We start from the raw sequence: 144,179 nt of genomic DNA, 5'->3' as shown, positions 1-144,179 counted from the left end.
ATTTTCTATTGAGTACTTTGGTTCTTCTTCTTCTACATTAACAATTTAATCTTACTATGTCTGACTCTGAAGACTTTATCCTGGTTTTCACAAATACACATTTGTTATTTCTCCTATGATTCCTATTAATTCAGGGGCACCCATTTCTCTTGGTTTCTCAGGGGAATGATTTGGAACTCTCTTCCAGCCTCTGTGTCAGGGTCCCCAAGATGACTCACAGGCTCCATTATTTGCTATAAGAACACAGAGGACTCAGAAAAGTTATTATCTTCATGGTTATGGTTTATTAGAATAAAATGATATAAAATCAACAAAGGGAGAATGCAATTGGGTAAAGTCTAGGAGAAATTAGATATAAACTTCCAATATTCCTCTCTCAGCGAAGGAGCCTAAGACCCCTTGATTCTCCCCAAAATGTATGAAAAAATGCAAAGTGTTGCTAATCGTGAAAGATCATTAAAGCCATGGTGTCCAGGGTTGTTACTGGGGATCAGTCAGATAGGCATGTAGCTACTCAGATTCCAGCATCACCCACCATGCCCAACCTCACAAAAACTTACGGCCTCGGGCATAAAAACCCCACTGTTTTCAAGCAGAATATTTTAGGGGCTCAGAGGTTATCTCCAGGAGACAGCCAAAGGCCAGTCCTGAAGATATGCCTTCTTTTGGAATGTGCAGGGTTTGAGCAATCCAGGCTCACTCTGTAACCCTTTACAGCTCACCCTCATTTTGAACCAATTAGGTCCAATTAGAGTAAATTTGGCTATGATATATCTCTTAGATCTAGTGTCTCTTCTCTATTTCCCTGGTCCCTGTGTGACTCCCTTACTTTATCTTCAGTTATCTACTACATTCTCACAGCAACTGAAACAGCCCTCCTACCATCCTTTCTCACTCACTCAAATAGATCTTTCACATTCCTGTTAGAGGTATTGCTCTAAAAATCAAATTTGATAACGTCACTGCTCTTCTATAAAAACTATACTGTTGACAATAATCTTAATATTCACTTTTCATAGAGCATTATGTATCTTTTTAAAAAAACTGCACAATTCTCACTAAATTGGAGGGTGTATTCAATATATTTGTAAGTAGAAAAAGCAAGGGATAAAAAAAACATGAATTACATTCTTGTGTGTGTATGTGTGTGTGCATGCATGTGTACACTTATATAGAAAAGTCTGGAGAAGCTGACCCCAAATATAGCCAGTAGTTATCTTTGGGTGGTTTAGAAAACTGGTGATTTGGGTTTTTTAGGTATATCCTATGAATATTAATTTTTAAAGATGAGCATGTGATAACTTAAAACACAATGAGATTATTAAACATATCTGTGGTTCTCCAATAGCTCAATGATTTCTAAGCAGTTTGAACTACATTGTATGAATTAAAAGTCCACCCTTACAAAGAGGCTGCACATGACTTTTACATCATCTTTTCATGAAACTTCAAACCATGAATTCTGCTCGGTAGTCATAATGAACGTAATGCAAATCCCTGGATACTTCTTCAGCTTGGTCAGCCCTGATGCCTTTACATTTTTGCTTTTATGCCAGGAATGTCTGTATCTTCACCTGGAAACTACTTTTCTTTCAAAAGCCAGATTAAATGTTACCTCCGCTGGGAATACTTTCCCAATGTTCCAGGCAGAAGTAAGACTCTTCCTCCTGTTGTTCTCACAGCATTTTGTCAACATGTGTTCATAAATTTAATACATAAAATTTAACAGTTTTTTGTCTATTTTTCTCCACTAGATCTTGAGTTGTTAAAATCAAGAATGCTTCTATATCCATATATTTATTTCAAGCTCTTTCCACAGTGCCTGGTGCAATTGTATTTTCAATACTTTTTTTTTTCCCCTGAAGTGCAATTGAAATACAATATTATTTTGGTTTCATGTGTACAATATAGTGATTCAACATTTATATGCATTATGAAGTGATCACCACAATAAAACTAGCTACTTAAATAAGAAATAATCTCTTTTGATGAAGATAAGGCAGTGAAATAACTTATAGGCATGCAAAAATCAATGATAATATTTTCCACCAACCATTATAGCTCGTGAGTTTTAATTTTTTCTTATGACAAAGAAATATTTTCCTTTCTGTTGTGAAAACAAAATCCGGTAAGCTATGCATACTTGATTTGCACCTTTAGATGGTGCCATTATGTACAATATTTGATCCAATGTTCAATTTCTGTGACTTTAGGTCTAGGTATCCTATATTCAAATGTCTCTTAAAGTCAGATATTGCTCAATACTGCCAGTTTCTGTGCAGTAATTTATGGACAAGTATAAATAAAATTCCAGTAAGAAGCAATTCTACGTTGTGTTTTACCTTGGCTTATGTTGCTGGATAAAATTATCTGGAGTTGTCTATTTTTTCTGTTTTTCACTATTCAAGTTAAACTATTTGTTCTGAATTTGTAGGAAATTCCACCCACATAAATATCCCAATTATTATCTTAATTCTCAAACTAAGTCTTTAGCTATATCAAAAATGTCTGAAGGATAGCATTCATTTCCATGTGAAGAGTCATAGCTAGGACTAAAATTAATTAGAATAGGGGATAATAAATTAGGAGATTTAGGGAAGCATGTTTCAGACTTCAAAGATTCAGCATAAGATGAGAGAAATAGACTGGTACCAAGGGTTTAAGTATAATTGTGAGTTTTTATATCTATTTTTCTACACATAATTTACAAATGTGTGATGGTTTATTTTACGTTTCTTTTTCACTGGGCCAAATATTTAATCAAATGTTAAATATTATTATACTCCTGTGAGGGTGTCTTGGGGTGAGATTAACATTTGGATCTGTAGATTCGAGTAAAGCAGACTGCTCTTCCTAATGTGGATCTTATACAATCATCTTGAGGCCTGAATAGGATAAAAAGGCTAATACTCTCATCCAGATGCCTTTGAACTGGACATTGGCTTTTTTCTGCCTTATTATTCAGATGGAAACATTGGCTATTCCTGGGTCATGAGCATGCTTCTCTTCCTTCATAGTGAAATTACACCATCAGTTCTAGTTCTTAGGTCTTTGGACTTGGACCAGTACCACACATTGGCTCTTCTTAGTCTCTAGCTTGCCAATTCACCCTGCAGATCTTGGGACTTATAAGCCTCCATAATCATATGAATTAATTCCTTGTAATCAATCACTCTCCTTCTCTCTATATATATCTATATATATCTATATATTTCTCTCCAAATATATTTATATCCATCTCTATCTCTATAATTATATGTCCTGTTTCTCTAAGGAATTCAACTAAGACAAAATGAATCAGTAAGTTTTACTTTATGTGGTGGTACTGACAAATGATTCAGACTTACAGGTAAAGCACTAAACAGGACCAATTCACATTTATTATTAAATCATGTTGTTTCAATCAATACGTAATAAATTAGGGCAACATTTAGTTGGGAAAGAAAAAATGTTACTTTAATTTTTTGTATAGCATTATCACTTTTGTAAAAAAATAGTGCTTTTAAATGTAATTTTGTACACTTATTGTTTTATCTTCTTTTAGGATAAAGAAGAAAAAGGGCCCAGAAATATTTTTTTAATAAAAAAACCCTTATTTTTGTCAAGTGCTTGAAAATATACTGCAATATTTCATAATTAGTTCAGGTAAATGAATATTTTTTCAAAAAGAATTAAAGAGGACAAAAGAAAATAGAGCAAAAGACACCAGAACTTCAAAATTAGTATTTGTCAATAGTAATTTTGAATTTTTGATTCCCCCTGGTTAGAACAAACATTGGAACTGAGACTATAGTGCTTCTCTGCCATGATATTTTAGCTCTATTCCTCAACATTCATACTACAGGCAAAGGAAAAAACAGTTTAACACTTGATTGTCCAATTTTTGTATTAGTTATCAATTCCTATAAGATAATCTATCTCAAAGTTTAGCAGCTTATAATCATGCCCATTTTTCATATTTTAGGATTATTTGAATCAGCTGAGTGGCTTTTTGTTTGTTTTTTAATGTCTAGACTGATTTCTTTTCAGCTGTCTCAAGTGTCTGGGGTTAACTGGTATGTTTGTTGATGGTCAAAGGGTCTTAGATGATCTCACTCATGTTTCTGGCAAATAGCATGCAGTTAACTAGAGCACTTTAACTTTGCTCTACATGGCCTCCCACCATTTTGCAGGCTTCCTTAGGCTCAAGTTTCAAAGTGGACAAGCACTTTTCAAATTTCTGTTCATGTCACCTTTTTTATTATTCCATTCTCCAAAGCAAGTCACACAGCCAAGAGGGGCATACCCAAGGGGTAAGTGAGGGGCACACCCAAGGGTAATACAAATAGAGGGGGGGAAGAGTCTGTGACTATTTCTTTTCAACCTACACTAGAGTGACCAGAAAAGGCTTCTTTCAGGTCTGAATTCCTTTATTCTATTTTCAGTCTTTTCTCAGCTTTCTTATAGATTCTGTGAGCTACCAGCTATCTTTCCAATGAGACATTTTTGCTTATATTAGCCAGACTCAATTTCTATAGTTTTCATAAAGAATTCTGACTGGTACTATCTGGAGTGCAAGATCCAGGGACACAATCCTCCACAAGGCTGCCCTCACTTTTGGCATGAACTGAAAATTTAAGTATCTTAAAATGCCTTTGGTTTCAGTAATTCACTATGACTCACGGAACACATCAAAAGCTGTTATACCCATGGTTATGGTTTGTTACAGGGAAGAGGTATATTAAAATCAGCCAAAGGAAGAGAAACATAGGATAGAGTCTGGGAGAGTTCAGACACAAAGCTTTTGTTGTCCTCAGGACACATTAGTCTACCCATTTTAATGTATGACAGCATGCATGGAATACTGCCAACCCAGAAAGTTCACTCGAGCTTTGGAGTCTGGAGCTCATCATGGGACTTCATTAAGTAGGTATGATTGATCAGTTAGTTTTCCCATGTGGTCAGTCCCCACTATCCCATGCCGTGGATGTCCATATGATATCCTGTGATCTGAGAGGACCTCTCTGCATCATCTTGTAGCATAAAGAATCAGATTTTCAAATGTGGTTCCAGGGGCTTATCATGAAAAAGAAAGACCATACTATCACTCTCGAAATTTCAAGTGTCTTAAAGTTAAAGCTAGCAACCAAGGACATCTGGACATCTCTCTATGGACCAGACAAAATTCTTCACTACACAGGCACAAATGTAATGTAATGTAAATGCAATTTAAAAATTAAAGCAAGTATCATATCCTTATTTTAGTTAATTTAACAAGAACTACTCAAAGGAGAAAATTAAAATCATCCTATATTTCAATATCCAGAGACAATTACTAGTTAAACTTTGATATATTTTTTTTCCTCTCTTTTTTACCTCGGATTTTGAAATCAGATGGTGTATGCAGCTTTGTGTTCTGCTTGTGGCGGATGCTTGAATGAACTTGATCAGAATCCATTTCATCCTGTTTCATTGGCAGTGATTGGAAAGCTAAAAACTACTTTGTGAGACTCCTTTACAGGAAACGTTTTGAGTCAAGATATAGTCATGTGAAATTTGGAATTTAGAGATGAGATGGAGGTCCTTTTCTGCAGCTATGTTAGCTGAGAAGCAATTCTGCAAATCACGAATATTTGTAGCACTAGAGTCCATGTACCAGTGTCTGGTACCCAGCTTCACAGATGTGAGGCAGTTGTGATGGCAGCAGTGACAGAGGCAGTAAGGAATGATGACTTTCTAATGTCTACAGCAGATATAGTGTTGTGATGGTAAAACAAACAAACAAAAAAAAATAGGAAGGGCGAGGGGGTTTATAGACATTGAATCGGCCATCATTTTAAAATAATTGTGTAAGCACCTAATTCCTACTACTAAATCCTTTCTGTATTACGTACCTGGAGTGGTTTTTATTTCTAGCTCTGACACTTAAGTGAAAGCATTTGTAAATTTATTTATTTATTTATTTCCATTTGAGTATCCTTGATGACACACAATGTTGCATTACTTCCAGGTGCACTACATAGCAATTCGACAAGTCTATACGTTATGCCATGCTCCCTGCAAGTGTAGCTACCATCTGCCACCATACAACACTGTCACAATACCAATGATTATATTCTCCATGCTGTGCATTTTATTCCTGTGCCTAACTCTTCCCATACCTGGAAGCCTGGACCTCCTGCGCCCCTTCCCCCATTTTGCTCATCTCCTCCTCCTACCCGGCTACAATAATTAGTTCTCTGTCTTTATAGGTATAATTCTGCTTTATGTTTGTTATTCATTTGTTAATTAGATTCCACATATAAGCAAAATCATACGATAAAAATATTATAAATAGAATTATATTTTTATATATTTATTATCTATATAATATCCAATAATCATTAAAATATTCTTGAGAAAAATGTTTTTATATAGCAACTTAAAAGATCCTTCTATGCTGTTCATCTCTCTTCAGGAGCTAACTTTTAGAATCAATTTGGAAAATCTAAAAAATTTCACTCATTTATTTCTTCTAGAATCTGCGTTACCAGGATTGATTTTTAAAAAGAACTGTATATATTCTAACTTTGTACATAATACATGAATACTTAGAATAAGTTTGGATTTTCTGATTTTTCCTACAGGAACTCTGGGATAAATCAAGTAATAGAAACATGCTTATATCTTTCAAATTTTCTACATCAATTATTTATCTTTGAGCAAGCAAAACTTGAGAAACATGTGATGGATATTGACATGAAATTGTGCTCTCATAAACTACTCAATTTCCATAAGTATTATTTTAGATATTTTGATAAGTTAGTGACTATATTAGAGTTTATCATATAGACCAAATCCATAATAGTAATATCTTCTTGGATCTTACTTGTAATAAAATTTGTTTAATTTTCTTTTTTGATTCGCACATACAATATTCTCCTTTATCTCTCTAAAAAAAAGTAAATATATATGCTTAAAAATTTGTTCTGGGGGCACCTGGGGCTCAGTCCACTGAGCATCAGATTCTCGATCTCAGCTCAGGTCTTTATCTCAGGGTTGTGAGTTCAAGCCATACTTTGGGCTTCATACTGGGCATACAGCCTACTTAAAAAACAAACAAACAAACAAAACAAAACAAAAACTTTTTCTGATTACTCCATCAATTTTCTGTTTAGAAATTCTTCATTTATTGAATCTGTTGTCTCCTTTGTGGTGTTGGCATTCTTTTATTTCTAGTAATCCCAATTTATGAATCCGTTGTAGTAGTCACAATTCCCTTTTAGCTTGCTTCCTTAGTTTGTGCTTTTGTTGATTAGTAGGCATTTTGGACAATGTATCCACTCTTATAGTGAGCTGGAGATATGACTGGGATGTGCTCTATTTAGCATATTCAGTCTTTGTGGTTACTATTGATCCAGAATCTCTGTCTCCCAATCTAAGTTCTTATTATACTGCCCTGGAAGCAGTGAATTCTGCTGCTTGTTTCATATGGAAAGGGTGATGCACACAGGTGAATTGTCTGTGATTTCCCTCCTTAGCAGCACAACAATTGCCCTTCTGGTGTACTTTGGCTCCCAGTTTTTACAACAAGCAAACCATCATTGATGGCAAGTGATGTTCTTCTACATTTGGAGACTATAATTATAGGGGTGTAGTATGTACTTAGCCTACCACCTTCAAATCAGATTATTTTTCAAATTATCTATGTACTTTGTATTTTTATAAACCATAATTGTTTTTTTTCTAAGTCATAATATCGGAGGGGGACATTAATGTGTCTCTTGTATAGTCTACAGATATTTGTTTTATGGATATTTTTTCAATGCCACAAAAGAGAAACCTCAATCTCTTTATTTTCTTATTTGGTGATAAAAGTGTTTACAGTTGTCTTTTATTACTCTGTGTTTAACTGCTGTAATGCTATAGTGGTGTTTTAATTTTCAAGACGTTGACATTTCATTATAACTATTTTTATTCTTCTTTGACCAAAAGATTATTTGGAAGAAAGTTTAATTTCTTAGTAGTTAAAGATAACGTTTTGCATTTTTGTCACTAGTACAAAGTTCTATTGTGGTGGGATCTGGGAATGTCATAGTACTTTTCTAACTGTGTAACTTTAAGAAGTTTTTATTTGGGGGGCACCTGGGTGGTTCAGTCAGTTAAATGTCTGCCTTTGACTCAGGTAATGATTCTAAGGTCCTGGGATCCAGCCTTGTGTCAGGCTCCCTGCTCAGTAGGGAGTCTGCTTCTTCTTTTCCCTCTGGCCCTCCCCCAGCTTACGTGCTCTCTTACTCTCCCTCTCAAATAAATGAATAAAATCTTTTTTATAAAGAAATTTTTACGTTTTATTGGCAAGTAAAAGTGTATGCTCATTTATTATATATATATGTATGAATGTGATATATTCATATACTACATATAAATACAAAAATTTTCATAATAAATTTTGTAATTATTATTATTCAGTACTCTACATCTTACCTATTTATGCCTACCAGATCTACAAATATCAAGAAGTTTAGTTTTAAAATCTTGGGATATCTATATGTATCTGTCATTTACTCCTTATATTTCTATATCATAGACAGATAAATATAAAATTTCCATATAAATGAGATGAACTTAAAAATCGATAATTTCTCTTTCTCAAACTTTGCATTTTTATAGAGGATAGAACAAATCCAGTCACATTTATACTAGTATTTCAATTTTTCAATAGCTCCTGTTTTAAAATTTGACCAGAATCCACATAGTTCCATTTCTGTTGTTTCAAGTCTTATAATTTAAAAAAGTATTGAAAAGCTCTAGTTGAGACATGTTGAAAGAAAAATGTGTTGTCAATTCTTCAAATTTTAAATTAACAGTAGATATTTTAATCACAGGTGTCAATAAGAGTATAAATCATCTTTTTCTAAAAAATAATCTGTTAAGAGTGAACTAGAACAAGATATATGGGAAAACAATTAAAAATGTTTTGTTTGCTTTTTAACATAATTTTCAGAACAACAAATTCTATTTTATTATTTAGGTTGTATGACTTATGCCCAATCTGGCCTCAGATTACACAATTAAAATATTTATTTGAGCTAGTCTTCAAATGACCCTTTGCATTTATGTTTTCTTTTTCTTTTTTTTTTAATTTTTATGTTCACTTGTCACACCTTCTTTCTGACTTATGTTCTTTCTTTCTTTCTTTCTTTCTTTCTTTCTTTCTTTCTTCTTTCTTTCTTCTCTCTCTCTTTCTTCTTTCTTTCTTTCTTTCTTTCTTTCTTTCTTTCTTCTTTCTTTCTTTCTTTCTTTCTTTCTTTCTTTCTTTCTTTCTTTCTTCTTTTCTTTTCTTTTTTTTCTTTTCTTTTCTTTTCTTTTTTTTCTTTTCTTTCTTTTTTTTTTTTTTTTTAGAGACAGAGAGAGTACGAGCAGGGAAGGGGCAGAGGGAGAGGGAGAGAGAAAATCTGAAGCAGTCTTCACACCCGTAAAGAGCCAAACACGGGGGACCTCGATCTCATGATCTTGAGATCACGACCTAAGCTGAAATCAGGTCAGTCACTTAACCAACTGAGCAACCCAGCCACCTCATCCTATACTGCATCCCTATCCATTCCAATTCTGTTTCCTACTCAGCCTGTTTTCTCTCTCAACCAATGGTTGTATCCCATCCTCATTTCCCTAAATATTCTTTCCTTCTAACTTTAACATTTCTCCACTTCTCAATGTGCCAGACTTTTTAAGTGTTTTACATACATGAATTCATTTAATCCTCAAAGCAACTCTTTACGTTAGATATTGTTATTCAATTTATTTTATATTTTTACATTTTTTAAAAGATTTTATTTATTTATTCATGAGAGATACAGAGAGAGAAGCAGAGACACAGGCTGAGGGAGAAGCAGGCTCCATGCAGGGAGCCGGATGTGGGACTCGATTCCAGGTCTCCAGGATCATATCCTGGGCTGAGGGCGGCGCTAAACCGCTAAGCCACCTGGGCTGCCCTAAATTTATTTTAAAGATGAGTAAATTTAGGCTCAGATAAGTGAATTTCCAAAGGCCACACAACAGGCAAGTGTCAGAGTCAGGTTTGGAAGTTAGGCTCTCAGATTCAGATTCTGATTCTGCTTCTCATGAGGAGACATCCCTTAAAGCCCTGCCTGGGAGTTAGAGAGCAGAGTGTGTCAGTCTTAGGCTCTGCCTGGTTTCCCATACGCAGGTCATTGCTCTTCACATTCACTCAGTGACATGTAAACCTAACAATGAGTGTGCTGGTTGCTAAATGGCAGGCTTGGGCTGGTGACATATCTCTAGTATCATATGGCCTTCAGATCTGCTGTGGGAATTAGGTACTATTTTCTCATTAACAAATGAGAAAATAGAAGTACATGTAAATTATTAATTTGCCCATTTATAAATATTGGATCTTGGATTCACACATCCATATGGCTGATTCCAAAGTGTCTACATTTAATCTCTACTCTCTAAAGCAAAAACACCTTTTCTTTTGAAACCTGAACCATTCATATTCACTAGCTTCTTCTCCCTTCTCACTAACATTAAAGATAATTCCATCTTCCTGTTTCAAAGTTTTCCTTCCAGACTGATTCATTGCAATGATGTCAACATTTGCCTTTTTTTTTTACTTTTTTCCCTATAAAGCTAATACTTCTATGTTTCCCATCTCCTATGTCCATTTATTAAATATCAAGTATTTGTTAGAGAATGTGAGTCTTCACTGAGCACTAAGAATATAAATGTGACCAAGAGAACTGTAGCTGCTGCTTCATAGGGCTCACAGTGGGCGTATAAACCAATATGTAGACTTTTATCATGCACAAAGATACGTCCAGCACCAAGTAGTTCCTGTAACATTCCCATCATTTTCCCCTTCATTTATTACATCTTCAATGTATATTTTCATTACCTGTGTTTTCTGTAAAGTATTTACAGAATGTTTACAAATATGTCCAGGTCTCCCTATACTAAAAGGAAAGACATACCCAGAATTTATCTTCAACTTTGCTATGGGACTGAGCTCTTTCCCTCTCTCCTTCTCTTTTTCACCAAATATTTTCAAGAATAGACTAATGATTTTAAATTAACTTCCTTTTTCATCCACTCATCCTTGAATCCTCTAAAGATTTGGCTTGTATTACAACTATTTTATTGACATTTCAGAATGATTTTGCATTTTGGTAAGGCTCTTGAAAACAGTTTCCTTTTTATGAATATGTGTATTATGTATGTTTTTCATAGTATAAGACCCGTACCAAAAGCTTATATCTCCCAAGGATCAACTATACTTCCTTCCATCAGGTCACAAGGCGTCCATCATTGCTTGCTTATTTTTTGGCATCTTCTGCCTTGAAAACTTAAGAGTTAAATGCTCTAGCTCATTAAAATAACTCGTGCATCCTTTGAAAACTTGAGTTAAATGCTCTAGCTCATTAAAATAACTCGTGCATCCTTTGCATTCATTACAATTTTCAACTCTCTTTTATGTTATTATTCAATAGTAACTTTTTAGCTTCTAGATTTTCAATTTTGTTTTTGTTTTTGTTTTGTTTTGTTTTTATTTAAATTCAATTTCCCAGCATACAGTATAACACCCAGTGCTCATCCTATCAAGTACCCTTCTTAGTGCCCGTCACCTAGTTACCCCATCGCCCCACCCACCTTCCCTTCTGCAGCCTTTTGTTTGTTTCCTAGAGTTAGGAGTCTCTCATGGTTTGTCTCCCTCTCTAATGTTTCCCACTCAGTTCTCCTCCTTTCCCTTATAATCCCTTTCACTATTTCTAACATTTCATGTATGAGTGAAACCATATTATGATTGTCCTCCTCTATTGACTTATTTTACTCAGCATAATACCCTCCAATTCCATCCACATCATAGCAAACGGTGGGTACTTGTCTTTTCTGATGGCTGAGTAATATTCCATTGTGTATATATGTGTATATATCTATATATCTATATATATATCTATATATACATGCCACATATATATATGTGTGGCATATATGTATATATGCCACATCTTCTTTATCCATTGATCTGTCAAGGACCTAGTGGCTCCTTCCACAGTTTGGCTATTGTGGACATTGCTGCTAGAAACATTGGGGTGCAGGTGTCCTGGAGTTTCACTACATCAGTATCTTTGGGGTAAATACCCAGTAGTGCAATTGCTGGGTCGTAGGGTAGCTCTATTTTTAACTCTTTGAGGAACCTCCACACTATTTTCCAGAGTGGCTGCACCAGCTTGCATTCCCACCAATAGTGCAAGAGGGTTCCCCTTTCTCCACATTCTTGCCAACACCTGTTGTTTTCTGTCTTGTTAATTTTAGCCATTCTCACTGATGTGATGTGGTATCTCATTGTGGTGCTGATTTGTATTTCCCTGATGGCAAGTGATGTGTAGCATTTTTTCCATGTACTTGTTGGCCATGTGTATGTCTTCTTTGGAGAAATTTCTGTTCATATCTTCTGCCCATTTCATGACTGTTTGTTTCTTGGGTCTTGAGTTTGATAAATACTTTAGAATAGAACTTGGATACTAGCCGTTTATCTGGTATGTTATTTGCAAATATCTTCTCCGATTCCATAGGTTGTCTTTCAGTTTTGTTGATTGCTTCTTTTGCTGTGCAGAAGCTTTTTATCTTGATTAAGTCCCAATAGTTCATTTTTGTACTTGTTTCCTTTGCCTTCATAAATGTATCTTGCAAGAAATTGCTGTGGCCACGTTCAAAAAGGTTGTTGCCTGTGTTCTCCTCCATGATTTTGATGGATTCTTGTCTCACATTTAGATCTGTCAACCACTTTGAGTTTATCTTTTTTGTATGGTGTAAGAGAATGGTCCACTTTCATTCTTCTGCATGTGGCTTTCCCCTAAGATCAGGAACACGACAGGGATATCCACTCTCGCCACTGCTATTCAACATAGTCCTAAAAGTCTTGGCCTCAGCAATCAGACAACAAAAAGAAATAAAAGTCATTCAAATTGGCAAAGAAACAAACAAACAAAAAAAAATTGGCAAAGAAGAAGTCAAACTCTTCCCCTTTGCATATGACATGACACTGTATGTAGAAAACCCAAAAGACTCCACCCTAAAATTACTAGAACTCATACAGCAATTCAGCAATGCGGCAGGATACAAAATCAATGCACAGAAATCAGTGGAATTTCTGTACACTAACAATGAGACTGAAGAAAGAGAAATTAGTCAATCCTATTTACAATTGCACCCAAAACCATAAGATACCTAGGAATAAACCTAAACAAAGAGGTAAAAAATCTATACTCTAAAAATTACAGAACACTTATGAAAGAAATTGAGGAAGACTAAAAAGATGGAAAAACATTCCATGCTCATGGATTGGAAGAATAATAATTGTGAAAATGCAATCTACACATTCAATGCAATCCCTATCAAAATACCATGGACTTTCTTCACAGAGTTGGAACAAATAATCTTAAGATTTGTATGGAATCAGAAAAGACCCTGAGTAGCCAGAGGAATATTGAAAAAGAAAATCAGAGCTGCAGGCATCACAATGCCTGATTTCAAGTTGTACTACAAAGCTGTGATCATCAAGACAGGGCGGTACCGACATAAAAACAGACACAGATCAATGGAACAAAATAGAGAACCCAGAAATGGGCCCTCAACTCTATGGTCAACTAACATTCGACAAAGCAGGAAAGAATATCCATGGGAAAAAGGACAGTCTCTTCAATAAATGGTGTTGGGAAAACAGATTTTCAATTTTAATTTAATTTGTAAGAAAGTCTGTCTAGGTGTAGTGTCACTTCTAGTCTCCTCTCCTGTGACAAGAGTCAATCCTCCCTGGTTGATGAAACTCTATAGAGGAGATTTATGACAACTGAGTTCCTTTATGTGAATCTGTCTTTGTGCAGATAAAGGGAGTTCAGAGAAATCCTCTCCCTATACTTGATGTTTCTCAAATGCATAAGCTCAAAATAATAAATTTATTGGTGGCATATTTGGGGGGTGTATATTCTATCACCCTTCATATCAAACACTACTCATTATTCAATTAATAGATCCTGCAGTTTCCTGTTCCCCTGCCTTTTCTAGTTGTATTCTTTTTACTTCCACTCACTCATATGTTTCTTTCAAGGTCAAATTCTCAAATGTCACATTATCCAGGAAAGAGTCTCTGTCTTTCTATCCCTCAGTTTTAGCCAGCTGTAACCACACCCATCAGTTTTGTGCTTTCCTAGTTACTGCTCGCTACTAGCAAAATCATGTGAACCCATTTGTGCTGGTGTTGGTGGATAATTGCTTCATCACTTTGTAGAAGATAACATGTGCAGGAAAATCATGTATTTCACATAATTTTGATGTGAAAATCAAAATTAGAGTCTTAGACACAACTATAAATCTCTGCCTTTTGTATGTTCAGTTATGTTCATGGAGATTTGGGTTTCCTAAATAAAAATTATACAGATTAAAAATAGATTGTTCAAATAAACAAATTCTATGGGAAATGGGATTCAGTTTCCTTCTTTGTGCATCATGCTATATTAGATTGTCTTTATGTATTTTTGATTGAGCAAATTAGCATAAGTAGATATCTTTGCACAAAACTATTTGATACACCTGTAATCATTCAACAGAATTCATTTCAGAAAAATGAAGATGATTTGAAATATACTCTATTATGCTCATAGTTTATGAATACTATTTAAGTGAATACAAGGCAGTCATATAGGCTACAAATAACACCTTCACATTTAGCAACATAAAGAACAATCATATTGTATGCTGAAAATGTCAAGACAATTTAGAAACAGAGTTTATTAACATAATAGATTTTCTTTGTATTAATAGGATTCCTTAGTTTTTGAATGTCTCCGCTTATATCCATTTATACAATAGTCTGGTAAGGTAGGTGACTATAAAAGTAAGAAAATGCAAATCCAAACTTACTACAACTCTCTTAAGTCATCATTAAATGAACACTTAATATTTTTAATGCTTAGTGCCTTTTTTAAACCACTTGGGAGGATCCCTGAGGGCTCAGTAGTTTAGTGCCGCCTTCAGCCCAGGGCCTGATCCTGGAGTCCCAGGATGGAGTCCCATATCGGGTTCCCTGCATGGAGCCTGCTTTTCCCTCTGCCTGTGTCTCTGCCTCTCCCTCTCTCTCTCTTTCTCTCTCTCTCTCTCTGTGTTTCTCATGAATAAATAAATAAAATCTTTAAAAAATTTTAAAAATTAAAAAAATAAATAAACCATTTAGTTACAGTCTCAATTAGTATATTTTTTTCTCATAAATGGTGCTCATAGAGGGGTGTTTTTTATGTCACTGTATTTCCATTCAAATATAAAGAGATAGGATCCCTGGGTGGCGCAGCGGTTTGGCGCCTGCCTTTGGCCCAGGGCGCGATCCTGGAGACCTGGGATCGAATCCCACGTTGGGCTCCCGGTGCATGGAGCCTGCTTCTCCCTTCTCCCTCTGCCTATGTCTCTGCATCTCTCTCTGTGTGACTATCATAAATAAATAAAAATTTAAAAAAATATAAAGAGATATTTATTTCAAAGTTTCAGAGATTTTTAAGACTAAAAAGCTCTTTAAGCTGAAAAGTTAATTTAACAAGCAATACAAATCTCAAGTTTTAATTTAATTCAACTTTCATTTTTTTAAATCAATTTCACATTACCAAATGTCCTCTATATTAAAGGATTTAAAAATATTTTTAAATACTTCAAAGATAAATTTGGCATCTTTTAATAATTTTGTCTTTAAATGGTCTTGAAGCAGATAATTGAACAAAGGGTTAAAAAGAAAAATGAGATTCTCCTTTTGTTGTATTTGAACAGGGAAACTATTATAAAATATCACATAAAGGGGCAGCCTGGGTGGCTCATGGTTTAGCGCCGCCTTCGGCTCGGGGTGTGATCCTGGAGACCCGGGATCCAGTCCCTCCTCCGCTCCCTGCATGGAGCCTGCTTCTCCCTCTGCCTGTGTCTCTGCCTCTCTCTCTCTCTGTGTCTCTCATGAATAAATAAATAAAATCGTTTTTAAAAAAAGAAATATCACATAAATATGTTTTAACAGTGACTGTTTACCACCAAAACATTTCTAGTACCACTGATGTAAAAATTAGAAATCTAGCTTTATTCCAAGTGTCATGTTTTACTTAATTTTTTTAACAAAATGTTGTGTTTCACTTATGACAGTTATATGTGAATTTATATGAGATATAGCAAGAAATGAAATAACAATAGTTTTTCCACAGTCCATTCTGAGATCTTCAAAAAGAAAGTACCTCTGGTATCCTTGAGCCCTCTTTTACTCAATGTTCAACTGATATTGGAGACAGCTTCCTGTCGTCTAAAAAGACAAAGGTTATTATCTCTGGGCTACAAGTGATAATTGGCAAAGAAACAAGACCTTAGAAGTTTCCCTGACCTTAATAGGAGGTTCCTTTAATGGGTGGGTTGGGGTAATGGAACACCAAAGATAGGTTAAGAGCTTGACAACAAAAGGCTTGCACTTTCCTTCCCTGGGAGAACTGACAAGGCAACCAGGCTTATGACAGAGTTACAGTCAATGTGTATTCAAGTGTAGTGTCCAGAGGGGTTCATCAGGTAGGTTCCCTCCCTGGAGTCTCCTCCGATTGCAGAACAGTCACAGGAGTAGCAGCATGCTGCACTAAGTGAAAGTGGAATGATCTGGTCAGAGTCAGGAGGACTTAGAGGCTTTGAGGTAGGGTCTATAAGGCTACATTCACAATCTGTCTCCACCAACCACTAAGATGAGTTTTGAAAGACATCTCAATGGATGAGATATGGAGCATTGACAACCATGTGGAGCATTAACAACCAAAGACCTTTCACATGACACCATGGCATTATGTAAATCTCTTGATTTTTTTTTTTTTAATCTCTCATTCTTTCACCACTAACTTAAATACAATCCTAGGGAAATGACAAGGGAAAAACCATAAAAGCTTACTCTGAATTAATCAAAGCAGAATTGTCTGAGATTTCCTTTCTGTCTTCTGGTAGAATGAGAGCTCAAGGTAGAAAGTAAGTTGGATATCAAAAACACTGATAAAAGCTATCATCATCATCATCTTTTATTATTATTATTATTATTATTATTATTATTATTATTATTATTATCATCGCACCCTGAGCTTATGGTCTGAATATCACTACATTTGCACAATTATATATCTTCCCCATTACATTATCATCTACAATCTCCTCCTAAAAAATCTTGCTCACTGTTTATTCTTCCTGCCTTTCCTTCCCTGGAATCTACTTACTGAATGAATAAGAGGGTGGTGAACAGAGATTAAGAACTGAGAAATTGGCTGGTAAGTAGGTAATACATATTTATGTATGACATCTTCTTTCTGTCATAATATTCTACAAAACTTAGGTTTTGTTTTGTCTTCACATTTTTCAAAATATGCAGTATCAACCTGACCCTCTGTCATGCAATTTTTGCTTAAAATTCTTAATGATAGTAATAATACCACAAGCTGCTCTAATTAAAACAAAATCTTCTCTTAAGAAAATATTTCTAGAGTCAACATTGTTTGATTCCCTTATTCACAATGTGGAAAATATAAAAAAAAAAACAGAAAACTGTATTTTCTGTAATACTTCCTACTGTTTCTATTTAAGTTGGAATCCTGGTACTTTTAAAAAGTTCCTTCTAGCCACAATATGTCAATTATTTGGCCTATTGCAGAAGTAGATTTCTCTTGTGCGTTTTTTGTAAGTAGCAATGGTTCTCCAAATGAGACCAACTTAGATGCTCATTAAATGTAGGGTATGCTGTGTGGGTGTGTGGAGGGAGGAAAGGTGCCCCCATGTACACATAAAAGAAAATATGGGGTGCATGGCAACAGAATCCTTTGAAAATGGGAGAAAAATAAATTACTTTGGAACAATGAGTCATTTCACAAATACAATATAAATTCCCATATATAGCACAGTATACTTGTTGCAATTTTGTTGAATGCACTACTTCCCTCATTCACAATATTTCTCAATTGACAGAAATTTTCATCAGAAATTGGAATGAAAGTAGAAAAAAATTATCACTTTTCCCATGAAATCAAATGTGGGGAAAATTCTTTTGCTCATTGGAAGGAAAATTAGCCATTTCTGATTCATTATAGCTAATAAGTGGGAGTATGGATATCAATTGATTGAAAATTAGTGAAGCAAAATGGTGCATTTAAACCAGTACTACTGAATCAATCAAAGCTAATCACATCTCAACCAGTATCAAAGAATAGTGTCCGAAATGGCCCATTGTAAAGAAGGCCAAATTCAGAATCTTCCTACCTCTAAAACCAAATCACGATGAACAATTTTTTTATTCCTCATAAGGGAATTTTAGGATCTGAATAAAGGATCAAATCATGAAAGGGTTGATGAGGTGGTAAGGTGGACATCTGATGCAGTGAGTACCTCAATTACAAGAGATGATCTCCGGATCATCCATACTATAAGAACTTACTCTTGGAATAATGCAGAGGATCAAATCTGTCATTAAAACAGGGTGCAGCTACACTTGAGGTGAACATAGCATAATAGAGAAGTCGAATCACTATGTTGTATACATGAAACTAATATAACATTGTGTGTCAACTATATTCAGATAAAAATACGTTAAAGAAATGGATATAGCAGAGGATTCCTTAGTAGGGAATTTTTTTTTTCAACTAATGAAAGAGAAGAAAATAACACAAACAATTGGAAATAGATTTTTTTAAGTAGGTATTTAGATTATTTTTTAAAAATTGAATTATGTACACTATCTGCCAATCTAGGCCAACCTACTTTCCAGGTTGAAATGCCTAAATAGTCTGATTGTAGTTCTTTTAAAACACACTTTACCTGATAGATTCATTTTTGGTCCTTTAGACATAGCTAGCCTTTCTATATACTACCTCACCATCAATTTTAACACCTTTTCAGGTATTTGCTGAGGACCCACAGTTAGCTTTTTTCTCATGCTGCTTCCTACTGTTGGCCCTCAGAACATCGCCCCATGCCCTAGATTTCCTGAATTATTGATCTGTTTAGACTCTGTTAGCCTTCTGTATGTTTTATAGACTCCTTTTGATTTGTCATTCAATGAAGTTTTGATAGTCTACTGCTCTCTGGACACTGAGTCAGGTTCCATGTCCCCCGCATATGTGGGTGTATACAGTCCTAGTCTCAAGATCTTTCTAGCCAAGCCAGTATCCAAAGAGCCTTCTATGGTATTCTGCTTCAGATGCTGGTTGTGCCAAGAAGTCTCCTCAAAAAAGAAAGCTTAGTGTTGGAAGATCTCTCTCTCCTGTGACTATCAATTGGTATTATTCTTACAGTATTTATGGTATACGTAGTATATGGTAATTAGAGACACATCTCACCTCCTGTCATAGAAAGTGGCCTATTTGAAAACAAAAATGAACTCTCAATTTCTTTGGTTTGACCATAAAGCTTAGCAGAGTGCATAAACAGGGAACTAGTAAAAGTTTGTTGATGTGACTAGTTAGTCTGTCAACATCATTACAAACTAATTCACTTTCAACTCGCTAAGCATTTACTTGTTTACTCTAATTGCAGCCTCAGGAAAAATGCAGCTGCAAAAGAAATCCAGTCGGAAAAGTGAATTGTGGAACCTGAACTTAGAGAGTGGTGGGATGGTCCTAAATTCATTTGAAAGGTTTAGAGGCTATGTGGTATTTTTTTCAAGATCATTGAAATGCTTGCCAGGGGACCTGGCTTGCAATATTATCTTTGCTGATGATTATCTGCTTAATTATTGACAACCTCCATATCTCTGGCAAATTTTCAATTTACATAACAATCATTTATTTATCATCTTTCATATGCCAGTCACTAAACTCAGTGAATAAGTCAAAAGAAGAGTAAGGCACAATTTCTGAACGAAATGAGCTTAAAGTATAACAAATATATAACCATAAAAATATAAAAATAATTACCATAAAGTCAAAAGCACTGATAAAATTTTGTGAAAAGTACAGTGAGGACAGAAAAAAGTGACGGGTTTGCCTAATGGGAGATGATGGTTTTACAGAGAAGGTATGTGCTAGTTTGGATGCTACAGAGGAAACAGAGAAAAAGGTGTGGTGGTAGTACTTCTATGTAGTGAAAATAGCGTGTATAAATCCAGAATGGCAAGAAACTGGACTGTTTAGCTGCTCCATGCTTTCAGAATTCCTTGGGCCATAAGTATGATGGGAGATAATTGTAAATGAGCTATAGGAGATCAATGAAGGAAACTGTGTCTTGCAAAGAAGTGTGGGCATTTTATTGTAAATTATTTAATTTCAAATGGTCTTGGATTTCTAATACTCTTTGGAGGACACTCAAGGCTGCTGATATTTCAGCAATATGAGGCAGAAGTAGCAGAGACCCAGAAGTTAAACTGGTAGAAATTTGTGTCTTTGTGTCTTTTACTTCATCCACTTTAGCTCTTGGTTTTTTTTTTTTTTTTTTTTTTTTTTTTTTTTTAGACTTATTTTAGAGAGTGAAAAAGAGAGCACAAGCTAGGGGAGAGGCAGAAGGAGAAGCAGACTCCCAGCTGAGCTACAAGCTCAACGCAGGCTCTATCCTGGGACTCTGGGATCATGGACCTGAGCAGAAGGCAGACGCTTAACTGACTGAGCCACCAAGGCACCCCTTAGCTCCTGTTTTATATGTTTTTACTTTGGGGTTCTGTCAAGGTTGATCTTGACAATCAGTCTTGGTTATAAAAATAAAAATGGATAACAAAGCTCTGCCATAAAATATAGAGAGAAATGAATGGCACCTACATTTGGATGAGACTGGATGTGTCCTATAGAGAGAGAACTATGGCAGCTTTCTAGAGCATGAAACTTGAGGCTGCAGAGACTTGGGCCAGGGAACCCAGCTGTCACAGACACCTAGAGGAGAGATGGGAGATCCAGAGATAAAGTAGTGTCAGTGCAGTGGTAGAAAGGGAACAAGGGATTCTACAGAAACTGAAGTGGTAGTAAAATAGAGTTGGGCTGGATAAGTGCTCTCTAACATGGTGATAGGCTGTCCTTAGAGACTCATAGTTGCTTCAGCATTTGTTCTTCCGCTTTTCAGCCATGTTCACATGCCATTAATTTCTCTCTCCTGCTGAGATTGTCCTCTTCTCAGCAGTGTGGCTGTCTAATTGTTACTGCATGGTGCTGGAGTATGGTTTATAAAGAGGTGGGTAATCTGGCTGACTCTTACTAACTCGCCTACAGGAGCTTGTTCACTAAGGGACTTTAGGTCTTACAACATTTATATTTAAAAAGTTGCCAGGTGGCTTCCTTGCAGAGCCTGTATTAATATGGGTTTCTATGAATCTAATGGAATCTCTAGCCTGCAGCACCAAAGCAACCATTTAATTGATCCTACAGAGATTCTTTTGAGCTCTAAAAGTCTCTATGTGGTATTTTTATAGGTCTCAGTCTATGTGAATGGTGTATAATTTTTTTTCTTATATATTTGAATGGTGGAAATTTTGGCAGCACATGTAAAGTAATAAAATTTCACTAAATGAGTCATCAATATTACTAAATAAACATTACTTAGTTATAACAATGTCTTGCTATGACTATGATAGCATCCAAGAGTGACTGGATCTAAATTTAGTCTCTACTATTTACTAGCAAGCACTAAGCCATCTTGATTAAGATCTGTGGCTTTCTAAACTTTCTAAATATTGACTTTTCATATTAAGATGAAGGACATTTCTTTGAAGGTCAAATAAGATAATCTGTACAAAGTATTTTGTACAATGCCCAGCATGCAAAATTTAGCTCTGTTATGATTTTCACCTCATTATTATTTTTATACACTCAAGAATTTGTATTGTATTCCCTTTTGAATATAATGGTTTCCTATCCAGATTTGATTCTTTGAATATTCATGAGGAAAAGTTTTTATGAATTTTTATAACACAGTCTTAATTCATAAGCACTTCTAGCTATCTGGCCTTGCACAATGTTGCAAGACCTACACAGCTAGTGTTCCATCTGAGTATGTTCCATATATATATATATATATATATATATATATATATAGTGTGTGTGTGTGTGTGATAAGACTACGTTTAAGATTTTTTAAAATTTCAGTTATAATTTACAGTTATACTAGTTTCAGGTGTACAATATAGTGAGTCACCAATTCTACGCATGGCTTGGTGCTCAGTATGATGAGTCTACTCTAAATCTCCTTCACCTATTTCACCCATCTCCCCACCTACCTCCCTGCTGGCAACCACTAGTTTGTTCTCAGTATTTAAAAGTCTTTTTTTTTTGTCTCTTTTTTCTTCTTTCCTTCTTTCTCTGTTTTGTTTCTTAAATTTCACATATGAATGAAATCATATGCTATTTGGATAAGACTACCTCTTACTTGTTTGTTAAAATTAGGAGGTTGGGCAGCCTGGGTGGCTCAGGGGTTTAGCGCCGCCTTCAGCCCAGGGCCTGATACTGGAGACCCGGGATCGAGTCCCACATGGGGCTCCCTGCATGGAGCCTGCTTCTCCCTTTGCCTATGTCTCAGCCTCCCTCTCTCAGTCTGTGTCTCTCATGAATAAATAAATAAATCTTTAAAAAAATATATGTATATATATCTAACAACTCTACAAACTTGGCCTGTCATAGGCCTGTCATAGGCCACTGAGAACATGAAAACAGTACATTTGCTACAAGGATGTATCCACAGTGACACATCATTATCACCCAAAACCCATAGTTTAGAATAGAGTTCCCTGTTGGTATTGTACATTTTATGAGTTTTGACAGATGTGTAATGACAGATATAGTGTCATAAAGAATGGTTTCACTGCCCTAAAATCCTCCATGCTCTTCCCATTCATTCTGCCTTCTTCTCCAATCCTGATAACCATTGATCTTCAATTGTGTCTTTTTCAGAATGTCAAGTAATTAGAATGATAGAATATGTAGCCTTTTAAGATTGACTTTTTTCACTTATTAATATGCATTTAAGGTTCATTAATGTCTTTTCATGGCTTGGTAGCTCATTTATTTTTAGTGTTGAACAATATTCTCTTGTCTGGATGTTCCACAGTTTACTTATCAGTTCACTAACTGAAGGACATCTTGATTGTTTTCAAGTTTGGCGATTATAAATAAAGCTGCTATAAATATCCATGTGCAGGTTTTATGTGGACATAAATTTTCAACTCCTGTGGGTAAATAAATATCAAGCAGCACAATTGCTGGATTGTATGGTAAGAATACTTTTAGTTTTGTAAAAACTGCCAAACTGTCTTTCGAAGCCACTGTGTAATTAAATGTTTCTGTCAGCAATAAAGTTCCTATTATCCCACAATCTCAGCAGCATTGGGTGTTGCCAGTGTTCTGCATTTTAGCTTTTCTAATAGGTATATAGTTATATCACATTGGGTAGCTTCCTAATAACGTGTGATGTTGAGCAACTTTTGATATGATTATTTGCACCTGTATTTCTTCTTTGGTGAGATGTCTATCAAGATCTTTTGCCCATTTTTTCAATGAGTTGTTTGTTTTTTGCTATTATTGATTTTTAAGAGTCTTGGTATATTTTGGATAACTGTCATTATCAGATGTGTCTTTTTTGCAACTATTGTCTCCTATTATGTGGCTTTCCTTCATATTCTCTCAAACTTTTGTTAACTTTTAATAGTCCTAAAGGTGTTTATACAGATAAACGCTGATGCTCAGGACCCAGAGGTTTCACTTAGTAGAATGAATCCCAATTTGGAGAAGTTTTCATGAACTCATTCAATATATCAAATTATTTCTTTACGATTTTCCTCTTTCCTTAAAAAAAAAACCTGCTAAAATTCTGATTAAGTTGATAATATGATCAGTTGTATTCTGGTTCACTTAAGTTTATTACAATTACAACATATTTACTGAGATTGTAATGAGAGACTTTCCATCATATTCATTTCGGGTTTAAATCTTAAATACAGCTTGGGGAGGAGCAAGATGGCGGAAGAGTAGGGTCCCCAAATCACCTGTCTCCACCAAACTACCTAGAAAACCTTCAAATTATCCTGAAAATCTATGAATTCGGCCTGAGATTTAAAGAGAGACCAGCTGGAATGCTACAGTGAGAAGAGTTCGCGCTTCTATCAAGGTAGGAAGACGGGGAAAAAGAAATAAAGAAACAAAAGGCCTCCAAGGGGGAGGGGCCCGCGAGGAGCCGGGCTGAGGCCGGGGCGAGTGTCCCCAGGACAGGAGAGCCCCGTCCCGGAGGAGCAGGAGCTGCACCGACCTTCCCGGGGGAAGGGGGCTCGCAGGGAGTTGGAGCAGGACCCAGAGGGGCGGGGATGCCCTCGGGCTCCCGGGGACAGTAACAGCAACTGCGCACCCAGGAGAGTGCGCCGAGCTCCCTAAGGGCTGCAGCGCGCACGCGGGACCCGGAGCAGCTGAAGGGGCTCGGGCGGCGGCTCCGCGGAGGGGGTTGCGCGGCCCGGGAGCGCGAATCCACCAGCGCAGGCTCCGGAGCACAGGGCGCCGGGACACAGCCCAGGATCCCGCCTCCCCCGGGACAGGCAGAGGCCGGGAGGGCCCAGGACACCAAGGACGCTCCTGCCCCAGCTGAGCAGATCAGCGGCCCCGCCCCGGAGCCTCCAGGCCCTGCAGACGGAGTTCCTGCGGGGGCTGAATCCAGGGCTGCAGAGCTGCCCCGCCACTGGGGCTGTTCCTCCTGCGGCCTCACGGGGTAAACAACCCCCACTGAGCCCTGCACCAGGCAGGGGCACAGCAGCTCCCCCAACTGCTAACACCTGAAAATCAGCACAACAGGCCCCTCCCCCAGAAGACCAGCTAGACTGACAACTTCCAGGAGAAGCCAAGGGACTTAAAGTACACAGAATCAGAAGATACTCCCCGGTGGTTCTTTTTTTGTTTGTTTGTTTTTGTTTTTGTTTTTGTTTTTGTTTTGTTTTGCTTTTTGATTTGTTTCCTTCCCCCACCCCCTTTTTTTTCTCCTTTCTTTTTCTTTCTCTTTTTCTTCTTTTTTTTTTTTCTTTTTTCTTTTTCTTCCCTTTTTTTTTCTCTTTCTCTTTTCTTTCCATCTTTCTCTCCTCTCTTTTTCTCTTTTTCCCAATACAACTTGCTTTTGGCCACTCTGCACTGAGCAAAATGACTAGAAGGAAAACCTCACCTCAAAAGAAAGAATCAGAAACAGTCCTCTCTCCCACAGAGTTACAAAATCTGGATTACAATTCAATGTCAGAAAGCCAATTCAGAAGCACTATTATACAGCTACTGGTGGCTCTAGAAAAAAGTATAAAGGACTCAAGAGACTTCATGACTGCAGAATTTAGAGCTAATCAGGCAGAAATTAAAAATCAATTGAATGAGATGCAATCCAAACTAGAAGTCCTAACGACGAGGGTTAACGAGGTGGAAGAACGAGTGAGTGACCTAGAAGACAAGTTGATAGCAAAGAGGGAAACTGAGGAAAAAAGAGACAAACAATTAAAAGACCATGAAGATAGATTAAGGGAAATAAACGACAGCCTGAGGAAGAAAAACCTACGTTTAATTGGGGTTCCCGAGGGCGCCGAAAGGGACAGAGGGCCAGAATATGTATTTGAACAAATTCTAGCTGAAAACTTTCCTAATCTGGGAAGGGAAACAGGCATTCAGATCCAGGAAATAGAGAGATCCCCCCCTAAAATCAATAAAAACCGTTCAACACCTCGACATTTAATTGTGAAGCTTGCAAATTCCAAAGATAAGGAGAAGATCCTTAAAGCAGCAAGAGACAAGAAATCCCTGACTTTTATGGGGAGGAGTATTAGGGTAACAGCAGACCTCTCCACAGAGACCTGGCAGGCCAGAAAGGGCTGGCAGGATATATTCAGGGTCCTAAATGAGAAGAACATGCAACCAAGAATACTTTATCCAGCAAGGCTCTCATTCAAAATGGAAGGAGAGATAAAGAGCTTCCAAGACAGGCAGCAACTAAAAGAATATGTGACCTCCAAACCAGCTCTGCAAGAAATTTTAAGGGGGCCTCTTAAAATTCCCCTTTAAGAAGAAGTTCAGTGGAACAGTCCACAAAAACAAAGACTGAATAGATATCATGATGACACTAAACTCATATCTCTCAATAGTAACTCTGAATGTGAACGGGCTTAATGACCCCATCAAAAGGCGCAGGGTTTCAGACTGGATAAAAAAGCAGGACCCATCTATTTGCTGTCTACAAGAGACTCATTTTAGACAGAAGGACACCTACAGCCTGAAAATAAAAGGTTGGAGAACCATTTACCATTCGAATGGTCCTCAAAAGAAAGCAGGGGTAGCCATCCTTATATCAGATAAACTAAAATTTACCCCAAAGACTGTAGTGAGAGATGAAGAGGGACACTATATCATACTTAAAGGATCTATTCAACAAGAGGACTTAACAATCCTCAATATATATGCTCCGAATGTGGGAGCTGCCAAATATATAAATCAATTATTAATCAAAGTGAAGAAATACTTAGATAATAATACACTTATACTTGGTGACTTCAATCTAGCTCTTTCTATACTCGATAGGTCTTCTAAGCAAAACATCTCCAAAGAAACGAGAGCTTTAAATGATACACTGGACCAGATGGATTTCACAGATATCTACAGAACTTTACATCCAAACTCAACTGAATACACATTCTTCTCAAGCGCACATGGAACTTTCTCCAGAATAGACCACATATTGGGTCACAAATCGGGTCTGAACCGATACCAAAAGATTGGGATTGTCCCCTGCATATTCTCGGACCATAATGCCTTGAAATTAGAACTAAATCACAACAAGAAGTTTGGAAGGACCTCAAACACATGGAGGTTAAGGACCATCCTGCTAAAAGATAAAAGGGTCAACCAGGAAATTAAGGAAGAATTAAAAAGATTCATGGAAACTAATGAGAATGAAGATACAACCGTTCAAAATCTTTGGGATGCAGCAAAAGCAGTCCTAAGGGGGAAATACATCGCAATACAAGCATCCATTCAAAAACTGGAAAGAACTCAAATACAAAAGCTAACCTTACACATAAAGGAGCTAGAGAAAAAACAGCAAATAGATCCTACACCCAAGAGAAGAAGGGAGTTAATAAAGATTCGAGCAGAACTCAACGAAATCGAGACCAGAAGAACTGTGGAACAGATCAACAGAACCAGGAGTTGGTTCTTTGAAAGAATTAATAAGATAGATAAACCATTAGCCAGCCTTATTAAAAAGAAGAGAGAGAAGACTCAAATTAATAAAATCATGAATGAGAAAGGAGAGATCACTACCAACACCAAGGAAATACAAACGATTTTAAAAACATATTATGAACAGCTATACGCCAATAAATTAGGCAATCTAGAAGAAATGGACGCATTCCTGGAAAGCCACAAACTACCAAAACTGGAACAGGAAGAAATAGAAAACCTGAACAGGCCAATAACCAGGGAGGAAATTGAAGCAGTCATCAAAAACCTCCCAAGACACAAGAGTCCAGGGCCAGATGGCTTCCCAGGAGAATTTTATCAAACGTTTAAAGAAGAAATCATACCTATTCTCCTAAAGCTGTTTGGAAAGATAGAAAGAGATGGAGTACTTCCAAATTCGTTCTATGAAGCCAGCATCACCTTAATTCCAAAGCCAGACAAAGACCCCGCCAAAAAGGAGAATTACAGACCAATATCCCTGATGAACATGGATGCAAAAATTCTCAACAAGATACTGGCCAATAGGATCCAACAGTACATTAAGAAAATTATTCACCATGACCAAGTAGGATTTATCCCTGGGACACAAGGCTGGTTCAACACCCGTAAAACAATCAATGTGATTCATCATATCAGCAAGAGAAAAACCAAGAACCATATGATCCTCTCATTGGATGCAGAGAAAGCATTTGACAAAATACAGCATCCATTCCTGATTAAAACTCTTCAGAGTGTAGGGATAGAGGGAACATTCCTCGACATCTTAAAAGCCATCTATGAAAAGCCCACAGCAAATATCATTCTCAATGGGGAAGCACTGGGAGCCTTTCCCCTAAGATCAGGAACAAGACAGGGATGTCCACTCTCACCACTGCTATTCAACATAGTACTGGAAGTCCTAGCCTCAGCAATCAGACAACAAAAAGACATTAAAGGCATTCAAATTGGCAAAGAAGAAGTCAAACTCTCTCTCTTCGCCGATGACATGATACTCTACATAGAAAACCCAAAAGTCTCCACCCCAAGATTGCTAGAACTCATACAGCAATTCGGTAGCGTGGCAGGATACAAAATCAATGCCCAGAAGTCAGTGGCATTTCTATACACTAACAATGAGACTGAAGAAAGAGAAATTAAGGAGTCAATCCCATTTACAATTGCACCCAAAAGCATAAGATACCTAGGAATAAACCTCACCAAAGATGTAAAGGATCTATACCCTCAAAACTATAGAACACTTCTGAAAGAAATTGAGGAAGACACAAAGAGATGGAAAAATATTCCATGCTCATGGATTGGCAGAATTAATATTGTGAAAATGTCAATGTTACCCAGGGCAATATACACGTTTAATGCAATCCCTATCAAAATACCATGGACTTTCTTCAGAGAGTTAGAACAAATTATTTTAAGATTTGTGTGGAATCAGAAAAGACCCCGAATAGCCAGGGGAATTTTAAAAAAGAAAACCATATCTGGGGGCATCGCAATGCCAGATTTCAGGTTGTACTACAAAGCTGTGGTCATCAAGACAGTGTGGTACTGGCACAAAAACAGACACATAGATCAGTGGAACAGAATAGAGAATCCAGAAGTGGACCCTGAACTTTATGGGCAACTAATATTCGATAAAGGAGGAAAGACTATCCATTGGAAGAAAGACAGTCTCTTCAATAAATGGTGCTGGGAAAATTGGACATCCACATGCAGAAGAATGAAACTAGACCACTCTCTTTCACCATACACAAAGATAAACTCAAAATGGATGAAAGATCTAAATGTGAGACAAGATTCCATCAAAATCCTAGAGAAGAACACAGGCAACACCCTTTTTGAACTCGGCCATAGTAACTTCTTGCAAGATACATCCACAAAGGCAAAAGAAACAAAAGCAAAAATGAACTATTGGGACTTCATCAAGATAAGAAGCTTTTGCACAGCAAAGGATACAGTCAACAAAACTCAAAGACAACCTACAGAATGGGAGAAGATATTTGCAAATGACATATCAGATAAAGGGCTAGTTTCCAAGATCTATAAAGAACTTATTAAACTCAACACCAAAGAAACAAACAATCCAATCATGAAATGGGCAAAAGACATGAACAGAAATCTCACAGAGGAAGACATAGACATGGCCAACATGCATATGAGAAAATGCTCTGCATCACTTGCCATCAGGGAAATACAAATCAAAACTACAATGAGATACCACCTCACACCAGTGAGAATGGGGAAAATTAACAAGGCAGGAAACAACAAATGTTGGAGAGGATGCGGAGAAAAGGGAACCCTCCTACACTGTTGGTGGGAATGTGAACTGGTGCAGCCACTCTGGAAAACTGTGTGGAGGTTCCTCAAACAGTTAAAAATAGACCTGCCCTACGACCCAGCAATTGCACTGTTGGGGATTTACCCCAAAGATACAAATGCAATGAAACGCCGGGACACCTGCACCCCGATGTTTCTAGCAGCAATGGCCACTATAGCCAAACTGTGGAAGGAGCCTCGGTGTCCAACAAAAGATGAATGGATAAAGAAGATGTGGTTTATGTATACAATGGAATATTACTCAGCTATTAGAAATGACAAATACCCACCATTTGCTTCAACGTGGATGGAACTGGAGGGTATTATGCTGAGTGAAGTAAGTCAGTCGGAGAAGGACAAACATTATATGTTCTCATTCATTTGGGGAATATAAATAATAGTGAAAGGGAAAATAAGGGAAGGGAGAAGAAATGTGTGGGAAATATCAGAAAGGGAGACAGAACGTAAAGACTGCTAACTCTGGGAAACGAACTAGGGGTGGTAGAAGGGGAGGAGGGCGGGGGGTGGGAGTGAATGGGTGACGGGCACTGGGTGTTATTCTGTATGTTAGTAAATTGAACACCAATAAAAAAAAAAAAAAAAGAAAAAAAAAATAAATCTTAAATACACTCACAAATACAACTTGATTGTATATAGAACTCCTGGATCACAAATGTTCTTCTCTTTAGATTGAGGTACATATTCTTCTTGAGTTTAGCATTGATGAAAAGTGTAAAATCAATTAGATTATGTCTTTTATTTACCTGGATGCAGGATTTTTTTCTTATATGTCTGAAAAAAAAAAAAACAATGAAAGACAGGAAGAAAGGATAGGTCTAGGTATTAGTCTCTTTGATTGATTTTGCTTTGTCCATAGAGAGTTTTGATCTGTGAACCAGCATATTTTGACTTCAGCAGTAGCTTCTGTTTAGCATGCTCTGGCTTTCTCTTTGGACATGTCCATTATCCATACAATGAATGTTTCTTTTTGTCATTGCTCTCATGATTCTCATAGCTTTCTCCTTTATTTCTGGATCATTATAAAGCTTCTAGACACTACTTTATACATCAATGAATTAAATATCTTTTTGTCCATTATTGCCACCACAGAAGATTTTATTTCTTGATATTGCATTTTAACTTGTGTCTTTTCTTTCTCTTTTCTCCTTTCCCGTCTCTGTCTGTGCCACTTTTTCTTATCTCTTATGTTAGTTTGGAGTTCATGCTTACTTTAAATCTTTTCTAAAATTTTCTTTGCTCTTTCATAATATGCATTTTTTTGAAGCAATGTTTTTTCCTTTGCATATTTTAAGCCATGCTCCCCTTTCGGATACTTGCAGTCTATTATTTGTAGACCTATGCAAGATTTTGTCCATTTAAAAATTTTTATTATTTTTTTATTTTGGGTTTTTTTTAAAGATTTTATTTACTTATTTATGAGAGACACAGAGAGAGGCAGAGACATAGGCAGAGGGAGAAAGCAGTCTCCCCATGGGAAGCCCAATGAGGGACTTGATCCCAGGACCTCAGGATCATGACCTGAGCTGAAGGTAGATGCTCAACCACTGAGCCACCCAGGTGCCCCATTTGAAAATTTTTAAAGAGAGATAAAGGCCTATTCTTATCCAGTATTTGGAAATAAGGTGCACAGAGTGCTCAAGACACCACCACTATCCACTTAAATTTAGCAGAATCCACCCCCCCTCCCCACACCTCCTTGTGTCTTTTAAATCTTGTGTCTGTGTAAACACACATTTCTGAGTCAAATCACCAAGGTAGACCAGTCTTCTCTATTGTCAGGATCTAAACCGTACCTGAAAATTAGACAAAGATTGTTTTTCCCTTCTGTGAAAGTGCAATATTGTACAACATTTCAAAGTAAGAAAAAACAATAACAAAGTAAGTGATGAGTATTTTATGGAGGTTATATGTTACTGACTTTTTGTTGTTGGATTAGTTATTTAACTTTTCCAAATCACAATTTTCTTTTCTCTAAAATGGGGATAATAATCCTTATCCTGGAGGCTAGATAAATGAATTAAATGAGTTCATATTTGTAAAGCATTTATCACAGAGTCTGGAACAGAATATGCATTAGATTTTTCATTACACATATTATTTTATAACATTTGGTTATAACTTACTTAGCTCTCAATGTAACTTACTTAGATCTCAACGCAAACTCTCGAATTTTATAAAGAAGACTACATTACATTTAGTTAGATATAGCTATAATGAGCATTCTTGCTGCATCCATTTCACATGAGAAACAACTATTGATGGTAAAAATGGAAAATGTAAATGATTTTTCTGCAATAGACTCAGAGCATAAAAGCAAGTCAAAATACAAAAATTGATTCAGGATAATTTAGTAATATATTTTAATAAATCAGTTCAAGATAATGATTTTCCATATCAACTAAGGACAAAAGAAAGTGTGTCTCTATCCATGTTCACTGAAAAAGTCTACTGCATAGGAGATCAAGTCTGATGTTGTGTATTTCACATTTGGAATGATATATAATAGTATTTTAAAGTCTCATTAGTTGTTAGGTTGTAAGTCATATCTGCATTTACCCTGCAGCGAATGAAATGGGGTTTTAATGGCACATTGAATTGTAAATCTTCCAATGGGATTACAATTAATTCACAATATTGGTTGATTTAACAGTATGATGGAATATGTTTATGTATCACTCCAATCTTATGGTATAAGTCTGCACATAAATTTAAGCTTCAACGACTTTCTTTGAGACTTAATAGGCTGCTTAGCTAGAAAAGACTCTTAATGGAATACACAATGAAAGTTAATGCCCTAGCTTCTAAGGACTATGAAAAGAGTACGCTACTAATCCAGTTTTACTCTGTTCTGTGACAGAGTCATGGGGAAAGCTTATAGTCTATTTTAGCTTTAATTTCACTTGTGATTCCATCTCATCTGATACACATAAACAAAATTTTTAGAATATATTCTCCATTTAAAGAAGTAACATAGTCAAATTCAAATATGTAAAATAAATAAAGGAACTGATTTGATGATCTCTGGGAAGATTATTTCAGAACCTCCTTCTGCTTGCCTCACCTTGAAAATCCTGAGAGAGCTATTCAGAGCAGTTTGAATATGAACTCATGAGTTTCTTCACTGAAAATGGGCTAGAGAAAATTACATACTGTTATTTCCCACCTACAATTCTATTTATCTGGAGTAATTTCAGCTAGCATTTACCAATATCTATTATGGAAAATATAACTTACTCTGTAATAATATACTCATTCATGTTTCCATTTCCTTTTTATTAAAAAAAGTCAGAAAAAGAGTATATGCCACTGTTAGACATGGGGATATATCAGTCTTATTATTAATTTTTAAGCAGTTCCTAAAGTTTTCAAATTTTACTTTTATGAGTCAATTTCCCCTATTAGCAATTTATACTAGTTTAACTTATTTAGAAATTCTTACACTTTTAAAACCCATTAAAATACTGGATGGACATTCACTTTTCACTTTCAAATTTTCTTTTTAGCATTTAAAACTCTAGAGAAAGAGAGAGAGAGAGAGAGATTTTAGTTAAGACCTGATGAATTAATTGCAATTCAGGACTTAAGTGAATGTGTCCAGATTGTAACCTATCAACTGCAAAGGTCACCAATCATGTTGTAAACCATGTACAAACAAAAATAGCAGTTTACCAGTTTCACTTTGTTCTTTTGCTTTAAATAGTAACACTGTCTATCTGGAAGAGAGGGAGTTCTAACATCTGTTTTGATAAAATTTGGAGTTTGTATTCTCTATCTTTTGGTTTGAGAATGTAGTATGCCACTCAAATTTCTTTGGCATAGCTCCAGGACATGTTCTTACTTCTTTCAAAAAAGTAATTAAATTAGAGTCCAACATAGGTAGAATATCTTAATGACAATAATTTCTATGACTGATTGAATAACAATATTAAGGGATAGACTATCCCTTTAGCTACAGGATCAGTATCAGTAAAAGGATGCAAGAGAGACCTTGGCAACAATGGAACAGAGGGCATTGATTCTGAAGTAACCAACAGTGATGATGCTACCACTAATTAAAGAAGAAAAACAACCATAGGTACCAAGAAGAAGCACAATAGAGATACCAGCAAAGGAAAGAATATAAATTTGTGTTCTAAGTAAAAAAAACTAGGTGGCAGCTAAAAGTCAAAAACTGAGATTGTCACTCATGTGCTTTTCATCTTGAAATGAGCAACTTTAAGGAAATAAGACTACACCTATATGAATCTGTGAATCTATCTTTAACACAGATATGATTATGTGTATATGAATGTCATTGTAATTTTTTGTTTCTGAGAAAATATTTTGTACTAGATAGACAATATTTAAAAATTCATGAGTCAACTTCTGCTTCTGACAAGATGGAGTAGACATATTTTTTCTATTCCTTCTACTAATTACAATTGTACCTTGGAAACTATAAACCATATATATATATATATATATATATATATATATATATATATATATTAGTTTCCACTGATGTGTATATAGTAAGTGTATATTGTATATATATGCTAATTATACACATATATCTATATATAGTTTATATTAAGTTTCAGTACACACACGTATGTGTGTGTGCGTGTGTGTGTGTGTGTGTGTGGAGAGAGACTCTGACTCTGAAGAGTATATAAGCTTATATATGACTCTGAAAGCTGCAGAAAAGTAAAGCAGACTGGCTAGGGACTATAAAATCCAAACAAATGATGGGGAGTTTCTTGGATTTTCTTTTAGTCTCCCTAAATTTGGAGGGGCCAACAACCTGGAAAATCCAATGTATGCAGACAAAATATAGCCTTAAAAAAGGTCTACTCATTTAGTAAAAGGACCAGAAGAGAGATAGCCTAGCAAGACAGAAAACTTTTCAATAATAACTGCTCTACTCCAGCCAAATATCACAGAGAAATATATAGCCTCACTTTACCTATAACAGCAAAGACAGAGAATGAAGCCTAGCCCCTCACATTGCTGTATCAAAGAACTCCAAACATCATTCTCTGGTGGTGTAAAGAAAGGGCCAGCAAGTAGGGAGCTATAACTTTTATATCCACTGGTCAATAAGGCTCTTCTCTCCACGGTCAGTGAAGACCATATAGATAGTGAATCTGTTACAGTAACATGACATCCCACTCCTTCCTTACTGGGCAACGTCAGAGAAGGCCTCTCACTACTGCCCAGCAATAATAAGGTCACTTCCTTTCTGTAGTGCCAGTAGAGATCATTAATGGAGCATTAAGTCCTTTCTGCCTTTTCCAGGCAGGTTGGTATCCAGCCCAATGGGAAGCCCAAACTCCCACTCCTGTCTGAAAGTAATTAGGCAACCTCTCCTACTTGAGTGTTAACAGAAGATGAATGGGGAACCTAGACTTCTACCAAATCTAGCAGTAAAAGGTGATGTCTGCCCTTCACTTGACCCAGTAGTGTCAAAAGAAGCCAGCTAACACAGTAGGTTTAAAAAAGATCGAGAATCTTATAACCTAATACATACAATGTCATGTTTCAATAGAAAATCTCATACCAAAAACTGGGAAAACCTCAAATTGAATACAAACCAAACAACCCAAAGGCTCTGACACTGAGATGACAGAGATATTAAAATTACCTGGAAAAACTTTGAGACCAGTCATATTAAAAAATCTTAAATGAGCAATTACAAACATGCTTGCAGCAGGTGGAAAATAGCTTCAACAAAGAAAGAAAAACTACAAAGAAGGATCAACTGGAAATTTTACAAATAAAAATATGATAATAGAAATAAAAACTCAATGGATAAGATAAAAAACAGAATGGAAGGAACAGAGGACAGAACCAGTTATCCAGAAGATAGAAATAGAATTACCTAATATAAACAATAGAGAGAAAATAGATTTGAAACAAAATTAACAGAGCCTCATGAACATGTAGGACTATAAAGATAAATCTAACATTTGTATTATCAGAGGTCTGTAAGGAGAGAAGAGAGGACACAAAGGAGACAAGAAGGGACACAGGACTGAAAATTACTTAAATAAATAATGGCTGAAAAAATAAATAAATAAATAATGGCTGAAATCATCCCAAATTTAACAAGAGACATAAACCATCTAACACAATAAGCCATGAAAACTCCAAACACATTAAACACAAAGAAATTCATGCTAAGACATGGATCATAGTCATATTTGGAAAACTAAAGACATAAGATATCTTGAAAGCATCAAAAGAGAAAATACATCTTACTTATAACGGATAAAACAATGAGAATACTAGTAGGTTTCTTATGAGGAATCATGGAGGCCAGAAATATGTGGCATGTTTTTCAAATACCGAGAGAAACAAAAAAGTCAAGCAAACAGAAATTAAATCATTCTCAAATAAAAGAAGAGCAAGAGAATTTGTCGCCAATAGACCTACTCCAAATGAATGGCTACAGAAAATTCTTTAAGCAAAGAGAAAACAATAAAGAAGAAGAATCTTGAACCCCATGAAGAAAGAAAGAACAAATAAGAGAAAAAAATATGGGTAAGAACAGAAAAATTTTCTTCTCCACTTGAATCTTCTAAGGTGTTTAAAGGTTGCAACAAAAATTTTTAACATTATCTGATGTGGTTCTAAATGTATATAAAATTTTTAAGAAAATTATAAATGGAGAAGGGTAAACAGATATATACTAAAGAGATATACCATTTCTACATTTCATTCAAACTGATAAAATGTTGACACCCATTAGACATTGGTTGTGTTTATGTAATATAATATTTAGAAGAAATATAAAAAGATACACTAAAAAATACTACAGATAAATAAAACTGGAATTCTAAAAAACATTCAAGTAATTCACAGGAAAGCAGGAAAATGAAAATGGAGAAATTAAAAGCAGAGAGAACAAATGGCAAATAAAAAATAAATTACCAGATTAAATCCCACCATAGTAATATATTAAATATAAATAGTCCTAAATATACCATTTAAATACAGAGATTAAAAGCAAGACCCAAATATATGCTATTTAAAGAGAATTGCTTCAAATATAAAAGCACAGGCAAGTTAAAAGTAAAAGGATAGGGGGGAAGTTTTCTAACCAAACCTTAATCAAAAGAAAGCAGAAGTAGTTATATTAATAGTGAATAAACTGACCAGAGCAAATAAAATTAACAGAGACAGAGATAGATTCTACAGCATAATAAATGGATCAGTCCACCAAGAAGACATAGTAATCTTATATGCATATGAACCAAAAGCAGGACTAAAAGATATCTGAAGCAAAATCTGATACAACTGAAAGAATGAGTCAAATCTGTAGGTATAGTGGGAGATTTCAACATTCCTCTCAACAATCAATGGAAGTAGGTAAGATATGAAAAGTATGTATAAGAACTTAGCAATACAACCATTGTTGGAACTAATAGAAATTTATAAGACACCTACTCAATGACAGCAAAATATACATTTTTTTGAGATCCCATGAAATGTACACCAAAATGGACCACACATTTCAGGCCATAAGAATAAAAAATTCAACAAATTTAAAAGGATTAAAACTATACAGAATGTGTTTTCTGTTCATAATAAACTAAAACTAGATATCAATAACACAAAGCTAACAGGAAATCTACACTTGAAAACTAACCCACACACTTCTAAATAATCTATCAGTGAAAGAGTATGTCTTAAATCACAAAACACATCAAACTGAATAAAAGATGAAAATAAAACATATCAAAATCTGTGGGATGCAACTAAAACATTGATAAGAAATTTATAGTGCTAAATGCTTACATTAGGAAATAGGAGAAGTCCCAAGACAATAATCTAAGTTTTCACCTCAAGAAACTAGAAAAAGAACAAAATAAACTCAAGACAAGCAGAAGAAAAATAATAATAAAGAGATAAAATCAATAAAAATGAAAGGATAAAGAGAAAAATCAATGAAACCAAAAATTGTTTCTTTGAGAAAATCAATGAAATTTCTAAATCTCTAGAATCAAGAATAAAAATCAGAATTACAGATGCTCAAAACATCAAAAAGATAATAAGGAAATACCTAATTCTACATGTACAAATTTAACAACATAAATAAAGCAGACCAATTACTTAAACATAGCACTACAAATATTCAGGAAATTGAATTTTTAATTTAAAACTTCCCTGAAACAGAAATGCCTAGGTCCAGATGATTTCATTAGAGAATTTTATCAAACTTTCAAAGATGATATAACACTGTCTTAGTTAGCTCCAACTACTATAGCAAATAACCTAGACTGTGTCACTTAAACCATAAACATTTATTTCTTACAGTTCTGGAGGCTAAAAGTCTCTTCTTATAAGCACACTAATCCAACCATGGGGCTTGCCCCTTATTCTTCAATTACCCCAGGTGCCACCTCCAAATCCACCACACTGGCTATTAGGGTTTCAACATATGAGTTTTGAGGGGACATAAGCATGCAATTCATAACATTCTTCCCCTAGTACCCCCCACTCCAATTCATGTCCTTCTCACATGAAAAGTACATTCATTCCATCACAATAGCCCCCAAAGTCTTAACTCATTCCATTATCAACCATAAGATCTAAAGTCTAAATTCTCTAAATATCAACTAAATCAGATATGGATGAGATTTAAAGTATAATTTATCCTGAGGCAAAATTCCTTTCCAGCTGTGAATCTGTGAAACTAGAAAAGTTATGTCTTCCCCAAATATATTGGCATAAATACTAATAGGATGGACTAATTCCAAAATGGACTAATAGAAAGAAGTTAGGAATAGCAGATGCCAAGCAAACCAAAACCTATCAAGAAAAGCTCCTTGAGATCTTAAGGTTTAAGAATAATCTAGTCTCTTTGTCTAGATGCTCTGACTTCTGGTCCTACTGGGGCTGTGATTCTGCTCCCATAGCTCTGCCGGAAGTTCCATCCCCAGGACGGTGTCTGGTGGGGGTTCTCATCCATAAGGTTCAAGAGAGCCCTGGTGGGAATACCAATAATACAAGTACTCTGGAAAATAGTTTGGCAATTTCTTAATAAACTAAAAACACAAATACCACATGACTTAACAATTATATTCCTGGACATTTATCTCAAAGAAATGAAGACTTGTTTACACAAAAATCTGCACACAAATATTCATAGCAGCTTAATTCATAGTAGCCAAAACTGCAAGCGACTCAGATGTCCTTTAGCAGGTGAAAGTTTTAATAAACTGTGGTATGTCCATATTAAATACTTCTTAGCAAAGCAGAATAAAAAACAAAAGCAAAAAATCACTACTGATACACAATAGCATGGATGAATCTCTGGAGAATTGTTCTGAGTGAAAAAGGTAGTCCCAGAAGGCTATATATATATGATTTCATTCATATAAAGTTCTTAAAATGACAAAATTATCATGGAAAACAGGTGAGTGATTTCCCATCAGCTAAGGATAGAGAAGAGGCATAGGAAGGAAGTGGTTGTGGCTACAAAAAGGCAGGAGGAGCATGATGATGGGATTGTTCTGTTTTTTGGCTGCATCAATGTCAATGTCAATATTTTGGTTGTGATAATGTGCTATAGTTTTGGGAGACATTACTAATGGGGAAGAGTAGGCACAAGATACAAAATATCTCTGTATTGTTTTTTACAACTACATGTGAATCTACAATTGTCCCAAATTGAAAAATTTAATTAGAGTTTACTCAGCCACCAGTTACAGGCCACAAATACATTTCACGTATAATTTATTATTAATGTTTAAAATATTTTTGACGCTTAAAAATTTAAGATACTTCAGAAAACTTTGTATCTCTTTCATAAATTAGGAGCTTTTTATGTAAGCCTGTAAAAATATTCCTCCTTCTTCTCACCCACCCAAAAAATGTGATGATAGATTGAGAATGGACTGTAGATAATAAGCCAATTTCACATTCTCTTATTTGATATATAAAATATAAAAGGTATTACAAACCATTTTAAGCCAATTTGATCTTCACAACGCTTATGTTATTTTTGGTAGATAATGACAAGCCCCCAAGGATGTTTAAGAAAACAATTAGCTTTTTTTTAAAATTTTTATTTATTTATGATAGTCACAGAGAGAGAGAGAGGCAGAGACATAGGCAGAGGGAGAAGCAGGCTCCATGCACCGGGAGCCTGACGTGGGATTCGATCCCAGGTCTCCAGGATCGCGCCCTGGGCCAAAGGCAGGCGCTAAACCACTGCACCACCCAGGGATTCCAACAATTAGCTTCTTAAAATCTCACTACCAGGTATAATAAAAGCTAGTGTCAGAGAAACTCAAGTTAGAATTGTTTTAAATGATGGCAAATATAATAAAATATATATTAAGATAATTATCTTAAATGGCTAAAAATCCTGTAATTTTGGCAGTAATGTTACAGCCTGCCACTGTTAATAATTATGGCTTAAAAAGGAATTAGGAGTGCTCTCATAGTGATGAGCATTGAGTAATATATGGAATTATTAAATCATTAGATTGTACATCTGAAACTAATAAAACACTATGTTAATTATACTTTTAAAAATGTACTCAAGAGTTGAGATTTAATAAAAATAATACCTAAAAAGGAATTATGTTTTGATAATTAAACAACCTATTCTCAACTAATGCCAAACAAAATTAAGAAGAAGAACAGAATCTGGTGGTGTAGAGATGCAAATAGATTATGGTACAAGTGACAAAGGCTATCAAAGATGTATGAATAATCAGGTAGCTAAAACAATAGAGCAACTATTTGTATCCAACGTAGCCATGGAAATTTCTTGAAGACTGAATTAAGGAATAGGATTTGTAGGATAAGAAATTTAGTTTAGTTCTGGACATGTTTTGTTTGAAAATTCTCATTAGTCATTTAAGTGGAGATATTTATTTATTTAATAGGAAGATTATTTTATTCTTGTGCCCCTCTCCTTTTTTGTAGTTTCAAGTTTTTATTTCAGTTCCAGTTTGTTAAAATGCAGTATAATATTAGTTTCAGGTGTAGAACTTAGGGATTCATCACATATACAACACCCAGTGCTCATCATAAGTGCCCTTCTTAATAGCCATCAGGAGTTAACCCAACCTCTGCTCACCTCTCCTCTAGCAACTCTCAGTTTGTTCTCTGTAGCTAAGAGTTTGTTTTCTGGTTTGCTTCTCTTCCTCCCATCCTTCCATGTTCATCTGTTTTGTCTTATGTTTAAGTGGAGATAATCTAGATGACAGTGGTATTAATGAGTCTACAGTTCAGAGATGTCTTAGATGCAGAATAAATTAGAAATCATTTGTATGACTTTAAAGCCCTAAAACCAGACAGAACTAATTACCAATGGAGTAGGTGCATTCCAGGAAGACAAACATTCAAATATTGCAGCTCTTCAACATTCAGCGGTCAAAAAGATGAGGGAACAACTAAGGAAAATGTGAAGAAGCTGCTAGAGATGAGGGAGTAAAACTGAGACAATGTTGTCTTGGGTTAGGCAAAAAAAGAAGTATTTGTGATAATTTACCCACCACTGTTTTCGAATCTAAGTGTACGTGTCAACTACTGCAAATATTGCCTAGGCTGGCCAAAGCTACTTGTGTCTGATTAATCGGGAAGTCAGGATAAAGTTCTATTAATTCTAATTATCCTCAGAGATTAGTAAATAAAGCAATAGAGATCCATAATCTTTTATCTGCCTTTCCAAAATCCCAAAATTCTGAAAACCAAAGGGAGATTTGTAATTTACTTGGTAATAAAACCTGAAGTATCCTTTATCTTTTGGCAACAACCTAATTTGGATTGACATAAGACAGTTTATAATTTTTATTTTCCACTTAGTGTGAAGTCATACTTTTTGCTGCCAATGATTATTTCTGGGTTTGATCTTGGCATTGCTGCCCTAGACTTTTTAGTACATGCAATGTAATTTATAGTGTGTAGACATTATCTCTTCCAAACTTGAAATATCTAAATTCTGAATGACATCTAATTTCAGAAATATTAGAGAAGCTAACTGGTCTACTATGAAATTATTCTAGCTTTGTGTGTATTTCATATAAGTCCATTTTAACTGAAAATAAGATTGTAATAATCTGGTGCATAATAAAATAATTCCATTCCCTACCCCCTACCTGGGTGTATTTTACTTTTACTAAGACCAGTAAACACATATGCAGAGAAATTCATCTTAATCTTTCATTTTGGTTCTTTAAAAAAGTATAATTAAATTACAACATACAATATGTTGAAGTATAATTAACGTACAATATTGTTTTAGTTTCATGTGCAAAATACAGTGATTTGTATATTGTGACTGATCACGACAATATATCTAGTTGCCATCTGTCACCATTCATGTTTATACCATATTATTGGCTATATTTCCTGTGCTGTATCTCTATCACTTACTCATTTTATAACTGGAAGTTTGTACCTTTCGATCCCCTTCACCCATTATGAAGCCCCCTACTCTGGTCCCCTCTAACAACTGCCACTCTGTTCTCTGTATCTGAGTCTGGGGCAGGAGGGTTGTTTTGTTTGTGGGTCTGTCTTGTTTTTTAGATCCTACTTTTTGCAATAATGCAGTATCTGTTTTTCTATGATTTTCTTAACACAATACGCTCAAGGTCCATCCATTTTGTCACAAATGGCAAGATTTCATTCATTTTTTAATGAATGAGTAATATATACATATGATTTCTTTACTCATACATCTATTGATGGACATTTAGGTTGTTTCCATACCTCTGCTATTCCGAACTATGCTACAATAACATGAGGGTATATATACATATACCTTTTTGAGTTAGTGTTTTGTTTTCTTTAGAGAGATACCCAGAAGTTGAATTGCTGGATCATATGGTAGTTCCATTTATAACTTTTTGAGGAACATCCATAATTTTTTCCATAGTTATTTTCCCATCTTACGTTCTCACCAACAGGGCACATGGGTTCCCTTTTGTCTACATCCTTGCCGACACCTGTTGTTTCTCATGTTTTTGATAATAGCCATTCTGACAGGCATGATGTGACCCCTTATTATGGTTTTCATTTACATTTCCCCTGATGATTGGTGATACTGAGCAGCCTTTTATGTGCTGGTTGACCATCTGTCCATCTTCTTTGAAAAAATGGCAGATCCTCTGCCACTTTTTACTTGGATTGTTTGCTCTTTTGGTATTGGGTTAAATGAGTTCTTTACATATTTTGGATATTAACTTCTTATTGGATGTATTATTTTTAAATATCTTTTCCCAATCAGTTGCCTTTTCATTTTGTTAATGGTTTCCTCCAATGTGCAGAAACTTTTTAGTTGAATGTAGTCCTACTTGGTTATTTTTGTTGCCCTTGTCTTTGGAATCATATATATATAATGTATATATATATAAACATATAAAGAAAAAAAAATATATATATATATAAAGAAACTAAAAACAATAACAAAAAAGTTCTAGGACCGATGTCAAGGATTTTACCACCTATGTTTTAATCTAGGAGTTTTATTATTTCAAGTCTAACATTCAAGTATTTAATTCATTTTAAGTTAATTTTTATACATGTTGTAAGACCATAGTCCAGTTTTATTCTTTTGCATGTAGCTGTCCAGTGTTCCCAATATTTATTAAAGAGATCATCCTTTCTGCATTCTATCTTCTTACCTCCTTTGTTGTAAATTAATTGCCCATGTGTTTATGGGTTTATATTTGGGCTCAGATATAAATAAATGCTTCACTTATAAGAATAAACCCTGAATATCCTGGTTCCTAGAAGATCATTTGGAAATAATTTGAATCTTACCCATAATTAATATAAAGTCGTGTCTGATGAACTATATGGTTTACTTTTTCACTAGATATTTTGAATCTACTTTGTGTCCAGCACTATATAAGGACTGGAGAAAAAAAGAGTTTCCAAGTCCCATTTCTAGGTGCCTTAATTTATACATTCTGTTATAGAATATAGGAATAAGTGCAGGGCCTTTAAGGAAAATCCTTATACATGAAGAAGACTTCTAGTGATAGGTACATCTCTCAAGTAGCTTATATCTGTGTAAATGTTGGACAGTTCTTAGTCACTCAGTGACATGAACCTGTTCTACACTTTCTTGCTAAGATGAAGGGTACCTAGCATATAATAGTAGCCACTGATGTATGACTTGAATGAATGAATAAATATATAAATTCTAATATAAGTAAAAGACCCTGCTTATAAAAAGCTAGGCACAAAACAGGAAGGCCTCTTTCATGGATATATAGCAGAATACTAGAAAACAAGAAACAATGGTGTGAAGGTCAGACATCTGAGGGACTGCAGAAGCCTAGGCAATGCTCTGACACTGTGCAACAAAGCAGAAAATATAATAGAAGGTAGACAGGTGCTCCTGTCCTGGAGGAAGGGACTTCAGTTAGTAAGAGGCAGCTCTAATTATACATGACGTCTCAATGCTCCATTTCTGACCCAACAATTCTAAGAGGAATAAATGGCTTTACTTAGTATCCCCCACTTGGAGAGATTAAAAGATCTTTATTTGGTTTATTTATCATAGTATCACTGAGGACTCTCAGGCATATTTGGGAAGAGGAATACTCAGAAATAGACCAATATTTATTCAAATAGATATTTAAGCTCTATAGAGCTGTACTTAAAACTTAGCAAAGTTTGTGACATCCCAGTTATACTATAATCTGTAATAAATTGATAATAGATATTGGACTTTGAATCATTTACATATCCACTTCTCCCTTTATTTTGTAACAATAATGTGTTATATTTTTTGTTTACATTTCTAATTCTCACATTAAGTTATAAACTCTTAATTGTAAAGATCATGTCTTATTCACCTTCCCATTCAAATTTTTCATAGTGACACTGACTCATTATGAGGCTAAATATTTTTTAGGTAGATAAGACAATGAGGCAATGAGTTCTATATTGGCAATGATGAAAAAAATAAAGGATTCTAATTGACTCTTTCGTGTGGGGAAAGAACACTGGTTATTAAATGGTCCTCGATAAAGTGCTAGTTTTGTTGTTTATCTGTATGTTTACCACTTATGGGACCTTTAGCAATTCACTTAACTTTAAATCATCTTCACTAATCCATGCATACAGAATAAAGAATGCAAATTGTATTAGGTATTTTCTAAAAATTTTTACACCACGTACATCTCATGTTTATATTTCAAAACTAAATATACTTGTGTTAGGAATTATGTGTATTTGTGTAAGAGTGTGCATATGAACTTATGTAGAGATGTAGAATAAAGAGAGTGCAGGAAAAAGCTCAGCTCAAAAACTAGGATATCAGCCTAATCAAAGACCAAACACCCTATGAGTGTTGGATCTCTTCTTTTAAGAAGTCTCTTCTTATGTCCTTCTCAAGATGTTGGATGCCAGAAAAAGATCTGTATTTTCATAATAGCAGGGGAAAATCTCAAGCCCATAATTAAGTCTCTTGTGTGAGCTAGTGACTGGTCACAATTGATGAAGCCTGTCATCCCTCATTTAGACTCTGAGACTTCCTTGTTCTGACCCTGGACCTACTCTGGCTCAAGAGTTTATTGTATCATTTCTAAGTCTGTCACTGGGTTTCTGAGAACTTTGGAATCCCCCATTACACCACATATAAGTAGTAGGGAATCTGGGATACTCTCTGGGCCACTTAAGGGCACCAGATAGAATGTGGCATCATGCAGACCACATAAGTTTTCCAAATATGAAATATAAGAAAGATATAGGAAAGAAGTAAGGAGCAAAACAGCACTCGTTTCTCACCCCAAGACACATATGCATTAGTTTCCTCCATTAAATCTATTTAGGTATATCTACCATCCTCTCCCATTCAATTTACCACCAGGAGAGGTAGTGACTAGGGACACTCACATCTCACCTCTTATTTCTTGCTCTTCAAGGGTGGAGGATATTTCAATTTTCCATTCATGTTCCATAGGGACTTATTTTATGTTATTCTTCTTATCCACCCTTGTAGTTAAGGTGAATATATAAACTAGCCTGAAAACTGGGACATTTTCAGAAATAGAAGAAACAAGTACAAGTGCTAAACTGGATGTGACAACTGAACAAAAGGCAAAAATTAAGACTGTCCTTGTCCATAACTCTATTTATTATAAGATTCTATGTGTCAATACAACTAGATTTGACCCAGTAAGGTAAAGGGAAAGTTGGAATTTAGAAGAGTTCTTTCTTAATAAAGTATGACTTTCAAAAGCACTGTTTCCCTAGTGACTCAGAGGTTAGCCTCATATTCCAAACTAAGCGATTATGACTTTGGTCTCTTTGATGGGATTGGGGGAAAGGTAGGAGGAGGTAATGGTTATGGAGCTGGCATTACAGAAAAAGAAAAAAATAAGTTGATATTTTAGAAATTCTGTTTCTTTATATATAGTTAATGACTAGAGCAAAAGGTGAATTTTTTAATTTTTATTTTGTGGATTGGGAGGTTGACCTGCTCTATATATTTCATTTTCTATTTCATTTACAATTCATGCTTATTATACACATTTTTAAATTAAAAAATAAATATAATGAATCATTTAATTGCATGTGTACACGCTAATTGTGCTATAATTAAAGATATGACTTTAACACTAGAAATGGCATCCAAAAACTTTTTATCCCCATAAAACAAGAGATTCCGTCATTTTAAAGAAAGCAGGTAACCAAATTGCCAATAACACATCGTGTTATATTCTGAATCTGTGCTATTGGGAAATGCATTATTAAGAAGTTTTACTCTCCTTCTAATCATGGTAAAGCAATCTGGAATGTAGGATTGTGAGGAATACAATACTCTTTCAATTGTATGTAAAAGAAAGACTCAAGAATTCCCAGCAGAATAAAAAGTCATAGCTCATTTTAACAATGCTATTTATAGGTGCCTAGAGTAATTTACCAAAATAAGTGACAAGGCATTTTTATTTTCATTATATAGCTTTGTCACTTGTAAAGGTATATCATTAGTTTTCAGATGTAAGTAGATTGTGTAAGAATATAAACTGGTTGAATTGTTTTTTTTTCTATTTTTGTGAAAAATAACATTGGCATTTTGATAGGGATTGCACTGAATCTGTAGATTACTTTGGGTAGTATGGATATTTTAATAACATTGTCTTCCAATCCATTAATATGGATATCTTTCCATTTCTTTGTGTCTTTAATTTCTTTCATTAATGTTTTATAGTTTTCAATGCATAAGCTTTTCAGTTTCTTAGTTAAGTTTATTCCTAAATATTTAGGTGGGAATGAAAAATGGTGCAGCCACTAAATAGAGGTTCATTAAAACTTAAAAATAACTACCATATGATCCAGCAAACTCAGTTGGGGGTATTCATCCAAAGAATTGAAATCAGGATTTCAAATAGATAGCCCTCGTGTGTTCATGACAGCACTATTACCGATAGCCAAGATGTGGAAACAACCTAAATGTCTACCAACAAATGAATGGATACAAAAAAAATGTGGTATGTACACACAAAAGAATACTATTCGGCCTTAAAAAATAAAGAAATCTTGCAATATGCAACAACATGGATGAACTGTGAGGACATTGTGCTAAGTGAAATAAGGCAGTCAAAAAAAGATACCAAATGATTCCACTTATAGAAAGTATTTAAAATTCTATAAGTAGGAAATAAAATTCATATAAATAAAAATTATATGAAATTCATATAAGTCAAGTTCATAGAATCAGAGTGGAAATTGGTTGCTAGGGGTTGGGGGAAGGGGAGTTAATAATCAATAGGCATAAGGTTTTAGTCCAGCAAAATGACTAAACTCTAGAGACTTTCTGTGCAGCATTATACCTACAGTCCACAATGTTTTGTACACTTAAAATTTAAGAGGGAAAAAAGATTTAAGAGGGCAGATCTTATGTTAAATGTTCTTACCATAATAATTTTTTTTTTTTCAAAAAAATGAAGAAGGACACCTGGGTGGCTCAGTGGTTGAGCATCTGCCTTTGGCTCAGGTCTTGATCCCAGGGTCCTAGGATCCAGTATCACCCCAGACTCCCTGCAGGGAGCCTGGTTCTTCCTTTGCCTATGTCTTTGTCTCTCTCTGTGTGTCTCTCCTGAATAAATAAATAAAATATATTTTTTAAATGAAGAAAAAATATGAAATGGTTGAAAATGAGCGGATTCTAAATTCTGAGGTGTCTAGAAAGCACGTTAGAGTTGGAAAGTTGCAAAAGTGGAGACAAATGAATGCCAAAATAGTAATTAGAGTTTTGATAATTAATCAAATTAGATTAGTTTATTATTCCTTTTTAAAAAGGCATTTAGAGTTGGAGAGTATTGAAAAACATTTAGTGGCAAAAATCAAAAGGTACAATTAAGAGCATTCAAAGCCCAAGACACAAGTATTTATTTTTTTAAAGCAAAGTGAATTAGACTTTCAAAAGGTCAAGACAATTGTAAATTAGAGGGAAAAAAAGCAAATGTTAGAGGAAGAGAAAGTCAAGAGAGCAATCATCTGGAAGCTACCCTGACAAGGCAAAAGATATAAACAACATCCAACTTTCATTTGGATTCCTAACTCTTGAGTAGAATGTTTATATCATGAACATGCATAATTATTGGCTTAAACACTAAGAAAATCTAGGCAAACAGAAAGGGTTGGAATGGAGGATCAAAATGAAGGGAGAGTTAAGCAAAAATCCCTTAAGTTTAAATGAAAGAAAGCTTTGGCAAAAGAAAATCCAAAATTTAATTCTTAATCACTAGCTTCCCTTCTCACACTCAGAAGAAGATGGACTGTATCATTAACTTACAAGGATGGGCATAAGAGTCTCACATAGACACAGAAATCACCATTCACTTAAAACCAAAGCAATTTGATATAAAGCCCGGGGAGATCAAACTCCTGCCTCCCATGCAATAATAAAACCACATTTCTAAAGAAAATGTGAATCATAAAGCCAACTACATTCATTGGTAATAAATGAAGAAAGACCTTTAATTTTAAATATAAGAGCAGATTTCAAATTTGAATGAAGGCAGTTTTCCCAAGATAGTTCTCACATACCTAGTGACAAATTTTCAGAGCTGATATGATGTTTTTGAGTCTTTCTGTAGAACTGTGAAATGTACATGACTTTACTATTTTCTTTTTAATCAATAAGCAAAGTCAGAAAAATATACTTACTTCTTTAAGCATTTCAATGACATCAAAAATAACAAAAAGATAGAAAATGGAAAATAGACATAAAAATAAAATTTTCTGTGAAATAGAAACACTGGCAAATCTTAGACTTAATTCAAATTGTGTGTGCCAATGATGTTTTTTAAAAAAGTGATCTGTATTTGTAACAGCTCTTTATGGCTGTGAAGACAGATTGTCAATAGTACAAAGAGAAATTTAAGCAACAGAATTCAGATAGTTCCCAAGAACATTAAAGATAAGATATATGGTGTATTAAATTAATTTTTGCATATAAAGAATTGATGTACATAAAGCTGGAAACCAAGAGCAGCTACTTGACAGGGTAACTGAATAGATCTATGCGGATAGTACTCGGCACAATTCCAGGGAGCATCATTTGAAGAAACTATGATATAAATGGCACCCCTATAGTTGTGCGGTGCAAAAACTTACCAAGTAAAACAAACAAGCAAACAAAAAAAACAAACCAGAAATTGTCTGAGGACCCACATACCCCAGGCCTCTCTAAACTGGGATTACAAAACATCACAGCACTTCATTTTTACTATAGAATTATAATGGCTGAGCCAAGTGGGCTAAATTCAACATAGCGCAAATCCAAGGTATCTCTTGGCCATTTTAACAAGTATTTCCAGGGTCACGGTTATGTTCAAGATGAAATTCCCTTACATCATTTCACTGTGTTCTCCATATCTTGCCATAGTGAGTTAACCTCAGCTTCTGATATGTCTGATGAGTTGGCCTGCCCACTCTCTTCAACCATGACTGCCACGCTACCTTCAGCTAGTGTCTAGATAGAAACTCAGTACATATGAATTTTCCCATCTCCAATTTTACACAGACAAAATGAAACCAAAGTTGACTTGTACAAGGCTGAAAATGATAAATAATAATAGGGGATTATAGAGTCAAGTTACCTGAAAACTATTGCCAAGGCCAGACATGTTCTGGCATCTTTTTTGTTTATATCAACTCTATGGTTTGGAGAAGAACACAGTATCCTTCCCTTGACATCTAGAATCACATAAAATCTGGCAGATTTCCTTTCTGTTCTCCATCTCTTGTTTCTACCCAGACCCAGAGACTAAGTTTTTCCCCTATCTTTCAAAAAGCAAAACAAACAAACAACAACAACAAAAAAAAAAACCTTCAGCCAACCTAGTTTATTTGTCCAGGATGAGTGACATTAGGAACCATCAAATCTCCTAAGGAAAAACCTAAGTAACCTAGCTCACAGGGTAATTCTCTGGCCCCATCACCCCTAAGGACAATTTAAAAATAGTACAAAATAGACACGTTGGGAAATATATCAGTCTTATCCACAGTCTCTTCATTCAGGCTTGTATGTTTATGATCACCATGTTTGTTTTGTATTATACAAAAAATGTGCTACTTGCTATCCTCAAGTAGATTTATATTTTATACTACTAAATACACTATGGTGAATAATATTAACTTGAAAAAACAAGAGGCAAATTGGCTGAGCTAAAACCCATTTAGTTCATGAGTCAATAAAGACCTAAATGCTTAAATGACCTACTTCCCTAACAACAAGGTTTGGGGTGAAAAATTATGTAGGCATAGTAAACAGAAAACAAAAGAATTCAATTTGATCTTTAGGCACTGTCATCTTCATGACAAAAGTTTTGTCACTTCTCTATGCTTTAAATTTAAGCACCTATGAAGGATTTGTTTTCTCTCTAAAACAATTCATGAAGCCCCTATTATGTTAAGTTCCAAAAAGATATTTTTGGCACTCACTAATTATTTATTAAATGAATGCTGGTGAGGTACTTCTTTAAAATTATGAATGTTCTGGGACGCCTGGGTGGCTCAGTGGTTTAGAGCCTGCCTTCAGCCCAGGGCGTGATTCTGGAGTCCTGGGATCAAGTCCCACATGGGGCTCCCTGCATGGAGCCTGCTTCTCCCTCTGCTTGTGTCTCTGCCTCTCTCTCTCTCTCTCTCTCTCTCTGTGTCTCTCATGAACAAATAAATAAATAAATAAATCTTTAAAAAATTATGAATGCTCCATCAATAGATGAATGGGTGAAGAAAATTATATATATATATAATGGAATATTATTAATAATAGAATATTATTCAGCCATCAAACCATCAAAAACCATGAAATCTTGCCATTTACAATGATATGGATAGAACTAGATGGTATTATGCTAAATGATAAAATAAATCAGTCAGAAAAAGACAAATATCAAATGATTTCACTCCTATGTGGAATTTAAGATACAAAACAGATAAATATAGGGGAGGGAAGGAAAAATAATATAAGATGAAAACTGAGAGAGAGGCAAACCATAAGAGACTCTTAACTATAGGTAACAAACTGAGGGTTGCTGTAGGGGAAGTAGGTGGGGGATAGGGTAACTGGGTGATAGGCATTAAGGAGGGCACTTGATTTAATGAGTACTGGGTATTACACGCAACTAATGAACCACTAAATTTTACCTGTGAAACTAATAAGGATAAAATTATGAATTATAATTACCATTCTATCTAATTAAATGATCATAATGTGGAGTATGGGCAGATTTATTTCATGATGATAATTTCAAACATGGCATTACTGAAAGACCTGAAGAAATCTTTCTTATGGCTTTCTTTTCTGTATACTTTAAACTCCATTTTTTTTAACAGCTCCCATTGAATGTCTATATTATTTCAAATACTAAGTATCTTTGGGTGAAGATAAACTTCTGTGGCTTCTTTGCTATCATACAGCAAAATCTGCATCCACCTCAAGGTCTACTTTATGGCTCTTCCAGGTTGGGATAATACTTTAGTCATCTTAGAAATGATCACACTGGGGCACCTGGTTGGCTTAGTGGTTGAGCGTCTGCGTTTGGGTCAGATCGTGATCCCAGAATCCTGGGATCGAGTCCCACATTGGGCTCCCCGCAGGGGGCCTACTTCTCCCTCTGCCTATGTCTCTGCCCCTCTCTCTCTCTCTCTGTGACTCTCATGAATAAATAAAATCTTAAAAAACGATCACATTATACTTCTATTACTTATGCCTATCTATCTGCCCTACTACAAGATTTTGAGCTCCTTGTAGGTAAGTGCTTATTTTTTTAAGTGCTTATTTTCTTTACTTTTGTAGCATCCAGGGCGGGGGTAACATATGGTAGACAATGTTTGTAGAAGTAAGAATGGATAGACTTGTGGTTGGTTGGAATCATAATGGGACAAAAATTATAAGTAAAAGGAGTGATGTATTCATTTTTTTTTTTTTAGCAACAGGTTAAGGAACAAAATTGTAAAGCATCTAATCTTTTCTAACCTTTTACTCTTCCATTTCTCAGCACCACCAATCTATTTACAATGATTTAGAATTACGATCTGACATTAGTTTCACCTTTCATCCTATGAAGAAACTTTTCATGGAGTATTACGGTCTTTAAGTGGATGGACTGATCTGATAGCTTTTACAAGAAAAAAAAACAACTTTTTTTTTTCCTATTTCAGGCATCATGAACTTGGCAGAACTAATACAAAAAGAAAAAAAAATAATGAGTTTGAGCTTCTGCTTTTGTTTGTGAAATCCATATTTTATATTACAGTGGTTGCCAGGAGAGCTCTGAAGAGCTGACAAGCATTAAAAAATAATACATGTAACCTTCACAAGAGCCCTTCTCCACGAATCCTTTCTTCCACACAAAGACATTATTAACTGTATAGTTAATCTGAAATTGCAAAGATTGCAATGAGAAAGATAACTGTCAACATTTTCACTTCAGAAGCAATGTTTCATTTTCCTATATTTAATCACATCATTTTAGGACCATATGGTGCATGAAAAGTAAGAATGAGGATTGGCTGGAGAATTGCTCCTTCAAATATAACTTAGAGACCATATTTGGGCTGTTTTTGCCATGAGCATCTCCAGTGATATATGCTGGATACCAGGCTCTCATAGCTATAAAATTCCTAAATGTTAATCTTCATCATTTAGATTAGTTACATTTCTTATGAATGAGCAAGTTATATTACTCGATATTAATTGGAAAAGTTATAGAGGGGTTTAAGAGGGGAATAAAAGATGAAAATCTGTAAAGTGAAAATGCCCGTCTATAAAATTGATATTTAAGAGGCTTGTGATTTCATATATTAAGCCAGGACTTCAGTCCCAAACCAATACTAGGAGTGCAACATGGCTGGGTTGAGCATCTACACCAGTCTTCTCACTGTTTTCCTAGAAATGGTCTCCTGCTATTGCCTTTACCATTCCAACGATGACCCCAGCTGTTACTGATTTATAGCTTCTCTAACCCATCAGGTGTATATTTTTTCACAACATAAAATCAACTGTGTCCAGTATAAATGGTGAGAACATCCCTTTGTCAACCTCTATGTCTTTGAGACAAAGGATAAATTTTAAAAAGTAGTGCAGCCTGTGACCCACAGTTGGACTGTTATTAGTGAAAGAAGTTTCTGCATGTTCTTTCTATGGACCTTTCTTCTTTAGGGCTCTGTCAGGAGACCATAGTAACTCATCTCTGAGTTCTAATCTGAGACAAGCACTGTGAAATACAATGAATTTCTTTCCCACTTCTTTCATCTTATACTTTCTCCTTCACCTTATGGTCATTCAGCTTCAGTTAGACTTATGCCATCTTTCTGGTGTTCATAGTAAGGTTTGGGCTTCACTTTCACTATTTACAGACTGACCTGGTTAATGTGGTTTGGTCTTTTGGACAGGATACTAAAAGTTCAGCTGGGATTAATGAGTATATCAGACTTAAGGCAACATTATGCGGTTTTTATTTCTTCACACTTTTATCTAAAAATGAATTTTTGTGTGTTTTTTTCAGATGGAAGTTTCCTGATTGAATGTACATGAATTCATATCAAGCAATCTCAGAAAAAAGTTTCATGTTTGTTAATTTATCAAGTGCTTATTCTTTTATAGATTTGAGATTTCCTTTATAATGTTGTAAATAAACAACAGAAGTACTTATCAAAAGAAAAAATATATATATACTGCTATTTGGAAGGAAAAGAACAGGTCAAGTGCTTGAGTGTTTTCCAGCAGGGAGATATGTCATGCTGACCCACTAGTGGAATAAACTGCAAAGAGATCTGCCTTAAAAGATCCTGAGCATCCTATTCTAAATTTGATTATGTATTAATCTTGTGGCCATTATTGATCAGTCATTCTGAGACCCATTCTACTTCATTTGTAAAATGAATATATTAACTTTGCATTATCTGATACACACAATTGTTGGAATTCATCAGGATCATCACAAATATAAAGTGCTATGTGAATCTGAAGTTTTGACTCTTTTTCAGCTTTCTGAGCAACAACAACAACAAAAAAAAAGAAAACCAGCTTAATAGACACTTATTGTAGGATATGCTTGGCTTATCTCTTGCACCAACTGTGCCCCCAAATTATATTCAGCAGAGTAATACATAGTCTCTGAAAACAGACAGTCTTCCATTACAAGATAAGTTCCATCACTTAAAAACTGTGTAATTTTGGACATTTTTTTCTTACTGTTCTAGCTTTTTGTTTGTTTTTTTTTTTTTTTTTTTACAGAGAGAAAGAGTGTGCAAGTGGAGGTGGAGAGGGCCAGAGAGAAGGGAGAGAAGAATCCCAAGCAGGTTCCATGCCCAACATGGAACCACATGCTGGGTTTGATGCCACAAACCTGAGATCATGACCTGAGATGAAATCAAGAGCCAGATGCTTAACCTACTGGGCCACCCAGGCACCCCTATTTCAGTTTCTTCATATGTAAAATATATAATAGTAAAGAGATTCTAGATCATTGAGAAGCTTACACAAGATGCATGTAGAAAGTGCTTAGAACAGTGCCTAGTACACAGGTGTCAACAAATGCTAGCTATTAGTACCTAGTCACTGTGTTTTCCTTCTGTGACCCTACTATGAGACAAGAGTTGACCAGATGAGATGTGGACATCCAAAAACTTTGGGCCATTCAAATCTCCATTTCCCTCTCTCCTCCCTACCTCCCCCATACATGCACACACATGTGCACATAATTAAGAACTTCATCCGAGAATAAGAGGCTGAGAGTTGAAAGCTGACACATGTCAGCAGACTTCTAGCTGGAAGTTCAAAAAGTCATGATTTGAGGTCAGGAGCTCCCACAATAGGAGCGAGAAGATTTAATTTTTTGCTTGGCTTCAGTTAGATTCCCACAGTATGATTTGAATAAATTCTACATTGGGGACTGTGTTTAAGCTAGCTCAGTGACTTTGGTCTTGTTGAGAACAAAAGGAAACAATTCATATATATTTGTGTGTTATTTAACCTTTCAGTCCCTGTATGTAGTTCAGGGTACAACATACAGTTTATGGCAGAACTTTTTCCTCATGAGCTATTAATTAGTTTGATTTGGAATAGATGCTTCTAAAATGTCCAAATTACAATTATATTCTACTAAAAAATAATAAAAATACTTGCCTTCTGGAAAACCAGGCAGAGTAAATTTGGTGAAATACAAGAAAAAATAAGGAACAAGATCATAGCTTTTTGTTTTTATTTATTATAAAGGCAATTTAATTAAAATTTTACAAGCAATTCTCAAGAGTGGAGAGAGTGAGGAGGCTGCGTCTGGCTCCCACTCTCACAGCCATTGCAGTACATTGAGCTCCACAGAGACAGTGACAGGGCAAGTGAGAGCCAGATGGGCTTTGGGTGACTTTGTGGAAAAATAATTAAACATGGGCAAAGGAGATACTAAGAAGCTAAGAGGCAAAATAGTTATCAAAACTATTCTTTTGCAAACTTACTGAGAGGAGCATAAGAAGCACCCAGATGCTCCAGTCAACTTCTCAGAATTTTCTAAGAAGTGCTCAGAAAGGTGGAATACTATGTTTGTTAAAGAGAAAATATATTTGAAGACATGGCAAAGAGAGACAAGGCTGGTTATGAAAGAGAAATGAAAACTCATATCCTCCCTATAGGGAAAGCAAAAAAAGTTTAAGGATCCCAATGCATCCAAGAGGCCTCCTTCTTCCTTTTTCTTGTTCTGAGTATTGCCTCCAACACATAGGAGAATATCCCAGTCTATCTGCTGGTGATGTTGCAAAGAAACTGGGAGAAATGTGGAAGAACACAGATGACAAGCAGTCTTATGAAAAGAAGGCTGCTAAGCTTAAGGAAAAATATGACAAGGGTATTGCTCATATTGAGACAAAGGAAAGCCTGATGTGGCCAAAAAAAGAGGAGTTGTCAAGGCTGAAAAAAGCAAGAAAAGGAAGGAAGGGTAAGGGAGAAAGAGGAAGAGGAGGAGGATGAAGAAGATGATGAAGGATAGGTTGGTTCTAGTGCAGTTTTTCTTTTGTTTGTAAAGCATTTAACCCCCTCGTGTAAAACTCACCCCTTCTAAAGAAAAAAATTGAAATGTAAGGCTGTGAAAGCTTTATTTTTAAACTGTAGACTGTCATTTTTTGTATAGTTAACACACTATGAATATGTCTTTAGATAGCCCTGTCCTGATGGTATTTTTAATAGCCACTAACCTTGCTTGGTACAGTATGAGGTTGCAAATTTGTGTGGAAATTTAAAGCACGTCTTGTTCATGCACAGCACAAATTAGTTAAATATGGGGATGATAGTTTTTCCATCTTCAGTTGTCTCTGATGTAGTTTACATGAAATAATTGTTGTTTTGTTAACAGAATACCACCGGATAATTAAAAAGAAAGAAAGAAAGAAAGAAAGAAAGAAAGAAAGAAAGAAAGAAAGAAAGAAAGAAAGAATAAAAAGAGTTGCAGCTGATTTGTTGGAATTCTGAATGTTTCTAAATAAACACATTTTTTATCAAAGAAATAAATAAAATAGCAATTCTCTCAAAAGAATCAAACACCAAAACTGATTCAAAATTTTTAAAGTTTGGGCTTGAGATTGTATATTTTGCATAGAAATTTAAGCTTTTAAATTTTTTCAGGAAAAAATGGCTATCTTTTTGATCCAAATTAATTCATTGATAATTTCTTTTCCATTTAGGCATAATATGTTAGTGTCATACCGATCATTGTACATGTGTGTTATTTCTGAAGTATAAATTTTCTGTAATAAGTCAGTGAAGACAGAGATATTGCAGTATGATTGATTTATGTAGGAAAAATATTTCAAATTTGTTTAAAGATGGGATGATATTTTAAAATTACCTAATTTAAAATAAAATAACCTAATTCGTCAATATAACTTTATGCACAGATTTCCATATTTGTAGAAAACAATTGTACCAAATTGAAACACTTGTCAATAAAGAAATATGACTTTTATGGGTTGAGAAGACAATTTCTTCTCATTGGTTATATATCTAGTTATTGTTTTTTCTATATATTGCATTTGATCAAAAAGGATTATGTATGATTTAATGTGTGTCAATTCTGAAGAGAAGAATTACTACAAGTTTAATTCCTTTTTTATTCAAATCATATTCAGAAATGGCTTTAAATACCTTCTTTTACTTATAGAAATATAGAAAAAAAGATGTCCCTCCACTTTTTCAGATGCTAAAAACTGCAAATTAAACAAACAAAAACTTCACACATACCTTTTGAAAAAGAATATGAAATAAAACAAAGAGAAAAAATATCAAATGATTTTTCTAGATAAAAGTAAGAAGACTGCTGCTGGTAGCCTTAGTTCTCCCAAAATACAGTTGATATTCATTGATTCAACTTTATTTAAATTGCTTACTATAATCCAGATACTGGGGTTGGCACTGGGGATAAAAGAGAACAAAAGAACCCAGTTCCTACTATTAAGGCTCCTGTGAGAAGAGGTCTAAGGAAAAAAAAAATCATTATTTACATTGCTAGAAAGATGCTCTGAGAACATCAGTAATTGATATCTAACAATCTAGGAAAGTATAAAACAAAACAAATAGATGAAATTTCACTTATTAAAGAAATAATACTACTATTGCATAGATTTGGAAGATGCTAAGGAAGTAGATAATTAAGATATTAAGTTCTCATCACAAGAAAAAATTATAACTATGTGTTATGATAGATGTTAACTGGACTTAACTTGGTGATCATTTGTAAAATATACAACTATTGAGTTATTATGTTGTACAGCTGAATGTAATGACATCTGTTAATTATATCTCAATTTATTTAAAAAGATAAAAAATTACTATCTGTCTTCACTGAATATAGGAGGAAACTCCTATATCCCAGCCACTTAATACATGAGTATTACATCACACTAATAGTAATTGCAAATCAACACTAAAATAATTATTCTAAGTAATTGCCCAGTAGCTCCATTTTCTTTAAGAACATTAATTTAACTTTTGAGTGACTATTAGAACTATTCCAGCAATGAAAATCAGCAGTAAACTAACAAACTCTCTGACTTTATGGAGTAAATGTTTCAGAGGATTTAAAAAATATATATAGATCTAAAATGGAGACATAGTAAGCCTTGAACTCACCTCTTCCACAGATACATTGAGTCTATACTTCTATGTAGAGCAAATTCTCCTGAAGAAGTGAGGGCTGACTAAACAGTTTCAGTACAATGAAGGATAGAGGGACCACACAGAATGGCAGGAAAGGCAATGACATGGTAATGAATCTTAAAAGCAAGAACAAAACAGAAAGTTAACTACAAGGGAAAATCTACAAGATTTTCCAGCAGAAATTTTGCAAACCAGAAGAGAGTGTTATGATATATTCAAAGTGCTTAAAGAAAAACCTACAACCAAAACCACTCTACCTGGCAAGATTATCATTCAGAATTGAAGAAAAGATAGAGTTTCCATGCAAACAAAAACTAATAGTTCATTACTACTAAACCAAACTTAGAATTAGAAGAAATGTTAAAGAGTAAAGAAAAAAAGGGAAAAATAATGAGGCCATAATTAGAAGAAAACTATGAAGCAAAAAATTTCACAAGTAAAAGCAAATATATAATAAAGGTAGTAGATCAAATACTTTTAAGGTAGTATGAATGTTAAAAGAGGGTAGTAAAATTAACTATATCTAAAAAAATAGTGAAAGGACTCACAAAGTAAAGAGTAAAACATGACAACATATACAGAAAATGAGAAGGGAGAAACTAAAAATGTAGTGTTTTTAGAATGTGTTTGAACTTGAGTAACCATCAACTTAATATATACTGCTATACATTTAGGATATTAAATATGAACCTCATTGTAACCACAAACCAGAAACATAACAAATTAAAAAATAAAATAAAAATGAAAGGAATCCAGGCATAACACTAAAGGAAATCATCAATCCCAAGGGAAAGGATTAAGAGAAGACAGGTACAGAAAAGTTATACAAAAACAACCAAAAACAATTAACTATATAGCAATAAGTAGTTACCTATCAATAATTCCTTGAAATGTAGTCTAAATGCTCTAATCAAAATATGTAGTCACTGAAAGAATATTCTTTAAAAAAGACACATCTATATGCTGCCAAGAAGAGGTTCACATCAGATCTAAAGACACATATAGATTAAAAGTAGAAAGATAGAAAAAGCATAAATATAAAAAAGTATAAAAAAGGGTAGCAATACTTATATTAAATAAAAAAGATTTTAAAACAAATACTATCACAAGAGACAAAGAAGGGCATTACATAATGATAAAAGTATTAACCTGACAAGAAGATATAAGTATCTATGCACCCAATATGAAAGAAACTAAATACATAAAGCAAATACTAACATACAGAAGGAGAGAAATTGACAATAATATAGCAATAATAGGGGATTTCAACAGGCCATTTAAATCAATGTATAGATCATATAGACAGAAATTCAATAAGGAAAAAATGGCTTTAACTGACACATTACATTACTGGACTTAAAGATTATATATAAATATATAAATATATGTGTATATATGTATATACACACATACAGAATAATATATACTATGTATATTGAATAATATATATACATAAAGACAAATTATATATACACAAAGACAGATTATTTATATAATCTGTTAAGTCCATTTAATTATATGTATATAATTCTATCCAAAAACAGCAGAATACACATTCTTTTCAAGTGTATGAGGAACATTATTCAGGACAGATCACATGCTAGGCCATAGAACAAGTATCAGTACATTTAAAAAACTGAAATATTATCAAAGATTTTTTTTACCAAAACACAATGAAACAAAACAACAACAACAAAAAACCACTATGAAACTAGAAATTAATTACAAGAAAAAAAGAACTGAAAAAAAAACCCACAAACACATAAGGCTAAACTATATGTGACTAAATACCCAGTAAGTCAATGAAGAAATAAAGAGGAAATTTAAAAATATATGAAAAGCGAAGCACAATGATTCAACATCTTTGCAATGCAGCAAAAGTAGTTCTAAAAATAGGAAAGTTTATAATGATATAGATATATCTATATCTCAAGAAACTAGAAAAATCTCAAATAAATGATCTGACCTCATACCTAAATGAACTAGAAAAAGATAAAACAGCCTAAAGCTAGTGGAAGAAAATAGAAAAGATTAGAGTGGAAATAAATGAAATAGACACTTTAAAAAAGCAATAAAAAAGATCAATTAAATGAAGAACCAGTTCTTTGAAAGATAAAATTGATAAACTGTTAGCCAGATTCATCAAGAAAAAGAGAGGACTCAAATAAATAAAATCAGAAATGAGTGAGGGGAAATTATAACTGACACAACAAAAATACAAAGAATTATGAGACTACTATGAAAAATTATATGCCAACAAATTGGACAACCTAGAAGAAGTGGATATACTCCTAGAAAGATACTATCTTTGAAAACTGAATTAGGAAGAAAAAGACAAGTTGAACAAATTATTAGTAATGAAATTGAACTGGTAATCAAAAAATTCCCATTAAACAAAAGTCTAGAACCAGATTGCTTCACAGTGAATTCTACCAAACATTTAAAGAATTAATAACTATTTTTCTCAAACTACTCCAAACAATAGAAGTGGAAGGAAAACTTCCAAATTCATTTTATGCTAGCATTATCAATACCAAAACTAGACAACATTACAAAAAAAAAAAAGAAAGAAAAAAAAAAGAAAAAGAAAAGAAAACTATAGGCCAACATCCCTGATGAATACAGATGCAAAAATCTTCAACAAAATATTAGCAAACTAATTTCAATAATACGTTAAAAGGATCATTTACCACAATCAGATGGGACTTATTCCAGAGATGCAAAGATGATTCATTATCCACAAATCAATCAGTTTGATACATCACATTAACAAAATGAAGGACAGTAACCATATGATCATGTCAATAGATGCAGGAAAAAGTATGTGACAAAATTCAACACCCATTTATGATTAAAAACTCTCAACAAAGTGGGTTTAGATTAAACATGCCTAAACATAATAAAAGCTATATATGACAAAACCACAGTTAACATCATATTTCATGGTAAAAACACAAATCTTTTCCACTGAAATCAAGAATGAGTCAAAGATAACCACTCCAGCCACTTTATTTAACATACCACTGGAAGTCTGAACCATAGCAATCAAACAAGGGGAAAAAAAAGCAGCCAGATTGTTAAAGAAGATGTAGAACCATTACTATTGTCATATAACATAATACTATATTTAGAAAATCCTATAGATACCACCAAAAAAAAAAAAACTTATTAGACCTTACAAATGAATCCAGTAATGTTGCAGGATATAAAATTAATATACAGAAACCTGTTGCATTTCTTTTTTAAGATTTATTTATTTATTTGAGAGAGAGACAGAATTGGGGGGGGGGGGCAGAGGAAGAGAGTGAGAAAGAATCTCAAGCAGAAGCAAACTTCCTGCTGAGCACAGAGCTGAATGTGAAGCTCAATCTCATGATCCTGAGATCATGATCTAAGCTGAAATCAAGAGTCATGGGATGCTTAACCAACTGAGGCACTCAGGAGACCCCAGAAATCTGTTGCATTTCTATGTACTAATAATAAACTAGCGGAAAGAGAAATAAAGAAAATAATCTCATTCACAATTGCATTAAAAAGAATACAATACCTGGGAATAAATTTAACCAAGTAGGTGAAAGACTAATACCCTGAAAACATGAAACACTGATGAAAAAAATTGAAGATGACACAAACATAAAATTATACCATGATCATGATCTGTAAGAATTAATATTTTTAAAATGTTCACACTATGCAAAGCCATCTACAGATTCAATGCAATCTTTATCAATATTCCAACAGTATTTTTAACACAAGTAGAACAAATAATCCTAATATTTGTATAGAACCACAGAAGACTCTAAATAGTCAAAGCAATCTTGAGAATGAAAACAAAGCTGGAAGTATTACAATCCCAGATTTCAAAATATACTACAAATCTATAGCAATCAAAATAGTATGGTATTGGCACAAAAACATATATGTAAATCAACAGAATAAGATAGACAGCTCAGAAGTACACCCAAAATTACATGGTCAATTAACCAACAAAGGCAGTAAAAATATACAATGGGATAAAGACATTCTCTTTAACAAAAGATGCTGGGAAAATAGAACTGCTACATGCAAAAGAATAAAAGTGGACCACTTTCCTATACCATACACAAAAATAAGAAATGAATTAGGGATCCCTGGGTGGCGCAGCAGTTTAGTGCCTGCCTTTGGCTCAGGGCACGATCCTGGAGACCCGGGACTGAATCCCACATCGGGCTCCCGGTGCATGGAGCCTGCTTCTCCCTCTGCCTGTGTCTCTGCCTCTCTCTCTCTCTGTGACTATTGTAAATAAATAAAAATTAAAAAAAAAAAAAAAGACATGAGCCAGTTATATATGACTCACTGGGAAAGTGCATTAAAAAAAAAAAAAAAAGAAATGAATTAAATCCTAAATATGGGACCTGAAGTCACACAAATCCTAAAGGAAAACATAAATAATAATCTCTTGGACATTAGCCTTAGCAACATATTTATGGATATGTTTCCTCAGACAAGGGAAATTAAAGCAAAAGTAAACTATTTGGATTATACCAAAATAAAAAGCCTTTGCCAATAAAGGAAAGCATCAACAAAATAAAAAGGTACCCTAGATATGGGAGAAGATATTTGCAAATGATATATCTGATAAGAGGTTAATATCTCAAATATATAAAGAACTCTTAGAACTCAACACCAAAAACCCAACAGTCTAATTAGAAAATGACCAGAAGATATGTATGGATGTTTTTCTAAAGACATACAAATGGCCAATAGACACATGAAAAGTTGCTCAACATTACTAGTCATCAGGGAAGTGCAAATCAAAACCCCAATGAGATATTATCTCACACCAATCAGAATGACTAGTATCAAAAAGACAAGAAATAACAAGAGTTGGAAAAGATGTAGAGAAAAGGGAAACCATGTGCACTATGTGAGAATGTCAACTAGGGCAGGTACCATAGAAAACAGTTTGGAGGTTCATGAAAAAATTTAAAATGGAGGGCAGCCCGGGTGGCCCAGCAGTTTAGCGCCGCCTTCAGCCCAGGGCGTGATCCTGGAGACCTGGGATCGAGTCCCACGTCGGGCTCCCTGCGTGGAGCCTGCTTCTCCCTCTGCCTGTGTCTCTGCCTCTCTCTCTCTCTCTCTCTCTCTCTCTCTGTATGACTATCATAAATAAATAAAAAAAATTTTAAAAAAAGGTTTAAAAAAATAAAAATAAAAATGGAAATACCATATATCCAGGAATTACTAATAAAATAAAGGAAAATATAATAAAGAAAATAAAACACTAATTCAAAAAGATATATAAACCCCTATTTTATGCCGCATTATTTGTGCTCAACTTTATGGTCAACTAATATTAAATAAAGGAGGAAAGACTATCCACTGGAAGAAAGTCTCTTCAATAAATGGTGCTGGGAAAATTGGACATCCACATGCAGAAGAATGAAACTAGACCACTCTCTTTCACCATACACAAAGATAAACTCAAAATGGATGAAAGATCTAAATGTGAGACAAGATTCCATCAAAATCCTAGAGGAGAACACAGGCAACACCCTTTTTGAACTCGGCCACAGTAACTTCTTACAAGATACATCCACGAAGGCAAAAGAAACAAAAGCAAAAATGCACTATTGGGACTTCATCTAGATAAGAAGCTTTTGCACAGCAAAGGATACAGTCAACAAAACCAAAAGACAACCTACAGAATGGGAGAAGATATTTGCAAATGACATATCAGATAAAGGGCTAGTTTCCAAGATCTATAAAGAACTTATGAAACTCAACACCAAAGAAACAAACAATCTGATCATGAAACGGGCAAAAGACATGAAGAGAAATCTCACAGAGGAAGACATAGACATGGCCAACATGCACATGAGAAAATGCTCCGCATCACTTGCTATCAGGGAAATACAAATCAAAACCACAATGAGATACCACCTCACACCAGTGAGAATGGGGCAAATTAACAAGACAGGAAACAACAAATGCTGGAGAGGATGCGGAGAAAAGGGAACCCTCTTACACTGTTGGTGGGAATGTGAACTGGTGCAGCCACTCTGGAAAACTGTGTGCAGGTTCCTCAAACAGTTAAAAATAGACCTGCCCTACGACCCAGCAATTGCACTGTTGGGGATTTACCCCAAAGATACAAATGCACTGAAACGCCGGGACACCTGCACCCCGATGTTTCTAGCAGCAATGTCCACAATAGCCTGTGGACTATGGAAAGAGCCTGTGGTGTCCATCGAAACTGTGGAAGGAGCCTCGGTGTCCATCGAAAGATGAATGGATAAAGAAGTTGTGGTTTATGTATACAATGGAATATTCCTCAGCCACTAGAAACGACAAATACCCACCATTTGCTTCAACGTGGATGGAACTGGAGGGTATTATGCTGAGTGAAATACGTCAATCAGAGAAGCACAAACATTATGAGGTCTCATTCATTTGGGGAATATAAAAAAATAGTGAAAGAGAATAAAGGGGAAAGGAGAAAAAATGAGTGGGAAATATCAGAAAGGGAGACAGAACATGAGAGACTCCTAACTCTGGGAAACGAACTAGGGGTGGGGGAAGGGGTGGTGGGTGGGGGGCTGGGGGCTACTGGGTGACGGGCACTGAGGGGGGCACATGATGGGATGAGCACTGGGTGTTATTCTATATTTTGGCAAATTGAACACCAATAAAAAATAAATTTACAAAAAAAAATAAAAAGAAATCATAGTGTTTGCTTATTGATGAGCACATAGTAAATAGTATGTACTTTAATATGTGTATTTTCTCAGTAGCACCTGGTGCAAAGTTTTGAATGTAGAAGTTCCTCAGTAAAGTGTCATTAGCTAGACTTTCCCTTTCCTAAATGTTTGAGAACATCCTACAAAATGTTGTGAACAGAATAAGAAAGCTAATATCAGAAGATTATGGGATACTTGAGGGAAAAAAAATAAGTATTCAGATAACTGAGTAACATATATAAAGGCAGCATTTTGAAACTCATATTTGAAATTTCAAGAAATTGAATTTTTTCTGCTACTTTAGCAATCAGACATCCTAAATATTGTGAATAATAAATGCTTTCCCTCTTAATTACAGAATATAAAAAATAGAGAAGAATTTTTAAGTGCTTCATATAATTGCACTGAGCAAATACAGCTAAGTGGTGTAATTTCCTCTTCTTTATAGTATCATAACAGTAAGAGAGGCCAAAGTAGCAGTACAATGCAATGCCCCGATGCAAGGTCAAAGCCTTCACTTTTAAAGTTTATGACACATCTAAATATAAATGCTAAATCCAGGGCACCTGGGTGGCTCACTTGATTGAGCCTCTGCCTTCTGCTCAGGTCATGATCCCAGGTCCTGGGATTGAGCCCTGCATTGCCAACTCCCTGCTCAGTGGGGAACCAGCTTCCCCTCTCCCTGTGTCTTCTCTGCTCATGCTCTGTCTCCCTCTCCTTCAATTAAATAAATAAAATCTTTTAAAAACGCTAAAATCCTAGCAAATTTATAAACCTTCAAGTATATGGTATTTTAAATACAGATACATAGCAACTGTTTAATAACAGCTAAATATTTTCCAGGCTAATCATTTTGTAGTGTATCAAATGCATTTCCATAGCCTTTATAGAACTTGCTCCTCTTGCTGAGGAAATTCTATAGATAATAAAGCATGAAACTGTGAGTTGATTAAACACTAAAGTTCAGTAAACTCACTGTTTTATAGACAACTGTAATCTAGATTATCTCAGATGATACCAAATAACTTTCTGGAAAATACATCTATATATACTGAAGCTTAACATGTTAAATCACTGTTTAGAATTTATAATGTATTAATTTTCTGGCTCTTGCACTCTACCCCATCTCATTAACCACCCTCTCAATAGTAGCAGAGAGGACTGCTACATATAGTTATCTAAGTGGTGTAAGGAAAAACTTTACACAGGAAGATATACTTGAAAATTAAGGAAACCAGAATACGTTACCCCAAAATATGCCATACATTATTTTGAGCCAAAGGAAATTAAGAAGTAGTCAATATAGAAAAAGCTCCCTACTTTCTGCCCGAAGGCAGGAAATACATTCTTTTACTAGAAATAGACCCTTATTAGTCAAAAGATGATATGAGGGGAATCTGCAAACAAACCTTGTTAACCTAACCTTTGCCTTCCTAGTTAAGACAAGGACTACCTAGCCCTAGTTAGACATCCCCTAACACAAACTTCTTTATTAGTTCTTCACAAATTATTTTTCTTTATTTAAAAGGCATAAAAGCTTCCTGCTCTGGTCACTTCTTCGTTATTCATTCTCTTTGAAGATTCCTCATATATGCAATAATTCAATAACATTTGCATGCTTTTCTCCTGTCATTGTCAGTTTAATATTAAGAGTCAGCCAGAGGCCCAAAGAGCATAAAGGAAAACTTCTCTCTCCTATAATATTTATACAGACACCGAATAACCTTTAAAGCATGGACATTGGGATAAAAAAGTGAAACAAAGTCCAAGAACTGGTTCTAGAATGCATTCACTGGATTATTGATACAGTGTGCTTAAGCTCTTTAAGTCTATTCCATCATCTGATAAATAGATACATTAGTAGTGTCTATTTCACAGATGTTTTTGGAAAATAAACATGGGGATACCAATTATCATTTCTGTATGAAGCACCAGCCTGAGACAAGGTATAGGTTCAAACAAAACAAGGGGTAATGTAGAGAAAATGTGGATAATGCCCCCCCCCCGCCGCCAGCAAGAAGACTCAAGAAAAAATGTAGTTTTGGTGCTTGAGGAGTCTAATGAACAGTAAAGCTTTCTTCTATGTGAATTGATTTCTGGACAAAGAACTTGAACAGAAGGCAAGCAGTAGTCAGATTTATGTGTCATAGAGATTTTGAATGGCATGTTGTGCAGCAAAGTGGGGTTTCCACTACTGAGTTCTAGAATTAGCCAGCCTCTGCTTGACAATTGCATGCTTTCTATGTAACACGCATGGCATAAAGGAGCAGTACAGATCTGGGATTCTTGGGCAGGCTGACTTCACAAAGAATAGGAGCTGAGCTATATTGGCAATTTTTTCTTCCAACTTCCTTTATAGCTAAGTCACTTCTCTTTTTGAAGGAGAAAGATCATATAGAAGGAAGTCTAGGGTGTTAATATAAAGGAAAGCCTTTTGCATGGACAGACTATCAAGAATGAGCAATAATTGTGTTATCCTAACATGTAACTACAGGGGATTAGCATATTACTAGAGACAAGAAGTGGGGGGGGGGGGGAGGGGGATTCTAACCCAGAGTGATTCACAAAAGGTATTAGGAACTCTGACTTTTGTATGAAGAATTTTTGGTAAGAAATGGGATGGAGAATATAACTTTTTAAGTCTCTTACTTTGACACCAAGAAACGCTACTTTCAGTTTCATGATGGTGAGGTATCCTAGCATCGTAGAAAAAAACTGTAGAATCAGACTCGAATTGGAATTCTGAATCAACCACAATAACAGGATGAATCTGGACAAATCGCTTAATACCACAGAGCCATAATATCTTCTTTGTGAACTAAGGATAATAGTTCCAGTATAGGTATTTTAAAGATTAAAAGATATATATTATATAACAAACAAAATTTTATTTGATTTTTACCTCACCCCCAATGTCAATTGTCCCTAACAAAAATCTAATATAATTATCATACCACTTACTAATACAGATAAAAGGAAAATTTTAAAATATCCAGAACTTAGAAAAACAAAGAAGTGAAGTCCTCATGACTTTTTCTTTTTTTCTTCTATTATTCTTAGAAGATTTCTTTGTGGGGCACGTGGGAGGCTGGGTGGATGAGAGGCTGCCTTCAGCTCCCCCGTTGTGATCCCAGGGGTCCTGGGATCAGGTTGTGCATCCGGTTCCCTGCGGGGAGCCTGCTTCTCACTCTGCCTGTGTCTCTGCCTCTCTGTCTCTCATGAATGAATAAATAAAATCTTTTTTTTAAAAAAGAAGATTTCTTTATACTTATTTACTCACCCATTATATAAAGGATGTCAGGAACCAATATTTTTGATCTCAAGGATCTTCAACTTGGGAATACAATTGCTAATTCTTGCATAATATTGTATTAAAATTGACTATAATAATTAAAATCAAGAAGCATGTATACCGTGGAAAGTTTCTGTTGTCTTTAAGTAACAGACATTTACTCTAGCCAGTTTAAATAACTGGCTATAAGAGCTTTTTCTTAATTCTAAAAAGGAACTAAAAAATAAATCTGAGAGAAGGCAAGATCCTTGGAATCATGGGCCTTGGTACCAGGAATTCATGGGTCTTAACCTGGAAAGCAGCTGTTAATATGATTCAGCTACAACAGTTCTCAGTCTGCTATGACAGTCTTGTCCTGAGTGATTATCCATTGTCAATCAACTTATGGCTATGATAATCACATCAGACTTCCATGGGTATCCCCATGAAAGCAATAGGATTGGAAAGAAGGAAATGCCCAGAAAAATAAAATGAGAAAGAGGAAAAACAAACTTAATCCAACCAAGCAAGAAAATTATGGGAAGAGAAAAAAAAAATATGATAATAGGAAACTCATATAAAGATGAAATGGAAATATTAACAATCACAACAAATATGAAGAGACCAAACTATTTGGTTATAATACAATTATTATCCCATTTGATTAGAAAAGTATTCCAGGAATAGGTTGTTTAAATGAGATAAGCATGAACCATAAAGTCTTAGAAAGGCTGAAAATCAAAGGGTAGACAATTATTTCAAGCAGTAATAACCAAAAGAAAGCTAACGCTATACTAGTATTATTCAAAACAGACTTCTTGCACAAAAACGTTGCTAAAGATAAAGGAGGTCAAAACATAACACCAGAAGATCCAGGTGACCAGGGTGATAAGCTGGTTGCGAATTTGCACTTATATTATAAAATAACATCCACATGTAAAAAACAAAGATTGCAAATATACTATCATAAAAGGTGATTTTAATATACCACCCTTAGTAATTGATAAATCAAGTGAGCAAAATCAATGAGGTAAGAAAGATTCAAACAGCATAATTAGTAAGCTTCATAAACAAATAGACCTAATGATATATCTCACTTCAGAATTGACTTAGATGAAAAAGGTAAATTCATAGTTAAAAAACGAAATTTAAGATGAGAAAAAACTTCAAATATTTTAGGAGTACACTGAAAACATTAGAGTTTATTAGAAATGAACACTGTTCATTAAAAGAATCAGTAAAACTGATGATAATTTGGAGAATGGCAGCAGTCATCTAGGCTTTAGCAATTTCCCTCTTTTTCATCCTTCATGTCACTGAGAATCATTTCTAATAATTTCTAAATGACTTCCTAATAATCAGACTCAATTATTTTACTTGATGGTCTGATTCATAAAATATATACATACCACAAAGCCATCATCATCATTATAGCATCACTCAAGCCAATGATTCTCAACTCTGTTGGACATTAAAATTGCCTAAATATATCTAAAAGAATATGTGTATCTGTATTTCAATAAGAGATTCTCATTTAACTCATGTGGTTTAAGGACTAAATTTTAGTTATTTTTAAGGCAACAAAGGTAAATTTAGCATATATGTAGGATTGATAACCACTGTTCCAAGTTAGCTGTAGTCCAGAAAATTTTAATGAAGAATAGGTGCTTATATACTGCAACAAATGGAAATAGTGAAAACTGAAGCAAAATGTTTTGTCATCTTAAAACATGGTACCTTATGATTTGCACTAACTGATCAGAGCATTATTTTTGAAATTATAATTTTAAAGTAGCCAATTCAATACGAGGTGTTTTCCTTGGCAGGCAAAAACTATAAAAATTATACACAACTCACATAAAACTTGAGACAACAGTTTGGATCTATTCACTGCAAACAGCGAAATATTTCATGGCCAAACCATGAGCCATACAGAAAATACATAATTGGCAATGTTTTTGTATGCTTCAGAATGGGATGTGCTTAAATTCAATTTTCCTTACTGTTTTTATTTTCCAGTTCAATTTTTATCTATTTTCTCCCAAAAGAAATAAGTGGTGCTGAAATTATTTATTTATTTGAATTTTTAAAGCTTTATGTTTTAACTTTATGGGGAAATAACTGACAAATATAATTGTATATATTCACAGTATATGCATGATATACATATGCATTGTAGAATGAGTACCAAGATTGAGACAATTGGCACATCCATTACTTCATATAGTTAACAGAGTTAATGTGTGTGTGTTGGGGGGGATAAGAATGCTTAAGATCTACTACTTTTAAATTTTTATCCTTCACTTTAAAAAGAGGTGTCTGGTTCTTGAAACATGGAATGCTTTGATGTAACTCCTCTCTGTGGGAGAATTTGGGGCTTTAAAGAATTCAAAATCAGCTTTACCCTTGTGAAACATGTAAGGATTTGCTGTGAAAAGGTCATCATTTGTCCATCTTAATCTGGTTTGGTAGGGAGCTAGAATCAAATTCTTATAAAGAAGATCTGCTTTTTTTTTTAATGTCTTATCCAACTCTCCCACTTGTTTTTATATTAAAATTCATATTAGGGATCCCTGGGTAGCGCAGTGGTTTGGCACCTGCCTTTGGCCCAGGGCGCGATCCCGGAGACCCGGGATCGAATCCCACATCGGGCTCCCGGTGCATGGAACCTGCTTCTCCCTCTGCCTGTGTCTCTGCCTCTCTCTCTCTCTGTAACTATCATAAATAAATAAAAATTTTTTAAAAATATTAAAAAATATTTTTAAAAAATAAAAAATAAAATTCATATTAAATAAAAATAAAACATTATCAGTTTATATTGAGCAATGTGATGAGCAGACACCAAAGGAAGGCTGTTAATATGAACAAATTATTTTAAAAGAATATTTACTTGAAGATAGAGGTATGATATAATATGTCTGTGCATGTATGTGCATATAAGCACTTAGACATGGCTATTTAAACTCATAAATATAAAATGAAGCTAAAAGAAGGAGACAGATGAAGAATAAGGTCAGTATGTTCATAAGTACAGCCAGATATAGACATACGTTGTCATATGTTAACTCACATGAAGTGGTCAGTGACAGGTCAAATGAAAGCCAGGAAATTTATTTTTGCTCCATTATATGGCAACCACCAAAGAGCTAAGGCAAATGATAAACTTGTATGGAGGGCAGCTGACTGCCCGGCAATGACAGACACTTTGAATAGAACACAGTTGATTTCTATATTCAAGATCCAGGAAGTGGTGAGGTAAAGTATGATTGGAAATTTAATGGAACTTGCCTTGTCCCATGGATACAACTAGATAACACCTACATCAGTGCAAACAACTCAGAAAATGACCTGAAGATCGGCAAGAACACTCTCCATAACAAAATGTAGAAAAGAGGCCACACTGAAGAGGGTAGGAAATGCCCCAAGATGCAGTAGAGTCAAACACACCTATAGGACTGTCCACGGGAGGGACGGAAGCTCTCAGTGCAGACTGGAGAGATGAACAGACCTCATCCAGGCACCAAAGGCCTGGAGGAACCTCAGGGAAGATGAATCCCTATAACATTTGTCTTTGAAAACCAGAGGGGCCTAATAATCAGTGGGGCTTAACACCTTGAACTTTAAAAATCAGCACATTTGGCTCTGGGAGAGAGGAGAGGGTGGAGTCCCTGCTGTTAAAGAGACAGCATAACAAACAGCCTTGCTCACATACAGCATAGAAGCAGTGGATTGAAAAACACCCTGGGGCATATGGGAAGATTTATTTTACTAATCTCAGAGTCTGTGCCAGAGGGGCAAGGATCTTTCAGGAACTTCCCTAAGAACAAAGGAGCTGGTGGGTACCATTTCTCTCCCCTGCCTCCCAGCCTAGATACAGAGATACCGGTGGGAACCAGCCCTGTTGCAGGAATAATTTACCCTACCTTGCTTCCCAACCCTGCATTCTGCAGAAACATTCCTTCCATCCCAGGATGGGCAGGAACTTTCCTCCAGGCACCTGCAGGTCCCCACCTATAGCAGACCAGTGTGGACTTTGCTGCTATCATGTGCCCCTGCCTTCATCCCCCCACTCCCATGTTCTCCTGTGGACTTTCTCCAGCCAATATATATTTGGCTAGAGCCCATCCAAAGACATGCCACAGCCTGGCAGGGTACAAACAGCCCCAACAGGAGCCAGCAACACTTAAAGTGACTCCGGCCGCAGAGATAAGGGAATATAACCAGAAACTGGAGTCTGAGTTCAGTTCCAGCAATGGGCTAGGGGCAGGCATCAGGTCTAGGGGGCAGCCCCACCCACCAACAAAAGTATCTCAGGGCACAAAACAGGGAAAATGCTTTCAAGTTTGGTGCTATTGCATTTCTGGCAAATGCCTGTCTGACACAGGTCAAACCCAAGGCAGTCCCAGACTGGCCACTAACAACACAAGGACCAAACTCAGCCCACAACAGGCAAAGCCATTGCAATCACTGTCCTTGAATGTGAAAGGATGGTAAAGCATTTACCATGCAAATGGAAATGAGAAGAAAGTTGGGATAGCAATATTTGTATTGGACAAAATAGACACAATGCACAAAATGCACAAAAATAGGTGCATGTAACACACATAGGAGACATTTGTGAAGTGTCAGATTCTGGTGAAAAAGAGACATAGCACTGCAGGGCACTACAGGACCTCTACTTCACAAGGCCATTACTTTTTTTTTTTTTTTTTAGATTTTATTTATTTATTCATGAGACACACAGAAAGAGAGAGGCAGAGACATAGGCAGAGGCAGAGGGAGAAGCAGGCTCCATGCAGGGAGCCTGATGTGGGACTTGATCACAGGACTCCAGGATCACGCCCTGGGTCATTGGCAGATGCGCTTAACCGCTGAACCACCCAGGCATCCCAAGGCCATTACTTTAAAGAGAAGGAGCTATAGCTGACTTTTCTAATACACAGAAACAGACACAGAGTCAGGCAAAATGAAGAGACAGAGGAATATGTCCCAAATGAAAGAACAAGACAAAATGGCAGCAAGGAAGCTAAATAAAGTGGGGATAAGTAATATGCCTATAGAGAAGTTAAAGCAATGGTCATAAAGATACTCACCAGACTTGAAAAGAGTGGGAGGCTTCAATGAGACTCTACACAAAGAGAAAGAAAACTTTAAAAAAGGACAAATCAGAGATGAAGAATTCAATAACTAAAATTAAAAATACGCTAGGTAGAATAAATAGTAGACTGGAAGAAGCAGAAGAATAGATCAGTGACCTTGAGGATAGAACAATGGAAAACAATCATGCTTAATAGAAGAGAGAAAAATAATAATAATAATAAATGAAAATAGACTAAGGCATTTCAGTGACACCATCAAGCATAATAACATTGTAATTATAGGAATCTAAGAAAGAGAAGAGGGAGAAAAGGGGGTTGAAATTTTATTTGAAGAAATAATAGCTGAAGACTTTTCAAAGCTGAGGAAAGAAAGAGAAATCTACATGAGGAGGCACAGAGAGCCCCCAACAAAATCAACTCAAGGAGATACACACCAAGACACAGAGTAATTAAAATGGCAAAAAGTAATGATAGAGAATTTTAAAAGCGCAAGAGAGAAGGCTATCAGCTAATTTTTCAGCAGACACTTTGCAGACCAGAAGAGGGTGGCATGATATATTCAAAATATTGAAAGAAAAATACATTCAACCAAGAATTATCTATCCAGCAAGGCTATTATTCAGAAAAGAATGAGAGAGTTTCCCAGATAAATAAAAGTTAAAGGAATTCATCACCATTAAACCAGCCTTACAAGAAATGGTAAAGGGGACTCCAAGTGGAAAGGAAAGGCTGTACTAGAAGAAAAATGGGAAGCACAAAATCAGTAACATTAATTATATCTGTAGAAATCAGTTAATGAATTCACAAAACTAAAGGATGTAAACTATGACACCATATACCTGAAACACAGGCGGGGGAGAAAAGAGGAGTAAGGAATGGGTTCAAACTTAAGTTATCATCAACATAATATAGACTGCTATATGCAGAAGATGCTATATACAAACCTGATGATAACCACAAATCAAAACCATTAATAGATATGCAAAAAATAAAGAGAAAGGAATCCTGATATATCACTTAAGAAAGCCAGCAAAACATCAGAGAAGAGAGCAAGAGAAGAAAGGAACATAAAATAACTACAAAAATTACCATAAAATGGGGATCCATGGGTAGCTCAGTGGTTTAGTGCCCAGGGTGTGATCCTGGAGTCCCAGGGTCAAGTCCCACATCAGGTGCCCTGCATGGAGCCTGCTTCTCCCTCTGCCTGTGCCTCTGCTTCTCTCTCTCTCCCTCTCACTTTCTCTCTCTCTCTGTCTCTCATAAATAAATAAATAAATAAATAAATAAATAAATAAATAATAAAATCTTTATAAAAAACCATAAAACAAGTTACAAAATGGCAATAAGCACATATCTATCAATAATTACTTTGAATATAAATGGACTAAATGCTCCAATTCAAAGATATAGGTTGATAGAATGGATTAAAAAGCAAGACTCATGATGTACTGCCTACAAGAGACTCAGCTCAACCTGAAAATATATGCAGATTGAATGTGAAAGGATGGTAAAGCATTAACCATGCAAATGGAAATGAGAAGAAAGTTGGGATAGCAATGTTTGTATTGGACAAAATAGACTTTAAAACAAAGACTGTAACAAGAGACGAAAGATGTTATATAATCATAAGTGGAAAAAAATACAACAAGAAGATACAATTGTAAATATTTATGCACCCAACTTAGAAGCACCCAAACACATAAAGCAGCTAATAACAAAGGAAGTAATTGATAGTAATACAATAGTCGAGGCCTTTAACATCCAACTTAAATCAAGGGATAGGTCATCCAAAGAGAAAATTGACAAGAAAACAATTGCTTTACATGATGCATTAGACCAGATGGATCTAACAGATATATTCAAAACATTCCATCTTAAAACAGTGGAATACAAATTCTTTTCAAGTGCACATGGAACATTCACCAAAACAGATGATATGTTAGGCCACAGCACAAGTCTCAACTGATTCAAAAAAATTGAACTCATACCATGCATCTTTTCTCACTACAATGCTATGAAACTAGAAATTAACCACAAGAAAAAGTCTGGAAAATACACAAATGCACAGAGGCTAAGTAATGCTGCTAAACAATGAACAGGTCATTGAAAATTTCAATTAAAAAAAATACACAGATGAAATGAAACTTCAACAGTCCAAAATCTTTGGAGTGCAGCAAAATTGTTCTAAGAGGAAAATTTCAAATAAACAATCGAACTTTTGATTTTCAATACAGATAGAGACCATGAAAGTGGGGCCTCATCATCCTTCTGACCTTTTGTGTTTTCAGCAGGTGTCAAAAAGTTACCAAAGGGATAACTGGCTTGTGGCAGCCAAGAATGCATAGCGATGTCACTTTTTGATCCTTCAATGTCAGTTCTTCCGATCATTATGAAGCAGAATTCACCAAGCCTTTAATTGTTTACCTAGTAATAGGGAACAAGAGCTGGGTTTATATTGTCGCAAGACAGGTTAGTTTTACCCTACTGATGTTGTGTTCTTGTCATGGTAATCCTGCTCAGTACAAGAGAAATTACAAGTTCAGACATTTGGTGTATGTGCTTGGCTGTAGAGCCAATGGGGTGAAGCTACCATCTGTGGGATTATGAATGAATGTCTCTAAGTCAGAATCCTGCCCAGAAAGAATGATACAGCAGGGTTTGTTTGGCCTCAGATAGTCAGTCACCTGCCCTCCCTGCTGGTGGGCACCATGTACACCCCATGTGTTGTTTTATGTCAGGACTGGGGTTCAGTGGGAGGAGCTCCTCATCACAGGAAACAGGGTGTGGCCAGAAAGGGTGCCACTCCCTTGTCCATCACCAGGGTCATGTGGAATCTGGTGCTAACCCATTAGTAGAATAAAAAAAAAAAATAGATAAAACAACAGCAACAACAAAACAACCTAACTTTACACCTAAAGGAGATAGAAAATGAACAAACAAAACCCGAAATAAGAAGAAGGAAGGAAATAATAAAGATCAGAGTAGAAATAAACAAGAGAAACTAAAAAATACAATAGAACAGGTCATTGAAACTAGACGCTGGTTCTTTGAAAAGATTAAAATTGATAACCTTTAGCCAGACTCATCAAAGAGAGAAAGAGAGAGAGAGAGGACTAGAATAAAATCATAAATGAAAGAAGAGAAATAATAATTGACACCACAGAAATATAAAGGATTATAAAACACTATTATGAAACATTATATGTCAACAAACTGGACAACCTAGAAAGAATGAATAAATTCCTAGAAACATATAACCTCCCTAAACTGAGTTAGGAAGAAACAGAAAATTTGAACCTACTGATTACCAGCAGTGAAATTGAATCAGTAATTTAAGAAACTTCCAGCAAACAAAAGTCCAGAACCAGATGGCTTCATAGATGAATTCTAAAAAATACTTAAGAGTTAATACTTTTCTCAAACTATTTCAAAAATTAGAAGAAGGAAAGCTTCCAAATTCATTCTACAAGACCAGCTTTACCCAGATACCAAAACCAGATAGACACTACAAAAAAGAAGAACTACACACGATCATCTCTGATAAACATAGATGCAATTATCTTCTACAAAATGTTAGCAAACCTAATCTAACAATATATTAGAAAAATCATTTACACCAATTAAATGACATTTATTCCTGGGATGCAAAAGTGATTCAATATTTACAAATCAATCAACATGATACTTCATATCAACGAAAGAAGGGATAAAAACCATATGATCACATCAATAGCTTCAGAAAAAAAGTATATGACAATGTACAACAAGCATTCTTGATAAAAACTCTCAACAAAGTAGGTTTAAAGAGAACATACCTCAGCATAATAAAGGCCATATATGAAAACTCCATAAACACCATACTCAATGATGAAAAATTGAGAGCTTTTCCCTAAGATCAAGAACAAGACAAAAATGTCCACTTTCACCACTTTTATTCAACAAAGTATTGGTAAAGAAGAAGTAAAGCTTTTACTCTTTCAACATGTTATTATATATAGAAAACCCTACAGATTTCACCAAAACAATAACAAAATAAAACCAAAAAAACAAAACAAAACAAACAAAAAAAAAACTATTAGAACTGATAAATGAATTCAGTAAAGTTGCAGGATACAAAATCAATATACAGACATCAGTTACATTTCTATACACCAATATTGAAGTAGCAGAAAGAAAAATTAAGTAACAATTCATTTTACAATTGTACCAAGGAATAAAATACCTAGGAATAAACTTAACCAGAAAGTGAGAGACCTATTCTCTGAAAATGATAAAATACTGACGAAAGAAATTGAAGACGACACAAACAAATGGAAAGATAGTCCATGCCACAGACTGGAAGAACAAATATTTTTTAAATGCCTATACTACCCAAAGCAACCTATGAATTTAATGCAATCCCTATCAAAATACCAACAGCATTTTTTCACAGAACTAGAACAAATAATCTTAAAATTTGTATTAGACCACAAAATACCCTGAGTACCCAAAGCAATCTTGGAAAAGAACAAAACTGGAATTATCACAATCCCAGATTTCAAGATATACTGCAAAGTTGTAGTAACCAAAATGGTATGGTATTGGCACAAAAACAGATACATATATATCAACAGAACAGAAAGAGAGCCCTCAGATAAACTGATGATTATATGGCCAACTAAACTTCAGCAAAGAAAGTAAGACTATACAATAGGGAAAACACAGTCTCGGGGGGGGGAGGAGCAAGATGGCGGAAGAGTAGGGTCCCCAAATCACCTGTCTCCACCAAACTACCTAGAAAACCTTCAAATTATCCTGAAAATCTATGAATTCGGCCTGAGATTTAAAGAGAGACCAGCTGGAATGCAACAGTGAGAAGAGTTCGCGCTTCTATCAAGGTAGGAAGACGGGGAAAAAGAAGTAGAGAAACAAAGGCCTCCAAGGGGGAGGGGCCCCGCGAGGAGCCGGGCTGAGGCCGGGGCGAGTGTCCCCAGGACAGGAGAGCCCCGTCCCGGAGGAGCAGGAGCTGCACCGACCTTCCCGGGGGAAAGGGGCTCGCGGGGAGGTGGAGCAGGACCCAGGAGGGCGGGGATGCCCTCGGGCTCCCGGGGACAGTAACAGCAACTGCGCGCCCAGGAGAGTGCGCCGAGCTCCCTAAGGGCTGCAGCGCGCACGGCGGGACCCGGCGGGACCCGGAGCAGCTCGGAGGGGCTCGGGCGGCGGCTCCGCGGAGGGGGCTGCGCGGCCCCGGGAGCAGCTCGGAGGGGCTCGGGCAGAGGAAGAGGCTCCGTGCGGAGGGGGCTGCGCGGTTCCAGGAGCAGCTCGGAGGGGCTCGGGCGGCGGCTCCGCGGAGGGGGCTGCGGGGCGGGAGCGCGAATCCACCAGCGCAGGCTCCGGAGCACAGGGCGCCGGGACACAGCCCAGGATCCCGCCTCCCCCGGGACAGGCAGAGGCCGGGAGGGCCCAGGACAGCAAGGACGCTCCTGCCCCAGCTGAGCAGATCAGCGGCCCCGCCCGGAGCCTCCAGGCCCTGCAGACGGAGTTCCTGCCGGAGCTGAATCCAGGGCTCCAGAGCTGCCCCGCCACTGGGGCTGTTCCTCCTGCGGCCTCACGGGGTGAACAACCCCCACTGAGCCCTGCACCAGGCAGGGGCACAGCAGCTCCCCCAAGTGCTAACACCTGAAAATCAGCACAACAGGCCCCTCCCCCAGAACACCAGCTGGACAGACAAGGTCCAGGGGAAGTCAAGGGACTTAAAGTACACAGAATCAGAAGATACTCCCCGGTGGTTCTTTTTTTTTTGTTTTGTTTTGTTTTGTTTTGTTTTGCTTTTTGATTTGTTTCCTTCCCCCACCCCCTTTTTTTTCTCCTTTCTTTTTCTTTCTCTTTTTCTTCTTTTTTTTCCCTTTTTTTTCTCTTCCCTTTTTTTTCTCTTTCTCTTTTCTTTCCTTCTTTCTCTCCTCTCTTTTTCTCTTTTTCCCAATACAACTTGCTTTTGGCCACTCTGCACTGAGCAAAATGACTAGAAGGAAAACCTCACCTCAAAAGAAAGAATCAGAAACAGTCCTCTCTCCCACAGAGTTACAAAATCTGGATTACAATTCAATGTCAGAAAGCCAATTCAGAAGCACTATTATACAGCTACTGGTGGCTCTAGAAAAAAGTATAAAGGACTCAAGAGACTTCATGACTGCAGAATTTAGAGCTAATCAGGCAGAAATTAAAAATCAATTGAATGAGATGCAATCCAAACTAGAAGTCCTAACGACGAGGGTTAACGAGGTGGAAGAACGAGTGAGTGACCTAGAAGACAAGTTGATAGCAAAGAGGGAAACTGAGGAAAAAAGAGACAAACAATTAAAAGACCATGAAGATAGATTAAGGGAAATAAACGACAGCCTGAGGAAGAAAAACCTACGTTTAATTGGGGTTCCCGAGGGCGCCGAAAGGGACAGAGGGCCAGAATATGTATTTGAACAAATTCTAGCTGAAAACTTTCCTAATCTGGGAAGGGAAACAGGCATTCAGATCCAGGAAATAGAGAGATCCCCCCCTAAAATCAATAAAAACCGTTCAACACCTCGACATTTAATTGTGAAGCTTGCAAATTCCAAAGATAAGGAGAAGATCCTTAAAGCAGCAAGAGACAAGAAATCCCTGACTTTTATGGGGAGGAGTATTAGGGTAACAGCAGACCTCTCCACAGAGACCTGGCAGGCCAGAAAGGGCTGGCAGGATATATTCAGGGTCCTAAATGAGAAGAACATGCAACCAAGAATACTTTATCCAGCAAGGCTCTCATTCAAAATGGAAGGAGAGATAAAGAGCTTCCAAGACAGGCAGCAACTAAAAGAATATGTGACCTCCAAACCAGCTCTGCAAGAAATTTTAAGGGGGCCTCTTAAAATTCCCCTTTAAGAAGAAGTTCAGTGGAACAGTCCACAAAAACAAAGACTGAATAGATATCATGATGACACTAAACTCATATCTCTCAATAGTAACTCTGAATGTGAACGGGCTTAATGACCCCATCAAAAGGCGCAGGGTTTCAGACTGGATAAAAAAGCAGGACCCATCTATTTGCTGTCTACAAGAGACTCATTTTAGACAGAAGGACACCTACAGCCTGAAAATAAAAGGTTGGAGAACCATTTACCATTCGAATGGTCCTCAAAAGAAAGCAGGGGTAGCCATCCTTATATCAGATAAACTAAAATTTACCCCAAAGACTGTAGTGAGAGATGAAGAGGGACACTATATCATACTTAAAGGATCTATTCAACAAGAGGACTTAACAATCCTCAATATATATGCTCCGAATGTGGGAGCTGCCAAATATATAAATCAATTATTAACCAAAGTGAAGAAATACTTAGATAATAATACACTTATACTTGGTGACTTCAATCTAGCTCTTTCTATACTCGATAGGTCTTCTAAGCAAAACATCTCCAAAGAAACGAGAGCTTTAAATGATACACTGGACCAGATGGATTTCACAGATATCTACAGAACTTTACATCCAAACTCAACTGAATACACATTCTTCTCAAGCGCACATGGAACTTTCTCCAGAATAGACCACATATTGGGTCACAAATCGGGTCTGAACCGATACCAAAAGATTGGGATTGTCCCCTGCATATTCTCGGACCATAATGCCTTGAAATTAGAACTAAATCACAACAAGAAGTTTGGAAGGACCTCAAACACATGGAGGTTAAGGACCATCCTGCTAAAAGATAAAAGGGTCAACCAGGAAATTAAGGAAGAATTAAAAAGATTCATGGAAACTAATGAGAATGAAGATACAACCGTTCAAAATCTTTGGGATGCAGCAAAAGCAGTCCTAAGGGGGAAATACATCGCAATACAAGCATCCATTCAAAAACTGGAAAGAACTCAAATACAAAAGCTAACCTTACACATAAAGGAGCTAGAGAAAAAACAGCAAATAGATCCTACACCCAAGAGAAGAAGGGAGTTAATAAAGATTCGAGCAGAACTCAACGAAATCGAGACCAGAAGAACTGTGGAACAGATCAACAGAACCAGGAGTTGGTTCTTTGAAAGAATTAATAAGATAGATAAACCATTAGCCAGCCTTATTAAAAAGAAGAGAGAGAAGACTCAAATTAATAAAATCATGAATGAGAAAGGAGAGATCACTACCAACACCAAGGAAATACAAACGATTTTAAAAACATATTATGAACAGCTATACGCCAATAAATTAGGCAATCTAGAAGAAATGGACGCATTCCTGGAAAGCCACAAACTACCAAAACTGGAACAGGAAGAAATAGAAAACCTGAACAGGCCAATAACCAGGGAGGAAATTGAAGCAGTCATCAAAAACCTCCCAAGACACAAGAGTCCAGGGCCAGATGGCTTCCCAGGAGAATTTTATCAAACGTTTAAAGAAGAAATCATACCTATTCTCCTAAAGCTGTTTGGAAAGATAGAAAGAGATGGAGTACTTCCAAATTCGTTCTATGAAGCCAGCATCACCTTAATTCCAAAGCCAGACAAAGACCCCGCCAAAAAGGAGAATTACAGACCAATATCCCTGATGAACATGGATGCAAAAATTCTCAACAAGATACTGGCCAATAGGATCCAACAGTACATTAAGAAAATTATTCACCATGACCAAGTAGGATTTATCCCTGGGACACAAGGCTGGTTCAACACCCGTAAAACAATCAATGTGATTCATCATATCAGCAAGAGAAAAACCAAGAACCATATGATCCTCTCATTGGATGCAGAGAAAGCATTTGACAAAATACAGCATCCATTCCTGATTAAAACTCTTCAGAGTGTAGGGATAGAGGGAACATTCCTCGACATCTTAAAAGCCATCTATGAAAAGCCCACAGCAAATATCATTCTCAATGGGGAAGCACTGGGAGCCTTTCCCCTAAGATCAGGAACAAGACAGGGATGTCCACTCTCACCACTGCTATTCAACATAGTACTGGAAGTCCTAGCCTCAGCAATCAGACAACAAAAAGACATTAAAGGCATTCAAATTGGCAAAGAAGAAGTCAAACTCTCTCTCTTCGCCGATGACATGATACTCTACATAGAAAACCCAAAAGTCTCCACCCCAAGATTGCTAGAACTCATACAGCAATTCGGTAGCGTGGCAGGATACAAAATCAATGCCCAGAAGTCAGTGGCATTTCTATACACTAACAATGAGACTGAAGAAAGAGAAATTAAGGAGTCAATCCCATTTACAATTGCACCCAAAAGCATAAGATACCTAGGAATAAACCTCACCAAAGATGTAAAGGATCTATACCCTCAAAACTATAGAACACTTCTGAAAGAAATTGAGGAAGACACAAAGAGATGGAAAAATATTCCATGCTCATGGATTGGCAGAATTAATATTGTGAAAATGTCAATGTTACCCAGGGCAATATACACGTTTAATGCAATCCCTATCAAAATACCATGGACTTTCTTCAGAGAGTTAGAACAAATTATTTTAAGATTTGTGTGGAATCAGAAAAGACCCCGAATAGCCAGGGGAATTTTAAAAAAGAAAACCATATCTGGGGGCATCACAATGCCAGATTTCAGGTTGTACTACAAAGCTGTGGTCATCAAGACAGTGTGGTACTGGCACAAAAACAGACACATAGATCAGTGGAACAGAATAGAGAATCCAGAAGTGGACCCTGAACTTTATGGGCAACTAATATTCGATAAAGGAGGAAAGACTATCCATTGGAAGAAAGACAGTCTCTTCAATAAATGGTGCTGGGAAAATTGGACATCCACATGCAGAAGAATGAAACTAGACCACTCTCTTTCACCATGCACAAAGATAAACTCAAAATGGATGAAAGATCTAAATGTGAGACAAGATTCCATCAAAATCCTAGAGGAGAACACAGGCAACACCTTTTTTGAACTCGGCCATAGTAACTTCTTGCAAGATACATCCACGAAGGCAAAAGAAACAAAAGCAAAAATGAACTATTGGGACTTCATCAAGATAAGAAGCTTTTGCACAGCAAAGGATACAGTCAACAAAACTCAAAGACAACCTACAGAATGGGAGAATATATTTGCAAATGACATATCAGATAAAGGGCTAGTTTCCAAGATCTATAAAGAACTTATTAAACTCAACACCAAAGAAACAAACAATCCAATCATGAAATGGGCAAAAGACATGAACAGAAATCTCACAGAGGAAGACATAGACATGGCCAACATGCATATGAGAAAATACTCTGCATCACTTGCCATCAGGGAAATACAAATGAAAACTACAATGAGATACCACCTCACACCAGTGAGAATGGGGAAAATTAACAAGGCAGGAAACAACAAATGTTGGAGAGGATGCGGAGAAAAGGGAACCCTCTTACACTGTTGGTGGGAATGTGAACTGGTGCAGCCACTCTGGAAAACTGTGTGGAGGTTCCTCAAACAGTTAAAAATATACCTGCCCTATGACCCAGCAATTGCACTGTTGGGGATTTACCCCAAAGATACAAATGCAATGAAACGCCGGGACACATGCACCCCGATGTTTCTAGCAGCAATGGCCACGATAGCCAAACTGTGGAAGGAGCCTCGGTGTCCAACGAAAGATGAATGGATAAAGAAGATGTGGTTTATGTATACAATGGAATATTACTCAGCTATTAGAAATGACAAATACCCACCATTTGCTTCAACGTGGATGGAACTGGAGGGTATTATGCTGAGTGAAGTAAGTCAGTCAGAGAAGGACAAACATTATATGTTCTCATTCATTTGGGGAATATAAATAATAGTGAAAGGGAAAATAAGGGAAGGGAGAAGAAATGTGTGGGAAATATCAGAAAGGGAGACAGAACATAAAGACTGCTAACTCTGGGAAACGAACTAGGGGTGGTAGAAGGGGAGGAGGGCGGGGGGTGGGAGTGAATGGGTGACGGGCACTGGGTGTTATTCTGTATGTTAGTAAATTGAACACCAATAAAAAAATAAATTAAAAAAAAAATAAAATTAAAAAAAAAAAAAAAAAGAAAACAGTCTCTCCAACAAATGGTGTTGACAAGGACATCTACATGTAAAAGAATGAAATAGAACCACTTTCTAATACCATGCACAAACACACAAACATAAACTCAAAATGTGAGAGATCTGAACCCATAAAAATCCCAGGAAAAAGCACAGAGAGTAATTTTTCTGACATCCATTGTAGCAATATTTTTTTAGATATATCTCCTGATACAAGGGAAATAAAACAAAAATAAACTATTAGGACTGCATCAAAATAAAAAGCTTCTGCCCAGTGAAGGAAACAATCAGTAAAATTAATAGGCAACATATTGAATGGGAGAAGATACTTGCAAATGGTATAACCGATAAAGGTTTAGTGTCCAAAATATACAAAGAAGTTATACAACTTATCACCCCCAAAAAATCCCAAATAATCTAATTTGAAAATACTAGCAGAAGATACTAACAGATATTTCTCTAGACATATAGACATATAGATGGTCAACAGATACATGAAAGGATGCTCAATATCACTAATCTTCAGAGAAATGCAAATCAAAAAACTACAATGAAACATCACCTCATACCTGTCAGAATGGTTTAAACAAAAAACAGGAAACAACAACTGTTGGCATGAATTTAGACAAAAAAGAACCCTTGCACACTACTGGTGTAGTTACTATGGAGAACAGTATGGAGGGTATGGAGGTTCCTCAAAACATTAAAAATACACCTACCATATAATCCAGTAAATCCACTACTGAGTATTTACCCAAAGAATAGGAAAACTCTAATTCAAAAAGATGTAGGCACCCTTATGTTTATTGTAGCATTATTTATAATAGCCAAAATAAGGAAGCAACCCAAGTGTCCATTGATAGGTGCATGGATAAAGAAGCTGTGGTACATATACACAGTAGAATATTAGCCATAAAAAAATACTTAAAATTTGCCATCTGCAACAACATAGATGGACCTAGAGAGTATCCCCCTCTCCAAGGACATTCCTGGGGGCTGCTCACCCCTTTCCTCAGTACTGAGGTCTTTCCACGGAACATCCGGGGCTCCCACCTGTTCTATAATGCTAAGTGAAATTAGCCAATCAGAGAAAGACAAGTACTACATTATTTCACTCATATGTGGAATTTAAGGGAAAAAGGAAAGAAAAAAGTCATCCCCTAACACAGAGAGAGAGAAAGGCAGAGACATAGGCAGAGGGAGAAGCAGGCTCCATGCACCGGGAGCCCGACGTGGGATTCGATCCCGGGTCTCCAGGATCACGCCCTGGGCCAAAGGCAGGCACCAAACCGCTGTGCCACCCAGGGATCCCTAAAAAAGACTCTTAACTATAGAGAACAAATGCATGGTTATGGCAAGGGGATGGGAGGGTGAGGGGGTGAGTAGGGGAATGAGTGAAATAGGCAAAAAGGATTAAGAGTACACTTACTATGATGAGCACTGAGTAATGTACAGAATTGTTGAATCAGTACATTGTACACCTGAAACTAACATAACACTGCATGGTAATTATACTGGAATTTTAAAAAGTGCTATAATAATGAGCTCTGCCTCCAGAAGTTCTGAAACTTTATCTGAAAAACTCTTTTTGTCCCTATTTTTTTATTGAAATCTGGCCAATTCTTTAATGTTATATCATTGAAATTCCACGAGATACTCTCCCCTCTCCCCTGTCCACAGGTATCATGTTCTCAAAAGAACAAATGCCCATAGCATTGGTCAGGGTATGGAGTGGGAGATAAGTAAGCAAACTTTGGAGTTAGGCAGACATGATCTAAATCCTGGCTCTGCTGCTCATTAGCTATGAAAATTGGGGCAGGTGAATTACACTTTCTAAGCTTTGGCTTCCATATCTGTAAAATGGGGTCATACTGGTTTTCTATTGATGCTAGAACAAATTACCACAAACCTGGTGGCTTAAGTCACTGAAAATCTATTATCTTAATAGTTCTGAAGGCTTGAAGCATGAAATGGGTCTTATGGTGCAAAAATCAAGATGTAGATAGAGTTTTATTCCTTTTCAAATTCTAATAAAGAATGTTTCCTCAACTTTTCCAGTTTTTAGAAGCCATCTGCATTTCTTGATTTATGTCCCCTTTCTCCTTCAAAGCTCATTATTCCAACTCTGATTCTATTGTGACATCTCCTTTTTTGACTTTGACTTTTCCTCTTGTAAGGACTTTATGACATAGGACGCCTGGGTGGCTCAATGTTTGAACGTCTGCCTTCGCTCAGGGCGTGATCCTAGGGTCCGAGATTGAGTTCAACATCGGGCTCCTTGCAGGGAGCTTGCTTCTCCCTCTTTGTCTCTGCCTCTCTCTTTCTCTCTCTCTCTCTCTCTCATGAATAAATAAAGTCCTTTTAAAAAATAACAAAAAATAATAAGGACCTTATGATGGCATTTAGGCCCATTTGGATAATCCAGGATAATCTCGTTTTAAGATCTTTAGATTAATAATTCTTAACATATTCACAGGTTTTGGTGATTTAGATGTGGACATATTTGGGAGACTACTATTTACTTCAGCATAAGCGCTATAATAATATCATCTCTTAGGCTTATTACAAAGATTAAATGAGACAATGCACGAAAATATTTATAACATAAGTGCTTGACAAATATTACTATTTTTAAGAGTCTTCCTTAAAGACTGCTGCTGCTGAAAACCTTAGAGAACATATAATCTAAACTACATAATTCAAGATTTTATACTGTAATATAAGGGGCAGCTGCATTTAATTTGCTTTCGTGTTACATAGCGATTAATAGTCATTCCTCTTGAATGCTACTCCAAACCTGTAAACACTCTCCCAGTATTGAGGGAAATTCCTCACTTTGTGAATTTCCACTGTTGAAGTCAGATACTGGTATTTCCAGACTCTCTTTTAGCTAATGTGCAGGCAAGTGGCCTGGGGCTTTGCCAATTAGATATATTTGTGCTGAATTCTGAATCAGAAGATAATAAAATCAAAATGAAGTCTCTATGTAGGAACCATTTAACTGATAGCAGGTCCAATAAGTTTCTAGAAGAGCAACTGAAGAGGTTCAGGCAGGAGGAATCTAGAGCCCACCATCCAGAGGACTCTGGTCACTGGCTGCAGTGTTGGGCTCTAGTGGTAACATTACCATCGCCCTTTGAATGGTACTTCAGTATGATTTAGGGAACTGTTTCTGGTTTCACAGCTCGTAACCTCCTTGGCTTCCTAAGAAACCTGACATCATGCTTAAAACAGATATAGGTCTTTTTTTTTTTTTCTTCAGGCACTACAAATTCAGATGCTTTTATCTTGACTCCACGATTAAATCATCTTCGCTCTAAAGACAGGAATTTTACATTTTCCTTTATACCCTCCATGGAGCCTAAGGAATGACTCTATAGTATGCATAGAAATCAAACACTGGGAGGTATAGAGTAGATGATATGACATTGTGTTCTCTACTGGCACAAGTAAACAAATATAGCCAAAACTATAACAAAGAAATGTTCTGGCGGAAATATCAGAATATGATCACAAGAAGGGAAAGTTTAGAAAATTAGCATGAGCACACAATCATCAACCAAAGCTTCAAAGCCAAATAAGATTTTATTATTTCTGATCTTACAGTAAAGAAATGGGTTTCAAAGAGGTAAAGTAAATAAGCTCCAACAGAGAAAAGATATTAGTACTAAGATGTGGATTTCTCTAAAGTCAGAGCTTTCCCTCTCTGTGGTAATCAAGCTGTGCCTTGGCTGAAGCAGCAGACGTACTGTTGAGTACTTTGGACAAAGTGGGTCTACTTGTTCTATTTTGAGAAATAATCAGATAAATGTCTTTTCTTATGATGTTACAAAGTTAAGAAGTTCAAGCTATTGATTTGGGGTAGTTCAAATTGCACAAAATGGAAGCAAGAAATTTTTCTACCCACTTTGACTAGAGCAACGTTTTTAAAAATGTCATTTCAGGATTAAATTACCAAACTGCCTACCTCCTCCTTTGTTGAATGAATAACATTGAAGTTTTAAAAATATATTTAATTGAATGTTTGCTTAGGCTTTTATCTTACAGAAATGTGAAAATGTTTATTTTATTTATTTATTTTTTATATACTACATCATCTAGATCTTCACTATTCTCATCTAACTCTGGCCTCTAGTTAATAAACACATTAACTTTAGAAGACAATAAAGATTATGGTCTGTACACTGATTAGAAGGAAATATGCAAATGACTTGGTTAGAAATATTAAACTTGGAGACAAAAGACCTTTTTTGGAGAGTAATGTAGTAACTGTGCCTTACTAAATTGACCTACCATTAAGCTACAAATTACATCTATAAATCGACATGTGAAATTAGCTTTAATTGTCAACCTCTCCTTACCCATAATATTGAATAAAATGCTCTCCACTAGGTGATTTTGTTAATGTCCTCCTTCTGATGTTTTCATTTTTTGTTCATATTTTTTCCTTCTTAGTTTTCCCCTTTTGTTGTCTTCTGTTTCTGTGCATTAGCAGAGGAAGGGGGAAAGCAGTAGTGAGGGCTTTCACACTGTTTCTGCATTGATCCGTGCTTAGTAATTGCTGTTTCTAATGTGAAGGCTTTAGTAAAACTCTTGTATAAGCCAAAGGTTTGAACAACCACTCAGGGACTTCATGGAAGGAATAGAGGTTTTCTTAAGAAGAGAGAGATTCGCACTCTTATGAGAATGAGTAAATAGAATTGTCATCCAGGAAAAAAGTAAGAAAGTTTGGGACAGGCTGCCCCCAAATATTCAGTTTGGTACACTGATTATTTTGAATTAAGGTTACTTAAGAAATAGCCAGCACAAGAGAGGCATGCTGACCCTCCTTTGTGCCCAGAAAGCAGGAAATAAATCTCCCATGTGAAAGGTAACTTCCCTGTATCAGGAAGTAGAAAGACATCCTTACCACCAGAGAGAGTGTTTGGGCCAAAAAGGCTGTAAACAAATTTTGTGACTTCATCACTGATTTACTACCCCAAGCCCAAACTTCCTTGTCTTGTCAATTCTTCACATTTATTTATTTATTGTTTCTTTGTCTAATAAGGTATAAAAGTTGCCCACTTTGGTCACATTTTTGAGCCTCATATTTCGATGAACTGCTGTATGTACGAAATTAATTTTTTTCTCCTGTTAATCTGCCATGTGTCAATCTAATTATTAGACCAACCAAAAACCTAAAAGGGAAGAAGGGAAAAGTTTTCCTCCCCTACTAAGGCGTGTTGGGGTATTAAGCAATTGCCTTGGGATTATTTGCATGCCCATCTGAGGGGAGATGAGGCTGAAGAAAGGAGTTGATTATGAGAGGCCTGGCATTAGAATTCTTCTCCCTACCCCTTCTCCTTCTTTTCTTAACCAAAAGATTAGGTTACATGAAGAAGAAATAAAGGAGATAGAATACATGATAGGCCATGGGACTTCAGTATGTAGGAAGCAAAAGACTGAGCGCTTCAAATTCAGGTAAGTCTGGGTTAGAATGTTAAATGTACCACTTCCTAGTTAAGAAATCTAGGAAAAATAATGCCACTTGTCTGTGTATCAATTTAATATCTACAAAATGGGGATGGTAACAGTTACTGTCTTTTAGGTTACTTAATAATACTTAATTTTTAAAAATAAATATATGGAAGATACCATCTTGCTAAAGAAGTAAAGAAAGGGCAAAAATCACTCAAATGCAAGTGGTGTTGGAACAGCACCCAGTGAACCTTCTATTTCAGTAATCTAGTTTTGTTCTTTTTCTTCCCTAGTAGCCCTTTTGCAATAAAAGCAGGACCATAGGCATATTGCTCAAAAAAGAGCATCATTGTCAAACACAGAGCAGAGGAGTGTACCACATGGAGAAACATTCAGTCACCATAAAAAGGAATTTGAAAACCTCTCCTCTGATTATAGACACCCATTGAGAGATGAGTTGTGTAGTTAAAAAAGACAGTAGTTAACTGATTTAACTTTTTTTAAGTAGAAATTTGGAGTTCCTGAAGGTATATAAATTTAGATGTTTTCAGGGAGGCAAAACCCCATTGTAAGAGATTATCTCTCCACCTATTGTGGAATATTTCTCTGGAAAACGCAAAGCCCTCAAAGAAACCACATGGTCAGGATGGTGTCATATCTAAAGAGACAAAGAGAAGTAGATGAAAAATGGTTGAAGGAGGTGTCCATTGAGATGCTGAACTCTAACCTCCTCAGAACCTACATGGAATGGAGGGTTTCCAGAAATTCCTGAGTGCCTCCCAGTCAGGACACAGGATATGGCTGGGTATGCTGGCTAGCAAACTTATCAGAGAGATTACTATCTTGAGGGGTGAAGTGACCCTGAAGTAAAGGGCTTCAGGGTAGAATTCCCAAATTTGGGACTACAAGAGAGTCACTGCCATAGCTTGGGGCATCTGATTAGTAAAAGCAAAGGTGGAGTGCCTAGTCAGAAGGAGATGGCTAAACTCCCTGGAAGCACAATGTCCTGGCTTTATCAAACAGAATGAAAAGACCATGAGTTAAACAATCCATGGATACATTAGCATAAAAAGGATCGGAAATTAATGCTAAACCACAGAGTCACATCAGAGGACTCTCCTTAGGCAGAGGAACACCAAGTACCCAAATGCTGCAAGGTTATCCATAATTCTCCCTATACTTAGACATGATCTTGGAAATGAGAGCAAAATAGGGTGGCCCCTTAAATGGAAAGTAAATCTGATGAGAACTTTGAATCTTGAAAAGACTATGTACCTATAAGAAATTTTTTAACTGCACATGGTAGAGTCATCTTTAATTAAAAACTGTTGTATTTAATTAGAAATTGTAATGTTTCTTCCATTAGAGAATTGGTACTCTAGAGCTAAAGGAGATAGGTGATATGAAATTAAGAAAACTGCATTTTTTCCCCCTAGTTTATCTCATTCATTTTGAAGTTAATGGAACTGTTATATGTTTTCAGAGTCAGCAGAGTGGCATGAAGTACACACTCATGGTACTAGAAGGCCAGCCAGGCTCTCTAGTAGTGACCACTAGTGAAGAAGGACAAGAATCTCTGGGTGCTTCCACTGTGTGTCTCAAAAGGTAGAATGAGGATGATGAAGTTTCTTGAAGAACTATAACTCCCAAAGGTCAGGACTATACTTGTTCTAACAGAAAAATTAGAATTTCTAACCTAGCAAAGACTTCTGTGTTAAGGGTACAATGTGCATTTGTCAGGAATCACTTAACAGTCTCATCCTCCCTTTTTCGGAGAAAGTAGACATGCAAAGACCTAAGACATATGCTCCGATTGTTTGATTTTTATCTCACATCTCTCTACCCTTGAGTTGGTTAATTTATTTCATATATATTTTGTATTCCCAATTTAATAATATTAAATATTAACATGTTCAATTAAGCAAACTAGGATTATAGTAAAAATAGGAAACATTAAAAACACCTACTACGATGCATTACTTCACTCCATGAATACTGTCTTACATAGTTTAGGTCATAATTTTACTAATCCTTTTGCCTTTCTTAAGTCCCATTTAACTTAATATATGGTGAACATTCTGTTTCTTCCATTTCATTTTCTTTTGGGGTTTGTCTTTGGAAAACTTTTTAGGAAGCATTGAAACAACCTATGTGTCTATCTATGAATGAATGAAGAAGTTGTGTGAGAGAGAGAGAGTTATCTGTGAGATATATATGCATAAAATGGAACATTATTTATTGTATGTATATATATATGTATATACATACACATATAATGGAATACTATTTATTGTAAAAAAAAAACAACAAGGAAACCCTTTCATATGTGAAGCATAGTTGTGATGTAAAGGCATTATACTAAAAGAAATAGGTCAGACAAAGACAAATATTGTATGATCTCACTTATATATGTAATCTTAAAGAAAACAGATGATGTTTGGGTGGCTCAGTGGTTGAGCACCTGCCTTCAGCCCAGGGCGTGATCCTGGAGACCCGGGATTGCCCACATGGGGCTCCCTGCATGGAGCCTGCCTCTCCCTCTGCCTGTGTCTCTGCCTCCTCTCTCTCTCTCTGTGTCTCTCGTGAATAAGTAAATAAAATTTTAAAACTATAAAGAAAAAAAGACACACAACTCATAGAAAAAGAAATCAGAGGTTTCTGAGGCAGAGTGTGGTGGGTGGGAAAGGAAAATTGGAGGAAGGTGGTCAAAAGGTACAAACTTCCAATTATAAGGTAAGTAAACACTAGGGATGTAACCTGATGACTATAGCTAATGCTGCTTAGTGATATATTGGAAAGTTAAAAGAATAAATCCTGTGAGATCTCATCACAGGGAGAAACTTTTCTCCTTTTTTTGTATCTATAGGAGAAGATGGATATTGGCTAAACCAACTGTGGTAATTCTTTCACAAAATGTACAAATTAAAAAAAAACCCATCATACTCTATACCTCAAACTTACACAGTGATATAGGTCTGTTATTTCTCAATTAAAAAAATAAGTTTCTCACAGATTTCATTTACAGAAGTGGTACCAACAACTCATCTGTGGACCAAATTTCCTTTACTTTAGGAAAATCATCAGAACAAATCTTTAATGTTGGTTGAAGCCATTATTTAAAAATATAATATTCGGTATACTAAAAACATTGAACAAAATTTGGTCAGAGCTTGTTTTGAATTCAGAACTGATAGGAAGGTGAGTCTGAAGATGACTCTCTCCGTTTGTCTTCACATTTCAAAACTTGGTGTACATTTTTAAATACTCTCAATAACTTTTGCTTTCCTTCTACAACCTTACCTCAGACATCATCATTCTTTCCTACCTTTTTTTTTTTTTTTCTACTTTGGGGCAGCTTTTCTCTCCTGCTGTCTTGGCTGCCACCTGTGTTCATGTATAATTGTAGTTCTTACCTGAAAGCACCTTTTTGGGTCTGTAGAATGTTCTATGCTTCCGTTGCAGTTGAAATCTATTGTTAAGCCATCCAGTGCTACAAAGCAAAGCTCTGGGAGCCTGGGTCGCTGAAAGGCATTACACACTGCATTCTTTTGTGCAGGGGTGATTTGCTGCTCTTTCAATGGAAGTTTTCTAGTGGAAATAATTTTTTGAAGCTGGAGAAAGGTCATTTAAATTTCTCACAGATTTCCGTTTATGGGAGTAGTAGTACTAATTTATCTCTGGACCAAACTTCTTTTGCTTTGGGAAAAATCATTAAAATGAGTCTCTTATTTATGAAATGTTAAAGAAACAATATCCCATTCTTCTTAAAAAGAATTATAAAGCCAAGACTAACCTGAAGACAGATGGTTAAGAATGAAAACGCTGAGGGTTTGCTTTAGACATTTAAATATGATGTATTTTAAGATTATATAATATATATTTTTATTTAAACTTCTAAACTTGAACTTTCTCTGCTGTGTTAGACTTATAGGGATAGTTCTTCAAATATGGGTGCTAAATTCTTCACATGATTTGGCCAAAAACAAGCCTAAACTTGTGTTTAGACTTAACTCTCTCTGAATTCCATTTATTATTTTTTTAGTAGTGTGGTGTTGTTTTAATCCACTATTTTCTCAAAGAGAGCTTGTGAACAGAATTTTCCTGGGAGTATGCATAGGAATGATGCTTCATATCTCATATCAGAGGAAGTGGTCAGAAAGCACCTGGACCAAATGCTAGGATCTTATTCATGATGCTCTTTTTGAGTGAAGTCTCTCAGAATTTAGGAATTTTCTATCATCCATTTTGATTTTCCTCTATCAGTATTTTGTGTTTCCAAAAGAAAAGAAAAATCTATTTCCCCTTGTCTCTGTGTGGTGTGAAATTAAGTCGTCCTTGAAAGTGGGAAGCAACTAGCTCTAGGTCCAATGTGGACCTCAGTTAGGAAGGAGATTTCTGGGGATCCTCTTTAGTGGAGGTTGAACAGACTTCCACCAACTTGAAGTCCTGATATCAGCTTTTATAGTTATGGGTATATATTTTTTCCAGTATCCCATTCTCTTATCTTGAACTTTAAGCAAAGTGCCATACAGAAGACTGCTATCCTATGAAAGAAATCATGGAATCTCCTCTATGAATCATGCTAATGTTCTCATTTTAAAACATTTCTGGCAGTTATAAGAGTTTTGATTTCCTGGCTTTGACAATAATGAATGTGCTGTGCATGGTGGTATGTGTGTGTGCATGCACATCACCTAATATGTGTCAATAACAAGTATATCACCTAATATAGAATGTTTTTTTAAAGATTTTATTTATTTATTTATTCATGAGAGACACACACACACACAGAGAGAGAGAGAGAGAGAGAGAGAGAGAGAGAGGCAGAGACACAGGCAGAGGGAGAAGCAGGCTCCATGCAGGGAGCCCGATGTGGGACTCGATTCCATGACTCCAGGATCACACACTGGGCCAAAGGCATGTGCCAAACCGCTGAGCCACCCAGGGATTCCCTAGAATGTTTTTATATGCTGAATTTAAGTTTAAAAACTCTTCAACTTAGCACCTTTCTCCCCTTTATTTCTTGATATTTTGATACATCTCAAGTGGACAGATCACAATAGCATAAAAAGTCCTAGTTAGGGGTAGTACAAAACAACACAAATTACATAATAGAATCTCCATCATAAAAGCAAGATTTAAAGGACTGAGCTTTTACCTTTCAGTATTGCCTCTTACAAATTCATTTCCATAGAGATGTAGTGGTTTGAATTGAAATAATTGCACCAGATTCAGAACTGTGTGTGTATCATGAAAGTTGGTGTGTTGGGGGAATGGGTGTGGTAGAGATTGGAGTGGCAGTTTATCCTGAAGCCTATATAATGTAGTAGTTCCAACCAGGGAGATTTCTGCCCCCTAGAAGACATTTGGTGATGTGTGGAGACATTTTGTGATTGACACAACTAGATGGGGGATGCATTGCTACTGGCATGCAATGGTAGAGTTGGGGTGCAGATATCCTCCCATAACATCCTCCCACAGCTATGGCAGCAATAGTACTACAGCTGGGAAACCTGTTGTAGTGCAGCATGCTGTAGGGCAGAAAGGAGAGAAGAGGAAGTATGGCCCTGCTTGGAAGAACATCCAAGGTGTTCCTAAATACACACACAATCAGAGAAGAGTGCGACTTGGCTGTTTGGTAGGAATGTCTTACTTTCTATCATTGGCTTATAAGTTATATAAAATTGTTTTTCAAAAAATTAAAATTAAAATTCTATCTATGGTAGAGTAGAAACCTCAGTGCTGAGGGATCAGATGAATGTCTCAAAGAGTGTTATCAAGCATATATTTCTCCTGTGATGACGTACCTGGTCCTGTTTCTCTTATGCTTTATTTGAAATAAAGTACTTAAATTTAAATTTTTGATAAAAATTAAATGATGGCAAAGAATCCAAAGAATCCAAGCCCATCTTATACTTTTTGAATGTAAATAAATATTTTTCTAATGGGAAGAGATTTTTATCACTGAGAGAATGGTCTCATTAGTTGCCATTGGTGAATCACAGTAGATTATTTTTTAATTCCTAATTTAACATGTGGCAATAGTCCATTTCACTTTCTCTGCGGAGTGTGATTCTAAATTTGCCTGATTCTACATATGGTAGGTTGGTGATCATGATGACATCTCCGCAATACCAACAACCTGGTAAATTCAGTTAGAAGATCGACCTGTCAGGGAAAACTACAGTCAATCTGGATATTCGACAAGAAGCTGGAATGATGTCCAAATGACTGAAATTTTTATTGAGTTGTCTGATTTGTTTTGGCATTTTTATGACACAGTCTATATTTACAATTTTCCTCTAAGACTATCTCTTATGTTGGGTTGCTAGTCTTCGATTCCAGAATAAAAAGAAGCAATTTTAGTCAGCAGGCAAGGTGCTTTTTATTACATTCATTTATTTATTCTGAATTAAGAAAGATAATTTCTATTTTCATTCATTTTTTAAAAGTTTCGTTAGTTTCAGGTATACAATATAGTGATTCAACACTTCTGTACAATACCCAGTGTTCATCACAGGTGTATTTCTTAATCTCCCTTCAACTTGCTTCATTCACTTTTTAATGGTGGAGTCTCCATACACTCTTAATTATTAAATTGGAGATTAAAAGCATTAAGGGAATGTGTAGGCTTGCTTTTTAACCAAATCATTTAAAGACTTTGGGACCCATATTTGGAGAAATGTCCCCTTATGTCAAACACAGCAGAAAAATTTCAAGTTAGCAAGATTAAAGGAGAGAGAATTTAGTTTGCTTACTATTAGTTTCAACTAATATCAAATTATCATGTCATCTGTGCCAGTCATTGATTATTTTATAAACTACTATTATGGTAACATGTATTTATCACTGTCCATGTGCCATTGATCAAATTGTTCTTTGTGTTATGTTATTTGCTTCTCACAATATGCCGTTTATAATGAAAATTATTATTTTATAGTTGAGGAAACTAAAGCAGAAGTGTTTAAATAATATTCTGAACCTTACAATTCAAATAACGATGAAAGCTTGGGTAAATATGGCATAGATGAGTAAGATCCTTCTACTACCCTATAGAAACTTGTAGGATAATAAGAATTTGAGATACATCACATACAAGTTTCTTCACTACCCTTTGCACCATCGGAATTTGGATTCACAGATTGCTTTATTCTGACCAAGCCTGTTCAGTTTCCTAAACATATTTCCCAATCAGTGAAGTTACCTACTTCACAGGTTTATTGTGAGAGAAAAGTGGTATAATGGTTGTGAAATGCTCAGTAATCTGAAAACTGATATCATTATTGCCAGCCTCAACAGCCATGATAATCCTTTAATTTGTAAGATAATTATTGACCTCAAACTGATGAAATGATTAACTTAACTCCTATTTTGACTCCTAAAATTTAAAGACACACTTTAAGTAAAGTGTGGGGACACACTTATTAAATAAATATGTACCTTGTGATATTTCTCTCTCACTTCCCCCCACCTTCCTGTCTCTCTCCATCTCTCCCTCCTTCTCTTTTTCTTGATGTTCAAATCTCCTGTATCATTAGGTATTGCTGGGTAACCAACAATTGCAATGCTTACGAGCTTGAAACAACCACCATTTATTATTTCTCATGAGTTGAAGGGGCGTCTGATAGAGCATTCTGCTCAACCTGAATCAGGATTGGCCAGGGGCTGGCTGGTCTAGGATGGCTTCAGTAAGAGTGACTTAGCACTGTGTTAGATAATTTCCCATCTTTGAGCAGCTTAACCCAGACTTGTTCTTAAGGCAGTGACAGACTTTCAAGAGAGACAGTGAAAGTTCAAAAGGTCTCCGGGGGTCTACCCTGGAAATCATCACTTCTGGACACTGTATTAATCAAAGAAAGTCACAAGACTAGCCCAGATTCAAGGAAGTAGATTAAGAGACTTCTTTTGAAAGATAATTTCAAAGTTACACTGAAAAGGGTGGGAATGCAGAGAGGTGTAGAGAACAGAGACGACTTTTTTTCAAAAGATCTCTCAGGCCTCCCATGCTTAGCTCCTACCAATTGGTAAATTCTCCTTTATGTCTTTAATCTCTTACATGCTTAATAATCTTTGGCTAAGGTAGCCTTCAGTTTCAGGAAAACTTCTGTTTCCTTATGCTTTTACTTGTTTGAATCCACTAGTGTTCTTTGTTATTGTATGGCCCTTAGTGAATATATTATTTATGTTTCCTTCCAGTTTGTCATCGTTCACTTTTGACCTCAGTATCTCCACAGGCTGGTCTTTGCTGCTTCCAGTGCTGCATGTGATGGCTTCAGGGCCTGGGTTCTCTGGAATCAATCTAGCAGAGATCTGGCCTAAAAAATTCATCACTTCCTGCTGTACATCAGGGACCACAACATTATTACTTGCTTTTATAGACCTTAAAATCAGAATTGTGGATTTATGACTCAATGAGGCTTAGCAAGCTGGAGGGATGGTGCCTTTATCATATCTGTTGATCTAGTAATCTCTAATTCCCTCAATTGTATCCCTCCTATTAGATCTCTAAAGCTGTCTGCCAGGCCAAAGTGGTTTTTAGAGTCAGAAAGGAATGTTAGAATTTTCCTCCTTTCAATGTCATACTCCATTTGGGACATTACAAAACTTCATGAATCCCACGAGTTATAAATCTTTGAAATCACAGTTCTTTTTATTTATTCATTCAATCATCTTCCACCTAGATTGATCTAGATGAGCCAACTGGGAGATTCTAGTAAGCATCTATGGCTGCACCTGGACCCAAAGACTTAGTATTGATGCTGAGGCAGAGACATGTATTTCAAATCTTACCCTCTTTTATGGTGACATGAAAAACTTTTTAAAGAATTAGGCACTAAATATGTGTGGTTCAAAAATGTCTGTCATGCCTTACTTCCTTGTTTACCAGACATGTAACCACTGTTATGTCTCTTGCATATTCCTCCAGAGGTTTTTTTATATATATATATAAATACCAAGAAGTTATAAATATACAGTTGACTCTTGAACATGAGATTGAACTGTATAGTTCCACTTATATGTGTATTTTTTGATAAATATAGTACAGTACTGTAAATGTATTTTTCTCCTTCTGATTTTCTTTTTTTTTTAATTTTTTTTTAAGATTTTATTTATTGATTGATGAGAGACACAGAGAGAGAGAGAGAGAGAAAGAGGCAGAAACACAGGCAGAGGGAGAAGCAGGCTCCATGCAGGGAAGCTGATGTGGGACTCGATCCCAGGTCTCCAGGATCACGCCTGGGCTAAAGGAAGGTGGAAAACCGCTGAGCCACCCGGGCTGACCTCCTTCTGATTTTCTTAATAACATTTTCTTTTCTATGGCTTACTTTATCTTTATTGTAAGAATATAGTATATAATATATATATATATATATATATATATATATATATATATATATATATATATATAAAGTATGTACCAATCAATTATATTATTGATAAGGCTTCTGGTCAAAAATAGGCCATTAACTGTTGTTTTGGGAGAATCAAAAGTTATAACAGATTTTTTACTGGTTCGGGGGTTAGAGCTCCCCAGTCCTGCATTGTTCAAGGATCAACCCTAGTTTTATTTTCTCCTCTTTTTATGACAAATACATCTTCAAGACTTCTGTGCAGGTTTTTAATTTTTTTACTTATTATATCTTAAAGATCTTTTCATGCCAGTCTATAGATAGACTGTAGCTCCTTTTTTTAATTGTAAAGGTGCATAAAAGGTGTATAATTTATTTAACTAAATTCCCCTACTGATAGAAATATAGGTTGTTTTCAATCTATTGATAGGATACATAATGTGCCAATTCTTCAATAAGCTTGAACATAAATTGTTTCACATATGTGCAATTATATTTATAGGAAGAACTACTTAAGTTGTAGCTGCTAGATTAAAAAGAGTCTGTATATTTGCAAATTTTATATACAAGCATACCTCATTTTATAGCACTTCACTGTGTATGTTATGCTTCACAGATACTGCATTTTTTATAAATTGAAGGTTGGTGGCAACTGTGCATTAGATAAGTTTATTGGTGCTGTTTTTCCACAGCTTATATTCATGGAATGAGTGACTCATCTGTCACATTTAGGTAATTCTTACAATATTTCAAACTTTTTCATCATTATTATATTTGGAATGGTGATTTGTGATCAGTGATCTTTGCTTTTACTATTGTAATTGTTTTGGGGTGACATAAGCCATGCCCAATAAGATGGTAAACTTAATGGATCTTGTGTATGTGCTGACTGTTCCACCAATCAGCTATCCCCATCTCTCCCCATCTCCTCAGGCCTCTCTAAGATACAACAATATTGAAATTAGGCCAATTAATAACCTGTAATGGACTCTAAGTATTCAAGTAAAGGAAGGGTCAGTCATTGCTTCAAAGTTCATTGTTGTCTTATTTTAAGTAATTGCCACAGTTACCCCAATCTTCAGTGATCATAACCTTGATCTGTCAGTAGCCATCAACATCAATGCAAAACCCTCCACCAGCAAAAAGACTATGACTCACTGAAAGCTCAGATGATGGTTAGCATTTTTAAGTAATAAAGTATTTTCTAATTAAGATATATATATTTTCTTTCTTAGACATAAAGCTACTATATATTTAAGAGACTAAGTAGAGTATAAACATAACTTTTAGGGGCAACTGGGTGGCTCAGTCAGTTAAGCATCTGCCTTCGGCTCAGGTCATGATCCTGGGGTCCTGGGATTGAGCCCTACATAGTGCTCCCTGCTTCTCAGGGTGGGAGAGTGTGCTGTTTCTCCCTCTCCTTCTGCCTGCTGCTCCCCCTGTTTATGCTCTCTCTGTGTCAAACACATAAATATTAAAAAAAACAAAAACAAAAACATAAAATGCTCTAAGGAAACAAGATACTTATTTGACTCACTTTATTGCGATAGTCATTTTATTGTGGTGGTCTGGAACCAATCCCACAATACCACTGAGGAAGTATGCCTATACTTCCGAATATAGAAATCAAACAAACCTACATTAACACCATCAATGAATAAGTGTATCAGTTTCACCAAACCTTAGCAATAAGGTTCATTTTCAAGCGTTCTATTTTATTTTTTTCCAATTGGATGCATAGAGCACAATACCTCATTGCAATATTAATTTACATTTTCTTTTCTTGGGAATAAAATTGAATACCTTTTATATGTTTAATAACTATTTGTGTTTCAAATCCTTGTAATTGCCCATTCATATTCTTTGGATTTTTGATATTTATCTTACGAATTTCTAAGCATTCTTTACATAATAGCTTTTGAAACATAAGTTTTAAATACTTTTTCTCAATTTATCTTTCATCCTTTTATTTTGGAAGTAATGTTCTTCTTTTAGTTTTTGCAGTACTGAAGTTTTACACACACACCATCAAATGCATCAATCATTTTCCTTATGATATCTAGGCTTTGAGTATTGGTAAGAAAAACTTTCCCCAATCCAGGGTTTAAAGATATTTTCAACATTTTATTATTTAATTAAAAAAATTTAAGCATCTGAGCCATTTGAGTTATATTCTGTTGTATGATGGAAAGTGCAGACCAGAGTTACTCTTTCTAAATGTTCATCCAGTTGCTCCAACAGCATTTATTGCATCTCTCCTTTCCAAACTGAGGAAGTGCCATGTATTCCTGCCTTGCTTAGTTTATATCATTGAGTGTTAAATCTTTACCATTTTTTTTCCTGCATCAGTTGATATAATCCTATAATTTTCCATTTTCATTTATTAATATGGTGATTATGCTGATTGATTTTCTAATGTTGAGCCTGTTTTGCAAACCTGGAATAAATCCCACTTGGTCATGGTGTATAATCCTTTCCATACATTGTTCTATTTGATTTGTTAATATTTTGTTGGGAATTTTGCATCTATGGTCATAAGAGATATTGTTCTGTCATTTTCATTTGTTGTATTGCCTTTTTTCTGATTTTGATATTTAGGTAATGCTGGCCTTTTATGATGAGTTAGGAAGTCTAAGATTGTGGAAAACTAGTATAATTTCTTTCTTAATTGTATGGTAAAATTTATCACTGAAACAATCTGGGCCTGGTGCTTTTTTTATAAAGTTATTAATTATTGATTATAAGGCTATCCATGTCACCTATTTTTCCTTGTTTGGGTTTGGATAGTTTGTGTCTTTTAAAGGAACTGGTTCATTTCATCTAAGTTGTCAACTTTGCAGACAGAGTTGCTCTTTGAATTTATTAACCTTTTAATAACCTTGACAATCCCTTTTCCACTTTTTAAATTGATAATTTGTGTCTTTATCCTTTTTTCTGGGTTAGACTAGCTAGATACTTATCAATTTTATGGATTTTTCAAGTAATCATCTTTGGTTTTGTCTATTTTCTTTTTTTACTCTTTTCAACTTCATTGATTTTTTTGCTCTAATTTTTTTTTCCCTGTTTCATTTTAGGTTCAAATTGCTCTTCTCTAGTTTTCTAAGATGAAAACTCTTGTTATTCATTTAGATCTTTCTTATTTTCTAACATGTTCACTTCATATTATACATTTTGCTCCAAGCACTTTGTTTACTACATTCTACAAATTTTGATAAGATGTAATTTCAGTTTATTATAATTTAAAATATTTAAAAAATTGTTTGACTCATGTGTTATTTAGAAATATGTTACTTATCTCCAGATACTTGGATATTTTCTTGTTACTGGTTTCTAGTTTAATTCTAGGATGATGTAAAAACATACTTTGTATGATTTCTATTCTTTTAAATTTGCTCAGCTATGTTTTATAGCCCAGAATTCAGTCTATCTTGATGAATGTCTTATGTAAACTTGAGAAGAATGTTTATTCTGCTATTGTTGAGTGGAATGTCCTATGAATGTGAATTAGATCAAGTAGACTGATAGTGATGTTCATATCAGTTGTATCCTTAATGATTTTCTGTCTGCTTGATTTATTAATTACTGAAAGAATAGCGTTGAACTCCTCAGCTATAATAGAAGATTTGCGTATTTCTCCATCAGATTTTACCTCACTTACTTTGATTTCCTTTTGTGAGATGCATTTATGAATAATATGACTCTTTGGAGAATTGATCTTTTTTTGAGAGAGAGATAGAGACTGAATGTGTGTGCATATACACATGTGAGTGGGGTGGAGGCGGGAAAGGAGGGATTGGAGGCAGGGGCAGAGGGAGAGAGAGAATCATAAGCAGGCTCCATATCCAGTGTGGAGCCCAATGCAGAGCTCAATCTCATGACCTGAGATCATGACCTGCGCCAAAATCAAGAGATGCTTAACCAATTGAGCCATCCAGGCATCCAGAGAATTGACTTCTTTACCATTGTGTAATATTCCTTTTTATTCTTTTTCTTTATATTCCTTTTTATTCTTAATAATCTTCCTTATTCTGAAGCCTGCTTTGTGTAAAATTAAAATAGGTATTCCAGTTACCTCTTGATTGCTATTTTCATGGTATATCATTCTCTATCCCTATCCCCTACCTCTCTCTATCCCTGTCTTTTAACCTGAGCTTATACTTAAAGTGAGTGTCTTCTAAATATATATATTTGGGCCTGAAAATTTCCCTTTTATTTGGCATATTCAGAACCTTCACAGTTTTGATTGGCACTTCTAGACTAGTCACAGCTCCTTTCATTGTCTCATGATTTATTCTTTATAAGCTCCTGAGTTTGTGCTTTGTGCCCATCTTCTTAGAAGCAACTGTTTTAATTTTTCAATTTGTATAGAAATGGTAGATCATTTTTTTTCTATTTTGAACAACATATTTTCTAATAAATGGCTTTTAAAGATACGTTTATACAGTTTGCTTTTTCTCTCAATGATTTTTTTCATTCTTTCTACTACAGATGAAGTATCAGTTCTTTTTCTCCTCCTCTTCCCTTTCCTTTGCTCTTTCCCTTCTTCTCATCCTTTCCTTTCTCTTTCTTCCTATTCTTCCTTTCTCTTTCTTCCTATTCTTCCTTTTTCTCTTCTTCCTTATTTTTGTCACTCATCTTTGAATAGATTAGATTTTCCTGAGCCAGCTATATACAGGGTATGGCTTGCATCAGTGAAGGAAAAGTCCTGACTAACCTTTCAGATTTCCTAAAGAAGGAAAGACTCTTGTTTTCCTGGCTGCCATAGAGGCAGTGTTTAGCCAGCCTCCTTTCTTCTCTGATTGATTCTAACTACATCCAGAGTTAGTTTTTGCATTAGCACTGTCATCCCCAAGTGTTTCAACAATCCCAGAAAGGGACATGATCTATGTTTCTCAAGGTCAATCCCTGAGCTTCAGGATATGCATGTATGACTTGTGGTGTTTGAGATGTCTATTAATAGTAGGCTTTCTTCATATCCCATGTACCCCCTCCTTTCTTCCTTCACACTCTTCTCCATCTCATTTTTGCTCACTTCAGCTCTTGCCTTAGTCCTCAGAGTAAACCTTTCATAACCAGAGAGTGTATTCTGGGATCACTCTCTAAGGTTTGCTTCCTCTAAAAACCCTTTACATTCCTCTCTCCCTTTTCTACTGTGGTTTGACCAGTCTCAGTTGTGTTTAAATTTGAAATTTACATAATCTGGTTTATTAATTTTTATTGTTTCTATTATTGTTTTGCTTTATTCACAGATGGAGAGAAAGATACTGAAATATGCCACAAGTACTCATACCATATAATTTTTATAGAGAGTTTTCTCAGAAACCACAGCTGTTTTTCTCACAATATGGATTCAAGCCACACTGATTAAAGGGACATGTTGGAAATTTTTTTTAACAAAAATAGTCTGGAGTATGAATAGAAAAAAGTGAGATCTTAATTCTAGTTCTTCTTCAACAGGTGTCTTTTTCACCCTCATGGAAATTCAAATATTAAGGATCTAAAAATAAATATGAGAGAACACAACTGCCAAATTCTGACTCAAATGTAAATACTCAGTTTCCACCAAATGTCAAGCCCTAATATACTAAAACACATTATACAAACCTTTCTTTTATGACATATTATTAAGCACACTTTAACAGTTAAAAATGAGGTGGCATATCAAATTGGCCTGGAGATCACCTTATAGAGAACTGTGATATACTATTCAAGCTGAGAATCATCATGTTTATTATTTTGCTTGTCACTGCTTAAAACTGCAAACATTTTAGGACGATGATGGAGTAGGAAGTCTCCTTCCATAGACATACTCAAGCAACAACTACATGTAATGCAATCCAGTTGGAAAATGATCTGAGACAAGCAGAGCAGATCTTCCATTCCTCAAGATATTAAAGAACAACAACAAAAGCCTACACCAAAAGGGCAGGAATGGAAGAGATGTGATAGGGAACCAAACCCCCACCCATGTGACAGAAACCCACAAGTAGGAGGGATATCACAAGCATGGAAGCACTCCCTGAGAAGGGGATCAAGTTTCAAATCAGGCCCCCTAGCCCTGGAAGCCTGCACTAGGAAGACAAGCCGCCATAAAGTCTTGCTTTGAAACTGATGGGGCATAACTCCAACAGCTTTGAAATTGGTAAGATTTAATTCTGCCAATTCTCTGAACAGGAGGATTAAAGAAAACTGAATCTCCACTCTTAAAAGGACAGCATGCTATATCCCTTTGACCAAGACCTACTATGGAAGTAACAGTTTGAAAAGCATCTGTTGTATATATGAAGATTGATTAATTTTAGAACATGTGCCAGAGGGACAGGGATCTGCAGAAGTTTTCTCTGTGAATGGAGGTGCTACTGAGCACCATTTTTCTTCCCCTCTTTCATCCTAGCTAGCTAGACACTTGCAGGAAACAGTTCTGACACCCCCCATCTACCTCACCAGCACTAATTGCCCAACCCAGGTGTTCAACCGTGGATCCACCCAATGAACCCGTCTTCCCCAGCAAGTGCCCCTTGCATGTGGCTCCTACCTGACCATACCCAGCAGGTGGGATCAGTAAGGACTAGCATGCCCTAAAGTGACTATTGCCCTGCCACAACTGGTAGGCAGCCCTAGCCAGGCCTGACGCACCAGCAGAGCAACTTCTGCCTCAGATAGTGGGGAGCTAGCCCCACTCAGCAGCCTGTCTTCAGTAGCCACAGTTGTGCCTCTCACCCAGCTGCATCAGTGACTAGTCCTACCAGGCCGTGCACCTACAGTGGCTGCAGTGAGGCCTTTCAGTCAGCCTTGCCAGAGGCCTGCTCTGCCTGCCAGTCTGCCTGTAGTAGTCAAGGTTGATCATTGCAGGCACCTGGACTAAGGGCCAGCCCTGCCCACCATAGCTCATGTAGCAGTTGCAGTTCAGCCACAACAGTAGAGCACACAAAGCAGACCCAGGGGACACCTCTGGAATGTCTGGAGCATCGCTCCATGACTAGGGGCATTGCTGGATGGGGCACCAAAGGACATCTTCTAAACAAGGCCACTTCTATTAAGATTAGGGATGTAGCTGACCTACTCAATACATAGTATCGAGGGAGCCAATACACAGAGAGTCATACAAAATGAGGAGACAGAGAAATAGCCAAATGAAAGAAAAAGGCAAAATTCCAGAAAAAGAGCTAAACAAAATGGAGATAAGCAATCTATCTGATAAAAAATCCAAAGTAGTGTTAATAAACCTGAGAGAAAAGTGTATACAATCAGTGAGAACTTCAACAGAGATGGAAACTATTTTTTTAAATCTGCCAAAATTGAAAAATACAATAACAAAAATGAAAAATAAATCAAAGGGAATGAATAGCATATTAGAGGAGGCAGGATAATGACTTAGCAATCTGGAAGCATAATCACAAGTTGGTTCATAAAACAATTCTTAATAAAATAAATGAAATCATATCATGCAGCTGTTCTGACCATAAATTATGAAATAAATTACAAGGTAAAAAATAGAAAAACACAAACATGGAGGCTAAGCAACCAACTGGTCAGCAACAACAATGATAACAAAATAGAGCAGGATTTAAAAAAAAAAATAAATACATGGGGATAAATAAAAACACAATAGTCCAAAATCTTTGGGATGCAGCACAAGCAATCCTAAGAGGCAAGTTTATAGCAATACAGGTCTACCTCAAGAAGCAAGAAATAAATCTCAAACAATTTAGCCTTATACCAAAAGGAACTAGAAAAAGGACAAGCAAAACTCAAAGCTAATAGAAGAAAGGAAATAATAAAGATCAGAATAGAAATGGAAGTAATAAAATACAGAGAAAAACTAAACCAAATAAAAAACAAAAAAATAGAAAAGATCAATGAAACTGAATGCTGGCTTTTTGAAAATATAAAAAAAAAAGGAAAAAAGGAATATGATTCAAATAGATAAAATCTGAAAATAGAGAGAAGTTGCAACCAATACCACAGAAATACAGGAACTACTATGAAAACTAATATGCCAACAATTGGACAACCTAAAAGAAATGGATAAATTTCTGGAAATATATAGTGTTCCATGACTCAATCAATAAGAAATAGAAAATCTGGATGGACTAATTACTAGTAGCCAAATTGAATTGGTAATAAAAAAAACTTCCAAAAAATAAACGTCCAAGACAGAAGGCTTCACAAGTGAAATACATACACACACACAATGGAATGTTAATCAGCCATAAAATAGAATGACATCTTATTATTCACAATAATATGGATGGACCTGGAGAGCATTATAAGTGAAATGAGTCAGAGAAAGATAAATACCATATGATTTCACTCATACATAGAATCTAAGAAACAAAGTGAAAAAACAAGAAGAGACAGACACAAATATAGAGAACAAATTGATTGTTGCCAGAGGGGAGAATGGTGAGGGAATAAGGTGAGGGGCAGCCTGGGTGGCTCAGCGGTTTAGCGCCTCCAGTATGCCTGGAGATCATGCATCTCCAGGCATGATCCTTGAGACCTGGAGTTCAAGTCCCACGTCGGGCTCCCTGCATGGAGCCTGCTTCTCCCTCTGCCTGTGTCTCTGCTTCCCTCTCTCTCTGTTTCTCATGAATAAATCAATAAAATCTTTATAAAAAAAAAAAAAAGGAAGAAAAGTGAAAGTAAAAGAGGTATAAATTTCCAGTGACAAAAAAATAAGGCAAGGGGTTGATAAGTACATCATGGGAAGTATAGTCAATACTATTGTAATAATTTTGTATGGTGACAGACTATTATTATGGTATTTTGTAAAGCATATAATAATCAAGTCACCATGTTGTACACATTAAAATAGTATAACAACTATTTTTCAATTGAAAAACTGTAAACATATTTATCTTTTCAATATTAACTTAATCTTCATTTTATCAACATATTTACATATAAATTAAGGAAAACATTATTCATAACATTTCCTTTGTTGCTTTCATACATTTTCAAAATATCCTTTGTCTCCCCAGTTTGCTTTTGGCTTTTTCAACACAAGCAATCTCCAATAATCTTTATACGCCTAAAGCAAATTAATTTGGACTTAGTCTAATAAATCCTAGGATGGGATTTATTTTCATCTATTTTTTTCAATGATTTAAAACCATACTGATTGGTAGGTACACAGTGATACTATTTTTATTTTAATAGCTATTGGGTTCTTACTGTGGAGAGAAGGATAATCTATGTAAACATCCTAGGAAAAGAATAATCATTTTTACTGACTAATTTAGTTTAAATAAAAACTTCTGAATCAATAGTTCACTATAAGGGACATGGGTTAACTAAATCTCTTTGACAAGGTAAAAATTCCATGACTTTCAAAAATTATATTTTATATGTGGAATTTTGCAACTTCAATCCAACAAATAAGCATTGAATTCTGACTCTGATTATGGTTAGGCTAAAGATACAGCATTCCTAATGAAAAATTTGGGTATAGGATTATCATATAATTCTGAGACACAAAGTAGATTATAAAAAGGAACACAGGAAGTCACATTCAAAAGAATGAAAATGGATCATCATCTTATACCATACACAAAAATCAACTCAAAATGGGTTAAAAACTTGAAATTAAGTGGGACACCTGGGTAGTTTGGTGGTTGAGCATCTGCCTTCAGCTCGGGGCATGATCCCTGGACCAGGGATCCAGTCCAGCATTGGGCTCCCTGTGGGGAGCCTGCTTCTCCCTCTGCCTATGTCTCTACCTCTCTCTATGTCTCTCATGAATAAATAAATAAAATCTTAAAAAAAAAAAAAAAACGTGAACATAAGATCTGAAGCCATAATACATAGAAAAAAACATAGGTGGTAATCTTGAGATTGTTCTTGATGGCACTGGTGGGGAGGGAGTTGATGCCAAAAGCCAAAATATCAAAAAATTAACAAATGGAACTGTATCAAATTAAAAAGTTGCACAGCAAAGAAACTGTCAACAAAATGAAAAAACAACCCATTAAATGTCAGAAAATATTTTCAAATACTATATCTGATAATGGGGTTAACATCCAAAATATGAAAAGAACTCATACAACTCCATAATAAAACAAACAATCCAAATAACAATTGAGCAGTAGGGGTGCCTGGGTAGCTCAGTCAGTTAATTATCTGACTCTTGATTTCAGTTCAGGTTAGGGGTGTTGAGATTGAGCCACATCTCAGGCATTTCGTTGGGCATGGGGCCTGCTTAAGATTTTCTCTCCCTCTCCCTTTTCCCTTTTACCTCCCCTGCCATGCTCAAGTGTACACATTCACTCACTCTCTCTCAAAAAAGAAAAGGTGGGGGAAAAGGCTCTGAATGGACTTTTATTTTTATCAAAAAGAACATACAGATGGACAACAGCTACATGAAAAGGTGCTCAAGGGCAGCCCCGTGTGGCTCAGCGGTTTAGCACTGCCTCCAGCCCAGGGCGTGATCCTGGAGACCTGGGATCAAGTCCCACGTCAGGCTCCTGGCATGGAGCCTCCTTTTCCTTCTGCCTGTGTCTATGCCCCTCTCTCTCTGTCTCTCATGAATAAATAAATAAAATCTTTTTAAAAAAAAAAAAAGAAAAGGTGCTCAACATCACTAATAATCAGAGAAATGCAAATTAAAATCACAATGAGATATTACTTCATACCTATTAGAATGGCTATTATCAAAAAGACAAGAAATAACAAAAGTTGGTTAGAACATGGAGAAGAGGAAACCTTTGTGCACTTGGTGGGAGTGTAAATTGGTATAGCCACTGTGGAAAACAGTATGGAGATTCCTCAAAAGATGAAAAATAGAATTGCCATACAATCCAGCAATTTCATGACTAGAATTTATCTGAAAAAAAAAGGCAAAACTAACTCAAAATGATGTGTATACCTCCATGTTTTTCGCAGCATATTTACATAGCCTATATATGAGACAACCTAAGTGTTCATCAATAGATAAATGGGTAAAGAAAATATTATAGATACATATATAATAGAATGTTATCAGGCATTAAAAAAAGAATGAAATCTTGCCATTTTTGACAATATGTATAGACCTTGAGGGCATTTTGGTAAATGAAATAAGTCAGACAGAGACAAATACTGTGTGATCTCATTTACATGTGGTATCTTTAAACACATAAAAACAAGCTCATAGATACAGAGCTACAGAGTGCAGATTGGAGGTTGTCAAAGGCAGGGGGTGGGGGTGGGTAGTGGGTAAAATGTGTGAAGGGGGTCAAAAGGTACAAACTTCCAGTTATGAGATGAATAAATTTTGGAGATCTAACATACAGCATGGTGACTACAGTGAATAACACTGCATTGCATACTTGAAGGTTGCTAACAGAATAGATCTTAAAGGTTCTCCAGAAAAAAATTTTGTGACTATATATGGTAATGAATGTTAACTAGACTTATTATGGTGATAATTTCACAATATATACAAATATTGAATCACTATGTTGTACACCTGAAAATAACATGTTTGTTATATGTCAATCATATTTGAGTTTTGTTTTTTTTTTAAACACAACTTGCTGACACAAATTCCTGAAAAATTACACAAGCTAGTAACAAAAAAAAATCTTTCCAGTTTTGGAAGAGAATGCAAGAAGATATGCAGAATCAGAAAGTTTTAATGAATTAGGTAATATTCAAGTGTCAAATGAAATTTGTATTAACATCTTTTCTTTTTTTGTTTTTTTTTTTTTGATAGGTGAAAAAAAAAACACGATTTTAAGTGGAAAGAAGAAAAAAACATATAAAGTCACTGTGAAACCAAAGTCAGATATCCAGTGAGAGATATAGTAAGCTATATAGTATGTTATACTAAAGTATATAGTAAGATATACTAAGCCAGATATTATAGTAAGATATATAATATATTTTATTGGAACAGAGAATACCTGGGAAGTTATATTCAGAAATGATACTTGTTATTTTGGACACTGTAATTTTAAGTAAGCTGTTTCCACAGAAAAAATTAGTTGCTAATAGTTTTAAGAAAGATAATGATGAGATCAGAGCTTAGATTAGAAAGAATGCATTTGTCATTTTTGGAGCAGAATTACTTGCATAATGGGCAAGTCAGATGTATTACAACCAATTAGGATTGATTTTCTTGGCAGGAATTAGGAGGAAATGTCTCACAAGTATGGTAGGTTGACCATATGTTATCTCCACCCCTGCAGGAACCCACAATGATAATTTTTAAAAATGAATGTGGTTATATAGATAAATAGAAGAGAGAGATGCTTTTGTAGATGGGTAAATTGTGAAGTTATAAAATCAAAGAGTTTGAAGGCACCTACATGTTACCTAGACTAATAGGCTCACTAAAGTTCAGCCTCAACAATTGGTTTCCAAAATCATGTTTTAGGACATTGCTAATTACCTAAAAGTTATCCTTTATATTTGATTGAGTTCTATCTCTTAGAACCTTCTTATTTTGCCTTCTGGCACCACATACACCAAGTGTAATTCTGTTACTAGTAATAATACATAAATACTTGAAAGTTCTTCTTTTAACTTTTCCTCTCCTGACTGAGTTCTCAAGTTCATTCAGTGATGTCCAAATGACATGATATGAGCCCATTCTCTACCTGATTAATCTCCTCTCAGGATGATCCAAGTGGCTAGTAGTCTGTATTTTAATATTTTGGTGTACAATGCTAAGGAAAATTATCTAGGTATAGTTGGTCAGAGGCAGGTTATTCTATGTCTTTTCCCTGGAAATTTTTCTAAAATTGGAATGTCTCTACAGAGAGTAATGCTTAACTTTAGCCACTCTGTCACTTAAAATATTTTTAGAGATATAATCTTGGGATCTTTTATTCTTTTGACCAATATGCTGACAAGACCCACATTATTATCAATACAGAGACTTTAAATAAATATTTTCAGTCCCTTGGGACAATATATCATTTCATATGACAGGCCACCGTTCCTATATTTAATTTACTTTACTAACATGAAGAGAAATGAAGAAAAATGTTCCATAGATACTTTGATAAGAACTTGATTTTCTCCTTCAGGGTACCTCAATCAGAGGAGCACAACCTCTTCCAACCATTCTTTAAAGTCAAGTTGATTCCAATTAAACATACTATCAACCAGTTTCAATTCAACACTCTCCATGGTATCAGCAGTGTAACAAACAATGAGAAGATAAAGTTCTTGTCCTCAGTGTGGCCACAGTTTGGGGAGAAGACAAAGATAGAAATGAAACTATTAAAAATATAACACAATATAACTTTTACATTACTAAAATACTCTGTGTCAGGCACTATCCTTGTGCCTTCTGTAATGTCACCTAATAAGTAAAAAGACATTCATAACGTAGTAGGATGAACAGTATGAGAGATGGTGTTAACTAGAATCAAAATCTTAGTAAATGCAAGCAATTGATGCTTTTTGCTTATATGCATTATTTTTTAACTTGATTATTGACTTTATATTTAATTAAGACTTCTTTCTGTGGTCTTTTACAATTCAAGAAAAGTTTGAAAAGGCCCCTAATGTCCCTCCTATTTAAATATTTAATAACTACATAACTCCTTTAATTCACTGTCCATAAATATATGTTCTTAAATTTGTATTGAGGGTTCTTTGACTAATTTGATGTGTTTATTCATTAAGGTGATGGTTTTTTGCTTTCCAACAAAAGTTCCCTCAAGTTAGGCAGAGAAAACACTTAAATTTAGTTTGAGATTATATCCTACTGGTTCATAATGTTGATCTATGTCAAGTCATACTTGACAGGAAATTTGAACTCAAATATCCCACTCTCTTAATGTGTATTCAGTTTTCTTTGATAATTATCAAATATTTAACAAATATGGCAACACTTAGATTAAATAAAAGAAGATAATGAATGACATATATCTCCTTTAAGTTTAGCTAATTTGGAAGTTACTGCTCTTAATTCAGGGACCACAAGTATGGTCAGTGGTGATTTTCTACAAATGTTAACCAAGAAAAACGTATTTCTAGTCAATACTAATTAAATTCTGGCCATCAAGTAAGTATCAGTTAACCATAAACAATTTCCAACTCAGTAAAACAAGATAAGAAATAATTATATTATTCAAGTATATTACTTGATAGCTATCCTCCAAAAAGACTCATAAATCTCTGAAACAAAAAGTTATGTTGCGTTTATTATTTTAATCTTTCAGTGTATTAATTACTATCGTGTAATAACTTGCATCAATCCTAGTGGCTTAAAACAACCAGAATTCCTTATCACATAGATTCTGTGGGTCAGAAATCCAAGAGTGGCTTAGCTGCTTAATTCTAGCTTAGGGTCTCTCTTGCAGTCAAGCTCTCAAACAGGAACGCTATCATCTCACGTTTGGACCAAAGATTTACTTACAAGCTGATTCACATTAAGTGTTAGCAAACATAGACAAATCTGCCTCTGACTTCACTCGTGTGGGTCTGGCAGATTCACTGTGTGGCCTTTTCTTGGCTGCCTGAATGTCCTCACAAAGTGGCAGCCAGAACCCTCCCACCCTTCCCTCCCCACCCCCCCAACTACCTTAGAACATGGCAGCTGACTTCCCCAGAGCATGTGATTTGAGATAGAGAGGGGGGAACACGATTAAGACAGAGATCACTTTCTTTTTAAAATGTAATGTCAACAGTGACATCTTCTAACTTCTGCTGTCTCTAGATGTGAGCTACTATGTGCAGTCCAGATTCAAACAGAGATGAATTAAGCTTCATCGATTCAGAAGAGGAGTATCAAAGAACCTGTGGACATGTTGTAAAAAAGTCGCATCTAATTACTAAATATAATTTGGGAAATCTTATAGAATCTTTATAGAACTTTGTAATAAGGTCCTGTACATTTTATATATGTAAAATGTACAAAAGGAAATATCTTGGATATATATTATTGAAAGGTGTTCTCTGGCAACTGCCATTGCCGTAAAACTTTTCTCCTATTTTCCTTAAGTCCAAGAGTTTGATTCCTTTTATGCCATCCCTTTTAACACGTTTAGAAAACCAGTGTTATAATTTTCAGAAAATGTATGGTATGCCATAACTTTCTTTGGTTTGTTGGTTTCTTTCTTCTTCAAATCTCAATGGATTTAGGCATTTTTTGCTGAGTGTCAAATTCATTTTCATTTTATAATCATCTCTCCAAGGAAGACTAGCAGCTTTTCCATATTCCCTTCTCTTGAGATTAATTTGCATTTTATAAATTCTTTCTAAGTAGGCTTTCTGATGGAAAGAATATTTAAAGGCATCAAAAGCTTTATTCTCCCTCTGAGGAACATATTAAATATTTTTTATTAGTATGTATAACTTGAACATTGAACTTGATATTCCCCAATTTATATTTAATAGACCAATTTGGGAAGTTATTTTCAAACATTCAAAGAACCATCCAAATTTATCTTATTAATGGATAAATTACTTAATATTGGGATAATATTTAATAACAGAATATCAGTGTGGCACAACTGAGAAATTTCTCTAATGATACTGACAAAAGACACAATGGAAAGTTTAAAGAGAAAAGTCAGACTTCAATTTTAATAAGAGGCAGCAGAATTAAAGTCCTAATAAAATAAAAAGAATATTGGTGATGTTGAGGATAATCACCATTTTAGGAAAGTGATAAACAGGGGACTCTTAGGGTGAGGTAAGTTTATTCCAAAGGAAAGCTCCTTTAAGGATGTAAATAGGTATATCCTGCTTTTGACTGCACTGTGGTCACAATAAAAGAAAATGTAACCAATTTTTGCTACTGCTGTCATCTTCATGCTCATATTTTTGGATTTGGCTTATACATATTGAAACTCTGGGGAATCAAAGAATGCTCCAACAATTTTACTTTGATTCTTCAAATTTGCCTTCACTTCATCCTATTAAAATGCTTTTAAAGCTCACTGACCATGTCTTACTTGGTATTTCCCCACAGAGATTATGGTAGAATTTTACATATATTATTTAGTACATTTATTTGTCTAATTAAAATTTTAAGTGTTAGCTATGAGTATGGGAAAAGCATCTAAAGCAACACACATAGGCAGGTGACTACAAGTCAAACTAATTTTTTTTAATCTTAAATAAAATTTAATTGTTCTATAATTTAAGAGCCAACTAAATCTCATAGAACATAGATATACCTATAAGACTACACAAAATTATAGGGATTTTTTGGTAAATAACTAAAGAAGGATCTCTATATAATTAGAGTATCTGTTTACACTAAACAATATAGAAAAGTTATAATTATTTAAATATATATATATATAATTGCATATATATATATTGCTTAATTATCCATATGATTCATCAGGCCCATAGAGAACCTTTAACATCTGGTAAAATGAAGGAGCAGCAGCTGTTCTAATTAATCCAACTAATAAGTCACTGATGGCTTTATTGAAGGCATTGCTTAATTGGGAAATGCAAGCTATGCATAGTGTTTTCCTGAATTCTAATGGATCCACACAAAAGCCTCCTATAAAAATTTAGGTGCAAAATGCTGGGTTTATTTTTCTATGGCTCTTATGTTATTAGATTTATCAATTGAAAGATAAAGAATTAACTAGTGCTTTCATATGTTCAAAATTCTGAGATTAATTATAGAGAACTCTATTGGTAAAATTACTCTTTTCTTAGGTTTTATGCTCCAACCTTTCCTAGGAGCCCTTGATGCTTCTAACCTTCTACATTTTGAAACTTCATCCTTACATAAATTCTAGGGCATCATACTAATGATAATGGCCCTGCCTTTCTTGTAATTCTCCTCTTACCTCAATATTTACTTTTGTCAGATAAGAATATTAGAATAAAATATAGCTGCCACCAAGTACTCCTATCTCCATCATTTAACACAAAAGAGAATATTGAATGACAAAGAGTAAGAGTACAATCTCAGAGTAAAGGACAATTGGCAGATTTTACCCTTCATATTTAGAATCTGTTATATCTATATTTGCGTGCTCTTTCATTTTTATTTTTAAAAAATTACTTTATTTATTTATTCATGAGAGATACAGAGAGAGACGCAGAGACACAGGCAGAGGGAAAAGTAGGCTCCTCATGGGGAGGCCGATGTGGGACTTGATCCAGGGACTCTGAGACCACGCCCTGAGCTGAAGGCAGATGCTCAATGACTGAGCCACCCACCCATCCCTGTGTCCTCTTTTAAACTTCTAATATTGCTTACTTGTGATTCCTTTCCTATTTTCTTGATTAATCTTCATATATCTGTCTGTTTTTGGTATTTTTAAAGAATTAAATTCTGTTTGTTTGTTTGTTTGTGTTTAAGAATTTATTCCTGAGAGACACACAGAGAGAGAGGCAGAGACACAGGTAGAGGGTGAAGCAGGCTCCATGCAGGAAGCCCGATGTGGGACTCAATCCCAGGACTCTAGGATCACACCCTGGGCCCAAGGCAGGCGCTAAACTGCTGAGCCACCCAAGGATCCCCAAATTCTGGGTTTTGAATGCTTTTATCTGTTCTTATTTTTATTGCCTCTTTGCTTAGGCTGATTCTTTAATCACTTTCTAATTTCTTCAATTAGATGCTTACCTTGCATTTTATAGACTTCTTTTTCTTTCAATATAAGCATTCAAAACTAAGTTCCCTTAAAAGTGTTGTACCCACTTCATCTTCTAAAGTTATCTCATATTCATTTCTTTGTATATTTACTAATTTCCATTATTTCTTCTTTGATCTGAGAAATATTTAGAAGGAGGTCTTAAAATTTTCTAACATATAAGGCTTTTAGATTTATCATTTTGTTATTGTTTTACAACTTAATTGTATTATGTTTAGAAAATATGTTTTATTAGATACTCTAAAAATATTTTAAAGTTTCAGATTCTCTTTATGGCCTACTATATACTCAGATTTTATAAATATTCAATGTACATTTGAAAATAATGTGCAGTCTTGATTCCTGAGTGCAGACTTCAATATATACCCATTAAATCAAGTTAATTGTATTGTTCAAATAATACATACCGTATCCATTTGTCTTAACAAAAATGGAAAGGTTTGAAAATTTCCCATGATATTAAATGTTTTGCCAATTTTTTCTATCAGGTGTAACCATTTTGACTTTCTACATTTTTTAAAAAGATTTATTTATTGGGGTGCCCATGGGGCTCAGTTGGTTAACCATCTGACTCTTGGTTTTGGCTCAGGTCATATCTTGGATCATGACATGGAGCATCATGTGGGGCTCCACATTCAGTGCAAAGTCTGCTTGGGATTCTCTTTCTCCCTCCCTCTCTGCACCTCCCCTGTTCACATTCTCTCTCTCCCTAAAATAAATAAATAACGTTTTTAATTTTTAAAGAAGACATTTATTTTAGAGAAAAAGAGAGTGAGAGTGGTGGTAGGAGCAGAGAGAGAGGGAGAGAGAGAATCCTGAAGCAGACTTCCTGTTGAGCATAGAGTCTGATTCGGGGTACAATCTCAGGATCCTGAGATCATGAACTGAGTCAAAATCAAGAGTCAGCTAATTAACCAACTGAGTCACCCAGGCATCCTAACTTTTTATATTTTAAGGCTATTTTGATATGGACATACAAAAATTTAAACAAAAGCCTAAATTTACATAATTTTCTTATTGATTTATCTATTATTAAATAGGACTTTGTTTCTAAAATAATGTGTCTTTAAAGACTCTTTTATAATAAAACAGCTAATACACATTTGCTTCTGATATTTTCAAACTTTTATGTCCTCATAGCTTCAGTATGTTTCTTGTAAATAGAATATAATTGGACCATTTTCCATCTAACATTCTAACACCGGTCTGTTAGCTGCTAAATATAGCATGTTGACATTTATTTTGTTATTACTGTTGTATTTTTAACTCATGTCTGCAATCATACTTTATACTTTTGATTTGGCCTGTTTTTAGCTTTTCTTCTCTTTGACTGTTTTTTTCATTTTTTAAGTTTTTATGTAAATTCCAGTTAGTTAACATATAGCATAATATTAGTTTCAGGTGTACAATTTAGTGATTCATCACTTCCATACAACACCTACTGCTCATCACAACTGTCCTCCTTAATCCCCATCACATATTTAACCCATCCTCCCCCAACCCTCTGGCCCCCGCTCTGGTAACCATCAATTTGTTCTCTACAGATAAGAGCCTGTTTCGTGGTTTCTCTCCTCCACTTTTGCTCATTTGTTTTGTTTCTTAAATTCCACATGAGTGAAATTATATGGTATTTGTCCACAATGAGATATCACCTCACATCTGTCAGAATGCCTAAAATCAACAGCACAAGAAACAATGGCTTTGGGACGAGGGTGTGGTGTGGAGAAAGGGGAACCCTCTTGCACTGTTGGCAAGAATGCAAACTGGTGTAGCCACACTGAAAAACAGTATAGAGACTCCTCAAAGAGTTAAAAATAGAACTACCTTATGATCCAGCAATTGCATTACTAGATATTTACCCAAAGAATACAAAAATACTAATAAAAAGGATACATGCACCCTGATGTTTATAGCAGCATTATTAACTGTAGCCAAATTATGGAAGTTTCCCAAGTGTCCATCAACTGGTGCATGGTTAAAGAAGAAATGGTATGCATACACAATGAACTATTACTCAGCCATAAAAAAGAGTGAAATCTTGCTATTTGGAACAATGTGGATGGAGCTATAGTGTATCTTTGGCTTTTTAAAAATAGATTTTTTTCCATATAAATGAAGTTTGTGTAGATGTGTTTTCTGCTTACCAGTTTCTGTGCTCACTCTTGTGTCTTATAACCTAACCATTTACTTTGGGATAATTTTCCTTTCTTAAAAGTACATCGTTTTAAAAGTAAAGGACATCCTTTAGAAACTAATGACAGCCTGCTGATAGCAAATTTAGCTTTTCTTTATCTGAAACATTTTTTTCACTCTTATTCTTCAAAGGTAATTGTTGTAGGCACACAATTCTAGATCAACACTCCCTATCACCACCTTGTCTCCCCCTCCCTAGCACCTTGACAATAATGATTTCTTTATCTTGCCTTACCATTGTTTTTTATTAAGAAGTCAACTGTTAGGAGAATTATAGTTTACTCCTTATTGTCATATCCTCCATTGCTGATCTGTCAAGTTTCTTTTCACTGGTTGAGGTTTCCCTAAATTCCTAGGAGTCTAGAACTGCATTTAAAAAGCTTTTTAAGGGATCCCTGGGTGGCGCAGCGGTTTGGTGCCTGCCTTTGGCCCAGGGCGCGATCCTGGAGACCGGGGATCAAATCCCACGTCAGGCTCCCGGTGCATGGAGCCTGCTTCTCCCTCTGCCTGTGTCTCTGCCTCACTCTCTCTCTCTCTGTGACTATCATAAATAAATAAAAATTAAAAAAAAAAATAAATAAATAAATAAAAAGCTTTTTAAAATTCCTTTATCTGGTATCTGTATATGTCAGAGACACTTCAAAATATCTAGTTTTCTCTATTGTGGGAGGTAGACATCTTGCAGCCTTTGCCTTTCAGGCAGTAGACTCAAAGTTTTCAGAACCGTGGGAGAGTTATTTTAGTATCTCAGTAACCTGGGGTCCTTATCTGTGGAACTGGAATACTGGTTATGAATACCACAACACAGTTGGGTTGTTTCATGAATCCAATGGGCTAAAGAATGTAAAGGAATTAAAACTGTGCCTGGCAAATTGTAGGCACCCAGTAAGTAAGTGGTGGGGTGGTGGTGGTGGTGGTATTAGTAACAGGAATTCCTTCTGATATAGTGGCTCCTAAAGGGGGCACTCAGGTCTTCTACTATAGTCCTAATTTAAATATAATTTTAAATTATTTAGGTAAAAATATAAGTCATTAATCATGACACTATTAACTATCTCTGCACAACTGAAAAGTGGTATGTATTAGTCTTTCCAATGAGGTTTAGACCTCCTTGACAGCAAATTACATTATATTTCATTTGTATTCTCCCACTGTGCCTTACACAGTGCTTAGTGTATAACAGATTCTAAGAAATTACAGGTATCATAATTTTTCAACACTTCTATTTATCTGGCTGTATTCTACCCATACTTTCCCTGTCCTGTTTTGATAATTAGTTCCATTCTAAGAACATTGCCCTTTTTTCTTGCCAAACTAATTTCCTTCAAGAATGGACTTAATGTTTATCTTGCCTATTGAGCTTTTATTAAGTAAATAAAAACTAAATGCTTTCTTTGCAAACACTAGAAATGCTGGCTATAAAAAAGAGATAGTGGAAAATTTTAGTGCAGTAAGAGAAAAATAAAGAACATCAAATTATACAGATTTAATTTGTTTGTCAAAGCAAGGTTTTAACAATGTCTTTTTTGATGTTTCCATGGAGCCATTTTGTGTCCATCAAGCTAAATCCATTTTGCTGCTATTGTTTTGTGGTCTTTATTTTAATCCAGTGGAAACGAGAGCACTAGTGATGGACTGCAGTGTGTAACGATTTTCTTAGGATCTACTTGTTCCCCCAATTCTCATCCCCCGGCATACAAAATTTATTATGTGATTTAGTCATCACTTCCTCATTTTTTACTTAATTGATTAAATTTTTATTTGTTATGATAGATATTAAATTTCCTTATTTTTCTAATTGTGGTGTTTATATTCAACACTCATTAATATGAAGACAACACAATACCTTTTCTGTGACTCATTTAATGGAATGGCGCCTATGAAGCATACAACACCCAATCTCTTTTGCTCTTTTTCTATTTGCACATCAAGGATTAAAGAGAACACAGTGAGGTGGGCATTGACGGGATGAGCACTGGGTGATATTCTATATGTTGGCAAATTGAACTCCAATAAAAAATAAATTTATTAAAAAAAGAATTAAAGAGAACAAAACCACTTGCCATAAGTTAAATCTAGTTTTCTCTCCAGTATATTATGTTCAAAGCTTTAATATCATCCCAGTGGGAGCTGTTAGTTGTATCTTTTCTTCAGTTGCCCAGGTTCTGCAAACAGCGTACAACCAGAAGGGCCATTTATCCCTTTGGCAAAGTAGTTGGGAATCTTTCAGTTCATCTAATCTCACTTTTATAAAATTCATTTTTATCATTTCAAAAAAGTCATACTGCTCAACAGTCAGAAATAGGATAGACTTTTATAGGTTAAAAAAAGTCTTCATGTTCTGTATTCTTTAAAAATTTCTTAGCTGTAAAATAGCAAAAGCATATAGAAATTTTAAGTACTCTCAACAGAATTTTAACTGTATAATCATATATCTTTATTATGATGGTTGAAATGATAAGACATTCCTTTCCTGATTTAATTTTCAATCACTTTATGGAACAATGATTATATTTACTTTTTGAGAACTTCCAGAATCTAGCTAGCTCAATTTTTATTTTATTTAAATGTTTTCCTGAGTCTTTCAAGATCTCTGAGCACAGTGAGGTCACTATCGAGTGAGCATTATATGTATACTCGGTAATGATGAAGTATTAATTTTAGTTGTTTTGACTAGCTGCAGGATTGAGAATAATAATGACAAATAATTATCTCTCTTGCGTAAATGTATGCTACTTGAGTCAAATATGAAGAGCCTCCTAATAAAAATGAGTCTTCCTCCTCCAGATCCCTTTGCAAGGTAGCCTGTCTTTTCATTTTATAAATGAATTTGCAGTCTAATTAATTTTCTTCTATCTTTGAAAGGAGGCCTTTGGCTATGTAATGACAAGGACAAATTTACCTTCCACTGTGTTCCATGGACACAAAGATTTAGATGACTGCATTAGCAAATACAGCTTGGCAACAGATTATCTGGAATCAATTCTAAGAGTGACTCATCCTTCCTGACACTCTCTCCAAAGGCAAGCCCTTCTGCAAGAATAGCCTTTACTCTTCTTCTGAACACTGATACACATGCCCAGAAAGTTGGAGAGGGAAAGATAGTCTAGATGAAATAAAACAAAATGCTCAACTCATTTTAACTACTATCCCTAAAGAGCAATTATATTACAGAAATAGTAAAGCCCCTGAAATCTTTACCATAATTTGTTCCTTTATTTAAAAAAAAATGGTTTTAATTTATTTTAACTGAGGCAGGGAGGTGGCACTGACTGGGTTGGTTTTGATCTGATAAATACATGTATCTCTCCCATAGTGCATGTGGGGTCATCTCATGGTTGAAGAACTCAGACACAAGTGGAAAAAGTCCTCATCACTGGCCACTTTCTTTTACTTTTAGAAGCATCTTTTTTGACCTTGCATGTGACAAAGAAAATTTACCTTAATCATAAACCTTCAAATTTATATAGCATTTTCATTTCTATGACTTAGAAACCATGTTTCTTAGGTATAATTGGTATGCTTGTTTTAGAAGTCTTTGATATCAGTGGAAGAATTTTTTTCTCCCTTTTATATATATTACTATTATATGTATATAATAACACTCAATACTAATATCTGAATAGAGATTCAAAATTCATATTAATAAAAATGTGTTCACAGACACTGATTATATTCCCTATAAGCATAGTTGAATTTGCATTTATTATATAAAATGCAAATTTATCATGTCACCCAAGACTGAGCTAAATTCTTTAACATACTTTATCTCATTTTGTCTTATTTCCCACATTTTGCAGAAGAAAAACAAAATATGAAGCTTCATGTAGTTAAATATACAAGTTCACAATGCCAGAAAATTATAGACCAGTAAAGCCAGCACTAAATTGCTGTTTTTATTAAGCCCACCAGTATTGAAAAAATAATAATAATGATATTTATTAAAAAATTACTGTGAAATTATATGTGTACAGGACTCTATAGGCCTTATTTCACTTAAACCTCACACACTAGGACATAAATACTAGAATTACTCCCACTCTGTAGGTAAAGAAATGAAAATTCATTGACTCACTAAGCTAGAATCTATTCAGGTAGTGGGTTCCACAGTACATGCAGCTAACCATCATGCTGTGCTGCCTCTGAACATCTCATTTAAAACATGATAGAAGCAGGGGCACCTCAGTGGCTCAGTCAGTTAAGCCTTGTCTCTTGATTTTAGCTCAGTCATAATCTCAGGATTGTGAGATTGAGCTCTATGTTGGGCTCTGCACTGGGTGTGGAACCTGCTTAAGATTCTCTCCCTCCCTCTACCTCTGCCCCTTCCCCCTAAAAATTAAAAAAAGAAAAAATGTTAATGAAAAAAAAAAAAAACCAGGATGGAAGCATTCTGTAGAACTTGGTCATTCCTTAACTATTTTGCAGTCCATTGCATGCTGTATTCATTGTAGCAGTCACAAAACCACACTTCAACCATACAGTCTATCTTTCAGAAGCTCATACACAACATGAATTCAAATCTCATTTTTGGCTTCACATACTTTTCCTTTGAAAGTGGAAATAATAGTAGGGTCAAAGAGAGGTAAGTAAAACAAAGAACCAGCACTGAGCCATGATAAAATGAAGATTGTGAAAGGATGCACAAATCTCAACACACTTATAAAAATGCTGTTACAGATGTTTATTTGGAATTTAAACTTCAAAGTCCTAATTGAAATTCCTAACTTATTTCCTAAAACCCAGCCTGCTCCAAGTCTTTGCAGAGCTAAGAAGAGTTTGAACAAAGCCAAAGACTCTTGCCTTATTGTTTTAAATGTTTTTATTTAAGTGCATTACACCAACAGAAAAGTAAGTAAATCACAAATATGCATCATGATACATTTTTGCAAACATCTATATCAAGAAACAGTGTTACTGACATTGGAGAAGTCAATGTCATCTCATTTGCATTCACTGCCCTTAACAAATAAATATTATCTTGCCTTCCAATAATGTTTGGTTTTGTAAGATGTACTTTATATAAAGAAGATTATTTACTATTTTCAAAATTATGTTTGTGATTCCATATCACTGTATTTCATTGTAGAATGGTCACTCTTGTTGTATAGTATCCATTGTGTGATATACAATTATGTATTTATTTATTCTACTATTGGTGGGTATTTGGGTAGTTTTTAGCTAGAGGCTAATGCAAATAGTACTGCCCCTGGACTCTACTGACAGCATCTTTTGATATATAAAAGATCTTAATTTTTACATAGTACAATTTTTTATCATATTTTTACTTTTATTGTAAATGTTTTATATATACTATTTAGGAAATATAATCTATCCCCATGGGGAATATTCTCCTCTTTCTCCAAGTTTTATTATTTTACTTTTGCATATATATATATATAGCAATCCATACAGAATTAACTTGTCAATGGGATGAAATAAGAGTCATTATATATTTTTTTTCGGGCAGCCCAGGTGCCTCAGCGGTTTGGCGCCTGCCTTTGGCCAAGGGAGTGATTCTGGAGTCCCTAGATCGAGTCCCATGCCAGGCTCCCTGCATGGAGCCTGCTTCTCCCTCTGCCTGTGTTTCTGCCTCTCTTTCTCTCTGTGTGTCTCTCATGAATAAATAAATAAAATCTTAAAAAAAAAAAGATATATTTTTTTCCATGGGGATATCCAATTGATCAAGCCCTATTAAAAAAAAAAAAAAACTATCTTTCCTTACTGCACTGTGATATTGCATATGCCATAAATTGATCAACACTATGTAGATAGAAACTTTGACTTCTTTTTCCGATTTTTAAAAAATATACTTATTTGAGAGTGAGAGACAGACACTGAGCAGAAGGAGAGGCATAGCAGAGGAGAGAGAATCCTCAAGCAGACTGTCTGCTGGGTGTGGAGCCTGACTCAGGACTGGATCCCAGAAGAGGTTTCAGGATTCCAGAAGTCAGAGGCTTAACCAGCTGAGCCACCCAAGTTATCTGGGACCTTTCACTTCTAAAAAACTAAATTCTAAGTTTCTCTTTCTACAAAAAAAATAAAAAGGAAAGGAATATGGGGATCTGCAGGGGATGAGTGGGAAGGCAAATAGCAAATTAATTGCCCTCAATGTCTACATAAGGTTAATAAATTGAGAATGTTTTATGTAAAAATCTGAATTTTCAGATTCTTTTTCAAAATTAGATCTAAAAACATTGAACAAAAATTTCTATGTAGCACCAATTGGCTGGAGATGGATAATGGATAAGCCCTTCTAATTGAATATGGTTTCCATGGAGGCATAGTTGCCTTCATTCCCTTTTATATATATATATATATATATATATATATATATATATATATATATATAATTTTTTTTTTTTTTTACCTTACCCTCTACCCATTCTGATGCCAAAGACAATGGTAGAGAATTTCTCTATGGCTTTTTAGCACATTTATCATCATTGAAAGATGGGAGTACTTGTGGATTTCAGCCCAATACAAATAGCTTTCCGGGCTCATTGACAGATAGTAGAGTGGAGGGGATTCTCCTTTGATAACTAAAGGAAATTAGATGGTTTGCATAAGCTAAATGCAATAGGCTTGGGCTTAGTCCCAGCAGTCAAGTCATCCATCCAGGTGGAAATCCCATCCTCTTATTTGTCTTTTTGACATATGTGTTCTAGGCTCCCTACATAATACAAATAAACTACTACTTTATATTATCCGAATATCCTAAATTAAAAGAAATGTCTGCCTCATTTTAATGCAAATTAACATTATTACAATGTATTTGTGTAAGGGGTGTTTTCAAAAAGTTGTTTTCCTTACCCAAATCCCTCTCTACCAAATATTTGCATACTAAAACAGTTTGTGTTAAGTGGGCAAAAGAGTTGAATATACATTTCATCAAAGAGTATATATTAATGGATCATAAGCACATAAAAAGATGCTTAACAGGGAATGTAAATTGGTATAACCACTATGGAAAAGAGTATGGAGGTTCCTCAAAAAATTAAAAATAACATATGACCAAGTAACTCCACTATTGAGTATTTACTCAATAAAATAGTAATACTAATTCAAAAAGGTAAATGCACCCCGATGTTTATTGCAGCACAACTTATAATAGCCACAATGTGGAAGCAACTTGTGTCCACTAATAGATGAATGAATAAAGATGTGGTGTATATACACACAATGGAATACTGTCAGCCATAAAAAGAATGAAATATTCTCATTTGTGACTATATAGATATACCTAGAGGGTATTATGCTAAGTAAAATATATCATACAGAGAAAGAAAAACACCATGTGATTCTACTTACATGTAGAATCTAAAAAAATAAAGTAAGTAAACAAAAATAAACAGACTCTTAAATACAGAGAACTGGTGGCTGCCAGAAGGAAGTGAGTGGGGTTTGGGTGAAACAGGTGAAGGGAATTAAACAAATTCTAGCTTAAAATAAATGAGTCATAGAAATGAAATATCCAGTATAGGGTTTACAGTTAATAATATTGCAATAACATTGCATGATGACAGATGGTGACTATACTTATTGTGGTGAGCATTGAGTAATGTATAGAATTGTTGAATCACTTTATTGTACATCTGAAACTAATATAATACTGTATATCAATGGCACTTCAATAATCTTTTTAAAATATGTTTATCATTAATATTTAGAAAAATGCAAGGAAAAGCCACAATAACACTTTATACTCACTATAATGGTGATCATCAAAAAGAGATACTACACTATAACTCATCATAAGTAGCACTTATGATAATCAGCTTATAACAAAAAAATCCCTCTTGTGAACAATGCATTCAAAATTCAACATAATAGTACTATCTCCAAGTCTTTCTATGTCCCCCTGTGACCATCACCAATGGTAAGTCTTTTAAAGAAAGGGACTATGTCCCATTTATATCTCTATATCCACTACTGAGTATGTTGATTCATATTGTATAATCCATAACTGTTTGCTAAACTAAATGAAAAATATGTTGCTAAACGTGAATTTGTTAACTGAAATATTTATTTCTTTTTTAACTAAGTTTTGCTTTCTGATATAATAAATGCTTGAACATTATAAAGCCAATAATTAAAAATCTATTATTCATCATCTAGTTGAAACTATGAATATTCAGTGCATTTACATCTTAATTCATATGTACGATGTAGACTCCACTGTGCACTTCCTAATTCTTTTTCAGTAAGCTCAAGTCTCATTGATAATTTTGGGGATTTAGACCTATCAGGCAACAAGCAATCAACTGAAGTCCATTTTCAAAATAATCTCACCATTGTACCTCTCAGGACATGTAATTGCTCCTACACAGCAATAGTGCCCAGGTAGAACAGATCTATCTATTTGGATCTATACACTTTTGATTATTTTAGTTGCTAAGGCCAAGTCATCAAGTGCAATAGGTACTTGAGAGGTTCCCAAGGCAGCAGGCTCAGCATGATCATCTTTACTTACAAGACTGACTCCTTCTGATTTTCTATACCTTCTGTGTAAATCCATTCCACCACCACCACCACCACCATCACCACCCCTGCCGACCTTGCAAGCTTTCCAAGTTGGGACTAGTTGTACTACATATTGTTTCTCCTCTGATAACCACTGACTTCATTTCCATATGGCTTTTCTCATGACAATATCATCAACATGAACAATATCATATCACTTACATGAAAAAGAGACTGCTATAAAAAGGCAACTGAGGTCATAGTAATTCATTTCAGACTTTGTCAGGCTCTTCCTATACTTGCCTATTCTTAAATTTGATGTGTGGAAAAAAAAAAAAATTTGATGTGTGGTTTAGGATTTATAGTTGTAAGTATGAAAACATAATCTTCCTTCCTTTTAATGTAAAGCTGTGAGTCAACCATGCAGATTTTCCCTCCATATACATGACCATGGCACTTTGCACTTAGACTCCCCAAGATCCATATTCTTGTGATTGTTATTTCTGGGAGTTTGAACTAAATATGATTTTTAAATAAATAAATAAAATATTTTTAAAAAATTTAAGAGAGATAGATCAGGAGGGGGAAAGGACAGAGGGAGGGGGACAAGCAGACTCCCTGCTGAGCAGGAAGCCCTTCTGGGCTCCATCCCAGGACTCCAGGATCATGACCTGAGCTGAAGGCAGATGTTTAACTGACTGAGCCACCCAGGCGCCCCTAAACATGATTATTTGTCATATTAAATGAGTATCCATATGTTTCACATTATTTGTATGACACCATGATTTCCTACTCCAGTTAAAGATCCTATCATGTTTGATAGGATAATATAATGTGCTTGCTTATAGTTAACAATACCACTAATTCTAGGTTTCAAGGTAGATTTGATTTTCCATTTCTTAGGGGAAAAGAAAGAAAAGAATCTTTGGCTATATTATTTAATTTTTGTTGCTATATATCTTGATCAGCCAATTTGACAGTAGAAATCTAAGCCCCAGGGGTGGGAGGGGGGGTGGACTTGGGAAATCAAGGACTGAAATAAAGAGAGTCCTAAACTGTTTTCCATAATAATTTAAAAATTAAGTTTAAGCTTATTTAGGGAATCCATTGCCACCAGCATCAGTGTTCCCAGATTCACATCTGAGAGCTGGAGGAGCAAGAGTCCCTGACAAAGCAATGAGAGGCAAAAGCTTTATTGAGCCAAAAGACTCCCACACGGGGGGTGGGGGTGGGGGAGGGGGGCTTTGGAGAGCAGCAGTGGCATTCTCTAGGGGTATTAGGAGTCTTTTCTGGGCAGAGAGCAGAGTTCACGGGTCCTCAGTGAGAGTTTCCCATTGGTCAGTTTCGGGACTTTGTTTATAAGGCTGTGGCACCAAGGACCCAGTGGGCATAGTGCTACATCCTGGCTTCCTGTTATTTGGGGCCAGTGCTTAGCCATGCACACGGTCTATTTTCAACTTCTTTGTCTCCTTTATGCCCCTTGGTGGTTTCTTTCTTCAATCGGCTGTTTGTCGGGTTTTAGGAATGGAACCGTTTGACCTGCAGATGTTTCCTGCAGATGTTGGTGCAACCTTGCTCAAGCCCAGTTCCCTGACTACCTGTTAACTCCTAAGACCATGAGAAAGGAAATAGGAGCAAAAGATACAGTGACTTGGAGAAAGCCTGCGGCTGAGTGAAACAGCCTGGTAAGAGAGTAATACCTGATGGTGAGACCAAGGAATTGAAATGGAAGGTGGCATTAGAACCTAACACAGGAATTCCCAGAAATCATAAATAAGAGTCCAAGGCATTTTATTTATAAATTGAAATAAAATGTTAGCGTAGAGCCGTTATTCTCTTCTCCAAGTGTTTCCGCGTGGAGAAGTGTCAGCCCGTCTAGCTTCTCTCCTCACCTTGATGAAGAAGTGAGGAATGTTACATGAATCTGGGAGAAGAAACTCAAGAAGCTCAACTCAGCTCACACTCCATTTTTTTTTAATCTGCCAGCCTGCTGAGAGGATTCGTGGAGAGGCTGCCTTTCCAATCACATGGACAACTTAGCCAGACAGGCCAGGAGACACCTGGTGCTACCTATTAGCTTAACTGGCCTCACTCAGAGTGAGGGATTAGCATGCTAATCTACCTTCATCCTCCAATAGCATTCTTATCCACAATAAGGTGATATTTTGGCATTCCTCTCTGTCTCACATTTCAGTCTTTTAATTGCTTCTGAATTCAAGTAGGAAAGAAGAAATTATTTATTAAATCCCTCAAGCCTCACAAGTTTAATTGTCATGAACTTTGAAAAGTAGATGAAAGTTAGATTTTCAGGACCTGGCTCCTACCTCTCCAAAAAAAGAAAAGAAATCTCCAGAAAGCAAAGTTTCTGGTGTCCTGTATATGGTTGTAGTGAAGAAGGACCACTCTATTTTATTTATTTTTTAAGATTTTATTTAGTTGTCAGAGAGAGAGAGAGAGAGAGAGAATTAGGGAGCACAAGCAGGTGGAGCAGTACAGGGAGAGGGAGAAGTAAGCTCTCCACTGAACAGGGAGCCTGACATGGGGCTCCATCCAATACCTAGGATCATGACCTGAGCAAAAGGCAGAAAACTTAACTGACTGAGCTACCTAGGTGCCCCAAGGACCACTCTCATTTTAGTAAATGATGAAGATTTTTTTTTTTAGGTTTTATTTATTTATTCATGAGAGACATATAGAGATAGAAAGAGAGAGAGAAAGAGAGGCAGAGACACAAGCAGAGGGAGAAGCAGGCTCCATGCAGGGAGCCCAATGTAGGAATTGATGCCGGGACTCCAGGATCATGCCCTAAGTTGAAGGCAGGTGCTAAACCACTGAGCCACCCAGGGATCCTGGAAGGGTTATTTTTTACTTTGACTTTGGAGGGTCACTGGATATTTATACAAAAGAACTGAAATGATGATCTTGAAGAGATATTTACATTCCTGTGTTTACTGCAGCATTATTCAAAATATCCAAGATGTGAAAATAACCTAAATGCCTATCAATAGTTGAATGGATAAAGGAAATGTGGTATATACATGCAATAGAATATTATTCAGCCTTTAAAAAGAAGGACCTCCTGCTGTATACAACAGTATGGATGAATCTGGAAGGCGTTATGCTAAGTGAAATAAGCCAGACACAGAAGGACAAATACTACAGTATTCTACTTAGATGAGGTGTCTAAAATAGTCAAACTCTTAGATGCAGGAAATACATTGTAGTTACCAGTGATTGGGAGAAGGGAAATGGGGAGTAGATGCTAAACAAGTATGAAGTTTCAATTATGCAAATAAGTATGTCCTAGAGAAGGCCTTACAACAATGGCTTATCGTTAACAATACTATACTGTACACTAATAATTTGTTAAGAGGATAGATCTCATGTTATCTGTTCTTACCATTAAAAAACAGAGGGGAAAATGGGGTAGAAATAAATGTATACTAGCTAAAATTAAGAATATTCAAACCTGAGAAAAATCATGTCTTGAGGAACAAATGTCAGGGATATTAGTCTCCACTGGTTCCTGAGGGCACACGGCTTCTGAAACACAAAAAAAAAAAAAGAAAAAAAAAATCCTCAGTAGATGAAGCAGCTGGTGATAACCTCTAGCTGTCATAGAGTCATAGATAAGCAGACTAGGGGAGTCTTCCCTACAAAGCAGATTCCATAGGTCTGAGTGGCCCCATTACTACAATCACTGAAGCCAACAACTTACATGAGAAAATGAAGATTCTGTTGGGACAGAAGCCAACACTCAATTCATTACTGGGGCCCCTGAACCACAGGTTCATGAGTAATGACAATTAGGAGACTTTGGATATGTGCCATTAAAAAGAATGGCACCTTGAACAAGACCTGATGAATGGAGGCCCCTCTACTACACATCTCAGAAGTTATGAGAAGAGAGAACATTTTAGCTACCATTGATGAGAGAGATAAGACAGCAAGCATAGGTGGATTTCCATCTAGATATGGTAATAGTGTACTGACCTCTTATTGGGGGATTTCTCCAAAATGAATTTAACTCTTCTGGTTATATACTCCAGATGACTAACTTACACTGATTAAAATCCTAGTGAGGCTTATTAAAGAAAAAAGTTACATTGACCCTGGTTAAAACAGTAAGGAACACTGTATTCAGGGCTTTTGCAAAAGGTGTCAAGACAATTTAAGTAAGGGCCAGAGATAGTGCTTAAATCTAAGCAAGGCAAAGGCAAATGTGGATTCATAATGAAAGAGCAGAGTGATATGGTTAGTGGGTAGAAAATTACTAAGAGGAAACTTCAGAGGAAGGTCTGCCTGACAAGACAGACCAGAGTAATGAGTTATCAAGGCAGGGGGATGAGGAACTGATCAGATAGGAAAGGTGGAAGATTGTCTCTAAACTGACTTGGCAAGATTCTTTCTGCAACCAGAACTAGCAGGTTGAAGACAGGACAGGGTCTATTCAAGAAGGGCTTAGAGGAACCTAATTAAATTTTAGTCAAGGAAAGAGTATTTGTCAGGCAGAAATTTCTCCCCACCTTTCTTTCCTTAGCACCATTCTCAGCAGGACAGAATATGTTCCTGAGACAGAATCTGGAGATTGGCGTATTTTACATAGTTGGTAGGTGTGAGTCTTGAGTTGTGAACATTTGCTGTGTTCTCTTAGTTCTTTATACTTTACAAAACATGGCCTGCCAGAAAATAAGAAAATGCATGCACACACGCAATCGTAGGGGTATGTCAAAGGGACACAGGAGCCAACTGAAAGAAGGCAGTAACCAAAGCTGAAACAATTTAAACAACAACATAATGTAGTATTGAATTACAGCTCAAAGTATATAATAGATATCCATGAGTTCATACTGATATAAATCCATGATTAAAGAAATCAATGATTGAATAAATAATGGACACATCTCCCATATAGAAAAATTCCAAATAATTTATGTATTTCCCAATCAAGTAGAAGGAACATAATTCCCCATCCCTTAAGTGTGACCTACCCACACTGGCTCCCTTTCAAAGAGTATACAAAATAGAAAGGAGGAAGAAAGTCAAGAAACCTGACAAACACTACCTGGACCAGAGGATCGAGGCTACCAGCAACATTGATAAGTCATACTGATAGAATGTATTCTTGATAGGATAAGGAGTTTAGAACTCTACCTTTGTGATCCTCCTCCCTAAAATTCACAATGTCTGTTTTATCATGATAAAAAATAAAAATCACACAGAACCCAGTTGAGAGAAATTCTACAAAATACCTGACTAGTATAATTCAAAACTGTCAAGGTCATCAAAACAAGGAAAATCTGAGAAAATGGTACATATTCCTCTAAAGGAGCCTAAGGAGACATGATGACTAAACATAATGAGGCAGCCTGGATGGGATTCTGACCCAGAAAAGGGACATTAGATTAAAACTAAGGCATCTTTCCCATCCTCTGATAGTTACTCTGGTGAAACAACACCTCTTACTTAAAGCTCCTGACCCTAGCATGTATCTACCGGCTGCACCTGTATCCCTACCATGCTCCAGCCTCAGAGCACTGAGTTACAATCCTGGGGCTGCCCATGGGAAGGCTGCCTCTCTGTTCCTTCAGCACCTATGCAGTCTCCAGTGCCTAGGATTGGCCTGGAGAGTCTCCTGAAACAGGTGCTGGAAGGATTCCCACAGTGCAAGTGCAGCAGGGCTTGTGGGGACTGGCGGGAACAAGGCAGCCAAGATATCTTCTTCAGGAAGCTCTGTCAGAGCTTATCCCTACTGCTCGTGGTTCAGGTCCAGAGGCTCCCGTAGCAGTTGTGCATGTGAAGAAGGGCCTCAAACTAGAATCAAGAGTTTCACATTTGTTCACCCCAACATTTTTCCCAGTTAAACATTTGGAAGAAGTCTTCATCACAGAAAGTTTTTAGGGCAGTGACACTACTTTGTATAATTACTATAAGGGTGGATACTCGTCATTGACATTTATTTAGATCCACTGAATATACAGCACCAAGAAAGAACCCTAATGCAGACTATGGACTCGGAGTGATTATGATGTCATTATAGATTCATTAGTTGTCACAAATACCTCTCTGCTGGGGGATGTTAATTAATGGGTGAGGCTATGCACGTGTCGGGAGAGGAGATACATAGGAAATGTCTATCTTCTCGATTTCACTATGAATTTAAAACTGCTCTAAAACAGGAGTCTATTAAAAATAATAAATAAAGGGAAAAAATAAAAGGATTTCACAAGGCTCCTTAAACAAGGTTCCCCACAGTGGGTCTCTGCAAGGTCTGTTACTTTCAAGCCAAATGCCCTATTTTAAAGCAAATATTTTGCAATCAGATTGCAAACTGATGGAGTCTCCTTTAGAACACTGCATTCTGACTCCAGCCTCTCTATTACTCGTGGAAAGGCTTATTTTTTATTTCCTCCTGTCAGACCTCATATTCTTTTGTATTTCACCATATACCTTGATAGCTTATTAAACCCACCCCAGAAGTGTTAATTTCCCTCTTAAGAGGGCAAATATTTATATTCCATTTTATCCAGTACAAAGAAAAATTTAAAAAATCAGGTAAGTCTCTGTAAATGACATTCTTCCTTTCCCTCACTCACTATTTGATCCTTATCCAAGTTGTGAGGGCTTGGCTCTAAGCATAAATTTTTATCTTAAGCCTATACACTTATTTCTAATAAGTGCCACTTACTCTGCCATAGCCCTTATCTAATTGGCTATCATCTTTTACTTGGATAATTTATAGCCTCCAAACTGGGCTCTTCAGTTTTTCTTACTAGATGCAGGGTATTTAACAGCCCAAAGCAACAGTATCAAAATAATGTTGAAGTGTTGAATTAAGAAGACTTTCCAGAAGCTGATGGTTGATCTGCACTTTTAAGGAGCAGTAGAATTTGGTCAAGTAGAAAATGGATGGAAAGTATTCCAAGAAAACAAAGTATGGAAAATATTCACAGGTAACATGGCATAATAAGTTAACAGTGGCCCAGTGGGGTTTCAAGGACTGAGAAGATGGTGACTCACCTGGGATTCTTAGAAAAGTATTATAAATAATGCAGACATTTGGTCCAAATATGAAAATACAATATTTTGAAGTTCATTTTACCCTAGTTGGCATATTTCTTTCCATAATGTTGGGAAATAATAGAAAATGTCAATTTAAATAAGGTTGTAGTTATTTAGAAATGTAAGTTTCCTTACTTAGGTTTACTTTCTATTTCTGCATACCAAAATGTACAACCACTTCTTCTTCTCTTGATGAATTGTCGGTCCTTCAAAAGACAGATGAAATTTACATACCTGAAAAACAAGCAACCTTTGATTTATTATATACTAGCTTTTGAGAAGGGAATATTCACCTTGATTTTAGCACTTTCTTTGTAGTAAGTGTCACTTCAGAACATTAATTTGATGTCATGGTGGTAGAGATGGGGAAAAGAAAAGGGATCTTAACTTTTTAAGCAGAAAATATCCTCATAGGGATGCCTAGGTAGCTCAGTCCATTGAGTGTCCAGATCTTGGTTTGGGCTCAAGTCACAATCTCATGGGACATGGGGTCAAGCCCTGAGCTGGGTTCCAGGCTCAGTGGAGAAATTGCTTTAGGATTCTCTCCCTCTGTCCCTCCCTCACCACACACTTTCAAATAGATAAATAAATCTTTTAAAAAAAGAAAATATTTTCCTAAATAATATATGATATGAAAAGAGCATCAGAATCTATGACTATTGCTAGAGTTCTTTATACATTTGAAGTGTAAGTGCATAGAAGTGAAAAGTCTTTCTAAACCTGTAGCTCCCAATTATGGAGGATTTTACCCATCAGGAAACACTTGGCATGTCAAGAAGCATTCATAATCATCCAAGACATGGTAGCGGCATATACTGGGTAGGAGACAGAGATGCTGATAAACATACTGACATGTACAGGGCAGTCCCTCACAATATGACTTATGCAGCCCACAAAATCAGTAGTTGCATTTGAGAAGCTCTGTTCTAGACCAAATCTCTCGTTTTACAGAAGATTAATCCAATGCTCAGGGAGAGAACACATAAAGACCTCAGTTTCACAGCTGGAGAGAAGTGGGACTCTTCCCACCTGCCTCCTGTGCACAATAGGTTATGCCATACATTCAAACTATTGGACCCAAACTGCCAGAAAGGCATGATTCTTCCATGAATCCAAGGATCTAGCAACATGATCGCTAATTTCCTTTTATGGAGATGTTAAATCTCATTGCTTTCCCTCTGTGGAAGAAAAAGAAATACCAAGCAAGTGGTCTAATTTCAGGAGAAAGGAATAGCCAAGAGTTTTCTTAAATTAAGTTTCTTGCAGGAAACCAAAGAACTCTGAGAATATGGAGTTTTCTTCTGAGATATAAATAGAACTCATATGAGCCTTGGAGAATTTGAATCACCCACTCTTTGGCACCTAAAATTTCATTTGGCCTAGCAGCATCTGTAGCGTATTAAAAAGAAAAAAAAAACTATTCAGATTATATCACTCCCCTGCTTAAATCTCACCAATAGCTTCTCACTGCAATCCCAATAAATCTATGACTCTTACCAGTGTTACAAGACTGCTCTTCTCACCATTCTGACCTTATCTTTTACTTCTCTCCTCTTTGTCTCTGCCTCAAGACTTTGAAGTTATTCTTCTCCGCAAAGGAAATGTTATTTCCCCCCAGAGAATTCTTATTTAGATTCTTCTCATCATTCCTTCAGGCCTTGGAAAAAAGTTAGCTCTTCAGAAAAGAAGGTCATCCTATTTAAAGAAAGTCACCCCTATAATTACTTTTGGTCACCTCTTTATTTGCTTCATAAGACTAAGAAAATCTAGGATTGTTTATGTATTGTTTATTTACTGAATTTCTTCCTGCTAGAATTTAATTTCCAGGAAGGCAGGACTGTCTACACCTGTCTTGTTTGGTGCTATATCCAGAGCACCTTCAATAGCCTATGGCACTCAGTAAAACGCAACACATTTGTTACATGTATGAATGAATGAAGTCAATGACAACAGTGAGAAAAGAGGAAGAGATTTTAGTGTGGGATCTCTGGAGGAAAGAAAAAAATGGGAGAGGGGCACGTAACAAGTTCTACTTCTAGAAATAAGAATGATCAAATGAAGGGGTAAGAATGACTTTATCAGGAGAGACAACACTAAGGAATCAGTCCTGAAATAACAGTCTAAACCAAGTATGATCTAAATTTTAGTTAAAAAAAAAAAAAACAGAATATACAAATAAGGATAGGGGAAATATTGTTTAAGGATACAAACTTGCAACTAGTAGGTAAGTAAGTCCTGGAGATCTAATGCATAGCATAGTGAATCCAGACAATATTTTATTATCATCACCAAACTTGCTAAGAGACTGTGTTTTAATTGTTTCCACCACAAAAAACAAATGACAGTGATGTGACATGATAGAGGTGCTATCACTGCAATGGCAATCAGGTCACATTATACATGTGTATCAAATCAACATGTTGTACGCCTAAAATTTAGACAATATAAAAATAAAAAGAAAATGACAACAGTCTCTTCATTATTTTAAGATTTCCTATCCCTCTGTAACTCTGATTTTGCCACTTTCCATCTCCCAATCACCTGGGTTCCTCCTCTGTATACTTCATAGATAACACAATCTTATATAATTGTTGTTAGAATTAAATTGAATCTTAATTACAAGGGTATTATCACAAAGCCTAGCATCTAGAGTTTAATAATTATCATTACTGTCAGTAGGTGATAGGGTTTATTAATGGTTCATTGTTATCTGCTTTAATTTAATTACTATCAGTAACAAAAGCACACAAGAAAACAAATTTAAGAAACCCAGAAAGAACTGTTGTGTGGATGTTTTAAGAACAGCAGCATGGGGAGAAATTAGGGACTGGTACATTCTTCCAAGCAGAGCCCCAGTGGAATATAATACAGATGGAAGAATTGGTGATGGCAGCAGGTAAGCAATTCCCCGGGGTCTGTAGGAGGATGACGGAAGTGTAGCACAATGAACCCCTGGAGGTTGTGGAGATAAAAAAGGAGTGGAGATATTGAATTTGAGAAACTTTCCAGGGAAAGCAATAACCGGAATTTGGAGCTAGTTCTATATTTGAAACAGAAAAAATGAAGGTGAAAAAAGAAGGTAAAGCTAAAAATATTGCAAAGGTTTAAAATATAAAAGTAGTCCCATCTTTCTAATTCTTTCTTGAAGTTTCCAATTTTTTCAACATATTTACACCTCCGGAGCACATGTGGTTTTTTCTCTCTTTGTATCTGTTTCATTTTCTTCTTCCTATTCCTTCTCCCTTCCCTCTGTCCCTTTCTATTTCTAGGTCGTTTTCATTCCTCGTCTTTTTGACATTTTATGTTCTCAGATGGTTTCCATGGGGAATTACTAAAGTGAGAGCCACATTTCCTTTATAGAGGCACTTCTAACATGAGCTTCATGGCTACTTATGATTAAAATAATTAATCTTCATTTGCTTCAAAACAGTCATGAGGCTGTGTTTCTCACAATGTTGTAAACAACTTAAAGTAAAAGCATGTGGTATTGCTTTCCATCTCCCAGTGTGGAGTATCATGTCTGCCTGGCATATTTCTAGCATTTAATAAATGAAAATGTTAAAATGAGTAAGTTTTATTTATCTGTTTTCAAAATGGCATCTAATAAAGGACCCAAAACAAAATTTTGGAAGGAGAAACTATGGACATAATGAAATGAAAGCAAATGTATTCAATGGAATTCCTCTAAAGAATATCTTGTGGAAAAAAAAAAAAAAAAAAAAAGATAGAAACCCAAAGGAACTTTAACTGCGATCTCAACCAATCCTAGGAGGGAAGTGAGAAGGAAATGAAGGGCAGGAGGGAGAATTGGTAGGAGTTGGGGTGGAGAAAACAATTTTGTGACCTACCTATGCAATGTATCCTCTTTCTTTGATCTTCCAAATCTCCAGTATAATGAGCTGATGAAATGCCCAGGTGGAAGCCAGGAAAGAGCTAACAGGTGGAAGGTCTAACTGACATTTGCATTATCTATTCTTGAAGGCAAATAAACAATGAAATCGCAACCAAACACTTTGGAAATAAAAGATGCAAATCAAAATCAGAATAAGATAATATTTTTCTAATTAATTAAAATTTAAAACTATTGTTATTGATTGATCTTTATAAAGTATAGAGAGATAACAGTCTCATATAATGGTAGTAGAAATAAATATTGCTATTCTTTTGGAAAATAAGCAGACAAAATATATTTTGTAATGCTTGCTTTGAATATGTAAGTTCGTTGACCAGAAAAAGTACTTTTGGAAATCTACGTAATTGAAAGTTAATAAAACATAATCTTTCCACCTAAAATTTTAAAAATTGAAACTACCTAAATGTTTAACTTTATAAATATCAATATATTGGGTGCATTAATTGATTTTATACAGGCATCACGAATGATGTAAGAATACACTTATCATGATGACCACTGAGTAATACATAGAATTATTGAATCACCCTTTTTTTTTTAAGATTTTATTTATTCATGTCTCTACACAGAAAGAGAGAGAAAGAGAGGCAGAGACACCGGCAGAGGGAGAAGCAGGCTCCATGCAGGGAGCTTGATGTTAGACTCGATCCCGGGACTCCGCCCTGGGCTGAAGGCAGGTGCTAAACCGCTGAGCCACCCAGGGATCCCCTGAATCACTCTTTTAGACACCTGAAACTAATATATACTGGATTTTAACTACATTAGAATTGTGAAATCACTTAAAACCTTGAAAAAGGTTTCTAATAACAAACTGCATATTATTTAAATGTACAAAAAAGATTAAAAATTATATATTGATTTTGAGCCCATATACATGTACCTAAAAATATGTACATATTTCTGTTCTTTCTAAATTGTATACAAAGAGCAACAACAGAAAACAAGGATATAAAACTTTAAATAGATTCACTTCTCGCTGCCATCAGTTTATCCAATTGTTAAAAAGTGAGTGATGGCCCTAATAAGTGGAGAGCACAACTAATGTCCACATCTTGATTTCCAATAGGAGGAACCATGGTTCCTTGGAGAAATGACTGACTGAGGACGAGAGCTGAGTTAACAAAGTGAGTCTGGTACATATTTCAGTGCTGGAAATTAAAGAAATGCTAAAAAAAATTTAAATAAAAAAATAAAAATATACATTTATGGGGGTATAAGAAAAGAACAGAAGGGCTAACTGAAAGCTGACTAAATAGTCAAAGCTGGAACAATTTGAGAAACATAATAAATATCCATGAATTTATACTGATACAAATATGTGATCATACAAGTACATGAGAGAGAGAGTAGATCAAGCTCCCTTGCAGAAGAATTCCAAATAACTTATATAGATATTCAGCCCTCAAAGCCTGGACCTTAAGTATGAGCTGTGCACAGTGACTTCTTTCCAGAGAATTCAATATGGGAAGAAGGGAAAAAAGGCTGACTTTCTAGCGAAGAGTATTGATAAAGGTTACCCTTATAGGTAATTATGATCAAATATATTAACGGTGAAAAGTCCTGGTGATAGCATATATCTTTGTATGATGGGATGAAAATGTTACCTTTCCTTTATGGTGTTCCCATCAAAAAACCATAACCCCAGTCTAATGAGGAGAAAAACATCAGATAAATTACAATAGAGGAGCATCCTAAAAAATATCTGACCAATACTACAAAAAACTATCAAGGTCACAAAAAATAAGGAAAGTAAATGCGATTTGGTATCTCGGACAGACCCTGAAACAGAAAAAGAACATTAGATAAAAATTAAAGCAACTTAAACTGTATACCTTAGATAATAATGTATTAATTATAACATATCAATGTTGGCTTGTTATTTTTTTAAATTACTGTATTAAGATGTTAATAATGGAAGAAACTGTATGCTGTTGCATTCTATACACCAATAATGAAGCAGCAGAAAGAGAAATCAAGAAATCAATCCCATTTACAATTGCATCAAAAATAATAAGATACCTGGGAATAAACCTAACCAAAGAGGTAAAAGATCTATAATACTCTGAAAACTATAAAACACTGATGAAAGAAATTGAAGAGGACACAAAGAAATGGAAAGACATTTATTTTATCATGATGGACTGAAAGAACAGATATTGTTACAATGTCTGTACTACCCAAAGCAATCTACACATTGAATGCAATCCCTATCAGAATACTAATTATTTTTCACAGAACTAGAAGAAACAATCCTAAAATTTGTATGGAATCTTGGAAGACCCCAAATAACTAAAGCAATCTTGAAAAAGAAAAGCAAAATTGAAGGCATCACAATTCTAAACTTCAAGTTATATTACAAAACTGTAGTAATCAAAACAGTATATCCTGGCATAAAAATAGCCACATAGATCAATAGAACAGAATAGAAAACTCAGAAATGAACCCACAACTATATTGTCAATTAATCTTTGACAAAGCAGGAATAAATATCCAATGGAAAGTAAATGTCTCTTTAACAAATGATGTTGGGAAAACTTGACAGCAACAAGCAAAAGACAGAAACTGGACCACTTTCTTACACCATACACAAAAATAAATTTGAAATGGTTGAAAGACCTAAATGTAAGACATAAAACCATAAAAATCCTAGAGGAGAACATAGGTACTAACCTCTGACATCAGCTTTATCAACTTCTTCCTAGATTATATCCTGAGGCAAGGGAAACAAAAGCAAAAAATAAACTATTGGGGCTTCATCAAAATAAAAATCTTCTTCACAGTGAAGGAAACAATCAACAAAACTACCATGCAACCTATGGTATGGGAGAAGATATTTGCAAATGACATGTCTGATAAAGGGTTAATATACAAAATATATAAAAGAGCTTATAAAATTCAATACCCCCAAAAAAGGAATAATCTAATTTAAAATGGGCAGATGATATGAAAAGATATTTTTCCAAAAAAAAGACATCCAGATGACCAACAGAAACATGAATAGATGCTCAATGTCACTGATCATCAGGGAATTATAAATCAAGACTACAATGACATATCACCTCACGCTTGTCAGAATGGCTAAAATCAACAACACATGAAACAACAGGTGCTGGTGTGGATGTGGAGAAAGGAGAATCTTCTTGCACTGTTGGTGGAAATGCAAACTGGTGCAGCCACTCTGGAAAACAGTATGGAGGTTCCTCAAAAACTTAAAAATAGAACTACTCTACTATTCAGCAATTGCACTACTAGGTATTTACCCAAAGAATACAAAAATGCTAATTCGAAGGGATACATGCACTCTTCTGTTTATAGCAGCATTATTTATAATAGCCAAATTATGGATACAGCTGGTTTTCATAAACTGATGAATGGATAAAGAAGTGGTATGCATACACACACACATACACACACACACACTTGAATATTACTCCAGTTATAAAAGAGAATGAAATCTTGCCATTTTCAGTGACATGGATAGAGTTAGAGAGTATTATGCTAAGCTAAATAAGTCAGTCTGGGCAGCCCAGGTGGCTCAGCTGTTTGGCTCAGTCTTCAGGCCAGGGCGTGATCCTGGAGACCTGGGGTTGAGTCCCACGTCGGGCCCCCTGCATGGAGCTTACTTCTCCCTCTGCCTGTGTCTCGTCCTCTCTCTCTCTGTGTCTCTCATGAGTAAATGAATAAAATCTTAAAATAAGTCAATCGGATAAAGATAAGCACCATATGATTTCACTCATATGTGGAAATTAAGAAACAAAGCAAGTGAGCAAAAGAAAAAACGAAAGAGATGAAAACCAAGAAACACTGCCAATGGTAGAGAACAAACTGATGATTACCAGAGGAAAGATGGGTGGAAGGATACATTAAATAGGTGATGGGGCTTAAGGAGGGCATTTGTTGTGATAAGCGCTGGGTTTTGTATTGAAGTATTGAATCACTATACTGTATACCTGAAGCTAATATTATACCATATGTTAACTAGAATTTAAATAAAAACTTAAAAAATATTGGGGGACACTGAGTAATGGAGGTCTGTGGGAATTCTCTGTACTATCTTCTCAATCTCTCCACAAAACTGAAACTCTTCTAAAAGGACAAAGTTTATTAAAGAAAATAAGCGGTGATTTTACGTTGAAGCTATCCATCCAAATAAACTACCGAGTATGACACATCTCAAAAGAATCATCTTCATATGTAATTTCTTAGGAAAATCTTAGGAGAAAAAATGTTTCACCAACAAGGGTGGCAAACAAGAAAGAGAAGAAATAGAATCCAAGTGGAAAAAAAAATTCCTAAATTAATGGCATAAAAATATCCTATGACAAGTCTGAATAGCCAGTGTATACAGTACCTAGTCCAGATTTAACAAGAAGCCAGAATATTAGTAAGCATAGTTTCTAAGAAATTTGATTTGTTACTTTATATGTATGCATATACAGAGAGAAAAAATTTACATTCAAACCAAAGACGGTTATATAGGAAATTAAAAACAACAATAAAAATAGAGGCGATTATTATTTACAAGGAAATGTTGCACAAAAAAATGAAATGCATATATTATTAGAGTCATGATAATATAAAAAAGTTCATTGACTTCAGTGAGAACTCATGAAAATGTTACCTAGAGTTACAACCACATTTTGAGTTTGGAAGAGGCAGATTGTATGAAGGGACTTTGGGAGAGCTGTGTACTATTTGTAAGGGAGCTAAATCTTTGTCTTCCATAGCAGTAAATCAAAAGTTCTACTTATTTTGCCTTTAATTTATCTTCTTTTCCTCAATTCATAATGTTTAAATCATTAATTTGTAAGTTTTTCTCCTTTTTAAATATGGCCAGTTCTTTAAATTTTCTTCTTAGTCCAGTTTTAGCTGTATCTTGAGGTTTTTTCAATTATATTTTAAAATTAGCACGTAGGAAAGGATGTTTTGTCGGTGTCTATGTCTATAAATTCTGACACACATATGGATTCACATAAAAGCGACCATGATCATGATAATAAACAGTTCCATCACCCTAAGAACACATCAACATGGTATTGTATCCTCTATTGTTCCTATCCCACAACTCCCAACCTTTGGCAACAACTGAACTGTTTTCCATAGCTGTGTTTTTATCTTTTAAAAAAAATGGAATCATGAGTTTTGTAACATTATGAGGCTGGATCTTTTCACTTGCTATAGGCCTTTGAGATTCATCTAGGTTACTGCATGTATCAATAGTTCATTCCCTTTTTGTTGCTGAGTAAAAAAGGAAGATAGAATTGCCATCAACTAACTTTGGGAAGGTTAAGGTTGGAGCAGATTTGGAAGAAAAGACCAGTTCTTCAGTTTTATGTGTTTAATTTTAGATGTCTATTTGCCATCCAACCGGAGATGTAAAGTGGTTGCATATTTGAGGCTATCTCCATATTTATCAACAGAGAGAAACATAGTCTTTCCATACATATGCATTTATGTATAGAATATATCAGAATGTATGTACATGTACTGTTGAGCACTGAGCTCTGAGGCAATTCAAAGTTGGAAAGGTCAACAAAAAATAGTAATAAAAAGACCCCTGAGAAACAGTGATCAGAAAAGTAGGTGGGAAAACAAGAGACTAAAATCAGTAGAAATCTAAATCACTTGATTGTATCGTGGAGGGAGAGATGTGTTAGTATCTGCTTCCAAATCAAGAATTATAAGAACTGAAAACTGAGCAGTGGCTTCATTGATGAAAGCTATTGATAACTTTGACTAGTACTGGTGAAATAATGGGGACCAAAATCTTGATTTTAGAGACAATGGGAAAGGTGAGGATTGGAAACAGCAAATAGATATTGCTACAAAGGGGAGTAACAAAATCTTGTTGTTACTGGTAGAGAAAATAAGATCAAAATAAGCTTTTTGTTTTCCTTCAGATTGGAGTGTTATTGCATATTTTCATGATGATAGGAATAGTGCAGTAGAGGAAGAAATTAGATAG

General features: G+C 35.6%; 2 long non-coding RNA genes and 1 pseudogene across 2 annotated transcripts in view; 2 read left to right on the top strand and 1 right to left on the bottom strand.

Annotated features, from left to right (window-relative positions):
- Positions 1–9,518, top strand: part of LOC112653297 (uncharacterized) — a 21,332-nt gene extending 11,814 nt beyond the window's left edge. The window contains exon 3 of the long non-coding RNA XR_003132060.3: positions 9,361–9,518. This is a non-coding gene — a long non-coding RNA (uncharacterized LOC112653297). The remainder of the gene's footprint in view (positions 1–9,360) is intronic.
- Positions 9,519–30,129: 20,611 nt separating this feature from the next.
- Positions 30,130–133,220, bottom strand: LOC112653296 (uncharacterized). The gene is made up of 6 exons (XR_007409967.1): positions 132,305–133,220; positions 131,766–131,918; positions 130,709–130,782; positions 58,093–58,235; positions 56,163–56,279; positions 30,130–30,278 (listed from the first exon to the last, which is right to left on the bottom strand). It is a non-coding gene; the product is annotated as an uncharacterized LOC112653296 (long non-coding RNA).
- On the top strand, positions 55,220–56,194 carry LOC112653950 (high mobility group protein B1-like; annotated as a pseudogene).
- Positions 133,221–144,179: the final 10,959 nt, after the last annotated feature.

This window comes from Canis lupus, chromosome 3, assembly GCF_003254725.2.
Source record: "Canis lupus dingo isolate Sandy chromosome 3, ASM325472v2, whole genome shotgun sequence".
NCBI classification, from domain to species: domain Eukaryota; kingdom Metazoa; phylum Chordata; class Mammalia; order Carnivora; family Canidae; genus Canis; species Canis lupus.
This window is presented reverse-complemented; position numbering and strand designations above follow the sequence as displayed.